General features: G+C 34.0%; 11 protein-coding genes, 1 non-coding gene and 1 pseudogene across 14 annotated transcripts; 6 read left to right on the top strand and 7 right to left on the bottom strand.

Moving 5' to 3' along the window:
- Nucleotides 1–4527: 4527 nt before the first annotated feature.
- On the bottom strand, nt 4528–12528 carry LOC132294554 (probable protein disulfide-isomerase A6). The gene is made up of 11 exons (XM_059792455.1): nt 12283–12528; nt 10988–11072; nt 9297–9394; nt 9065–9120; nt 6758–6875; nt 6504–6531; nt 6310–6401; nt 5893–6049; nt 5691–5815; nt 5387–5486; nt 4528–4887 (listed from the first exon to the last, which is right to left on the bottom strand). Exons 1-11 carry the CDS (start codon nt 12435–12437, stop codon nt 4822–4824), a joined length of 1080 nt encoding a protein of 359 aa, XP_059648438.1. The 5' UTR covers nt 12438–12528; the 3' UTR covers nt 4528–4821.
- A 1962-nt stretch (nt 12529–14490) lies between these two features.
- TRNAP-CGG (transfer RNA proline (anticodon CGG)) lies at nt 14491–14562 on the bottom strand. The gene has a single exon. It is a non-coding gene; the product is annotated as a tRNA-Pro (tRNA).
- A 60-nt stretch (nt 14563–14622) lies between these two features.
- Nucleotides 14623–23271, top strand: LOC132294553 (uncharacterized). Its single transcript, XM_059792454.1, has 10 exons — nt 14623–14906; nt 15049–15129; nt 15271–15295; nt 15472–15554; nt 17427–17459; nt 18360–18438; nt 18895–18947; nt 21392–21452; nt 21726–21808; nt 22904–23271. Exons 1-10 carry the CDS (start codon nt 14886–14888, stop codon nt 22991–22993), a joined length of 609 nt encoding a protein of 202 aa, XP_059648437.1. The 5' UTR covers nt 14623–14885; the 3' UTR covers nt 22994–23271.
- Nucleotides 23272–24435: 1164 nt separating this feature from the next.
- Nucleotides 24436–26666, top strand: LOC132294552 (pentatricopeptide repeat-containing protein At1g09190-like). The gene has a single exon (XM_059792453.1). The coding sequence runs from the start codon at nt 24837–24839 to the stop codon at nt 26286–26288; it is 1452 nt and encodes a 483-aa protein (XP_059648436.1). The 5' UTR covers nt 24436–24836; the 3' UTR covers nt 26289–26666.
- A 6461-nt stretch (nt 26667–33127) lies between these two features.
- LOC132295950 (pentatricopeptide repeat-containing protein At1g09190-like) lies at nt 33128–35457 on the top strand (annotated as a pseudogene).
- Nucleotides 35458–38972: 3515 nt separating this feature from the next.
- LOC132294551 (GTP-binding protein SAR1A) lies at nt 38973–43199 on the bottom strand. Its single transcript, XM_059792452.1, has 3 exons — nt 42798–43199; nt 42172–42303; nt 38973–39539 (listed from the first exon to the last, which is right to left on the bottom strand). Exons 1-3 carry the CDS (start codon nt 42924–42926, stop codon nt 39219–39221), a joined length of 582 nt encoding a protein of 193 aa, XP_059648435.1. The 5' UTR covers nt 42927–43199; the 3' UTR covers nt 38973–39218.
- Nucleotides 43200–55859: 12660 nt separating this feature from the next.
- On the bottom strand, nt 55860–59549 carry LOC132294550 (calreticulin). Its single transcript, XM_059792451.1, has 14 exons — nt 59395–59549; nt 58506–58613; nt 58171–58363; nt 57821–58079; nt 57669–57725; nt 57529–57576; nt 57348–57434; nt 57212–57269; nt 57054–57121; nt 56879–56974; nt 56740–56787; nt 56395–56424; nt 56213–56305; nt 55860–56112 (listed from the first exon to the last, which is right to left on the bottom strand). Exons 1-14 carry the CDS (start codon nt 59495–59497, stop codon nt 56101–56103), a joined length of 1260 nt encoding a protein of 419 aa, XP_059648434.1. The 5' UTR covers nt 59498–59549; the 3' UTR covers nt 55860–56100.
- A 2052-nt stretch (nt 59550–61601) lies between these two features.
- On the bottom strand, nt 61602–65018 carry LOC132294549 (RNA pseudouridine synthase 1). Its single transcript, XM_059792449.1, has 3 exons — nt 64581–65018; nt 62739–63427; nt 61602–61916 (listed from the first exon to the last, which is right to left on the bottom strand). Exons 1-2 carry the CDS (start codon nt 64975–64977, stop codon nt 62757–62759), a joined length of 1068 nt encoding a protein of 355 aa, XP_059648432.1. The 5' UTR covers nt 64978–65018; the 3' UTR covers nt 61602–61916; nt 62739–62756.
- Nucleotides 65019–65755: 737 nt separating this feature from the next.
- On the top strand, nt 65756–70348 carry LOC132294548 (peptide chain release factor PrfB2, chloroplastic). The gene is made up of 7 exons (XM_059792448.1): nt 65756–66540; nt 66771–66983; nt 68368–68469; nt 68699–68836; nt 69221–69525; nt 69612–69765; nt 69858–70348. Exons 1-7 carry the CDS (start codon nt 66019–66021, stop codon nt 69987–69989), a joined length of 1566 nt encoding a protein of 521 aa, XP_059648431.1. The 5' UTR covers nt 65756–66018; the 3' UTR covers nt 69990–70348.
- Nucleotides 70349–70949: 601 nt separating this feature from the next.
- Nucleotides 70950–73107, bottom strand: LOC132294547 (ribosomal RNA small subunit methyltransferase). The gene is made up of 2 exons (XM_059792447.1): nt 72616–73107; nt 70950–71955 (listed from the first exon to the last, which is right to left on the bottom strand). Exons 1-2 carry the CDS (start codon nt 72934–72936, stop codon nt 71209–71211), a joined length of 1068 nt encoding a protein of 355 aa, XP_059648430.1. The 5' UTR covers nt 72937–73107; the 3' UTR covers nt 70950–71208.
- Nucleotides 73108–74106: 999 nt separating this feature from the next.
- On the top strand, nt 74107–83477 carry LOC132294546 (uncharacterized). Of its 2 annotated transcripts, XM_059792446.1 has the most exons (4): nt 74107–74477; nt 81622–81737; nt 82364–82726; nt 83137–83477. In XM_059792446.1, exons 1-3 carry the CDS (start codon nt 74361–74363, stop codon nt 82713–82715), a joined length of 585 nt encoding a protein of 194 aa, XP_059648429.1. In that variant the 5' UTR covers nt 74107–74360; the 3' UTR covers nt 82716–82726; nt 83137–83477. The 2 variants fall into 2 exon arrangements, with proteins under 2 accessions (XP_059648429.1, XP_059648428.1); XM_059792445.1 differs by lacking the exon at nt 83137–83477 and having other exon boundaries at nt 74109–74477; nt 82364–83005.
- Nucleotides 83478–83868: 391 nt separating this feature from the next.
- On the bottom strand, nt 83869–87872 carry LOC132294545 (uncharacterized). Of its 2 annotated transcripts, none has more exons than XM_059792443.1 (6): nt 87095–87872; nt 86397–86636; nt 85858–86031; nt 85654–85760; nt 84911–85245; nt 83869–84790 (listed from the first exon to the last, which is right to left on the bottom strand). In XM_059792443.1, exons 1-6 carry the CDS (start codon nt 87290–87292, stop codon nt 84156–84158), a joined length of 1689 nt encoding a protein of 562 aa, XP_059648426.1. In that variant the 5' UTR covers nt 87293–87872; the 3' UTR covers nt 83869–84155. The 2 variants fall into 2 exon arrangements, with proteins under 2 accessions (XP_059648426.1, XP_059648427.1); XM_059792444.1 differs by having other exon boundaries at nt 83869–84760; nt 87095–87869.
- A 19027-nt stretch (nt 87873–106899) lies between these two features.
- On the top strand, nt 106900–117910 carry LOC132295949 (phospholipase D beta 1-like). Its single transcript, XM_059794207.1, has 10 exons — nt 106900–108252; nt 109398–109514; nt 111197–111391; nt 112900–113148; nt 113246–113314; nt 113400–113547; nt 115194–115342; nt 115621–115788; nt 116161–116358; nt 117341–117910. The coding sequence occupies exons 1-10, from the start codon at nt 106900–106902 to the stop codon at nt 117632–117634; spliced, it is 2940 nt and encodes a 979-aa protein (XP_059650190.1). The 3' UTR covers nt 117635–117910.
- Nucleotides 117911–121896: the final 3986 nt, after the last annotated feature.

Below are 121896 nucleotides of genomic sequence, written 5' to 3'. Positions count from 1 at the left end.
ATTGAACAGAAACCCTACCTCAACTTTAGGAAGCTTCACAGTACTGAGTTTGGATTCTTCCTGTTTTGAAGAGTTCTGTGTATTAAGATTATGTCATTTTGATGTATTAGCACATAGACAAAAATGATTGTGCAGAGTTTCAACACCGGCCAGCATTGAACTGTGTCTGTGCGCCAAAACAATGTCGATAGTGACAGAATCCCTCCAAACTAAAGGGAATTTACTTTTACGAATCTTTTGTTGTTATAACACGTGTTGTGGAGTTTTTCAATGCAATTACAATCCTGACACAACTACAAAATAAGGAAGTGCACCAAAACAACGTCATTCGATGCACACGATAGTGAACAGAATCCCTCCAAGCTGAAGGGAATTTACTTTCACGAATCTTCTGCTATTATAACACGTGTAGTGGAGTTTTTCAACGCAATTACAATCTTGATGCAACTACAAAACAAGAAAGCTTCACAATAATGATCGAGTTTGGATTCTTCCTGTTTTGAGGTGTTTCGTGTATCAAAATTATGTCATTTTAATGTATTATTCCGTGGTACAGAGACAAAAGCGGATTGTGTAGAGTTTTAACACCGAGTTTACTTTGAACTTTGTCTGTGTGCCAAAACAATATCGTTTGGTGCACACGATAATGAAATAATCCCTCCAAACTAAAAGAAATTCGCTTTCTCAGATCATCTGCTGATATAACACGTGTTGTGGAGTTTTTCAATGCAAGCCGCTACGAAACAAATGCTTAATAATTTATCATTTGGATGGTCATATGGGCCCTCAAGGCAACAGTTGCAAAAAATTGGGCCCCACAATTTGCAGAAAGACATTAAGCAGTTTTTGGTTGTATGTATGTTTGTATCTTCCTGGGCCAACCTTTGAGGCTGTGATACATATTGCACACATGGGATTGGATGGTTGTTAGGATATCTGGGGTGGGAGGGAAGGATTAGGATGAGGTGATTTGATTTTGTTTTTCTCTCATCTTCACATATAGACACTTCCAAGTGTTGGGACCATAATAAGCCCATTTGTCTTCTCAATTTCTTAGATTTGCCTTTTCCGCAAGTGAACAAAGCTAGATGGGAGATTTAGGAGGTTTGTTACCTAATCAATTCTCATGGGTCAGGTTGGTTTCTAGACATTGACATAAAGGAGTTTTTAGAATAACTTACTTGTCACTCCACAATTGTTTCACTTTTATCTCATTCTGGTTAGTTCATCCTTGAACTCTTGTTTCACTTTTCTCATTTTATACCCACAGAAGTAGATCTAACCTAGCTTCTCTAGAATGTAATTATAAGATTATCCTTGTGTGATTAGTTTAGTGGACCCTTATATCCGCTTAGTTGACTGTTACGTTACCATATCATAAATTAAATTTTAGACGACTTGTGATGTTTCACTAAAGATGGCAATGAGTTGGGGAGCTCATTCCTCATCTCTATAGCAGGTGAATTTTTTTTCATCCCATTCCCTCATAAATTTTTACCTCGAAGGTTCCACCCCCATCCTCGCCCCACCCCATAACCAGCTAAATGTTAAAGTTGTTCCCACATATTTTATATATATACTTTAACATACTTCTAAGAATATTTTTGTAAACTTATACTATAAACGGGACGAATTTACCCCACTAGAATTTTTTATTTTTTATTTTTTTTTATTTTTTTATACATAAATTTGTAAAAATTGATAAAATGCCACCCCCTAAAATTTAAAAAACGGCCCCTTTGCCCCTTGAATCCACTCTATTTTATTTTACTTTATGTGTAAAATTTGTAAATATTTATAAAATACCCCCATAAAATTTATAAATTATCCCCCATAAAATTATCTATTTCTAAAAATATTTTTAATTCTTTATTTCTTTTCCTTCTTATTCTTCAAATTTCTTTTTTTCATCTTCAAAAACTTTTGCATTTTTTTTTTTCTCTTCTTATTCATTTTTTATTCACTTATTCTAATGCACTCACTATTATATTTTTAGTCTATTTATAAAAAAATTATTTTGTCAGTGTTAACACCTGAACCAAATTTCTGACTCCGCCCGTGCATAAAAAGGTCCACAGTCTCACCCTAAACGGAACTGGACCCAATATCTCAAAATATTTGAAAGGACATAATTTAAGAACACGCCTATTTTAATTCTCCATAATATGTGGACAAAGAAAAATTGTTTGCACAACGAAGTGGGCTCTAACAATACCAGCTCTATTGACAATGCTACGAATACTACATTTAGTCATCTCATTTATTATTATCAACAAACACATGGTTGATGACATGGATGTCGCATAACACTTGCGTGTATATGACTCATATAGACATGACACTCCATTCCCTTCTTTATGAATGTTCTTTTTCACATCTTTTTAGAAATTTCAGTTCCTCTCCTTTTTGTCATCCAATTTCTTTAAAACAAATTTAGGCCATAAAGTTTCATTAAAAAAAATAAAAATAAAAAACGATAACGAGAAAAAAGAAAATATAATAATAATTTGTATTTGTTTTGATAAATTATTTAAAGAAGCAAAAGAAAGTAAAGAAAAGAAACTATTTTAAGTAATTTATTATTATTCCCTAAATCCTAATGACTCAAATATTTTTTAAATTTTCTTTTTAAAATATGAAGGTTATTTTTTATACTATAAAAGTTTTACTTAAATTATTATCATTTCTTTCAAAACTTTCTTACTTTTGGAAACATAGACCATGGTAAACCAAACATAAAAATCACACTCTCTTCCTTTCTTTTCTATCCAAATTCCAACTATCCAAACACAGAAGGCTTGATTACATCAAGCTGTTTTGGTGACAACTGTTTAGGGCGAAGGATATAGCTTGTGTCATGATCACAGGGCCAACTCCATTATTATTCTTTCCTGGATCATGTAGTTTCATGCAATTTGTGGCTTTCTTTCTAAGTTTTCAAAAGTTTACATCGAGGTTGAAGTCGAGTCCATCGGATGGATCATATAAAATAACTTGTCGAAAATTTATGGATAAATTATTTTTGTTAAATTTTAATATATATATTTTTTTTGTAAATATTTTACAACAACCAAACACCAGAAAATAGAAAAATATTTTTTAAAAAATATTTTACGTCCAAACAAACAGACCCGTATCCTTTATTGTACACCATCGAATTTTTTTATTATTATTATTTTTATTTCCATTAATGGTTTACATAATTACATTTCTGCATGAGGTAAAGAACGAGAACATAGGATCATGGATGGTTATGAAACTTGCCCCGAAAAATAAAAAACAAGACAGAAATCAAGGTTTGTGATAATTGGAAAAGACATAGTCACATGACAACTTGTGGTTTAATGAAACTACAACTTTAGACCAAACAAAAAAACACATAATTAAATTATTGTAACGCACTAACGCTCTTTAAATAATTGAAAAGAAGGTTGATGTATTAAACCGGGCCTAACTACTACGTATTAGTGGCCGAGAATTGAACTGGATGACAGGACGCATATACCTCCATACAAAACTTGCTGTTACCAAGAGGCAATCATTTCATATCACCATCTCATCTGTTCGCATTCATGGGAGATATATACACATATAAACACACACACACACACACATATGTAAGGTTCGTGAACTCGTGGGCCAAGAAACGTACGATCTTATGCGTTTGGAATAAATGGAAAGACTAAATGGTGGGTGACCCATGTGAAAATTTTCAGTGTTTCCTTTCCTTTCTGACAACATACGGAAAATTTTCATATTTTTTTAGCCCCGAGGTATCGAGGAAGTGTGACTTTTAGTGATCGTTTTCATTGTGCAATAGCTTTCATTATTTTTTGGGGTCCGCGACCAACTAATTTCTTTAATTTGTGTTATTTTTCTTTTTAACTTTCCCCATTCTTTCCTCCTATTCTCAATCAAAGAAGTGTGAGGCAGAATTCCAGCTCCAATTGTGCATATTTGAGTTGTTGCAGTTACAAAGCTCGTAGTTGGACTTTGGACTTTGGATTGGGCCGAATGGTCTGGTTGTCATCCTGTTGGGTAGTACATCGAGTCCGTTGTTATTTTCTTTTTAGTAGTAGATCGAGTAAGTCTTGAATGAGCCCCGAAAGCTTGTTGCAAATAAACGAATTTTTATTCTACATCTCCGAACTATACATCCCCGTTTAATTTTGGTCATCCATTACTCTTTTGAATTATTTGTATACATTAGTGGTCTTGCTGCAACGATCCACTGAAATTCAACCATTCCCCTACCTTCCCACAACCTCAGTCAACTACCTGGCTCTTACGATGGTGAGGTTCCAGTCATTCCCACACTCTACCATAGACCCGGGGTGGGGCATGCTGGCTCAAACGGGGAGAAACGCGTACTTACAAGTCTCATGAAAAATTCTGAAGTTCCTAGTCGGGGAGGTGCAACCCCCAAAGTTTGTACAAACTCGTTGGCCCAAGCAAAAAGTCGTCCTCCACAGTTCCGTGGGCCCCCCATAGAAAGAAAACACAGAAAATAATTGAGGCGATCGCACATAAAAACATTCCTTTCCTATTCAACCAAATAAAAGTAGAAAAAAAAATAGCTTTCAAAAATAGTTGATAATTATAAGGGTTCTACGATTAAAATTTTACATTATTGGTCATGTCAATCCCTCTCTTCTACGATTATAATTTAAAGGTGCAAAAAATTGTGCAGTATAACCGAGTTGGAGTTGCATGAAAATGGTACATTTCCGAAGTTCAGAGAGAACCTAAAAGAGCAGCTCCACGAAGGAGCCTACAGGTACCTCCAAGTTGCAACGCCAAGGATGTCATTCCTCTCGGGAATCAAGCAAAGGCAGTTAGGATATTCTTCTTGAGAGTGAACTCATCAGCCTTAGCTGAGCTGATTGACTGCGCCAACAAACACAATGAAAGAAATATCAGATTTGTAGCACTCAAACACCATTTTAAAGAGATACACTGGCTCGATGGCAAGCATGCCTTTAAGAATCCATCACCAGATTTTCTGGAACAAAATATTTAAAGAAATATTCTTCTTACAAAAGAAAAATAAACAAGGCCTGATTTTCCAAAAGGAAATATTAAAAGAAATATTCTTATAGAACAATAATATTAAGAAAAGTAAACAAGCATGATATAAATAACAAGCATTTTGAAACATGTTACGGTGATTGTAAAAGAAACTTTTGACAAAGAAGGATCAGTTTTATTAATAACTAAACTTTTAAGGGTTTGCTTACCCAAAAATAAATTTAAAAAATCAAGGATCCTTTTTTTGGTCAATTCAGATCTCCTGATGAAGGCATGTCATCAACATATGATGCAGTATATTTTCATGCAGCAGTCTAGTCAAATATTTTTAAATGGGAAGGATGGAATCAAGGTTTACCTTCTCAAGAATGCGTTCCAGCCGCTGGGCTTCATTCTTAACATAATCAGCACCTTTTCCCATACAGTTCTTGGCAACTTTCAAGTAGATCTTGCCATATCTGAAAAGAAAAACAAAAATAAGTAAATATGAAGAGAAAAAAAAAGAAAAGAAAAATGAAGTACAATTTTGGATTTCACCAGCACTGATCTTTCTGGAAGTTCAAACAAAAAGGTGATATTACAGTCATGAAGTACACCCGCTTCTAGTACAAGGTTGAAGTAAATTTAAGAGAGAATAGACACTACATAGCTATTATGATAACCTTGCAGTAGAACCCTTGAGCTTCTCAACTTCTTCCTCCATTCGGGCAAATACAGCTTTCTTCTCATCATTGCCAGCACTAACAAATTCCTTCACTAAGTTATCCAAGGTTGCAACTATACCAGCCTATATTGAACAAAAGAGCATGAGTTAGGGTAAAAATAATATCATTTGGTTAATTTCTGAATAAGTTTGCCACTAACGTTGGAAGTAAGTTGTCCCTTCCCATCACGACTAGTGCCACACTTCTCATTGATGAAAGTAACAAAGTCATCTACATCCCGGCCACCATCATAGTCTTCACCAGCTTTGTTGCCCTTTGGAAAGTATTTCAGAGTAGGAAAGCCACTCACACCATATCTGCATATGCAGAGAATTTGCATCAAGATCCTTCACTTTCCAAGACACACACACACAGATAATTATGACAAACTGGAATAATGTTTAAAAAAACATATGGGGAACCTAAGTGAACATACACTGAGATTCGGGTTCAGATATACACAAATGGTGCAAGTAAATGCTGCAGGTTTTGTCATTTAGAGAAGAAAGCTGAAATTTGATAGAGCAAGACCCAGATTTCTGAGGTAAAAGAATTTATAACTACTATTAGAACTCACTTTTCACCCAGACCCTTGTATTTGTCAGCATCAAGATTAGCAATCACTACATCTTCTTCCATTTTAAATGCTGCTGCAACCTTCTCATAAATCTGCATAACAACAGCCAGCAAAAAAAACAAGTCAGAAATTTCTTTGACCAGAAGATTAGGATCCACCCAGCAATACCATGCAAGATCTACTAATGTACTTACAGGAGCAAGGTTTTTGCAGTGGCCGCACCTGTAAAGAAGGGCATAAATCAGTGGTGCAAAGCAGAATAAAATCACTTTCCACATTCAACTCAACACACAATAGCTCATACTTAACACTTGGGCTCGGCTAAACAAAGCATCTTATGCCATTCTGATCTATTGTACGAAGACAAACAATTTGAAGTTTGAACAGCTACTTATTTCATATCAAAGTACATATGAACATGGAAAGCAAACTGAACTAGCATTCTTACCAGGGTGCATAGAACTCAACTAAGACATCCTTTGTTTCGTCAAGAACAATGTCATCAAAGTTATCTTGAGTTAGCACCACTACATTTGACGGGACAGCAGATATCTTCACATTGGTCCCTGGAAATAAAATATAATACAGTCATAAGTGTTGACTGAATAATCATTTAAATCTCAAAGCACGTTAAGACTTGCATCTAATCTACACTGCATATGAATCTTAATGCCCATCCAGAAACGTGTCAAATTTTGTTCTCCTTTGCAATACTTGAAAAATAAATCAGACACAGAAAATTAACAAAACGTATATGCATGCAAGTAACCTCTCTATTGACTTGCTAAAGTTAACAGAAACACACATTTATAATAATAATATACAAACATAAATATAGAAATAGATTGATAAAGGACCAAATGCTTAGTGCAATTAAAACTTGCCAAGTTTGAGAACAGCCATTTTATCCAAATAATGCTTGAAATTGAACTCACACCTAGACCAGACATGACCAACACCGAGAAATACTGACCGTTACACACACACACACACATATAAAGAGTGCTTTAAATATCATTTCTGCAAATTACTCTACAGTTTACATCCTTGGAGATGAACACGTTTAGCATTTTCTGAAACAAAGTTACATTCCAAGGGTAATTCAAAAAGGATCCAAGAAAATTCTTACGATCAAAGAGTAAATAATTAACTCTAGCAATCTTAACCTACTATGATCCTTCCAAGAGGTTGAGCATGTATTTTTTGAGCAGCATAATATTCAAAGAAAAATACCAAAACACCCCTCCAAATTACTTCAAAAAACCAAAGAATAAGTTATGCGACTGAGAATCCCTAAAATCAAATTTTCAGGGTAGAAAGTCTGTCGTTAATCTCATTTAAACTTCATCTAAAACATATATGATTTGGACAAATTATATTCTAAGATAGAATATATATATATATATATATACACCCAACAATATCCATGTGATAACCAACCAAATCTGGAACCACATGAAGATAATGGCGATATTAACTTCTGAAAGAGAAGAAAGGGAACTACCGTACAACAAAAATCGAACTGACTGAGAAATTATAAACAGCTGTTCTGTCCTTACTCATGAATGGGAAGACCAAACTTTTGGTCAAACTTTGTGAGGCATATATCAGGTTAGAATTTGGTAGTCAACTCGCATGACTTATCCACTAAATTTGGTTTTCTTGTTATTCTGTCTTAGAGAGGGTAAGAGTAATAGAATGAAAAAAGGTTTAGCCGGTCAACCCAATGGGGATTATGTTCCAATGAACAATAAAGAGTTTCAGACGGGAGTTTCAAAGTTCTCGGAGTGAGTGGAGAAGGCTGATGAAGAAACAAAATCTAAAGAGAGATGGGTGTACGAAATATGCATAATATCTATTCTAATGTGACTTATTTTTCTTAATTTCAAAAACCAACATGCGGCAAAGCTCATTATCATCTGAGTTCCATTTTTCTGGTCAGCAACTATTATGGAATCAAGAGATGGATAAATTGGTTTGAACATCCAGACACGCTATATACCTAGAGCTTTTGAGTGACAATTTTTTCTTTGAGAAGCTCGTTAACATTTCTCCTAATACATTCAATGAAAGGTACCATTAAATTCAGAAAGATAAAAAATTAAAAATTAAAATTAAAAAATCACTATTCATAAATACAACATAGGGAAGATGAGAGAGCTCAAAAATCATTCATCTCACTAGGTATATCTGCAACAACAAAACAACTAGAACCCAATGACTGCTATACACACAGATCTTTCAAAGAATGACAAACTAGAGATTGAAGTTGCAATTCAAACTGATTCAAGATTCCAAAATATCCAAAATGAAATTCTGAAAGTCATGTTGAGCCAATTGCAAAGCTTTTTGTAAGAACTCAAGGCTTATGTAGATGATTACCAAAGAACTGGCTGAAGTTGTAACCAGGACAAGGTTGTTGGTAAGTGGTAACTTCATGATTCATTCAGAAAATAGTAAATTGTATGTAACATTTTAATTTACATATTACTGTACCTCATGCTTTTTTATAAAGAAAAATATTTCTCTAAGTTTACAAGAGTAACTGCACATATAAGATTCTCAACTTTATTTATGTACACATTATACAAGAAATGCTCCAATTTCATGCTAGTGACTTCAAGTATACTTAAGATGTATTCAAAATTCCCATTTAAAGTGTACAAACTTTAATATGATATTGAGCATATTTACTGGCAATCTTCTCTGCTCATAAGAATGAAGTAGTTTACAAATTATATGGTAAACTTGTTACCTCCTTCAGTATTCACAAACTCAACAAGGGCTTCGGCAGTACGTGCACCTTCATATCTATCAAACAGAACTCCATTAAAAGGAAGTTAGTATATTTGCAAGAGTTCCAAGGATGGGAACAATACAAAAAACGTAAGCATGTCTGAGCAATGTTTCCTTATAACATTTTCGAAAATTGTAAATTTGTAATGGAAAAGGAAATAAGGAAAATAGCAAAAGATGTATGCACTCACTTCTTGGGCTCCAAGGACCCTTTAGGAAACCATTGGAGTGTGGGATACCCAGAAACCCCATATTTGCTACAAACGCCCTTGTGCTCATCGCAGTCCACCTAACAAAATAAATAAATAAATAAAAAGAACATCTAGGACTTTCATTCATCAAAACAAAGTTAATAAACTAAGGTGACTAGTGACCTATCATTCTACATTTTAGTCTAAAGATAATTTTTAAATCAGTTTTAAAGGGAGAGACAGTGATTGTTCAAGAGTCATGACAATAAATGGGCTCACTGGTAACCATAATCATTTAAAACAAAGGTTTTTATATTAATTAGGCATCTCTAAGCAATGAACCCTAGGTCCCATGATAAGAGATATAAAAACAACAACAAAGGCTTTTCCTAATTACTTTGGGTCGGCTACCACTCTATTTAAGGCCCACCTTGGTAAGAGATAATTACATTATTTTCAATTTAAAATAAAAAATAAATCTACGTGGAAAAGCCTTAAAGAATTTCGCGGCAAAAATGAAAAATTGATGAAACCGAATCAATTGAGAGAATCAGGTCTTTTTTTTTTTTCTTTCTCAAAAGAAGAAGATAAAGGGAAACGGAAGATCCTACTTTGGAAACGGAGATACCCACATTAATAGCAGGCCTGATTCCAGCATTAAATATATCAGTGGATAAAAATATTTGTCCATCAGTAATGAAAATTACATATTAGTAGAGATAGAGAGAGAATATGCCCTAAACCAAAATTAATAATGTACTCGTCGTCATAATCATATATAAATTATTTGGTACATGAAAGTCGGAGAAACTCACATCTATTTCCACCAACCAATAGGAACAAATTAGGCAACTACAAAAATTTGTTATCTCAACTCTTTTAAGCTTGCCTCCTTGCCTAGTTAAGTGGTCAGGCCTTAAGAATCACCTAGCTTACATTTTTCCAAGGGCACACTCTCTAAGAACATAAACTTATAGCCCATCAATGTCGTGAGAATAGACCCTAATCTCCTTATTGAATTTTCATGACAACCCCATCTTGATTGATGACACATCTTTTGCATCAAAATTTAAGGATGATGTTGAGTACTTTGACTTGAAATTTTAGGGAGAAAAGAATATTATATAAGACATGCTAGTTAGTCAAGACTCAAGATTATAATACTTCTCGATGCAAAAAGAATAAGTAAATAAATAAAACGTGTATAAATACTAGCATTTGTCAAGGTTTAAACTTTTGACAACTTGTGGCTTGCTGCTAAATTCTAATTCAAAAGGGATAATAGATTTATTCGGGTAAATTTCACCGAAAATGAAACAGCCGATAATAAGGTAATACGGCAGGTCTTGGAACACAAAAATAAAAAGTGAAACTCTATAATCTTTTAAGTAGTACAGTAAAATTCAGACAAATGCCTTAAAAACATTCGATTGAAGTACAACTGTACAACTCAATCACTAGAAAATTTGAATATTTTGTATTGTCAAATTTCAGCCTACAATTGACTTATCAAAAAAACAATAATAATTTCAGCCTACAATTCAACATTTCTAATTAAACACTCAAAGAAAATTCATAGCTAGTTAATCTGTGTGTGTGTGTGTGTGTGTGTACGTGTGTATCCATAAAAGAAGCATTGCCATTACAAAATCTTCAAACTTGAAAAAAATGATAGTAGAAAAAATCTTAACCTTTCCAATCAGTACAGATTTTGCCTTTTTGAAACTTGCACCAAGCTTCTCATACTCTGGAGCAAGCTTTTTACAGTGCCCGCACCTGCCATAGGACAGAAATCAAATATCTTGGTGTCATCCTGATATAACGCAACTGAGCCAGGTAAGTGATCTAGAAGCACATCAGGGGAAAAAAAAAAAAAAAAAAATGAAAGAAAAAAAAAATGAAGAGAAAAGACCTAATATAAATTATACTACATAAAATTTTTGTTGTTTTATATCTGAATTGCCTGATTGCCCTTCATGCAGCAAATGGAAATTCATCATCTGAATTGGGGAATTAAGAACAATCGGAAACTAAACCATGTTTCATCATGGTTGCTTAAAACAAAAAAAATTTATAGCTTCTCAAAGTGACTTGACAGACAACTACCACTTCTTAAATGATGTCATTCAAAATAGGCAAATAGCAGAATTCTTCATTGAAATTCCATGTAATAGTCAACATAACCATTCAAGGGAAGCCCGAAAATGCCCTTAAATAAATGTAACAGACAACCTAAGACCACGTCTAGGCCAACAATGATCTTCTAACTTTTTGTTCTCAAAATGTCATGATTTACAACCCACTTACCATGGAACCAAGTTAGCAATATCATTATCCAACATCTAATAGAATGCTTAATAAATTTAGTTGCATTCTGAACCTACTCATAATCAAGGCCAGAAAAAATACAAACTCTGTGAACTCATATAGCAAAATCAGTGTTCGCTGAGATAACCTTTGGTCAACATCCCAATAGCACTTTGCTCACTTTGCAAAAAAATATCAAAATTGCAACCAAAAACGGAACAAATATTTCAAAAATACTAGCAGAATGGTACTATGATGTAAGAAACAAATGATTAACATAACCAAAATTATCATTTTGCAAAACATAATAAAAAAAAATGTCAAAAAACACGCGCACAAACACACACACAACAACTGTTGAATTACTTATAATATCAAAACATTTAATTTGAAGCTAAACAGTACAGAATCCAAACAATGCCCAGAAAGAAATCAAATATGAGATCAAATAGACATGAACATAGCTGATATATCATATATCTCAATCTTACTCGGATCTAGATCGATCAAATTGCAATAAAACAGCCATCGAGTGTAATAATCACAGATCTACACATCAGACGCAGTCAACGTAGCTATCGGTCACTACAGACCAATCTCAATTCATTAAAATTCAAATATAAATCATAATTACTATATATAATACATATGAATATATATTTTGATTATGGATTTATACCAAGGAGCGTAGAACTCGACGAGAGCGCCTCGATCTTGACCGACCTCCTTCTCGAAGTTGTCTTCGGTCAAGACGACGACTTCCTCGGCAAAGGCCGATGAGACTAAGAAGGTTGCTAGGGTTAGGAAGACATAGAAGATCCGTGAGCTCGACATTTTTGAAGCTTAGTTCCTCTGATCAATGTGACGATTAAACCTACCAAAGGTAAAGAATGAAGAATATACTGATACTGTTGTGTGACGGGTTTGGATATTTATACCTAAAATTAACCTACGCAACTAGTATATCGTAGCTTAGAAGCAAATGTTTACCTGCCAAAAAATATATGTGTTATTTCTATATATATATATTTTCAATCTTTTCAAAGTATTAGACTAAATATTTTTCAACAAATTTCAAAACTTAAAAATTTATAATTAAATTGTGTAATATCAAAACTTTATTCGAACCAAGTATATAAATTATATGAGTTGGATATTCGTTTGTTATGAAATTTTATTCAAGTTTGCGAATAAATATGAATCATATTATAATTTAAATTTGAATTAATCTGAATATACTCATGTTTCGGTTCAATTCAATTTGACTTTATTCTTTTTTGATTAAAAAAAAAAAAATGAAAAGAAAAGAAAAGAAGAAGGAGAATCACAAAATTTAAAAAGTGATAAATAAGGAAATTTCATAAGGTTGCTTAATTAATTTTTTTTTTAAATTATTATCTTTATTTATCACTATTTTTATTTTGTAATTAAAACTTATTTACAAAAATGTGATTACACATGATTAGTAGGATGACCTAAATAAATCTTGGCTTTATATTTTTTTTTTTTCAGAATTAAAATATTATAATTCATTTTTGTTGGATCCATTTGGTTGCGAATGGAAAATTCACAGCTTCAATTCTTAATTTGAGTAATTTCAAAGCTAAAATGGAAGGCCTCGAAAACTGTTATTTAAAATAAAGTAACGAATTCAACTTAGTCCGGTTTAGTTAATTTGACATCAATTAATTGACTAAACCACTTCAAATTGTTGAGTTTGAAGCTGATTTATATATAATTATGGACAAGGAAAAAAATAAAAAATAAAGGACAATAATTTCATCTGAAAACAAACCAACCAAACTGTACCAATCAGAATTTTCATTATTCACAAAATTCCAATGTCTTTTTCATATTTTCCGCCCATGAGAGAGAGAAAAAAAAAAATTACCAAAATGGAAAACGTTGACAAAAAATATGCCTACTTTAACATGCGATTTTAATATTTTAATATCCTATTTGTTCTAGTAATATGTTAATCTATATGAATATGAGATTTTCTCGTGTTATTATAAAATTTCAACTTAAATAAGCATCATTACTAATTACTACTCCTATTTGTTTTCACAAAATAAATCAATTTTTATTTCATAGTATCTTTTATGGTAGAAGAATTTGATTGGTACAAAAATTATAACAAAAACTGCAATATTTTTTATTTTTTCAATATTTCTTTAAATTCCTCTATTTATTTTTGTTTATAGAGTCACATAGATCATTTGTTTTGATCATTATATTAATGAACAAATACCAATCTAATTATATATAAGAGATGTAATCTTAAGTCTCTATGCATTGAGATGCAATGTGATATATATATATATATATATATATATATATATATATAATTTGCTATACATGGTGATTGAAATTTTAATGGTCAACAAATATACTATATTAAGATTAAACAAAAAAAATGGACTATAATTTTTCAAATAGTTAATTACCTTATATTTAAAAATAGGTCACATTATATTTGATACATAAGTAGCTACATATATTCAGTAAAATAGTAGGTTTTTATTTATCGAGCTAAAGAGCAGTACTCTTTCTAATTTCGTACGAAGGTTGGGTATAGAAACAATGGTGATTGTTTTGAAAAGAAATACTATATATATATATAAATATAAAATAGGGTTAAGTTTAAGCAAAAATTGGGTAATGGTTATATTTAAAAATTTTTAAATATGTATTTAAATTATATTGGACCACCATCTGAAAGGGTAAACTTCATCCCGCTAAGAAATCAAAATAGTTTAAGAATTCCTATTTCCCCCGCATACGTAAAAGTGTCGGGCAAAATTTGACACGTGGTTGGATAAAATAATTTGTTTTAATTAAATATATATATGAAAATAAATTTATATTAGATAAACAAACCGGAAAGGGGGTGTTGCGAGAATCGAACTCGCGACCTCTCGCACCCGAAGCGAGAATCATACCACTAGACCAAACACCCTTTGTTGACGTCGGCTTGGCAATTAAGATGAATAATTCTAATTTAATTCATAGATTTGCCTGTCCCAAATTGGGTCATTTCTGACCTAACTGGCCCACCTCCTTCTTCCTCCTCCTCCTCCCCTCTCTCTCTACCTCGCAAGTTCATTGGGCTTAGTTTCCAGTTGATTTGAGAAAAAAAAAACTTCCACTTTACAGTTTTGGCTCACTCTATACAATCTCGGTTCAATAGGGTTTTTATAGTTCTTCTTTTTAGTTATTTCAACACCAATATTGCGAATACACCTCATCCATATTGATAAAAAGGTCACTGAGTGATTAGCAATGGCTCAGCCTAGCAACAATGTAACCTTATTTGTCTCCATACTCCCTTTTACACACACACACACATATAGACACACACGCATGTTTTTGAAAGCTATATTTATATCAAAACTGCTTAATTTGATTGATATGACTGTATATTTATCATATAATTGTTGTGCAGAATGCTGGAGTTGACAACACCTTTAGACGCAAATTCGATCGAGACGAGTATTTAGAACGTGCTCGTGAGCGTGAACAAAAGGTTCATCTTCTTCTTCTTTTTTCAACCCTCAGTTGTCTCATATGAGTCATATGTCAAGTGAATTTTTTTTTTTTTTTTTTTTTGCCCTCTTTTTTATTTTCATATTTCCTTTATTAATGATTTAACTGCATTTTAATTTAGGAGTCGGAGGGCCGATCTAAGAAATGTAAGTCAGTTTAATAATTATTTTATCGCTAGCAATTATTATTATTAAGTCAGTTTAATTAAATCTGTTTATGTGTATATATATAAAGTGTGTCTATTTGTTAAGATGCTTTAGCATTTTGGGTTTTAATTGATGGGTTTGAACTTTGAAGTATGAGCAATTTTAGTTATGTGCAGCGAAAGGTCCTCCGGTGCAAAGGAAACCGTTGAAGCACAGGGATTTTGAGGTGGACCTCGAATCTCGTTTGGGAAAGACTCAGGTTAGCTGCATTATGTTTTGTTTATATGGGCAGCCTTTGTAGTTATTGGTGAATGAATAATATGGGATGTTGAGTGCACACTGCATATACTTTTTTTAAGGAAAATGATTTAACTAATGTTATTGGATTTTTTGCTTCTGCACACGATTGAAGTAAATAGAACAGTATAAAGCATCGAACATGTCTTCTGTGGCAAAGTAGATAACTTGATAAGTTCAATATTGGGATTTGTCTTAAGGTTGTTTACCAGACGCCTTTGGAGTTTGGAATTGTTCTTAGAATTTTAATATTATGCATATTGGAATTTTATCATGGACGATTATTTCATTTTGTATGCATTGATTGTTGAATGCTCCAAAATTTTGATTTTAATGTGTGTGTGTGCAACTGATGGCTGCTTCTACTTGAAGATGGGCAGATCAGTTTTAATGTAGGTGCCTCTTCCTATGTTTTGCTAAGCACAACTTTAGAGGAGATAATGGGGGAGAGCCTCATCTTTTAAAAAGGGGCCAAAGGAGATCTAGCCTTGTCTCTTATATAGGGGAACCATAAGTAACACTTCTAAGTTCCCAGGCAAGCAGGTCCATTACAAACTCTAAAGTAGATTTTTGCATTCTACCTGTAGAATTTTTTGCAACTTTTCCAACTCATTTTACATAACACGGGAAAAGAGAAATAAAGTAGGTGGGTGAACTAGATAGAGTACTCTTTATAAAAGTCACTCTCCCCTCTTTTGGTAGATATTGCCCCTTTAGACACGCTGACCTCTTCTTGCATCTTTGCATGACTCTATTTCACACCAACTAGGCTTTAAAAGATCCTATGGGACGACCAATATATGCTACTGGCCCCAGCAAGACCTCCATCTTCCCGTCTGCGATCAAAGCACTCTTCCCTAGGTGTTGCTCAAATCTGATACCACCTTAAAAGCACAAGAGAATTCAACCAAGGTTTCAATAAGTGCAACATTTCAAAGGAGCATCGTATCCCTGCCTGCCACAAAGCCAAACCTCTGCCATACAAAGCTTTTACAACTAAAGCATTACTGCTATAACATCCACCATTCCACTCTCACATTTCAAAATGCAATTATCCAAATGGACCCATTTCATTATGTGATTCAGATAAACTGATATGCTTATACCTTTATGTTACAAGCTTTTTATTTTTTTTATTTTTATAAATTATGGATTTAAAGTAGACGATGCTTGGACCTTATTTGATTTTCTCATATTATGTAAGAGTGTGATGACTAACACACTAATGCATTTTGAGCATTTGATGGCCATATATACTTGAGAAACATGTTTCTTTCATTTAAATGAACGTTTCAATGTGTGCTTCCCCTTACTCTATTTTTTCCCTTTCTTTTGGTACCTTTGTGTTATTTTCTTTATCCTTTTGATTGGGATGATTGAGTCATATCGGTACTACATGGTTGTATTAGAGCTCATGGATACTGGAGCTTTAAACCCTTAAATTTTTTAGCATAAAAAGAAAGGACTTTAGCATAAATATGATGAGCCTGTAAAGGGTGGCTGGATGGACCAGTGTTTGGGCCTTTGGCCTGGACTTCCAAGATCAATTGCTTATTTTATGGAGATTTTAACTGTAAAATTTGGTTTCTTTTCACCATTTTTCTTGATACTTGTGGAGTGATGGAATCTATTCTGCTTGTGGGAATTATGTGTTTCTGGGTGTTTCCTGCCATGGTAAGCACGGTTGTTCTTTCTATGTCAATTTCAAAATATTGAAACAACATTAGGCATCTTATACTGGACTTCTCTTTTTTTTTTTCTTCTTATTTGTTTAATCACACAGTTCATGACTTCACTGTATTGACCCCCCTTTTTTCCCCTAATTTATTGGCAGGTTGTTACCCCAATAGCACCCCTGAGCCAGCAGGTATTATTTGAACACAGTTTCCTATGTGTGTTTTCCTAATTACGTTTCTTTTACTGCAATCTGGAGAGCAAGTACTGATAGTTGTTCCCTCTCTTTTTGCAAGAGAAACTCCGAAGTCTCTTTGAAATTAATAAATTTTTACTACAATGAAACATGATTTGATGTGTGACTTCTAATAGATTTGGGCAAGATTCGGTAGAGATGTGAATATTGCAGTGGTGTTTTCATGTTTTTAGGATTTCAAGTTGTAGATCAGACCCTTTTTTGATTTTGAGCTTATGATTATGATGATGATGATGATGCCCAATTTGTCTTTAGATTGTAGTTAATACCGTATTTATCTTGAGTTGTGCGACAATTAGCCTGGTACAAATTATCTTTGGGAGAGGTGATATGCACAAGCGCTTTAGACCTAGTGCTTACCAATTACTTTTAGTGTTCATATATCTATCAAAAAAAAAAAATTTACTTTTAGTGTTCATACATTCTTTTCACGTGGTACCTGCCTTTTTAGTAGTATAGTGAATATTCTGCATTTCAATGCTCTAGATGCTAAAGGGTATTTAAGTTGAATCATAATTTCCGGTTCTCTTTCGAATGAGATTTTAACACCCCCCAAACACACCCCCAAGAAAAAAAAGAAAAAGAAACCTGGGGGAATCACAGAAAACATTATATGGTGAAATGCATGGGCCTCTCGCAGCAATACGTTAGGTGATCCTGGTCCCTTACCAAGTTTGAGACCATATATATTTGATCCAAATGGTAACCGTTTCTTTATTTAGTTGTAACAATTGTGTATAGGGAATTTTCTGAAAATGAAGAAACGCGTGTGCAATTATCTGTGACCCTATTCTATCTTGCAAATTGTTTGCTTTGGTATAATTAGTTCTTTTGCAGGCTGGATATTACTGCTCAGTTTGTGAATGTGTTGTAAAGGATTCTGCAAACTACTTGGACCATATCAATGGAAAGAAGCGTACGTAGTCATCCATATATAAACTGCTTGAATAAATTACATTACCTTCCCTGTGGTATAACATATCTACACTGGCCACCCCTGTTGTAAAAATCACATTGACTACACCTAAGGTTATAATACTTGTAACAGATACTTTCCATGCTAACGATCAAAGTCAAAAGACGGAACTTGCTGACCTTGGCAAAATTAAATTTTAAATTTGCTTGTCTTTTCACTTTATCTACACTTTTCAACTAAAATAGTATAATAATTGTTGAGGGCAACAAGGTAAAATCACTCCCACTTGACGTCGTCAAACAAAAATGTTTGACAGGGGAGACTAGTGTAATTTTTAAATCATTTCGGAAGTCTGTGTTATTACCCTATACCTCAAGGGAAGTGACTGTAATTTGTTTTAAATTCTGACCCAGAATGATTTTCACTTTCTTATGGTTCGCTTGATTTTGTTCTTAGATCAAAGAGCTTTGGGTATGTCTATGCGGGTCGAACGGGCATCTCTTGAGAAGGTACACATTTACATGTACTTTCATACATCTCACAGCAATGTGGATATAGAGAACCAAGTCAATGAATGAAGCTGAAAACAAGCTTTCTGATGAATGGAACTATTTTATTTAAGTGTGAACTTATGTCACTGTTTGCAGCATTTTTTCAACTACTCAATGATCAAATGAATATAAAATAGTTAAATAAATATCATATTAACCGAGGTATTTGGTTTAATAATCTGATGGAAAAAAGATGATAATTGTATGAATTGCTTGTACCCCACCAAAAAGGCTTCAGAAAAAGAAAAAAAAGAAGTTATCTTATGGTCAATAAAAAAGTAATTTGATGTCCTGCATTGGATCAATATATCAATTAAATAAAAAGACACACGCGCTGCCTATGGGTTGCAGCGCCAAATTACAAAAGTGATTCAGATTGACACATTGACATCCATGACTCAAATGGGTCAACTTGTTGATTTATGAGGCTAAAATAACCCTATAGGAAAAAGGAAGACAAAACAATGCAATAACCAGGGTCAATGTACTAAATGGATAACCTTATCAAGGGAGGTGGATAGGCTTTCTAGGGACATGCCATTTCCTTGTTAATGCCCTGAAATTAATTAATTAATTAAGAGTAAAAGAACTAGATATTTATTTCTTGAATCTTGATAAGACTCAGGACTTTTAAAATCTTGCAATAACATTGATTAGGAGAGCAGTCCTGCCCAGAAGCATCACTTAGCCTTATTCTGAAATTTTCTAGAAGTTCCGACCATTTAGTCATGGACTTTAGTTCAGTACTCAGATTGGTCTTCATTTATGGTCATTTTAACTGCCAAAATTTATGGGTTGACCCATTGGGTCATGCAATAACCATCTGGAGTTTTGGACCACTTTTGTATTTTAGGTCACAACCCTTGGGCTTAATGAGTGGGTTTTAATTTAATTGATACATTGGGCCATGTGGTAAACATCAGTCTCATTGGTGTCAAAGGTTAGGTCTGCCTTGAGTCCTCCTTCCTTAGGACCCTCCTTTTATTTGGCCATGTGGTAAATAGGGCTGCAACTTGGGCGGGTTGGAGGTACAACTCAGCCCCAACCTGAGATATGAAATGTTCAACTGTAACCCAATCCAAACCCAACCTTCAACCTGAACTATCCAACCAAGCCCAACCCATCTAACTTGGGTTGAGATTTTGGGTTAGAAAGTCAGGTTAGATTGGGTTCATGAATATATATTACATAATCAGGCTTAGATTTTGGAAGAAAATGATAAGGTGCATTGTTGTACATGAATATATATGTATATATATACACATATATATGAGGACAATACTTGCTTACTCACCAGTGAGTAAGATTCTCCTCCTCACCACCGATGTGGCACAATAATAGAGCAACACATGTCCATTTTGAATTCAAAATATAAAATGGACACAAGTTGTTCTATCATTGTGCCACATCGGTGGTGAGGAGGAAAATTGTCTATTCATTGATGAGTAGACAAGTACTCTCTTATATATAATATATTACATATAATCGGGTTGCCCGAGTTAGCTAATCAGGGACGAGCTAGGGTTGGGGTTCAGGTTACCCAACACATAAACCTGAGCCCGGACCGAAATGAATTTGGATCCCTCTTTCTAAGCCAAGCCCGGACTGAATTCCAAATACCACTACCTAAGCCTTAAAATTTTCGGGTTGGGCTCAGGTTAGCTTGTCTGAGTTGCAGCCATAGTGGTAAACATCAGGTTACAACTTCATTGGCCATGAAATTTCTTTCAAAGTGATTAACGAAGCTTAGAGAAGCTATATGATTATATTTATAAATCCAAGCACTCAAAGTTCCGTTTTAATTATCTGGCCACCAAAAAATCGTCTGCCAAACATTCACAAAGTTGCATATAAATTACAAGAAGACACTAAAAAACCAAAAAAAAAATAACACAAAGACTAATGGGAGCTCATGCTAATGGAGATACAAGAAGTAGACACACACTAAAAAACCAAAAAAAAAAGAACATAACGACTAATGGGAGCCCATGCTAATGGAGATACAAGAAGAAACTTCTATAAATCTTTTAATGGAGATGGTACATATTTTATGATGTCCACAGAGAGAGGTCATCGTAGTGCTTTTGGGATGTTGGCAAAGATCATTACCAACTCAATTAAACGTAAGTGGTAGTTATGCTCTTTAGGAAAGGAATACTTGATCATGAAGAAGCTGATGGCTCCTCGCACTTATGTTTATGTGGCATTCCAGCCATTGGCAATCGTGAGTGGCTATATCTTGGACATATCATTGCAAAAAGTTTATCTAATTAAATGGTTGTAACACACTCCTTAGTGCCATTTTCTTGCTTATTTGAAATGTTCTTTTGTAATAGTATAAAAGAGAAGTAAATATTAAACTGTAATTTTTTAAAAAAATATATATTTAATATGATGCACAGGTCCAGGAGAGATTTGAAGTTCTCAAGAAACGGAAAGATACTGGCAGTTTTACCGAGCAAGGTAAGACTTGAAAGCAAGAAGCTTGTCCAATACGTAGGCAGTTGGAATTTAAGGGTTGTATGAGTTGAGAGGTTACTTAATGACTACAAACAATGACATTAATTCAAATTTCATCCATTTGCTCATTTCACTTTCTTTCAGATTTCAACTGTCTTTTCTGTCTTATCCATTACCATTGCTTGAAACCTAACGGGAAAAAATGGAAAATTGATGTCACTTATCAAAAAAAAAAAAAAAAATTGGAAAATTGATGTCTATACCTGATCTATGTAGATTTTGATGAGCGGATCTTAAAACAGCAGCAAGAGGAGGAGGAAAGAAAGCTTCAACGTCGTGAAAAAAAGAAAGAAAAGAAGGTCAGTACCATGGATGGTTTGTATGACTCTTATTTTTGAGGCCTTATCGATGCACAAAATTAAATCAAAAGGGAAAATTAAATACAGCATGTGTGCATGCTATTGTTTAATATTGCCTCAGTGGGAGAGTATATCCTTCTCATGCAAAACTAGGTAAAAAAATTTGCGTGCAAGATTGTACACAAACTGTTGAGACATGATCTTATGTTTTAGCACATCTGTTCAGTACTACAACTCGGCCAAAATAGGGGGTGTGGGGGAAGAAGCTCAGTACTAATGCCAAGGGGCACAAGTGGCACTCAAAGTATTCTGACCTTTTTGCTCCCTTCCCCTTCTCTCAAATGACTTCTAGCACAACCTCTCTCGTTATTTCTCTCTCCAGAAACAGTTTCAGTTCCCTTCATTCTATCTCTGGAAAGAATTCTCAGCTCCTTTACCTTCAATTCCTCTTTTAAGATGAGTTTCTTTTCTATCTACTTATATTCACTCTCTCTTCTCTAGAAAGACAAAAGTTGAAATAATGGATGAAAATTTCAACTTCGAATCAAACTCAACAGGAAGGTTAAGAACACCAATACAAACTACCATGGCAAGTGCAAATCTTTGCTTCCATGAGAGAACTTTTGTTTAAGCTGTCTGATTTTGGCAAGCTCCTTCCAATGGGGTTCATTGCCGGTGGGCAACAATGTTTTCTGATTGCTCAAATAATGGGCATCAATATTTATTTTATCTGAAAATCGAATCAGCGCATAATGTGTTAAGAAAGAAGAACCTCCTTTCGTATGAAAGCAGCATTTGATAAAAAAAAAAAAACTCTGTGAACATCAGTTTCCAACTCACTCTGATTCCTCGGTAGAGGGAAAAAAGAGTTGGCATTGGTGCTGACAGTCCCCTGAGAGAGAAGGGGAGGGGGGAAGTACATGGATAGACCTGTATGTAACTTCTGCCGGGGGAAGTACATGGATAGACCTGTATGTAACTTCTGCCCACTGTTCTCATCCACAGTGTTCATTTTCCTCAGTAAATTTTATTTGTATTTGTCTTACAAGTCACTTTTCCGAGTTCACTATGGTTGTTGATCTGTATTATGATCAGAAAGCGAAGGATGCAGAGGAGGAAACTGAGTTTGACCCTGATGTTGCAGCTATGATGGGATTTGGGGGTTTCGGTTCATCCAAAAAGTGATCATGCTTGAGTATACCTTTCTTTGCCTAATTAATCTTCGGAAGCTTCTGAAAAATTGAAAAAGGACTCTCTTTAAGAGGCAGCATAGTCTAAACTCCATTGCCTTCTAGAAATTGTAACTCTTAAAATTTATTATGTTCCTTTGAATTGTACAGCTAGTATAAAAATATTTTGACATATTGTTACATGTTTTATTGGTGATGTAAAATCTTTTATCAATTTTTGAACATCTAATGTTGCCCTAAACTTTTAGTAGTTAATCTTTATACATTTGCTCATCTGGTTAGTGTTGTTGAATTATTGTATTGATTTATAAAATCGAATGCATATGTTGGGAAAGAAATCAGCATTGGTTGTGGGATTGTTGACATGGCGTGTGGACTGAATTGAAGATTTTTATCCACATGCAATCATTTTTTTTTTTTTGGAAAGCTGACATGCAATCATTTTGTTAACGTTATTAAAATGATTCATATATAAAAGATTTATTTTTGTCTAAATTTATTTTCAAAGCGGATTTAGCAATTGACAATGGAAGGCTTAGTGAACCCGAAATTGAAGTTAAGCAGCCAAGTGTTTTCCTGTTTTTTCTTTGCCTTCACATTTGCTCTCCTCTTTATGCTTATGCGTGGACCAGTGCGTGCATGTGGAATCAAAAGAAAACACAGCGAGCGAGCAGCTGATCCAGAAACAAAGTATCTAATCTCTATGTTTATTTTTATTTATTTATTTATTTTGGTAAACTGAGGGGAGGAGAGACTCAAAAACGAGCACATCCGTTGGGGGAGTTGGACACTCTATTAACTAAACCATTGAGCAGATAGTCTCCATCTTAAGATCATTCATATGAACTACAGAAAAGTGTCTTTTAATGCCACATATTTTGTCATAGCATACAAGTGTGTAGCTAGGGATGACAATTTTGTAAGAAATCTAATGGGAGTATTTAACTATGTATGCAATTCACAATCTCATTTATGTGTATTTTAATGCCACATATTTTGTCATAGCATACCAAAGTGTGTAGCATAGGGATGACAATTTTGTAAGAAATTTAATTTAGGGATGACAATTTTGTAAGAAATTTAATTGTGTGGTGAGAGTATTCAACTATGCATGCAATTCATAATCTCTCAATCAAAACAATCCAAAGTTTGATACACACTCACGTTACAAGATAAACACTTATGCTACAATGCCCTGGTGAAGAATTAATTCACATGGTACCGTCCAGTGCATTTAAACCTATAATGCAGCATTCACAATATTAAATTGATAAGGCAATAAAGATGTAAAAGTATTGCATTTTTGATATACTAGCGTTACAATGTTAATATTGTAACTCAATGTAATATGTTGCATGATTATTTCATTTTCGGTATAAATTTGTTGCATGAGTGTTATATTGTTATGCAAGAAGAGGAGAAAGATGGCGTACAAGGCCGACCCTGATATTCCCAAAAATTTGAGAAGCTCCAGAGACGAACTTTCAAATGCGAGACCTTTTGTTTGTGTTTATTCATTTTTAGTTTTGGCCCATGTCCTAAATTTGAGACCCTTCCAAGTCGGCCAGCCATGAGGTAGTATCCATGTAAAGTGCATTGAACAACACTTGAGAATATGAGATTTGTGAAAACTTTGAAATGCACATGATGCATTTTGTGTCCACTGTTGTATTGATGATACGGTATCATCAACGAATTAAATACCGATAATCCCAATCTTTCAGTTTTTAAATTATTGTTATTCCAATTGCCCCCGCCAACCCAACTCACTTTTCAAATATCAGTTACTCTTCATAGCATTCCCTGTCATATTGTGTGTTGTTATATAGGGTGAAAGCATGAGTTGCCGAGAGGTCGAGAGGAGAATCCTCCGGCTCCTCCACGACCGCAAATCCCGAACCCAGCTTACCCAAATCCACGCTCACTTCCTCCGCCACCACCTCCACCAGTCCAACCAAATTCTTGCTCACTTCATCTCCGTTTGTGGCTCTTTTGACAAAATGGCATACGCCAATCTCGTCTTTCGCCAAACCCACTACCCCGACATCATCCTCTTCAATTCCATGATCAAAGGCCATTCCCTGTGTGGACCCTTTGATGAGTCCCTCCATTTGTTCTCAGTCATGAAGAACCGTTGGATTTGGCCCAATGAATTCACTTTTGCACCTCTTCTTAAGTCGTGTACGAATCTTGTTGATGTCAAAACGGGTCAAGGGGTTCATGCTGAGATTCTGAGGCTTGGATTTGAGCGTTTTGGTTCCATTCGAATTGGAATTGTTGAGTTGTATACTAGATGTGCGAGGATGGATGACGCAATGAAGGTGTTCGATTCAATGCCTCAGAGGGATGTGATTGTTTGGAATTTGATGATTCGTGGGTTTTGCAAAATGGGTGATGTTGGGATGGGATTTCGTCTGTTTAGGCAAATGAGTGAACGGAGCATTGTCTCTTGGAATTCAATGATCTCTGGTTTAGAAAAAAATGGCCGCGATGTAGAAGCTTTAGAGCTTTTCCATGAAATGAGGGACAGTGAATTTGAACCGGATGAGGCAACTGTGGTCACGGTGCTCCCTGTTTGCGCTCGTTTGGGGGCTGTTGATGCTGGCCAATGGATCCACTCTTACACTGAGTCAAGGGGACTTTACCGGGATGTCATTTCTGTGGGAAATGCGCTGGTTGATTTCTATTGCAAATGTGGGGTTTTGGAAACTGCTTTCATGGTTTTTAAGGGCATGCCTCTTAGAAATGTGGTTTCTTGGAATGCCATGATCTCGGGATTTTCTTTCAATGGAAAGGGTGAGGATGGGGTTAACTTGTTTGAGGAGATGATAAGCAAAGGCGTGAACCCTAATGATTCGACTTTTGTTGGTGTTCTAACATGTTGTGCCCATGGAGGATTGGTGCAAAGAGGTAAAGATTTGTTTGCTTCAATGATTTCAAATCACCAAATCAAGCCGAAACTTGAGCATTACGGATGCATGGTTGATCTTCTTGGTCGTAGTGGATGTGTGAAGGAGGCTCACCACTTAATTTGCACCATGCCGATGAAGCCAAATGCAGCTTTATGGGGTTCATTGCTTAGTGCTTGCCGTACTCATGGTGACATGGAGCTGGTGGAATGTGCAGTTAAGGAGCTTATTAAACTAGAACCATGGAATTCTGGTAATTACGTGCTGTTGTCGAATATTTATGCAGAAAGAGGTAAATGGGATGAAGTCGAGAAGGTAAGAGTGTTGATGAGAGAAAATAGAGTTGATAAATCACCGGGACAAAGCATGGTCGGAAATTAACACAGCATCAGTTTAATTGGTTTACTTCTTGTTCATGGTGCACGTTTGGGGTCCGGTATCATGGTTCCCTGCCGTTAAATTATGGATGGAGTCTTTCACTTTAAAGGATTAGGGAATGACATGCGACAACATAAGAGGGCTAATATCTTGAAGCAACAGTTTTAAACCTATTAAAGGTAAATTTGGCGAAAATGAATTCATAGATAAGATATGTAACTTTTTTTAAAAATTCTGGTTAGTTAGCATCATAAAGGGAAATAAAGAAATCTTGTTATTTATGCTTCTTCCACCGGTGCTGGAATTCTCTTTGCAAATATTGAAGGATATGTTTTGTGTACGAAAAGAGAGATTATAATAAAATATATTTAACCTTTTGGACTCTTTGTGCCGTGAATGTATGTCTTAGTGGCAGTTGAACCACATAATAGCTGCATGTTCTACTTGTTTAATTTCTCTTTTCACATATATTTTATGCTTTACAACACATAAATATTTATGTTTATAGTTGACATTAATGAACTTGGATCATCCTGGGCCATTTTCGTCATAATCATTGCTTATGCAACAATATTACATCACTTATGCAACAATTATGATATATTACACATGATCTCTGATCCAGGATTCTGTTCGAGCTTCAAGTGAGGATCTGATTCATGCAGTGGCAGTTGTACATAATATTGAAAAAGGGTCCGTTGATGCTTCAAAATAATAATTGAAATGTCTACCGGTATTGTTTAATGGACTTATATATGATCAGTGTTGACTTGGCTAGATTTGATTCGACGCTCGAATTTTTAATCTTTTAGGGGTTAAGAAACTTGATTCCTTCAACTGGATAGGACGTTGCACTCATTTAATTGGAGCACACTGTCAGGCCCCCACTGAAAGATTTACGCGCCAATGCTGAGATCATGGTGTATGTCGCATGAGTAGAATTGAATTATAGAATATAGAGATTAAGGAATACTGTAGAGAGAGTTGAAATATTTTAGAATATTAAAAAATTAATATATATTTATAGAATATTAGAGAGATTTGGAATATATTAGAATATTAGAAAGTTGATGAATTAGAAGGATAGATGTCTATAAATAAGTGTTGATATCATTTATAAGTTTAACATTGAAATGTGTGAGTGACTCATTAAATAACATATAAGTGGTATTTATAAGGGTTTATTAGAGAAAATAATGAATTGTTATATACACCAACTAAATTATTGTAACTAGTCTACTTTACACTTAAAAACTTTTACTAACTCAATTTTTCCACGGGGAACTTCTGATTTACTATTCAAAACTATTGATTATTATTCAAAATTTTATTGTATAAATAAATCAACTTTTAATACATGCAAGTTTAATGATATATATTTATATTCCTGAAATCAAATTAATTAAAAAATTTGCAGTTTACTTATCTTATGTTTCCCAATTATCATCAATTTAGTGATGGTTCTTCAACTAGTTCAATTTAGCTATTCAAATACAACGTCACAAATTGAATAATACATAAAAATAAAAAAAGACGTTAGATTATCTTTATATGAAAATTATCATATTCACAAATAAAAGTTATTTCGAGTATTTGAAAAAGAAAAAAAAAAAAAAAAAAAAAAAAAAAAAAAAAAAAGAGAAATAAAGAAGTTTAAAAAGATTCAATGAAGTATCATTATATGAGTAATTTGGATAGCTCAGTTCATAGCAACATTCTTTTGAGTTGTGTAAGAGCTTAGCTCGACTCACGTCATCCCCTCCCATCTTGTCAAGTTAAAATAATAATAATAATAAAAAAAAAAAAACAGCTGTCCGGACCAAAAAGTGACTGGAATCGGATTTCGGGTTCATCTCGGACCACTAGTGCACTGTCTGTGCTCCTTAATAATAATAAAAAAAATAAAACAGCTGTCCGGACCAAAAAGTGACTGGGATCGGATTTCGGGTTCATCTCGGACCACTAGTGCACTGTCTGTGCTCCTTTTGGCCGTTGCCATGTCTTTCTTAAGCCATGTATAATTCTCTCCATATCTATAAAATATTTCGTGTCTTGCCTTATGGTTCCATTGGTAGTAAGTTGCAATGCTTATTTATAAATCATAAAAGTTTTAAAACTGAAACCAAAATAATCCATAGAATTGTAATGCTTTATCTAATACAGTATAAATTTACAACCCATCATAGGATAAAGGATATGAAACACAAAATTTCATTTTCCATTGTGAAACTTGTTGGAAATGGGGGCATTAAAAACATAAACTTTGGATGAGGTTTGGAATAGATTCCATTAATAATTTTTTGCGGATCTCTGGACGAGCGCGTTTCTCTCTGCAAGGAGATAAATGTGTTTTATTTACTTTCTCAAATCCGTTTTCGGGTGAATAAGAAATTAGTTCCAAAGTGTGCTGTTTTGATAAACCTAAATGGATATGCAAAATGTGAGAAGCTTTTGTCCCACATGGAAAAAATGTTGAAACTAATTAAAATTTAAATAAGCCAAATTTGGGTTTGAGTTTGGGCTTAATTGTAAAGTCCAATTATTCTTTTTACTAAATGGAATCTTGGATTGGGTCTTTAATTTTGGAATGTGCTTATTTAAATAGGTGGTTAGTTTTTGAACTTAAATTAAAAATTAGTTTTTTTTTTTTTTTTTTGTCAAAGGATTGCATCTATTTCTAAAAGGTTGCATCTGTTTTTCAAATAGTTGCATATGTTTCTAAAGGGTTACAACTCAAAACCAACAGATATAACTATTCATGTGAACCATCACAACCTATTGGAGTGGATGTGTCTATTGGTGAACAGACACCATGCGAACCATTGTAACCTATTGGAGTGGATGTGTCTATTGGTGAACAGACACTATGCGAACCATTGCAACCAATTGGAGTGGATGTGTCCAGTGTGAAGAGACACATATAAATGGTTGTGTCCAATGATGAAGAGACACACCTAATCCGAAAAGGCGCATTAATTAAAAACTATTTTTTAGTTTTTTCTAAAGGGTTGCACCCAATCCAAAAAGGCACCTTGTTGCCTATAAATACCGATCATTTGCAAATTATTCATTTTTCAATTTCTTCTACTCCCTCTATATACTTGAACCCAATTCAAGTGGGTTCAAACCATAGGTTAAGTGGTCCGAACCACTTAGACCCTAATCCAATTTCATCGAACCATATTAAGATTCGTCCGAACTATTTGGTTCGGATTGCACCCAATTCAGCATTTATATAATATATAGATGCATTTTTGAGCAAGAGGGAGTATTACACGGAGGAGGTTCGCCGTATCCACGAGTTTGAAGTACTGCTACTGGTGGATATAAACCGTTGTGTCCCGGGAGATAGACTCCACTGAGTCCGTTAGCACCATAGTGGGACGAATTTGTCTTAAGGACATAGTATTCAATACTAACCTCGGTCCAGATTCATTCCTTGTATATTATTATTATTATTTTATTGCTTTATTTTACATAATTAATTAAATATAGAGTTGTATATTTAATTAATGATTTCTTAGCATATTGTTAATTATCTCATGACATATTAGTATAAGATTTGTTATTTTTTAAATGTTACATGAAACATATATTTTACTAACAAAACTAACTTCAGGGCTAAGATCACCAACAAAAATGATGCAGAAACCTAAAAACCAATATAAAAAATAGCATAAGTGATTATTAACAAATTAATTTGAAAAGTATCATTGAATCAACTGCGCGAAGCCTAAAAATTACAAAATAAAAGAATAAAAACAAGAATATATATATTCAGACCTGATGTTCCTCTCTCTCTAACCATCAGTTGACTTTCAAAGGCTATCAAAACCTGCAGACGACATGTTGAAATACAGCACTGGGATATACATAATGAGCAATTATTTAGATAGGGGATGACGGTACAATAATATCATGATATTTAATAACATAATGTTGTCATATCTTCACTCATATAAATCCGGATGCATCCGACTCTCAGAATACTTGTTATTATTATTTTATTCAGTTCCCGGTTTCAATTCCCTTCTGACAATAAAACTAACACCTGCATAAAATTTAATATATCCATATAAAAACTTAAAAGCACAAGTACACACTCAAATATAATATATGCCACCAAAAAAATTTATTTCGGGGGTCACCAATATACCTGCATAATCTCAATATATCTATCTATATATAAACATAGGATGAAGTGTAAAAAACACACTATGTTTATAGTGCATATCACACTTTTCACATGCAAAAAATCATCCTCAAGTTTTAATTTGGTGCAATTAGGTCTTCTGACACATTTAAAATTTAAATTGACCAAACTACTCTTATTGAATAATTTTATAAAATATATAAAAATAATTTTTTCTATAAAAAAATCAAAAAAGACATTAAACATTATTCAGTAAAATAATTTACAACCCTATTACAATTACACCACCAATCAACACCAAACACAGCAAGTAGGTATGACAAATCTAACATCACCGAAAGAGGAAAAGTGAAGGACGAAAGCTTTAGTACTGGTTATGGCTTAATCGAAGGTGCAGAGATTGACGGTTGCAGAGGGCAGAGTCTTAATCCAAGGTGCAGAGGGCGGGGAAGAGATCGACGGTTGCAAGCATGATGGCGGAACGACGGCAGCGAGTTCTGGCGCCGCCGAAGGGAGTGAGAAAAGAATAACAGTAGCCTTGTTTTTGGATCTTGGCAAGTTTTCAATATTGACTTTGTTTAATCTATGATTCTATATGATGTGGCAACAAAGTGTAAAGAGTTTAAAAACCCATGAATTTAGTTGAATATGGGTTCTTATGTTTCTTGTAGTTACAGTTTTTGATATTGACTTTGTGTCACCTTTTTGGCCTTCTCTCCTACATTCATGGTTATTTGTCCTTTGATTTTTTATTTTTTAAAGAATATAAATTGAGGGATTTCTGTGTTAAAACATGTTATAGCCACCATTAGAATTCTATTTGTGTTCTATTTGATCAATTATTAGATATTTGGCTATATTACCAATCATACACACCGTCGCTCCGGCCGAGATTCAGATCGGAGAAGTTTCTTCGCTCCGGCCAAACTCAGTTCTTGAAAACATCGACGATGACATCGGATCCATAATCGGATTTCAGCCAGAGACCGCGCTGGTTTCTGAGGCTGAGAAATTACGGTGAGCGTGTGGTGTAGTGGCATCTCGGCGGTCCTCGAAGGAAAGGAAAGTGTGAGTGCTATGAATACCCTTAACCACCCACTGATTGTGATTTCGTTCTTTAGTTTGATTAACCTTAAACCAATGAACATGTAATTTCGAAGAGAAAAAGTAGGGGTAAGTGTTTTGATTAAGCTTAAATCTAATGGATTTTGTAGAGAGGGAGCAGTGTTGGACGAGTGAGAAGAGAGTGGTGATGGCGAGAGTTGAGACTTGATGGTAAAGAGAGTAACAATGTTGCTCTGGGCTTTCGCCTTTCCTTGGTTCGTGGTTCTCATGGTCAGGTTTGAGGGGGATGGATTAGTGGTGAACACTGAAATTTTCGGTGTGAAACGGAGACGGCGAGCACGGCAGAGGTTGATGATTGTAGTGAAGAGGATGATTGCAAGGGCATTTTGGGAAAAATAAAAGGGTAAAATGGGTATTACATCCCTAATTTATGTCAGATTTCTGGCATAGGGTTAATTTTGCACAATATTAAAAGATTAAGGGTGTTTATTGTACACTTTTTAAAATAAGGAGTAAAAGTGTTATAAAAGGTATACTCCAGAAGTGTTTTTTGCACTAACCCCTATAAACATAGGCACGGACCAGTGCAGGACCGGTGGGGGCAGATGCCCCACTGGATTTTTTTTTTTAATTTATATTATTATCTACAATTTTAATTAAAATTTCAAAAATGTCCTCACTCAATTTTTTAAAATGTCCCTTCAAATTTTTTACCTCACTAATTTCTCCACTGATTTTTTTCTAATTTATATTATTACCTAAAGTTTTAGTTAAAAATTCAAAATACCCCCACTCAATTTTTAGAATGGCCCACTTCACAAATTTTTTTTCAAATTTGTCTACAATTTTTTTTTTTCAAATTTGTCTACAATTTTTTTTAATTCTTCAACGATGCCCCTTCAAAAAAATTCTTGGTCAGGGCAAAAACACATATAATCTATGACATCAAAAGGGTATTAAGGGATACCCATTACTATAGAGTTGATGGAGATCTAAATACTGAAAATTTGTTGAAAAAAAAATATATATATATACGGTGGAGAAAGAAGCAATTGATAATAAATGCTTTCGAAATACGAAGACCCATCAAACAGATTTATAAATGTGTTGAAGGAAAATATTATTAATCAACTTTTACATTTTTGTATGTGTAGCATTTATGTTCAATTTTTTTTTAATCTCATTAAATTTATGATCTCCCTTCACTTAAGAAAATTTCAAGCTCGATAACTAAATACAATATCTTTGCCTTACAGGCTTGAATATACAACTCCCTCCAAGTCCAATCCAATACATACATAGAAAAGTTTTTTACTATACTAAAATATTAGAGAAAATGGTGGACAGTTATAGAATAGGTGGGAGAGTTGAAATACTATAATATTGGAAAGCTCATAGATATTTGCAGTGTAGGGTATTTTAGAAGTGTAAGGGTGTTTTGTAGAATGATAAATATTTAGGTGGAAAGTTTCTTAATATTCACTGTAATGCATTTTAGTCATCCATTATGAAGAATGATGTCTATAAAGGTGAAGGTATTATTTGTAATCTCCACGGATCAAACACGAGAGTAACATCAGTGTAAGCATATTAGTGTTATTTGTAATGGTGTCTATTAACGAGAATGATGCAAATGAGTGCCGGTAAGCAGTAGAATTATTGATGTATCCAAATTATTATAGTTAAAATAGGGTTTCTGTATTGTGTGGGTTTTTTGTGCTTAAAAAACCTTTAAAAAAAAATTAATAATGATAAAATGTTTCAAAACTTAAAAACTAAATGGATACAATTATAAATGTGTTGAAAAAAAATAGGTTTATTTTTTTTTTTTTAACTTTTTAAAAGAAAATTTGAAGCTCTGTCACTAGATTTAACATATTTTGTTAATAAATAAATTTAAAAAAGGAAAGAAAAAAAATACCGTTTAAAGATAAAAAATCACATTGTTTAGAAATCTTCACATTATGCATTTGTTACTCAAAACTCTAGGTTAAACACACTCATTAAACAAGTACCAATCTTCATTTTTCAAATTACTGATATTCCAATTTCCCGCCAACCCTCCTCACTTCCTCACTTTTCAAATATAGCTTACTATTCTTTGCATTCTCTGTCAATTTAGTCTTCCTAGCTTGCCGAGAGGTCGGGCTGAGAATCCTCAGTCTCCTCCATGGCCGTAAAACCCGAACCCAGATCACCCAAATCCACGCTCATATCCTCCGCAACGGCCACCACCTCCACCAGTGCAACAAAATTCTTGCCCACTTGGTCTCCGTTTGGGGCTCTTTCCACAAAATGGCATACGCGAATCTCATCTTTTGCCAAACCCAATATCCCAACTTCAATTCCATGATCAAAGGTATGTGGGCCCTTTGCAGAGTCCCTTCATTAGTTCCGAGTCATGAAAAACCATGCAATTTAGCCTGATGAATTCACATTTGTGTGTTCCAATCTTGTTGATCTCAAAATGGGTCTAGGGGTTCATTCTGAAATTCTTACTCTTGGGTTTGGGTGTTTTGGTTGGAATCGAATTGAGGGATTGATTAGTTGTGTTCTAGTTATGAGAGAATGGATATGCGAACAAGGTGTTCGATGCAATGCCTTAGAAGGATGGGATTGTTTTGAATTTGATGATTCGGTGGTTTTGCAGAACGGGTGATGTTGGAATGGGATTTCGTCTGTTCAGCCAAATGAGAGAGCGGAACATTATCTCTTGGAATTCCATGATCTCTGGCTTAGAACGAATGGCTGCGATGCTGAAGCTTTAGAACTTTTCCATGGAATGAGGGATATTGGTTTTGAACCGGATGATGCAACTGTGGTCACGGTGCTGACTGTTTGCGCTTGTTTGGGGGCTGTTGATGTTGGGCAATGGATCCACTCTTACACTGAGTCAAGCGGACTTTTCCTGGATGTCATTTCTGTGGGAAATTCACTGGTGGATTTCTATTGCAAATGTGGGATTTTGGGAACTGCTTTTAGAATTTTTAAGGACATGCATAGTAGAAATGCGGTTTCTTGGAATGCCATGGTCTTGGGCTTTTCTTTCAATGGAAAGGGTGAGAATGGGGTTGACTTGTTTGAGAAGATGATATGCAAAGGCATGAACCCTAATGATTCGACTTTTGTTGGTGTTCTAACATGTTGTGCCCATGGAGGATTGGTGCAATGAGGTAAAGATTTGTTTGCTTCAATGATTTCAAATCACCCAATCAAGCCGAAACTTGAGCATTACGGATGCACGGTTGATCTTCTTGGTCATAGTGGATGTGTGAAGGAGGCTCATGACTTGATTTGCAATTATGCCCGTGAAGCCAAATGCTGCTTTTATGGGGTTCATTGCTTAGTGCTTTCCGTACTCATGGTGACATGGAGCTAGTGGAATATGCAGTTAAGGAGCTTATAAATTTGGAACCACGGAATTCTGGTAATTACGTGTTGTTGTCGAATATTTATGCAGAAAGAGGTAAATGGGATGAAGTCAGGAAGATAAGAGTGTTGATGAGAGAAAATAGCATTAATAAAGTACCCAGACAGAGCGTGGTCGGGAATTACCATAATTAATTTAATTCTTGTTTATGGTGCACGTTCTGGTTCCAGTATCATGGTTCTCTGCAGCAGTATTATGGATGAAGTGTCCACTTTGAAGGATTAGGGAATGAGATACAACAACAACAACAACATAGGAGCTCCAATATCTTCGAGCAACAGTCTCAAACACAATAAAGATAGAACGGCAGAAATGAATTCATGGATCAGGTTCTTTGGGAGATGTCAGTTATGTAACTTACATTTCTAAAAGTTAAGGAAATCTTGTTATTTGTTCTTCCAGTGCTGGAAGTTTTTTTGCAAATATTGAAGGATATGTAAGATGAGAAAATGAGTGTTGCATCATGCATGTAAATCAGAATTCAGAAAATAGTGATCTACTTCATAAAAATAAAAAAACCGATTCCTGCAGTTTTTGCTGGGCAGAGAGTATTGCATTGCCTATGATGATGATATACACAAATATTATTATGTATGCAGTCAGGTTTACTGGTCAATGCGATTGGAAGGCCTATACAAACATGACCTTTAAGTGGGCATTCATGCAGTGGCAATTGTACATAATATTGAAAAAGAGTCCTTTGATCCTTCAAAATAATTATTAAACTTCCTTCCGTTAATCGTATAATACACTACTATCTGATCTAGGCTACGTGACTGATTTAATGCATGTTGACTTGGCTACATTTTCATTCAATGCTCCAATTCTAGCCTTTTAGGGTTCTGGGGACCAAATCCCCTGAACTTAGTAGGTACATTGCACCCTGTTGAATGTGGTACACACTTTAAAGCATGTTTGTGACGCATTGGGTGCATGAATAACATCCTTAATTAACTGCTAAAGAAGTTGAAAATGAGCAGCCTCATATGATTCTATATAAATATATATTTACATACTCCTAACTTGTCTAATTCATATTTACAAGTAACTCGTACTGTTTAAGTTCTGCTAGTTTAAAAAAAAAAAAGGATGGAGAGGAGGTGCCGCGGTTGCTTAAAAATTCACTGTTTTTGCAAGTTGACACCAAAGAAAGTAGAAGATGTTAAGCAAGAGGCCATCAAGAATGATACAATTAGTGTTACAGTCCAAGTTAATAATGTTGGGGGTGGTGGTGAAGTAAAAGTTAGTAATGTAGGGGGTGGTGGTGAAGTAAAAGTTTGTAATGTTGGGCGTGGTGTTGAAGTAAAAGTAGTTTTCGAAAAGTAGTTTCCGAGGTTGCATGGAAAAAAAAAAAAAAAAATTCCCCTTCTTTTTCTTCCTGTGGGTAAATGTTTAGTCCTTTTGTGTTTCAAAATTGATATATACTCTCTATTTCTCTTGTCTACATTGGAAGTTGGAACAATGCTTGTTTTACAAAAACTGAATCTTGGTAGTCCCACAATTTTCAAATATATTCAATGCTTGTTCCACAATCCTAAATAACATTAGGCCTCAAATTGTGTCGGAGAACTGAAACAATTTTGATGATTTATATTGGGATTTTGATGATAAAGGGGTTGTCTACTGGAACAATTTTGATGATTTATATAGGAAAAACCGAATTTAGTTTAGGGAGTAAAAAAAGAAGAATTTTCGAGTTGCCAAATTAGTGCTTGGACACAGCAATATGATTCTTGACAGTAATTACATTAATGGCATAGTTTCTTGTAGGAATTTAGTTCATGGCCGGAAATTAACACAGCATTAGTTTAATTAATTAAGTTCTTGTTCATGGTGCAGAGTCTTAAATGCAATGAACATAATCTGTAAGACGAGAAAAATGAGTGTTGCATGTAAATCAACAAATACTAATCTACTTCATCAAAGACAACTCTTTCTGCATTTTATTAGTTTCCAATATGGACACACTTCGATCCAAAGAGTACACACAGAAGAAGAATTGTCCTTTCTAGTTGTTTAGTGTCTGCAACATCTTTTTGTTGAGCAGAGTATTCAATTTCCTCTTTCATGCAGCGGCAGTTGTACATAATATTGAAAAAAAACGTCCATTGATGCTTCAAAATAATTATTAAAATTCATTATCTTAGTACATGATCGAGATTCGAGAGTGACCTATATAATTGATGTTGCCTAGGTTAGATTTGATTCGATGCTCCAACTTAAGCCATTTAGGGTTCAAGGCCGAGGACTAATTTGCATGGCATGAGGAGCATTGAGTTCTAAAGTATTTCAAATTTGTGTAGAGAATTGAGAAAGTTAAAAGAGTTTTTCATATTTGTGCAGAAAATAAAGAAGTGTTAGAAAATGGTGGAAGATTTTATAACAATAGAGAGCTTGTAAGAATTTGTAACCATGGTAAATATGTGGGAGTCGTAAATATATAGAATATTTATGTTAGGTTCTAGAGAGCTAGGATGTCTATATATAGTGTACGAATTTATTTGCACAAATAAGTTGCAATAGTGAGAGGGAGGGAGCGGAGTTCAAGTGTGTGTGAGCCGTGGGTGTGTGTGAGTATCAGAGATGGTAGGATGAAATCCAAGAGGGTGAAATATATATTTAGTTATGCTCTAACAGAAATTAATAAAAATAAGTGATGATTAACTCCGGAAAGTTTGGATTCTCCTGCCATATCCATTAGCAAAACAATTATTCCAAATCCAAACCCAAGACCCAACCTGATGCCGATCCTGATGCCGATTATTAACCTGTATTTAGGCCAAAAAAAAATGGAACAAACATGAGTACAACTCAACATGAATTTATTTTCCACAATGTATGCCATTTTATTTCCACCATATCACACCATCTAACTACTTCAATCAATAAAATATCTTTTTCTTATCTTTTAAGATCTCTCCCTTGAATCCGAGTTAAGGACCGTGGTCACGTTTAAATGTTTTGGATTATTGCATCCTTAAAGTTGCATATCATAATTATTGAGTAATGCTTATGTAGTAGTTTTGGTTATTGTCAGGTGTCCATCTTCAAAAGGGTCAATTCAACTAGTTTCGAGTCTTTGGCGATGCTTCCAAGGATCGAGGAAAGTACCAGTTCGCTCGGACTAAATACAACTTTTCCCAACATGAAAGTTCAAACTAAATATTAAAATCACCAAAAACTATTTGGCAAATGTTAAAAAAGAAGAAAAGTTCGATTAATCCGTACATTGAATATCTTACTATATATCATTAATATTCTCAGAATTGGTACACAACTTTTTCTTGCATCAACAAACAAAATTATTGATAAATACATTTACAATAATGAAACAAATCAAGAGAATTGCTAAAAGAAATAAAAATACTTCCACATGGGGGTTCGAACTTCCATACAAAACAGAAAGCCATGTAAACGCAGCCCTTGAAAGTTCATACAAAACAGAAAGCCATGTAAATTCAGCCTTGAAAGTTCGAACTTTCAAGGGCTGCGTTTAAGCTTCCTGTAAACTTCTTCTGATGCATTAATGCATTTCTTTCATCATTCTGATCTTAACCAAACATAAATCCTGAATATGGAAAAACCTGTTTTTGAACACACAACCAGGTCACCTATTTTATGACTGATTAGATTTTGAACGGGAAATTGAGACAAAAAAAATAATATATTTATACCAATTCGGTTGCTTTCATGTGAAACATGTTGCACATAGGACACATTTGTGAGGTTAATTGGTTCATAGTTAAGGGGCAGTAGAGTTTATGTCCTCAACCTTTATGCGATTTATGTAACATAGAAGAAAGAATAATAATAATAATAAAAAGGCAATCAAGCAAATACTTGATCCAGGTTTTTATAATTATCACCCTTTTATATGTTGTGCCTACTTAACCCAAAAAGAAATAGAAAGGAACAAATATGAAAGCTCACATAAGGAAATGCATTATTAATAGGTATACTTCACTAAAGCAAATTCATGTACCCAATTTATTGGAACCAGTAAGAAAAAAGCTACTTTGACATGTTGAAGGCAGTGACAGAGAAACAATGTGCTTGACTCCTGTTCAATTATGATTTTCTCCGTATCAAATCATGACTGATGATCAGTCCCTTTGTGCCACATGATAGAATATAATCGGCCACCTTGGGGTCATTTAGCCAACAAAAAAAAAAAAAACACAAAGGGGATACATCCAACAGTGACTTTAAACAGACATGTCAAACCCAAAGTCCAGCAGAAAATAACATTTAAAACAAGCAACTAAACCTCATTTCCTATTGCCCACTACTTGATGTATTGTGACATCCATTTGAAACCGTCTCCGTAACCCATCTTCCGGACGATAGAGCACATAAAGACCTCAATTGGTCGGACACCTGTGTCTTGCAGATTGACCTTGCCCTTGCCTGTTGTGATGCCAGTCAGGCCCATGCAGTGCAACAACTCATCCTCCGAGGCGGCGTAGGGTATGTCTATCTTATTGCCCAGTATAAGGAAAGGTACTGTAGCCAAGGACTCGTCGGAGAGGAGAGCATCCAGCTCTTTCTTTGACTCCGCGAATCTCTCCTTGTCGTATGAATCTACTAGGTAGACCACCGCATCCACCTTCACGCGCAAGAATTGCATGCCAACAAGTCAAGAGTATATTAGTTACTATGTGAGTCCAAGCTTACTTCAAGACACTGGAAAAACCAGAACATTTTAAAAAATATTATCATCTAATCATATGTTAACCGCATAAAGAACCAGCATAACAAAACCATGTGAAAGCACATATTGCCAAGGAAGCTATTACATATTTACAATAGAAACAAACATTAACAACTCCCACTCTAGATTATTCAGAAAAAGTCAACATGGAGGAAATCATTAAACATAAAATCATGCCACCAGATATTCTTTAATAAATGAACTTTCAAAAGAACCATTGGCAAATGGCAACTGCAACTGCTTCCAATAAAAACAAAAATTATATAACGTCGCCAGAGACAAGCATACAAATTGATATCTGAAAAGATCAACACGAATTGGAGAAAACTAATCACCAAACTCACTGCAGAACAAATGGCACATTGAGTTACCTCTGGATTACTGTGCAAAGCAAACCAGTGCTTGTGACAATCCCACCAAGGTAACTAATCTAACAGTTCACAACCATCCAACCCACCTAGGATCCTATGCTAAAGCTACCGCTAACAGTTAGCCAAACATGAAGGGATGGACTACAAATTTGTGATAATGGATACAGGAACAACAGAGAAGCCACTTTGGTATAGAATCAAAACTAAATTTGAATCCTGAGGCCATTGCACAGATAAATGAGTATCAAGGAATCCATTAGAGAAGGGTAAAACAATCAACACTGAGACCCACAAGCAACAACACTTGAAAAATCCAAAGCCCAATATCGTGTCAAACCTTGAAATGTCCAGAGATGATGTTTCGAAACTTTCTCTGAGACTAACACTATCTATGGCACCCTAGAAACACTCAAAAACATGAGGATCAGGTTATGGTTGACATCACAGGCACTGCATGAAAGAAAACTTTAAACTCCATTCCCAGATACGAAGATTCAATATGCCAAATTCATTTCACTTGGCCATTAGATACGGCAAAGGCTGTCATGTAAATCCCTCAAGCCAATAACAACCCATTTTATCATGGGTGTAGAAGTTTCAGTGTAACAGCCGGTAACAACCCCCATTTCCCTCGTTTTAGGCGTAGGCTGTCTAGGGGGCTGTGGTTTTTGAGAAGACAAGGCATGTCAGTCTTTTTGCATACAAAGACAGCTTGGATAAACCAGGAAAGCACTTGCAAGGAGAAGGAAGTCTCTCATATCAAGATCATGAGATTCTGTGCTCAACTTCCTCTTTAATACTGCAAAATTGAGATAGATTTGCTAGAAACAATGTGCAAATAGTGAGGTATTAGTGGAACACCTCATGGGAAGCAAAAGTTGTTGTCAACGGAAATCCATTGTTAGTTTCGAACTCCCATGAATTAAATTAAATAGACACAAACGTCTTTTTTGAATTTTGAAGGCACGACAAGCATGCTGAAATTTAAGGGTGTGAAAGCAATTGTACTGATTTGTTCAGAAATCAAATCAGGACATTTTAATTTGTCTCGCATCCTTTCCTTCAATAAAACATGCGTTTGGATAAACAGGTTGTTCTCACAATCAAAGGAAATTAGCGGTGCACAAATCAGAAGAAGTCTAACAACCAACCACAAAACAACCTTAAAAAACCTGATTGCATTTAGGCCTGGGTTGGCTACTACATTTGAGTTCGTTTACTGTTCAACCAATACCTATACCCAAGCCCAACCCAATTTAATTTGAATTGGGATTCCCAACCTGAAATTTTAAGAAGAAAATGATGCCCAAGCTCATTTGTAACGAATGAGCTTTAGAGGAAACAAAGACCACCCTACCAAAACAAACAAGATAGAACTTCCAAGAAAGAGGTGGGGGGGGTGGGGGGGCGCTGGGCTATGATTGAAATAATACAACATCGTACACAAGGTTTCCTAAATTTTAGTTAAAGACATGTCATTAACATGCCAACTATACAAGCCTTCTCGTCAGTAAAACACAGGAAACAAAGGAAAGCTTGACATGTCTAAAAGCTGCCAGCTAATCCCCACCCCAAGGATAAAACAAAAAGGAGGGGAGAAAGCAATAAATAATGAATATAATAGACCACAAAATAAAACAAAATAGAGAAATTTATTTTTGCTCTTATTTGTTTCAAACAATTTATTTGAGCATAAAGTGATTGCTGACAATGTTACGGAAATCACATTTAAAAGAAGCTGTAAAAATAACTTCCACCACATAATTTTCTTAATCCTCATATAATTAATTCCTCAAATAGAAATAGACCACAAAATAAAACACAATAGAGAAATTTATTTTTGCTCTTATTTGTTTCAAACAATTTATTTGAGCATAAAGTGATTGCTGACAATGTTACGGAAATCAAATTTAAAAGAAGCAGTAAAAATAACTTCCACCACATAATTTTCTTAATCCTCATATAATTAATTCCTCAAATAGAAACACAGCCTAAATAGAAAATCAATACAATAATTGAAGCTAAAACAGATGCAAAGTAATTAGCACATTATCATTCAACTACGAACAGGTTTGCCAGTCTACTAACAAATTATATACTGCAATAAAAATATAAAAGTTAAACATTAAACCCAACACGTTAAACACAAAATCTACCTTGGCATAGTAATCTTTCCAGACCCGTCGTGCAATCTGATGCCCTCCCAAATCAAATGCCTTGAACTTGATTTTTCCAATGCTAAGCTCCTCAGATGTTGGGTATTGGGTTGGCTGGTGTTGAACCAATCTCTGCCAAGATCCAACACCAAAAGCAACACATTAATTTAAAACCCAAATATTAACCGAAAAAAATTTGGGGAAGGAAGAAAATTTAACAATTGGATCTTCAATTTCGCAGTTAAACTGAGTCTATTTCAAATATTTAGTTCTGTCAACATCATCTTTTAATTCCCTCGTAAAACGATTCCCCACTAAATACTTTGTGAAAATAAATAACTTAGTAAAACGATTCACCACTAAATACTTTGTGAAAATAAATAACTGAATATTAAAATTTCAATACATTTCCATGACATACACAATCAATTAATCATGCCTTTTCCAGTCTAATTCCTAAAATGATATTTCAACCACATAATTTTCTTAATCCTCAGACAATTAATTCCTCAAATAGAAACACAACCTAAATCGAAAAGCAATACAATCATTGAAACCAAAACAGATCGAAATATATACACAATGTATAAATTATATATATGTATATGGTATGAACAGAAACGAACCTCGTCCTTCAACATGTGAAGGAGCGTCGTTTTGCCGGCATTGTCGAGGCCCAAGAACAGGATCTTCGCCTCCTTCTGCCATAGCCCGAGCGACGCGAGAACTCCGTAGAACCAATCGATCAGAAACATTATCACAAACGATTAACCTAACTCGGATCTGATAAATCAACCCTCAAAAAAAAAAACTATTGGATCAATAAAAACCAGACATAGATCGATCGATGGATCTACGAACACTTATATCGAGAGCAAAGAGTTTCGATTGATCCAAACGCTGGGTCGAAGTTCTAGAGAGAGAAAACATGTGTATATTTATAGAGGGGAACCCTAGAGAGAGAAAGAGCTGGCATTAATTAGCAATAACAATAACGCCTTCGTCTTTGGTTGTCCATGTAACTCACTGTTAGTACATTGTTACTTTGTAAACGTGATGAGGTGGATACGGGTGACTGCCTAAGCCGGTTGTTGAAGTGTTGGTAACTTTTGGAGGATGTGGGTTGGTTTTACCGGAATTGCCCGGTTGAGGTTTCTTGACCAATCAGAATTTGTAGAAGGTTGCTATGGTGTCATCAGGTCAATTTGAGCCGTCAGATTGAAACGTGACGGTTGGGATTTAAGATGGACTTTTTTGACCTATTCGGTGGAGAAATTGTTTTTCAATTGACAATATTTGGCATTTACTACGCAATCATATGATTCACATCATGTGGCATCATCGTATATTTTGTTTTTATTTTATTATTATTATTTGGGACTTTTTTTAATTATTTTTTGGACTTATAATAAGATTGTCCCATATTGTGTAAGTGAGGTCCATACTGGAACAGGGTGATATCTGATTGGTGGAATGATGTGTTGAAGTATAATTAGTTTAGGTTCAACAAACAAATTCTCATTTTAGGAGGAAGAAAAATAATAATTCTTCCGACCTTAATTATCGATTTCTCTTTTGAATTTAAAGGTAAAAAGTGGAAAGCTTAAAAGTTGCGGTTCTCGACCTGTTTCTTCGATTTCTCTCTCCTGGTTTCTTCTTTCTCTTCCTTTGCCCTCTGAAATTATTAAAAAAATTTAATATTATCCCCCTCACATGAGTTTCGAGATCCGTCCATGTCGGTTAGTAACTCTTTTTTAAAGGTCTAATATCGTTTTGCCTATTTACACCGATATTTGTCTGAATCCGTTAGACACCGAACCATGTTAAGAACTTAACGTCTTATTTTTATTTATTTTTTATTTTTTATTTTACAAGGCAAGAAGGGTTAGAAATTAGATTAGTAGGTGCAAAGAGTCGAAGCCTGACACTCCCAAAATCCACTGGAGGCACTAACCACTGGATATCGAGGCATCTGCAGGAACTTAACTTTGAAGAGGGTAATTTTTTTATATATTTTTATTACAATGGTAGTGAATGAATTTTAAATATACCTTTTTATGTGAGTTCACATATTTTTATAACTTCTATAAATAAAAAAAAGAGAGATAAATTAAAAATATTAAAAAAATAGTACACTAGATTTTGATATGGAACAATTATTTTGGAACAATCAAAAATAAAAAAGTAGACATTTTTTTGTGTGACGGGGAAATATTATGAACTTATTAGCTTTCTTTTTGTAGGAGGGGACAAGATGGAGTGATTTAGGGTTTTTAATTAATTTGTATTTAGTAGTAATAAAAAAAATTCAATTTATATTTTTATTAATCCAATTCCACAACAATTCTTACCTAATAATATCATATTCTTACTTGATAATATCATATTCTTATTTGCCGTTTGATAATGTAATCTGAATCAAAACCTTTATATAACACCCCCAACATAAAATATTTTCTTTCACACAAACAGATTTACTAGTAAGGTCATTTGGGTCACCCGATTGAGTCTCATTGAAGGTAGGATTTGGACCTAAATGATGCATGTGTTACACAAACTGGTAAGGTATATGGGTCACTCATTTGAGTCTCATTGAAGGTAGGATCGGAACCTAAATGATGCATGTGTTACGTGAATTGGTAAGGTCTTTGAGTCACTCGTTTGAGTCTCATTGAAGGTAGGATCGGAATCTAAATGATGCATGTGTTACACGAACTAGAAAGGTCTTTGAGTCACTCGTTTGAGTCTCATTGAAGGTAGGATCCGGACCTAAATAATGCATGTGTTATCCGAACAGTTGTATACATTCAAAATTTGCAAATCAATCAAGAATCTAAAGTAACTAACAAGGTGGATTGACTTTTAGATACCGTAAAATATATATATATATATATATATATATATATTTTCAATTGACAATAAATAAAATAAGATTTACATGCAAGCATTGTAGCAAGAAAAAAAATTGTAAATGGAGGATAAGTAAGTAATTTTGATTTGGTGCCTTGTAATTTTTCTTGATTTAGAATTTTGCTCAAGGGAGAATAATCGTTATGAATTCGGTGACCATTTTAGCCAGATCTAGCTTTTAATTTAGTCATATATACATTGGAGATTCATATTTTAAACCGAGAATTTAAATCAACCCTAAACAACTAACTGTAGCCGAGTTGAGTTGTATTAAATACTCTAAAACAGAATTACTCTCATAAAGATAAAAGATGAATATTTCTCACCAAAAATAAAAAATGCATATTCTATTAATAAATACAAAATCAAATCTTACAATGACATAATTTTTGTGGATTGGAATTTACTTTGATTATAATTGAGTTTATAAGGGCATATTTAAATTTGTATTACTCATAACAGAAGTAATATTCACACTCCACACTTGCCATTTCACTTGCTCTTTTATTTAAAAAAATGAAATAATTCCTTGAATAACACTTATTTTAAAAAGTATTCATACACTCCTTTCAAGAGATAATTGCTATTTTTGTAAGCGGATGAAAGTAGACTGAATTCAAATTTGCATTACTTAAATTGACATTGTGATTAAATAACTTTTTAGGTTGTATTCGTCATATCTCGGAAAATACTATAATTTTTATTTGTGATTTTATCTTAAATTATGTGGCTATTTATTTGTATTTTAATTTGTTATTTTCTAATAAAGGTTAAATTTTAAAGATATAGCCAACATATATAGAGTAATTAAAAAATATAGGGTGCAAAAAAGAATATATATATATAGAGGACGAGACTTGCCTATTTACCAATGAGTAGGTCATCCCTACTAACTACTGATGTGGTCTAATCATTGGTAATTACGAATAATTTGTAATTACAAAATTAGAAAACTGATAAATAAAAATAATAAAATTTTTTTTTGGAATAAACTCAGTCACCCCCTGATTGACCTTGACCTTGACTCAGTTGATTTGATTTGATGACCCTAATGAATGGATATCTTTGGCACCAAAAACTCCATTTTCGGATGCCTTAAAAGGATCTATTTCAAATGATGAAGAATCGGTGTCCAAGATGTGCTCTTCAAGGCCACCATGCCATGAAATACAAACCCATTAGCTCCATATCATTTTTTGGCTAAAAATTTTTGTTTGGGACTTTGAAATAACGTTATGGAAGTTATTTAGAAGTAAATTTTTCGAAACCCCATAAAAGAAGAAGAACGGAATGCGCACACCCGATGCAAAAGTTATGACACAATGACTTAGCATTTTTCAATACCCTCACAAGCTTAGTTAGGGTCAATGATGACATTTTTGTAGATTTTTTTTTTTTTTCTTTTTTTTTCCTTCTCCACGCGTGCTGGAGATCAAATTTTTACGCTTAGCGAGGTAGTCAATTTTATTCAATGAGTATAAAATTGTTTATGTGCCATGAAAAGTAGTTAAAGGATAAGTCCTAGCAGATTTCTTAGCTGCAACTGAGGTTGTAAGATTTTAAAGTTGTGGCTGAATTTATCATTTTTCAGATTTTGTAATTATAAACTATTTGTGCATTTAAGATTAGACCACATTAAGGAATTAGTTACCCACTGTGAGTAGGCAAGTATTTAAGTATATGAGTAATGATTTCTTGCTCCCCGTGAAGCAAGAAAATTCTTCCACACTTTCTATATTGATCACATTCCAAACCTACCTATATAATTTTTTTACAAAACCACTATCAGCATTTCTAGGTTCTAAATTTAATATTTACCAATACCACTAATTACAACAATAAAAGGCAAGTACCAAACAAATAAAAATAGAAATTGTTTCACATCTCAAAATCACATCTCACCACTAATTCGAATTTTGTTTCTTTAAATTTTTTTATTATTGTTAGAAAATTGTATCAATGACTTGATACTAAAGTTGACATTGCTTATTTGTTTAGTGTGGGGAAAAAAAAAAATTAAAAATTACACTATTGACATACAAAATATAGACTAAAAAATAATAAAAAATTAAAAATAAAATCTCTATTCTTTTATCCACTTGATCAACTTAAGGTAACCTATGATTTGCACCTAACCCCTTTGTCACAAATTGTCTCATCAATCTTGTTAATTTTGTTTTATTTTATTCCAGATTTTAACCAGTTGCAAACCCATATCTTTTTTCTAGTTCTACTGTAATAACAAAAATTTATTGATGTAATGAGATGACAAAAAATGCTATTATTCTAAGAAATTTCAGATTTCTTTTGTAAATCAATTATTTTTCTTAGTGTTTTCTTTAATACTGCTATTAATATATTATCATTATTTTTTTTTTTCACTACCGTAATTTATTGATATAGAAAGAAAATAAAAAATTTAGTTTCTCTAATTAGAGAGGAAAATATATAAAGTAGTGCTATTTCCCCCTACTAGTAAAAAACCTACAAAAATACGACACCAATGTGTATATCATTGTGTGGCCAACTTTTTATTTATTTATTTATTATTATCTCTCCACCAAAGCTAAGTCATATAAAGCGGGAATGAGAGCGGCATATCTCAAAAAAATCTTAGAGCAAGAGCACTGCTAGAGTGCCGCATTATAAATATATAAAATATTAATTTATAATAGTAAATATATGTTTTAAATAAATTTCATGCAAATAAAAAGACAAAATAGTGAATCAAATATGAGTCCATTACAACCAATAAAACATACTTTATAAAAATGCATAAATTAACAAACATGAAAATCAAACAAGCGGCTTTATAAAAATAAAAATATAACATTGAATAAGGTATAATAGAAAAAGCAATGTTAAAAAACATTGTCTTTTATACATTTAACCTGCTTTAAACTCTTAAGATGATAATCATTGTCTTTGAAATAACAATATTTAAAAGCATATGAAAAGTAAATGAAATAGCAGAAAGAATATGAAATGATGGAACGAGAATAAGACTATAAGAGTGAATCAAGAGTCAATTACTAGCGAAAGAAGTTCAAGAATCACACTTAATAGCAGAAAAAAAATTGAGAAATCACAATCAGAATATGAAAAGTTATTCATTCATTTATTTCTTTACTAATAAATAAGTATTATTAAATATTAAGTATATTGTTATATTATTTGATTTTTAACTATAAAGAACAGAGTTTACTTAATTAAATTAAATTGATTAAATTAAATTGATTATTTTTTGACATAATTAACCTTATTTGGTCTATTTAAATTAGGGGTAAAATCAAAATTTCACAAGATTCACACTAAATTCGTGAATTTATTGTCAAATTCTTGAACAAAATACGCGAGAATTGAACTTTAAAAACCAGCGAATTATTAAATTAAATTCGCGAATTCAAAAACATGAGAGTGGCAAATTCGCTCTCAAAACGCCAATTCGCGCGCGGAGCGATGGAGCACCAGTGGTTTGAGCGAATTATGTGACTTAGCACCAAAGTAATCATTCATCATCTCTCTTCCAATCACAAGAAACTCTAATCGTGCCAGTATATTCATCAAGTTGTTAGATTCAACATCCCCAAGAGTTGCTACTTTGATATATATTTTTTTCCTATGCATAAAACTAAACTGAAATTAAATAATTCTCTATACCACTCAAATAGCTAATTCTAGAAAGAAATTAAATATATATATATATACACACACACACACACACATATGATCAATGATTTCAAATTCAATTCAGGCATGTATTACCCAAATTCAATTCACAAATCGCATTTGATTCAATGTTGCTCAAGTTGATTTTGATGTGATTGTTTGGGCTTCGGCTGGTGTCGAATTTGACGGCGGCGAGGATTATGGTGAGATAGTGTTGGAAAAAATATTGAGTACTCGCCGAGGTGGAGTTGGAGATGACGAAGGTGAGGCCAAATTTGGGACTGAAACAAATCTCCAATAAGGTGAAGAAGACGAAGAATGTTTAGTTTTATGGCCCTAATTGTTTTAGAGCGTGAATTGATTTTTTTCAATGAGATTTTTTTCAATGAGAGAGAAATTGGGATATGGCTTGCCAAGTTAGTATTTTTATTTATGTCGGTTTTAAGTCGTTAGATAGATGTAGTCAAAATTATCATTTTTCAAGAAATATATACACCTTAGTTGAGTTAAGAGTTTCCATTTGAAAAAAAAAAAAAAAAAAGAGTTAAGAGTTTCTATAAAACACTAACACAAATTACCTATTTATTATGAGATTTTATATTTTTAATTAATACAAAAAGTTTAGAAGAGTTTTTATAAAACTCAAATTACCCACAAATTACCTTTTTAGTATGAGTTTTTATTAAAAGAATTTTTAAAAGAGTTTCTATAAAACTCTAACACAAATTACCTTTTAGTATGAGTTTTTATTTTTTCAATTAATATAATTTAGGAGTCTATATAAAACTCAAATTACCTATTTATTATGGAGTTTTTTAATATAAAAAAATAAAATTAGACAAAGAAATATATAAAGAAAATAAACAATTCAGTCTCTCTAATTAGACAAGAAAATATATAAAAGAAATATATATGTCTTAGTTGAGTTAAGAGTTTCTATAAAACACTAACACAAATTACCTATTTATTATGAATTTTTAATTTTTAATTAATATAAAGAGATTAGAAGAGTTCCTATAAAACTCAAATTACTTATTTATTATGAATTTTTTAATAAAAGATATCTAACTATACATGGAAATATATAATTTATTATTGTAAAGATTTGGTAAATGTATGGATTTTTTAATAATAAAAATATCTAATTAGACAAGGAAATATATAATTTACTATTGTAAAGATTTTGTAAATTGTTAACATTATTTAATCTTGTAATATGTTTATCTTAATTAATATATCAATGTGATTATTTTAATAAATCAATTTTAATTACTATTGAGAAAATAATTATTTAATTACTTTGTTGAATATTAATATTAAATTAAATTTTACTCACATGCATTGCACGAAAGTTTTACTAGTATGTGTTTGTGTGTGTGTATATATATATATAATAAAAAATATTAGTAGAGGAAAGAAAATTAGAGATAGACAAAGAAATCTAGTATATTAGTTCATTCTTTTCTTTTTTCAATTGACAATTCCTTTAGTTTGTTAAAACAGGAAACACAAATATATAAAAAAATAAAATGTAATATATATTAAAATATAGGATATTAATATCTTTTTAGTTATCATCATGTCATATTGAGGATCAAATTTTAAATTTTAATTCGAAATGTATAGTAATGCTTTTAAATTTTAATTCGAAATGTATAATAATGCTCTCATATCTCTTGATATCGCAAGATTAAACAAAATTGATGCTCAAATCATCATCAACATGTTTTGCCAAATGATTGTTTTATACTGTAATATTCTAGAAGTCATACACAAAGAAGAATAGCGTAAAGATAATAGGATAATGATATTAGGCCAAACTCTTGTGTTGATGTATTTAGCAAACTACATGATGTAAGGGTATTATTGAGTGACTTGGTTGATAACCGTAATTGAAATTTTTTTAATTTTTATTATTGTAAATTCTTAAAGAAATGAAAGACTTGAAATTATTCAGAAAGCTGAATATTTTACTAACTAGGCAACTAAGTAATACCAAATCCAAAATTGAGATGATTAATTACTAAAATTTGATCTGACAAGACATGCACAAATCAAATATTAATTAATTACTAAAATAAGAAGAGCACAATCAGAGTTGTGAACCAACCAAGATTAGTTGTGGTTTTATTAGTTTGGCGATAAGGGTGACATCAATATCAGGGAGTAGAATATTTGGTCACCACCGGGAAGTAAGAACGTGCAAGAAAGAAATGTTTATTTAGTGCTTTTGTGTTGAGTGGTGCATTTTGACTATAACCGGTAGATTGTCACACCACTAAGATTATTTGGTAAGGAATGCCCTATGAGTCTATGACACTTGTTAACTAGTGCCCAATGCCAACATACATTATTAAGTATTTTAAGAGTCTATATTGCAATTTTTTTTTCAAAAAAAGGAAAAATAATTCTTCCCAAAAAAATTTGGTAGACTTAATGCTTTTGACCAGGAAAAAAAAAGGTTCAAAATGTACATAAAATCTATAAAAAAAAAAAAAAAATGAATTTTAGTCGAAATGAGTTGTTCAGGAAATTTGTTCTTTAACTCTTGAATAATTGTATTTGGGAAGGAAAAGAAAAAATTGGAGAAACATTTGGAAGTAAATAGGGCGGGTACCCGTGGGGTACAGAAACATAAATGGGGGCGGGAACGGGATGGCAAGGTACCGTTTAAGCAGTTTTGGATGAGAACAGATTTGGGTATACGTACCCAACCAGAACCGCTCCAGTTGGCATCCCTAGACCAGCCATGGACATAAGTACTAATTCATTCCATCATTAAAAAATAAAATAATAGTAGAAAGAAGGTAGTATCAATATAAAGCTTTACCACTCGAATAAAGTAGACAGTAAAATGGTTAAATTCTGCATATTATTAATAAAATATTTATATTTTGAATTATAGAGATCTCAAATATAAATATTTTATTTTCAATTTTTAAAAAAGTTTCAAGAAGCCTTGATTAATTTCGATCCCACACCTTGAAATTGCTGGAGTTGAATAGCTATGTCTTAATTAATAACAAACACAACTTAGATATGTTACATGGTTTTATAAGTTCATAACTACATTGCCAAGGGGTGTGCGCTCTTGAATAGGAGGTTTACACCACATTTTTGTGACCTACAACACTTACGTGATGATCCAACACTTGGTAATACCATAAAACTATATTGTAAGCCTTATATCAGCAATGTTATTCATTTAACTAATTTTTTGTTGCCTGCATTAGTGAACTTGATTAATGCATTTGGTTGCAATTCATATCCGGTGTATGTAATAGCCTTCCTCGGGATTGGTAAGCCTTGTTCACAGAAATAGTAGTTAGGGCTCGCGCATGTCAGGCGTTGAATGTTATATATTTTAGTCCATTAACTTGCATGTTTTATTCTTAAGTAGTAGTTTTATTTGTTATTTTTTTTTATTGTTATAGTGCTTTTCTTTATTTCAGGATTTTAATTATAATATCAGTCAAGATCAGTAATTTGGCCTTTAAAAGATGATATCTATGAGGTTAGAAGACCACATTCATTGGGCCGAGCAATGATGAAGATCCAAGTCTAATTAGACCTAGAAAAAAGCCCAAGAGACGCCACAAGTTGATGAGAATGGAAACAAGAAGAAAAGGAAGAATCTTTTTCCAACTAGGAAACTTTCTCCAAAATTGGGAACTTGAACCCATTTTAGTATTATGGCTTTACCTGTTAAAACTAGGCTGGAAGTAAGCACGAATTTTGGAGTCCAAATTTGGCCGAATTTCCATATATATCCTATTTGGAAAAGGTAACTTTGGGGCTATTCTTCTCTTATTGAAAGAGAGTTCTCTACACCATTGGGAGATCATCATACATAAGAGCAAGATGCTCAATTTAGAGGAGAAAAAGAAATAAGAGATCAACCTATGGCGGCGAAGATGTTCTTCCCAACTATGAAGAAGTCCATTCCAATCATGAGCGGTTAAAAGCTTTGCTAGGGCTGTGATGTAGCCCTAACTTAGCATTACTGGTTTGATTGTATTTGTTTATTAGAAAACATGCAATATTTTTCATGCATAATTGTGTAACCTAGAGGATTGTTGCTTGACTTTTCAATAGAAATCGTTTTAAAAGTTTTAATCCAATTGTAAAGTATTTTTTATCTTGTCTTAGGTATTTAAGGCTTGTGATTGAACACAACTTATTTATTTATTGTAGTTGTGAATGAGATGGTTATGCAATGGTTTTTCATTGAATATAATATTAGGGTTTTGATGGATTATGCTTAGAGAATATAAATTATACTATACCCTAAAGTAGAATAGTTAGGTAGATAGTTTATACTAATCGAAGATAGTCCATGCTTAGTTTTAATTTCTTATGCATGTTTCATATCTCTCCAATAAATTGATGTAACTGATTGGTAGTGCGATGTTAGTGGTGAAATCATGTCCCTAGTCTCTTCTCTCATATTTTTCTTATCTAATTTAATTATTGTTTTTAATTTAATTTTCTATTTAGTTCATTAAATTAAATCATCAAAACTTGTTTGTCCTATTTCAAGTTAATTGAGAATTTAATAAATCTATTAACAACTTTATTAATACAAGTCCCTTAGATATAAGGGTGTCGTACCGAATGGACTTGTATTAATAAAGTTGTTAATAGATTTATTAAATTCTCAATTACCTTGAAATAGGACAAACAAGTTTTGATGATTTAATCTAATGAACCAAGTAGACAATTAAATAAAAGGCAATAATTAAACTAGTTGAATAAAATAAGAGAGAAGAGACTAGGGATATAATCATTTCACCACTAACGTTGCACCATTAGTCAATTGCATCAATTTATTGGAGAGATACAAGCATGCATAAGAAATTAATCATGGTTACAGAAACATATTAATTCAGTTAGAAGATAATATAAAATTAAAGTTAAGTATGGACTATCTTCGATTAGCATAAATCATCTACATAACTACTCTACTCTAGGGTGTAGTATGACCAATCTTCTCTAAACATAATCCATCAAATCCCTAATATTATATTCAGTGAAAAAGCATTGCATAACCATCTCATTCACAACTATAAGAAGTGAATGAGTTGTGTCCAATCACAAGATTTAAACATCTAAGAAAAGATAGAAAATACTTTGTAATTGAATTAAGACTTTAAAATCGATTTCTATTGAAAAGTAAGTAAAAATTCTCTAGGTTACACAATCATGCATGAAAATAATTGTTTTCCAATAAATAAATACAATCAAACCAGTGGTGATAAGCTAGGGCTACATCACAGCCCTAGCAAAGCTTTTAACTGCTCATGACTAGAATGGACTTCTTTATGGTTAGGAAGAACATCTTCGCCGCCATAGGTTGATCCCTTTCTTCTTCATGTACTTTTGCTTGTTTATCTTAGTTGTCGCGTTTTGCATTTCCAGAAACTTTAATCTTAAGAGCTGCAGGAAGAGAAATGTCTTATGCACGGCACTCTTAAAGAAAATGGAATCAACTCAACAACCAGAGCAAAAGAGCATGAGCAAGATTACAAGACTCGTAACTGGTTTGATAGAATGGACCTTCTAGGTCAGCTTTTAAGAACCTTGCACTATTCCACACATCAGAAGGTCATGTCTCCGTTCGAGCTAACTGTTTGTCAAGGCTGTGTCATAAGAACAATGGAAGTTCGAAAGATTTGGATGAACCTCATACTGTTCAACAATATCCCTTATATGGACGGAGTTCGTATTGAAAACTTTGTGCAGCTCAAACAAACAGACCTTGAACAAGGAGTCTGTGGTTTAGGACTTGGTATTGTTCAATCTCTGGTGAGTAAATTAGTGTTTGTTCAGCATTTTTTTCTCAAGTTACTTGATTTTATAGAAGCAGTGCAGCTTATTATTTATACTTATAAATTAATGTACAAGTATTTGACTAATATGTTTAACTGACTCGGATTGAAATCAAAATTGTTGATAAAGATCCTGGTGAGAGAGGCACTTGTTTCTGGTTCAATATTTTTCTTGCTACATTTGATTCTTTCTCCACTAGTATTGAACAAGGAGACTATCTTAACATGCACAGTGATGGCCTTCCAACTGATTTCCATCCAACATTTTGGGCTACATATTCAGTCCCTGCAAGTAGATTAGAAAGTTTCCATGTTTTGCTCCTGATTTCAGGTGAAGATCGAATGGAGAAGAATCTCGAAAAAGATTGAGAACTTATGTGTAAAGAGAAGGAAAGATCTTTTTAATGTTCTCGAGAAAACAAAGCACGAGTGATCGGTTCAGTTCTTCAGAAAAGACCGCTTTGAGTTTCATTGACTACATGAACAAATCTGCATTCAGAAACTCCAATTCAGGAGCAAATGATGGGCCTTCGTGCACCAAGGATGGTTATGAGCATACTGTGCCTTGCCGCAAAAAGCTTATTTCCAAAGGTTTGTCAAACTTCATACTAATTGCGATTGATGCCAACACTGGACCTCTTTGGAACTATGTTCCATTGTGACTCAACTTAGGAATGACATTCAATGTAGGGTTGTATGGTTAGACAACTTGGCAATGGGCAACTCTCATTCAAGAGAACCAGAGGACAGTGCCAATTCCTTCTTGTGATCACATTCTGTCGGAACCATTTCACGGGTCAAATTTATATCCAGTCCTACAACTACTGTCTGAATTTGGGATCAGCTCAAGACATGCAACATATCATCAATCCCGGTTAATCGAATGATTTGATTAGCACGAGGCTTCAGGCAGGGACTTGTTCGCCTCACAATGTGCACCCACACAAACAGATAGTGAGTGACACATCAATCCGAGAGGCTTTTGAATGGAAAATGAGTTTTGGCTTTTGAAGATGATGAGCTATAACGCAAAATGGCTAAACTGTAGCAGAATTATGTATATGCATTTGTGATGGTGTGTGTGAGGTAAATTTTGTTGATTTAAGTTTTGTACATGTGTTATACACGTATACAGATAAACCAATAATAACACTGAAAATTCTATAGCTAGTTGGTGTAACATAAATGATGGATAATAAGAAAATCTTGATTAAGTCAACCATGCTACATCTTTTTTAGAGAAATTTAATGATAAAATACTAAAAATAGAGGACAATCACATAATTAAAATTCCAAACTATTTTATAAAATGTTTGAACAAAAAATGGGACAGGTTTCCCTTTGTTCAAATGCTCATTAAAGTCCACATTTTCTGCATGCAGCCTCCAGATGTTTCTTTCCCTACTAGTAAAGACTACAGCTAAAAATTCAAATAGAAGGGGGAAAATTTTTGAGAGCCTTTGCCCAAACTTAATCGAATCGAATTGTCAGTAGATGAACATCGCAGAGTGCTCACCTCAACTTACAATTCATCCTGCAAATATAAAGGACCAGAAAAATGAAATGAGAAATCAATGGATAGTCCTTGAAGATTTGATCAAAGCAAGCAATTATTACAGAAGAAAAATCCTTACATGCTTATCATCATCGTCGTCGCTGTCTGCACCATCTTTCTTGTCTGATTTGTCTCCATCATCTGCATCGGCGGCATCATCTTCATCCTCAGCCTGGAAAAAAAAAACAGATTTTATAACAATTAAAACCATAGATGAAAGATACAAGTTCAGATTCTTTGAAGAGGAGTTTGTTAGCTTACATCAGAATCAACTGGATCCTCCTTCGATTCCTGTTAGACAAACCAAATTCAGGAGTTAAAAGTAGAACTGGTATAATCTGACTTCTTCAGCGCATTAAGAAGGAAGATGTACTTCAAATTCGACATGGGTAACAACTGTTTTTTTATAACCAATGTCCATCTGCTAAAGTAGAAACTCATGTACTTAGAGAGCATTTCAATTTCATCAATTGATAAGAGAACCGGAGGATCTAATTAATTAGTGAATTGATAAGATTCAGAAGCTAGAATCCCTCAAACCCTTAATTACTCATACTGCAAAAAGTGCAGTTAGTCTACTCAATGAGAAAAATACAATAGCATTACCTCTTCCTCTTTCTTCTTCTCTGCTTCATCAAACGCTGCCTTCTCAGCCTGCAAAATCAATACAATCCCAGAACATCAACAGGAGAAAAAATATATATGTGGCAAGGAAGTAAATCAAAAGAAGAGAACAGCAACATACATCCTTGTGCTTGCCCCATGTTTCTTCTGCCAGCTGCTTCGCATAATCCGGGTCGTCACAAATCAAGACATTGTCAAACAAGGTTCCAGTTTTTACCTAAAAGATATCCATGCATTAGTTATAGTTTCTCTCATCCCATAAAAATAGCAAATAAAGTGCCAAACAATTTTTTTACCTGCCATAGCTCAATGCCTACGTATTTCAATTTTGGGAAAACATATAGATCTGGGTCATCTTTGAAGTCTGTAAATAAAAGCAAATCTTTAGTGAGCAAAATTGCAACACTAATATGTTGCCACAAAAATGTATCAATGTTTTAATAGTGAAAAATACCTGGATTGTCAATCATGGGTGCCTTCCATTTTCCCTTGTAGTTGGGATTCTTAATTTTCTGCAAAGAGGGGAATAGTTATATCACAGTATTATCTAATCAAATAAAACATTTTCATTCGACTCGAGGTTTACAAACCTTTTGCGTCCATGGACCCTTGTAATCAGGGTTTGCAATAGTTGGGGGTGTCCACTCGCCATCTTCCTCATCATCCCAGTCTTCTGGCTGAAATTGTAAACCATCTTACTAAGTAACTGCATCACTTTCAAAACATTCTTCTGAACACAGTCAAAACTGAACAGAAAATTTAGATGATTACCTTCTTGGCATCAGTATCTGGTATCTCCTTTGGAATGTCATCATATCCCTGTTTATACAATTTAGATCAGTTGAATTGCAAACCCACATTTCAAGCTGTCAATTTAGATCTGGGACCCAAAAATTTTGAAGAATTATTACCTCTGGCTTCTTATCTTCAGGATCAGGAATGTATTCTTTGTCATCCCAATCTTCAGGCTGTCGTCAATATGGAGTTGAGTCATTACCAGTTTCAGTTTCAAATACAATGAAAAATCAACCACAACTAATAGAGTTCATGCAAAAGCATTTACTTTCTTGGCCTCTGGATCCTTGATCTTCTTTGGTGGGAGAAGACTCCAGTCAGAGTACAGACTACCGGTTTGCTTCTCCACATTATCAATAAGGATGCTATAGGTAGCATCAGGGCGGAGGATGAATGTGTAAACATGAGTCAACTGGTCAGTCTCACATGGAACATCCTTCTTGATCAACTGATTCGTCCCATTATAGGTAAGAATAGCATGGACCTTTTTGGTAGTATAGCCACAGATATCCGGTCCAAACATAATACTGCAATCACCCATAAAGTATGCCAAATCAGCAATTTGAACAAATAAAATTTGCAGAAATGTCAAATAGCAAGGGAGTTTTATAGTGTCACCTGTATGGGGAATCACCACCAAATTTCTTCTGATCAATATCACCACTAAGCAACTTCATGTAGCCACCACCACAGTCAAGCTTCTGTTCATGCTTAACAGAAAATTGGAAGACCAATGTCTTATCCTTGTTGCTAAACTCGGGAAACTCAGCTGAAATGGCATAGAACCTATAATCTTCACTGGTCTGGATACCTATATCAGGACATCAAAGTCATAATGAGCGAACATTTGTCATTATACCAAAAGGTTTCAGCAAGAACAAATGAGGACCTGAAAACTTTATAAAGATCCAAAGGTATCATATTAACAGTATAGATATGGAACAGAAGGGTACCTTTATCATTAGGGTCTCCATTCCATTTGCCCGAAGTGTGATTCCACTCACCAGCCATTTTCTCATCCTTCTTCCAGTCAGATTTAACCCATCTTTTATCCCATCCATCTTAACAATTCACCAAAGGAAGCAAATGATCAGAACACAAAAGTTCTTAATAAAAAAACAATAGTTACAATTTTTCCTAGTTCACATATTAGCATTATGAACATAGTAAATACAAATTCAACATAAATACAAAGGTACATATGTTTACACGAATTTGTGCAAGTCAATAGGTATTAGGTTTCCGTGGGGGCACATACAAGCCTCAGTAGAATCCCAATGTATAACAGAGAGAATGAATATGGTTTATTAATTTTATTCTAATCAAACCACCATGATTTGACATGTACACTGCACGAATACAAATCTTCTCCAACCTATAGTTATTCAGATAAATAAATCGAACAAATGCATGAGCACTAAATTCGAGATATAATAACTATACAACCTAACAGCAATTAATTCGAACAATTAATGCACTGATCAAGACTGAACTCTCAAATACCAAGCGATCGCAGTAACTTGATCGCAATAAGTGAGATTTATTTAACATAACCACAATGTGCCATTAAACAGATAATGTAATACAAAATGTAAAAAAAAAAAAAAATCAATATACAACATCTACTTGTTCGCAGATCTACACCGCGAAAGTCGTACTCTCGCAGATTTGAGCAAAACGAAATGGCGTATTATCAGATCGAGAGACAAAAACATATAGAACTCTCGATCTTTCAATAAAAAATCAACAATTTCAACGCTAATTCAATCCATTAAACCATCAAAAACCTTAATAAATTATCGGAATACAAGCTAATATAGATGAGAGAGAGATCGGAGGTACCGTCGAAACGTTCTTCGAAGAAGACTTTTCCGTATGCGATCGAGAGGAGAGAGAGTACTACAATGAGAGAGAGCAGATTAGGGTTTCGTCTCACCATCGCCATGGCTAGAGAGAGAGAGAGAGAGAGAGAGAGACTGGGTTTATGAAGTGAAGTGGTGGGAGTTATATAATCGAAATGTGGTGTGGTTTTTACGGTGGAGAATAAAATGAATTTCACTCAGGGTTTACATCCGAGTTGGAGTGAGGGGATGACGTGGACGAATCATAGCGTTCCATGTCAGCTTTGATTGTCATGGATTTGACGTGGCTAGCAGTAATTGGAAGTGCAGAAGTCAGTGACGGACTGCCACTAGGCATGTGCCTAATTTCAGTTGGTTCACTTTTTTAGATGTTACCAATGAAAAATAATGATATATGTACGTATATATTTGGTAACTCCAAATTCCAAAAAGCAAACATGTTCTTCGTGCTTGATTTTTTTTTTTTAATTATTTTTGTAATTACGATACCCTGATAAATTTATAATGGGGGTGTCAAGGTAAGAGTTGATTGTGATGTGATTTTAATGAGTGATTATCACTTGAAACTGCTTTGACTAAATATATATTTGAATTTTATTGACCCTTGTTTCTCTCTTTAATTTATTATCCCTTTTGAAATCCTAAAACTAATTAGAATTACAGTATTAATTTGGAATAGTTTTCAAAACCTAAGAATAGTTTAATAAATTTTAAATATTCATATATTAGTTTTTCAAAAGGGGAATAGTGAATTTTTTTAGTAATTTTAGTGAAGGAAATAGTGGGATTTTATAGGTGTATAATCAAAAAGAAATAATTGACATGGGCACAATTACTCTGTATTTTGTGGGAAGCATTATTTTCTATTTTTATAAAAAAAAAATATTGAGGTAACATTTTCTTCTTCTTCTTCTTTTTCTCTCTTTTTTTTTAAAAAAAAATGCTTAAATTCCTTTTTTTTTTTTTTTTTTTGGTTTTTTTGTGTGCCTCACCAATTTCTTTCTAGATGGTTCTGAAGTAGTTAAAATACTACCAAAGCAATGTTGAAGATGTCAAGGTTGATGGTGAAGAAACCATGGAAATGGTTTGAAAATGATTTGTTTATGGGAGATTAGAAAATTAATTGGAAAGGGAAAAAGGTCCATGGCAAAAGATAAAAGTGGTTGGAATAAAGATTGTACTAAAAGTTTATTATGCCCAAATGTGGACCGGCTCTCATTTTGTCTACTCTAGCTTTGGATGCTTAATTTGGAAGCCACTCAAAACTTGTAAATTATATGCTCCCTAACTCATTTGTAAATTTGGCAGCTGTATTTACATATGTGTGTGTGTGTGTGTGTGATTATGTCCTTTGCTTTGTTTTTGCCATCTAACCAAGAATCTCTCTCTCTCCATTCGAAGGGTGAAATTCAGTAAATGTTAGGTATCCTACAGTTATATACAAATGTACACTCCAATCACACACAGTGGTAGAAATGGTTGTAGTATAAGATTTCTTCTCAAATGAAGAGAGCATAGGAAGTGGTCCATTTCAATTTGGTCTCTTTATTCTTTATCTATGAACTTTTTCTTTTAGAAAAGGCAAGGTTAAGCATAGTTGATTTAAGACTTTGTTCAGATGAGCTAAAAGGGACCTCGACCTTTTCTTCCCTCAAAGGAGAGATGAGGAGTTCAAATCTCGTAGTGGGGGTTCGAGTCTCATGGTGAGCATTTGCGAGTGTGTGTTACCTAGTTGGTCACGTGTTTAGTTTCTCCATCCATTTTGGTCACAATGCTTCTAAGAGCATGCTTATTTCTAACACATTGTTCTACTTTTTAATCTCCCAAATCCAGCATTGCTGCTTCTCATCCCCCGGTACAAAATAGAGACAGCAAAACAGTGAGTATAGTAGAGCATTACAAGACATGAACATATTGTGGATAATGTGTGTGTTTTCGATTCAACTTCCAAAAAAAAAAAAATTAGGCGGGCTGTGTTTCACAAGATCCAATCCGATACAAAATTGATTTTATAAAGTTCTAACTATTTTTTACATATGAATACAGGATATGACTATATTTTCTAAAAGATTTGCTTCAGAGGAAGTCTTGTTTAATCCCAGATTAGTCTGATCTGGGTAACTCCGTCGTCAGGAAGGAACAACAGTAGGTGAAAAAAGCAATGCTCATACAGTCATACTGCGTAAATGCAACCAAGAGAAAACCCTTCTCTAATAACCCATATCATGAAATTAGTTGTGTAGCCAAAACATGAATCTGAACTTGAATTTACATGAATTCATTTCATTTCATCAGCCATCAGCCCTTGCTTAAGGTTTGTTCCCATAGCTTAAAAATAGTCTCCAAAGAAGCCAGCCCAGATTCACGAGCAAAGCTTAATAATTTGCTTGTCGGGAATCCTCCAGACCTGGTCCAACTTCTGGTTTAGGAGAAATGACCTTACAGATGCCGCTGGATAAATGTTTATGATCTTCAGTTTCGCCAGGAAACACCCCCATTTAACTGATCCATATGATTCCAAATAGCAAAATGTGAGAGAGTCTACGTAGTCCAACAAATAAGCCAAGTAAAACTTGCATGCGATAGTAACAAAGCTACTTCCTTAGATAAATATGTTGCAAACTTCCTTCGTGAATGAATAAACTAAAATAACCAATGTGAACAGAGAATTTCTCCTTTCATTCTCCTCTTAGAATTCAATTTGTACTATCTAAATAAATAAGATCAGACCAGTCGGGGCCGAAGTTGACAAGGTCTTAAGCTTCTCAAAAGCTTTCAAACACTTGTCATTAAAGACAAAGGCAACATCCTTAGCAAGAAAATTGAGGGATTTGTTGCAACATGTCATTCAGACTACCGGGAGATTTGTTGCAACAATAGCAGCCATGTCGCCACTACCATCTGAACAAGAGTTGCTCTACCAACAAGGGAGGAAAGAAATTGTCTTTGCCAGCCACAAGCTTCTTAATTTTGTTCATATTATTAAGGATACACTGATACTACCCAAAACACAATAACGAAGGAATACTCGCCCGGGGGGGGGGGGGGGGGGGGGGGGGGGGGCGGGGTTCCAGGTATGTAATAATTTGTCAATGCACAACCACAAGCGTAAAGGGTCAAGAACTTAGACAGACACAATTAATAAATGAGGTCATTTTTTTTACTTTATTTTGAACCAAGAAGAGAAAAAACTAATCTAGGACCCTATTATCCAATCACATTTCAAATTTAAAAGAAATATATATATATATATATAATTGCATGCAATCTGGGGAAAAAATTTAATCTACAACTGAGAGAGAGATCAACAGTGTATTATCTCACCGAGTTGATAAGAGATCTTTATAAAGGCTGCAATGCTTGGCTTGCCCACAAAGGCAGCGGAGCCTGAAACATAACATGAAGACCAGTAACAGGGTGTTCAAAAGACAAGCTCTCTGCATGAAGTTCATGACCATCATAAGTTCTCCCATTCCACTCATAGACACCCTCATATTTCACATCCCCTCTTATGGGAATTCCAAGATATTGGCAATGCAAGCGAATTTGATGTGTTCTTCCACTTTGAGGATAAGCCCTTACCACAATCTCATCCTTCTCCATATCATGGTCAATTAGAGATTTCTCTTCAACAACTATAACATTTTCTTCATCTTTTACTAGTTCAGATGACTCTCTGGAATGTGCTTGCCCATTCACTGATAGTACTTCAAATGAAGTTTCCATGTCTCTAACAACTGAGCCGCCTGGAAGTGTCCGACCCACGTCTGAGGCAGCATACACACGCCAGGCTCCAAACTTTGATCGACCATGACCTGACTTGATGGTGATTTTTCCCCATTTTGGAGCTGCCCCAATGCAGAAAGCAATGTATGTTTTCCTAACCTTATGATTTGTAAAGGCCTTCACAAACTTAGCAGCTACTTTGTGTGATTTAGTGATTATCATTACACCACTAGTGTCACGATCAAGTCTATTAGCAAGATGAAGCTCTGGCATGTTTTCTTGGGTCCCTGAGAATCAAGATTTTGAACATCGTTCAGTATTCAGGAAAACTCAATTGCTAAAACCAGCCAAGAATCATTTTTTTGTTTTCATTACATAATTTGTTTATGGATTTAATCAGATTACACTATTGGTGTTGCAGATAAAAAAATAAAAAAAGAAAAAAGAAAAAGGAAAACACAAATAAACACGCATAAAACACACACACACAATACAATTGTCCATCTACTGGATTCAATTGCAGCAAGGATCCAACAATTCAATAGTACATATCGATGTGAAATCCACATCGCGTGGTCGAAAACATGGATATTCATAAAACTAAATTTAGTGGCTTCAGACTTCATTTCTTAGGCTTATCTCTTTCTGAACCAAGACCTAATAAGATTCAGTGTTTCATGACAGTATAGGGTAATGATCATAACATTTCAAGAGACTGATGTAAGTAGGATTCGAAAATCAGTGTGCTACTACATGAGCTAAAAGCTATATAGGCATACCCCTGCTATACAAAAATTTTTAGTAGAACCCATTTACGTCTGTTTACTATAAGATCCACAGTCCATTTAACATTGGTCTAGGGCTATTAAAGTGCTGGTTCATCAATTAACTGTCTAAATGGCCTAGAACATTGAAAATGAAGCTTGTTTTATTTGGAAACACTTCATGAGCTCAGCTCAGTAATTAATGAGCTTCATATGAATCAATTTAACTAAACTAAACACCTAATGACTTGATGTCACGCTTATAAAGGAACCAAAAATACTGAATTCTTAGGTGAAGCCTTACCGAAGCAATTTTAACCCTCAGAATACTGAATTCTTATTGCTTTGAAACATGTGTGCTAAAACCCAATAAAGCAATCAAAAATTATTTTACAGTGAATCAACTGAACCCAGTCCACGCCCCATTAGTTAGCAATCATAGTAAGATCTACAATTTCATTTGAAATTTTATCTAAAGTTCGATGTTTCTCATGTCCTTACCTATTTTAGAATTCAAAGCAAAGAGTCCAATTTCACCCCATTAAAATAAGCACAATCCTGCAGCATCTGTGTCAACTCAAAGAGTTAAACAGGTGATCCAAGCTCATCAACCATTATCATGGAAAACCAAAAATAACCCATAAATTGAATGAACAGAAAATATTAGAAGACTCACCGGGTTCAGCTGAGTTACTGGATTTATCGAGTAGGTTGGGGATTGATGACAAGACGGTCTCACAATAAACCCCTTGAGGCTTGTTCACGGCGATGAGCCAATCGTCCTCGAAGATCACATCAGTTCTAGAGAGAGAAAATAGGCTCGATTTCGAAGAAGCAGACATGGCTCTGCTAAGTTCTATGTCCTTGGATATGGTTGGCAATGGCGGAGACAGTGGCACTGGGTAATTTATTAGGGTTTTGTGGTCATTTGGGGACTGGGTTTTTGAAGAATTGGAGTGGGTTTGGTCCGCCATGAAGAGGGATCGAACAGTTGCCGAGATTCTGGTGTGGGTTTTGAGGGGGCGGAGGGAAGGCGAGAGAAAGGTCGACGGAAATAGAATGGGGAAGGGCATTATTGTCAATCAGGTAATGACGCATTGGGGTATGCATAATTAATATACATTCTCCATCAAAGTTAATAGAATTTTTTGTATAAAAAATTAAAAACTAAAAATGAATAAATTATATATATTGCACAAACAACATATACATATATATTTTATTTATATACATTTATTGAGTAAAGATTTTCTTATATATATATATATATTTTTAATAGTAGAAAAATATGAAGTGTTAAGAAGTGGACACAAATACAGTTTCTTTGTATAAGTATCTGTAGCACTTCATAACATAAGAAGTGTTGGCACTTTTTAGTATGGTTGACAATTTTTGTTTGTAACCTGTTTATTAAATCATTTAAGTATATAACTCGGTTACTCCCATATGTGCATAATGAGAGTAACGCTGGGATAAAAATAGATGAGACATATTTGATAAAATAAAATAAAATATTTAAGTTGATAATTTATTGTAACAATAAATATTTAAGTTGATCAGTTATTGACGATGACCCAATTTAAGGATGTTTTATTAAAAAATTTAATATGATTAACATTATATCATAAACTTTAATAGTAATCAGACTTATTTATTAAATAAATTAAACATATAACTCATAAAATTAAATTAAAATTTTAAACTGATGATTACATGTTAATGTTTTTTTTTTTTTTTTTTTTAATCAAAAATTACCTAAATCACATAAAGCAGGAGCGAAAGTGAATTCAAGAGTTGGAGCTTGAGAGCAATATAATTAAGTCATAAACAATGAGAAGTTGAGCGAGAGCCCGAATTGGGCATGAGAGCGAGAGCGACACTTGTTGAGAAATATTGTGTGACTGATAAAATAATATTTAGTTTTTTTTTTATATTTTTTTCAACAATTGATCTTTAATTTTCTTCCAAAATTTTATTTTAGACTTTTTTTTCATTTCCTTTCCTTTTCCCTTCCAACACCCTCGTTCCAAAACCCAGGCTTGCACTTGCATTCTGTTTTTCGAATCCTCACTGCCGAAAATCATTCATTTTCCCCAATTGTTCAGGAAGAAAGCATGTCATTCGTAGTACTTAAAAGATCATGTAATAAATATTCATTTATCTCTCAAAACCCTAGAATCAGAAAACCCCTTGTTTCATTCCTATTTCGTTCTTTTTCCGAACCCCAAACCAGAACGATATACTCACAATCTCACCATTTACTCGGTTCAAATCCAAATAACCCTTCGTTTCCAATTTGGGCTGTTTTTCAATCTCGTTTTTTTTCAAGTTCGGATTCAAAATGCTTAGTTCTGGGTTCTAAGAATGGCTTTTTGAAGAAAAATATTTCTGGGTTTTGTGGTTGTCTGCTTCGAACAGGGAAAAGCACTTCTGGGTCTCATGAATTTGTTGTTCCAACAAGTTGGGTTCGGTTTTTTGGTTCGCAGGCCGCCATTGAACCTTCAACCTCTGACGGTCTCACTGTCGAACGCATTATTTCAAGTCAATGGGCAATTCATGATGAGAGTGAGAGTGATTGGAAGAGTCATGCTTCTGCAATTGCTCAATCCATTCACCTAATCAAAAAACGTTTACAGGTACAATTTTATAAATTTCATTTCTTTTAGTTTATTGAGTTTAAGCTTAGTAGATAATTAGTTTATTTGGGCACCTGAACCGAGTTCGAGTCAGTTTAAATCAAATAATTGTAATTTAGGATGAAAATTTGGTTATCTGATGTAAACAGTGGAAGTGAGTTATGATTATGTGTTTGTTTGAAACTCTTGTTGGTTCAGTTTTAAGTTTGATTTTGTTTTCTTGGTGATAGTGGAAGAAATTGTTAGTTAGGTTGGAGATGTTATCGGTGCAGCTTAATAAGCCGGATCTCTGGGATGATCCCATTAAGGCGGGGAAGATAAGCCGCGAGCATGGCTCGCTTATGGGCAAAATGAAGGAGGTGAAATCATTTGAGGAAGAACTGCTTGAGCATATTGAGATGATAAAGCTTGCTCGTGAAGAGAATGACACACAGTTGGAGTCGGTGGGCTTTCAGTTCTTCTTGTATGCATGCATTCATTCTATTTCATTTCCTATAATGTGTCTTGATTTGTGAAGTACTAGTGTAATATTTTAATTATATGCTAAAATTCTGTTATATATGTTTTATGGCCAATAGGTAAATGATGTTTATCCTGTATTTAATGTATAATCCTAAATTAAATGTCCTTGAAATAAGGAAAACCATCAATTAGAGTTGTTCTTCTCTATATTTTTTACTTTAGATATTGGTTAAAGAACTTCATTATTTGAACTAGAAGCAACTCTTGAAAATCCATGGAGCTTTAAAGCTTAGCCGAGTAAACACTCTATCAGTAGCACTCTCTTATGGTACAAGGGGCGCAGCTGCAACTCTTTAATCTTAGATTAGAATATGATATTGAGTGTGAGGTATTTGGAGTGAGTGAATATGGCATTAATTCAAACTGAAATTATATGAGTCTGAACCAAGTACATCCACATAATGCTTTGAAATATAATTCATCAGGTCATGCAAGCAGTAAGTTGAAGCTTATATCAGACAGTGAAGATGAATTACAAGTTCTTTGTAATTATGTCACCATATAAGTTTTCTTTTGCTTTTTTGGGTTTGATTAGAATGCATGGGTGCAAAAATCATCAAAAGTTTATTCGGGTTTGTTTTTGTTGAAAAATTGGTATGAAACATAAGATTCACTGGTGACTTGGAACCCATTCTACATTAGTTTTTGAACAAGTAGTGGCAAATATCCTCTTGGAGATGAATAATTCTGAATCATCTGATATACTTATTGCTTTGTACGCAACTACGCATATGTGCTTCTCAGCATTAAGGGCTGTTGTACAACTGGCAATGATCTTTTGTATAAGACCTCATTGCCTAGTGAGAACTTCTGTGGACAACTATAAAGGGAAAGGTGTAGGGGGAAATGGTTTTTTATTAGAACAAAAAAAAAAAAAAAAACTTCGTCCATCTAATTGTTTGTGAGGTTAAGCAACTAATAGTGTGACTTGGGATAGGAGGGAATATATGTCCAAACTGTGGAGTGCGATTCATGGGGAAGCATAGTGTGCCTTGGGATAGGAGGGAGTATATGTCCAAACTGTGTGGAATGCAATTGATGGGGAAGCATAAGTGGATTAGTTATTTTTTCAGATGAAGATTAGAAGATTTACCAGGAAAGATGCAATTCTTTCTTTCGTCTGGACTCAATAGTGGTTTGATCTCTCTCTTACACATATCACCCACCTTAATGGGATTTAGAACCCTAATATATATATATATTTCCAGAGTAAGAAATAATATATCAAAATATCTAATGAGAATTCTTTCTTGCAACTTACATGCCATCTATAAGGTTTGCTAACTTTTCATCATTCATTTGCAGGAATTACTTAACGCTTTACTAAGAATGAGAAGAGATTCAAAGGAGAAAGAGCTTGAAGCTTTGTTATCTGGGGAGCATGATTCTTGTTCTTGTTTCATTGAGGTTACTATGGTCCACTATTATGACTGCAATTTTGTTCATAAAATTTATCCCTACTTTAGTTGTTTTTGTCCTTCCTGAATCCTAAGTCTAGTGTAGGAACATGTATTTGGTCATTTATATTTGTGTTTTTTCTTCTTTATTCTATGCATGTGAATATAGTAAACTATTTGAACCGTAGCAGTCATCATTGTTCACCAATCAAAACCATAATCTTTGGGTGCATGTATAGGTCCAAGCTGGAGCTGGAGGTACTGAAAGCATGGACTGGGCTTCTATGGTCATGCAAATGTACAAAATGTGGGCTCAAAACCGTGGATATGGAGTTACTGTAGTTGATGAAATGCCTGGTGAGCTTGCAGGAATCAAGGTTTGCCATCTTGCCATATTTTTCTCGTATCCTTTGATTTTATTCATGGATGCACATCTGAAATATCTTACTCAGTAAAGGTAAAAGGCACAAGCGAAGGCCCAGAACAGAGAAAACAAACACATGCACTAGTCAGCACACTGATGGTGTTTCACATGCATGGGCAATATAAGAAAGCTGTGAGCTTTATAGAGTATCAAAATGATTTGTCTGGAAATAATGTGTATCTTTTTTAAGTAGCAAGTGTTGAATTTCGTATTTGTTTGAAACTGAAGCTTGGCCTTCTTTCTTTCTTCCCCCCCTCTTCTTTTGGGTAGTATTATTTTTTATGGGTTTCTTGAGGATGCAATTAGTTTTTTGACCTCTGATCAATCTTTCCTTTAGCGGGCAACAATCAAAGTCGATGGTGAATATGCATTTGGATATGCCAAAGCAGAAGTAGGAGTGCACAGATTGGTGCGTATCTCACCATTTGATAGCAATAAACGACGGCATACTTCATTTGCTGCTGTGGCTGTAATCCCAATCCTGGGTGATGCTTTTTCCCATGTTCAAATCAATGAATCTGATCTTCGCATCGATCGATACCGTTCTGGAGGAGCTGGTGGTCAGAGTGTCAACACAACTGACAGTGCTGTGAGGATAACTCATATTCCTACTGGAATCACTGCTTCTTGTCAAAATGAAAGGTACACAATCTCTCATGCTTTGTCAAGCATAATTTGGAGCCAGAAGTTACCTTTTCCTCGAGGGTTATTGATTTTCATAAATCCAGGTCGCAACATCAAAACAAGGCTTCTGCCATGGCTGTACTTCAATCTCGGCTAGATCAGCTTGAGATGGCTCGCCAGGCTCAGATGAATGCACAACATACACAATCTCTTACTGATATTAGTTGGGGCAACCAGATACGCACTTACGTGCTTCATGTATACACTTGAACAGTACAACTTCTACTTATTTTCCCGGTATGGTGTGCTGTACACCACTTCTTAATGTTGTTCACTATGTTCTTATGCAGCCATACCGTATGGTCAAGGATCTTCGGACTAATTACGAGGTATCAGACCCTGATTCTGTTCTCGAGGGTGATCTTGATGACTTCATCTTGCACTTTTTATCAGTTTCCTTGGATAAAGATGATCACATGTAAAAAGTTCAGATTTTAGCAGTACTCTGCACATCTACAGGAAGTTGATTACATGCTGCATGGTTCGAATGTAACTTGTGATCTCAGTAAAAAGCTCATGATCCCATTCTAGTTTTCCAGAATTTTTGACTGGTGGGAAAAGCAGTAGCAGTTACAAGTCATATCAGCATAGGTTCTACATTACTATGATGAAAGGATGGGATTGTTTTCGGATTGTAGAGAACATAGCATTTGATATACTAGTGAAAGGCGGGAAGTAGTTATTCTGCATTTTTTTTCTCACTGATTGAGATAAACAATAATTGTTCTTTGAAATCTTATTATTGTCGGTACTATTTTGTAATGTAGTTTGTTTGGCTAAATCAAGTGTCCTCTGTGTATTAATCCTATAGTTGCAAGTCCAAATTTTGGTGGTACAGAAAATGTACAAATATTATCATATGAGCCAATTTAGGTAAAAATTGCAGTTTTACCAATGCCATTAAAGTATACAACAGTATATGTTTGCTCCAGGTTATTTTTGGTGGACTAGGCCAAGCTTTCTACTCATCTTAATGAAAAAGATTACCCAGTGATATTTGTTTCCTTTATAGTGACCAGAGATAGAGGGCATGGCACTTGCATCTGTTGGGACAACTGAAGGATTGGGTTATTCATTGCAACGATGAGGGTTGCATTGCATCATATCATTTGCAACGGTTGTAATAAATAATTTCTCCAACTGAAGAGACTTATTCATCAAAAACCCAAAAGAAACCCATTATCTTTTCAAAAGAAACACAGTTTTGAAACTTTTTCTTCTTCTTTCTTTAAAACAACCTTGCCCCGTCCACCGGTAAAACTAAAATGATATTCTTGGTGTTTGAGCATCTCTGATCATCAACAAACTTGATTTTTTATTCAAAAGAGGGAATCATGAAATTTTAAGAAGCGAAATCCGCACGTTATGTGACAGTAAAAGAATTCTGAACAACAGAAAAGTATGATATTATAGTAAAATATAAAGGAGCAAACGCTATTATTGTTCCATCCCAACATATAAATTACAAGCTGAATAGAAAATAACTTCCCTCCATCATGACAAAGTAATCCTCCAAATTCATTGGTTATCTCCACTAAGTCTTGATCTTTAACTAATACAGTAACTCTCCAATGATGAAAACAAAACTGGATTTAAAAAACAAAAAACAAAAAAACAAAGCCATAACTCTTGGTCCCTGAATCAAGAAAAATGTATCCCAGCCATATTAAAGAGAGAGAGCAGGTACATGAAATCAGTTTGTGTGAGCTTGGAAGATCTCTTCTCTTCAAAATCTCCTTGCTTCAACACATCTAAAACTTTATCTTTAAACTCAGACCCTTTTGCATCACCATTCTCCACATCCATCTCCTCGTCATCTCTTCCATCATCAATCTCCATACTTGCGTCCTCACGAGTATCTCCCAAAGCAGATACATCTGCCACGGCCACTGCCTCTGCAGACTCCATTGATTCTTTCTGTGCAAGCTGCAATGCTTGCAAGGTTTTGTAGTTCTTCTCCAATAACGAGAGGACACTCTTCTGTCTGAAAGTCGAACCCAGGGTTTTGTTCTTCCTATTGAAGCAAATTCGGACCAAACCATCCCATTCTTTAAAATTCACAGGGGGAAGTGGTTTTCTTGGCTCAATTCTAACAACAGAAGAATCAACCTTTGGTGGAGGCCTGAAATTGTTCCTGCCAACTTTTAGTAAATGGGAAATGCGAGACAAGAGCTGGGTGTTAACAGAAAGGCGGCAGTAGAGAGTGTCACCGGGCTTAGCAACAAGTCGCATGGCAAATTCTCTCTGGAACATAATCACTGCACACCTAAACAGTGGTCGGTGTGATAATAACTTAAAAGTGAGAGGAGAAGAAATTTGATACGGAATGTTCGCCACACATATATCAAAGTATGGAAGATCACATTTGAGCACATCTCCTTGAATAACCTACATAAATCAGCATTGCAAAGGACAGGCCATTTTATATTGGATTTCATATTCTTTAAAAAAAAAAAAAAAATTCAAACAAACATACATTACATCCTTGACATTTATGTATGTAATGCAGTGGGACAAAACAGAGACCAGCAAATATAGGCATATCGGAAACCCAACGGATAGAACAGTTGGCCAAGGACCCAACTTGAGAAGGAAAAAATTCTTGGCTCGGCTCAATTCCCTTTTCGGATCCATCCTCACAGAGAATTTTCTAGATTAAAGTTGTCATGCAGCAGCATTGGGCCTATCATGTGTGCAGAGACTATCAGTTCTGTTCCTAGCAAAGCGTGGGTATAAGCATACGGCAAAGATGATGATGATGCAAAGGGTGAGTATAATCATATGGTATAGAACTAATCTGTTTCATATAGTAATTTTATGAACTGTGTCATGTGGGTTAGTGCAAGAATAGATTTGTGAATCAAAGAATGTTACTTTTGCTTCTGTTCTTTGAGTGTACAATTCATGTGTGCACTTAATCCCAAAACTCCAATACGGCAGTCATATAAGCACAAGAACTGATCATTTTCACACACAAACACATACATATTCACTGCACAATTTCTTGCCAACCAAAAGGAAAACAATTTCCGGGAAAACAAACCATACCTTAAGCTTGTGGGACAAGCCTTTCCCTTGGAACCGACGCTCCAACTCGAGGACCATGCGTGGGTCAAGCTCGACGGCGATAACGAACTTGCCGGCGTTGATGAGCTTCTCGGTGAGATTTCCGGTACCGGGACCGATCTCGAGGATGACATCGGTGCTCTTGATTCCGGATTTCTCGACGATGGTGTCGATGAGCAGAGGGTTCCTGAGAATGTGCTGTCCCTTCGATTTGTGGAACGGTATGCCTCCCTGGTAGTGTGGGTTCGACGACGCCGACGCTCCACGGTGGGACTTCTCCTTCTTGATCTTACCACCCGCCATTGATGAACCAGACACCGAAGAAGAGCTGAGGATTTGGGGAAGCAAGAGAAGCTAGTTTTTTTTTTTTTTCGGTTGAAGCCGCTAGGGTTTATTGTGGCAAACGCCCCATCTAACTTCTGAGTTCTGACTTTAAACCTAAAAATGAACAAATAAAATAATAATAATTCACCCATTTATTTTCATTTATTCGTGAAATTTTTTGTTTCCATTTATTCCAAAATTATTCTCTCCATATTTTTTATTTTAAAATTTAAATAAAAAATAATTATAAAAATATATCTGAATATTAAATTCCTACTTTTATTCTCATGCTTGCCGAGAGGTAAAATAAGGTGACATGAGCTTCTTTTCTAAGCTTGTTTTATTCCCATACTTGGAAAGGAATTTTGAAGTACTTAGGTTTTGTATAATTTATAGGAAAAAAAAAGAAGAAGAAAAAACTGTGAATGAAAAGTATATCTAAGTTTGTAATTTGAAGCTTCAATGATTGTTAAAAATGATAAAAGGGAGCAAATTGGTTTCATTTTGCATCAATTCTCAAATAGCGTGGTAATTTTCTATGAATATTAACTCATTTTTATGATTAAAATTATCCAAAAATAAAAAATTATTATTAATCAATATTTTGCGGATTTGTATGTATTTGTTGAAAAAGAAACAAAAAGAGTATAAATGGACAAAAAAATTGAGAAAATTAAAATTATTATAAAAAATATCTCTATGAATATTAATTCATTTTTATTTAGAGACCTATTTTTATTTAGAAGTGAATGACTTTCTCTCTTCTATCCATCATACATAAAAATTAATATACATAAAATGCATCAATGCACTCTTAATAAAAATGTAAATTTTTATTTATATAAGTATTTAATGAGACAATCATTAAATTTTAATTAATTTATGCATTATATTAAAAGTTACACGAGTTATATTGCCATTATATTTATGTTTTTGTTTTTTTAGAGGTTGAACGATTGGTTTATATTCATAATATTATATTCAAAATTGCCATTGTTTATTAATGTTAAAGACAAAAGATATAAGATGTACCAATTGTGTGGCAATGTGTGACTAAATATTCGAAATAATAAAATTTATTTCTAAATAATAGACATTTGTCAGATTGGACGATGATACGACGCCGTACGAGTATAGGATTGAGGTATCGTCTCTATATGTATATAGCAATGCGATAGTCATTCATCGTACGTTCGCAGTTTCCTTTCTTTTCGCAGCGATTAACCGGCGGCGAAAATTCCATCGTTGTTTGGACAACAACAGCTTAGATTCAGATGATAATTGATCCTCTGATCTCCGTCATTCAAAACCCTAAAATCATTCGAAAGAAAAGCTCATCTTCTCACAGAACAAACCTGTAAAATTTCATTCACCATACAATCGTGATTGCAGGTGATTCGCAAATGGAATCATCTTCTTCTTCCTCAGTCATATCACCCGAAGATGTTCTCGAGACACTGATGAACGACGGTACCATCGACGCTCTCAGATTGAAGATCATCACTCAGCTCAAAGCCAATGTATACTCTCTCTCCCTATATATTTATCTCTCTCTATATATATTAATAAGTGTACATCTAGACAAACGTTTATTTTTGTATGCCTATGATTTTTCAATTAGAAAAGATGATTAACTATTTGCATAGTGGACAATAACCCAATTTTGTTGTATTGATTACATTGGTACTGCTATTTGTTTTTTATTTGGACAGTATGCAATAAATAACCCAGTTTGCACTTTCTTAATAAGGGTCATTCGAATCTATGGACTCTCTGTTTAACTATGGGCTGTAGCCTAGTGGTATTTCCTAATCCCTCCAAAGTAGAAGTTAGAGGGTTCAAGTTCCCTTAGGGGCAATGTGGGTGTGTGGGTGTGTTTCTTGCACACACACACACCCATATATATTGTGGACTTTGGAATTCAGAGGGTTCTTAAAGGTGTCTTATTGCTTGGCATTTTGAAATTGTGGAAGAACATGTGCAACATCTCAGTCAAACAATCCCTTCGCACACAAAAGTTGGGTTATTTGCTTCTTCACTTCATATGGAAGAGTTAGTTTTGCGTTCTCCGATTGTTATTTGTTATGAACAGAAGAGAACAAAATTATAAAAAGCAGACTTGGATTCACTTAAGGAAGGTTGGTCAAATCTTGATTTGTCTGGTTGGCTGGTCACCCGTGCCTAGATGGTTAGGTTTTGAAAGTCGGCTGAAACATTTCTAAGCCGTTAGACAATGGTATCCGAGGTTCCCAGTCCATTTATGGATGTGATTTTGGTGTGAAGCCAGTTCACACATGTAAGGGCGATTACAACCTGCTACCGTTGTGTAAAGGATTCTAGGGCTAATGTTAGAGTGCTACGTCTTGTGATCAGCACATGAATTTTATATTTACTTCCTTTTCTATTGATTTTAAAACTTTGAAATATTTCTAAAAACACATTTAACATACATATGTCAAATTAAACTTAAAACAAAATTAATATTGACATCAACTTTTAATCCAAACTTCCAGTGGGCTGAGAATGATAAAAATACAAGTTACAACCATTATTTATGCTCACCGATTTTGATGTATTTGCTTGATTGAGTTTAATTTTTGTGCTAAACATACTTTGAAGTTGAAAATCTACATTTCTTGTTGAGATCTCACTTTTAGATCTTCAAATCATTATGATAAATTTTATTTTATTTCGTTTAGAGTATCAAGTGTTTCCATGACTCTGAAGTTCAACCTTATATTTTGCAGCCACTTTTTGGTAAAAATAATGCCATATGTAAGGCTTATCACCAATCTTCTTCTTCGAACACCCAGTGTCAAAGGGACATACACTAGTTAATGCAATTTTTTAAGTGTAGAAAGCATTAAATGATACATTTATTGCATCAACATTTGGACTCACAAATGACTCAAACGTCAATATAGAAATATTTGGTTATATTAAATCATCTTTGTAGGTTCAGTTAAATGTCCCCACTGTTTTGAGTATTTATTATTATTATTATTGTTATTATTTTTTTTTTCCCGGTAAGTTACTGTTTGAGTATGCTGTGCAATCAAAGGAAAATTATGGCCTCGGTTTCCACTTCGATTACTTAAATTCTGTTAGATCTGTATCCATGTCCTTGCGGTTGCAAATGCAATTTAAACTTTGTTTCATTGTGTGGTCCAGCTACTCCTTTGTTCCTAAGAATGGATTAGGTGAGCCAATTTTCCTATTGTCAATGTATTGAACAAATGTAGAGAAGTGTTTGGGCTAGGTCGTATTTGGTCGAGCTTAGGCTATCGAAGATAGAGCTCTATCAGTATTATACTGATGAGGTCAGGCTCAGGTCGGGTCAAGCTTGTCTAGATGTATCAATAGGCAATCCTGTGGAATATGTGTATATGTGTGTCTGCTATCGCATTCAGCTTGGAGCGGTTCACCTCCCCTGTCACTTAAAGGGAAAGCAAGAGAAGGGGGCCTTCTGGAAACCCTATATATCTACCTAATCAATCTTATTGGTGGGAGAAATCACAACAGACCTCCATTTTGATCTTTTACCTTCAATCTCATCCAAAGGGCAACAAGTGGGTGAGACCAAATGACAAAAAGATGAGATTAGAAAGATATTGCTAACCTGCTTGGGTGATCAAGTTGTTGCAGTTGCAGGTGAAGTGCTGTCAGCATTGCAATCACCAATGAGTGGGTTGTTGGTTGCTGGTTGGTGCTTGCGACAGCTGTGGTCGTGTGATGTCTTGGTCTATGGTGTTGTACTGTTGTGTTTTGATGTTTAGAAGGAAGAGAAGGAAATATATATAGGTTTTTATAGGATGGATGGGCATGGAGTAGTTGGTTTTATAAGTGAGAGGGACGAAAGTAGTTGGTTTTATAAGTGAGAGGGACGAAAGTAGTTGAGAAGGAAATAGATATGGGTTTTTGGTGTGTGAGTATCAATTTGGGAAAAAAAATAAAAGGGTATAGTTTTGGCTTGGATTAGGTTTTACTTGTAAATTGTAGTGACAGATGAGATTTGATTGTCTAATGGGTCTTATTTATGTGGACTAAGTTTATACATATGCAATTTTACAAGCTTAAAGTGAGCTAATTCACGAGTCTGTTCACCAATGTGTTCCCAGACAGAACAAGACGAGCCTCAGCTATTCCGGTTTACTTGCAGTCTAGTTGAGATTAAAATTAGATTTTATAAGTTTTTTTGAATTCTCAAGAAAATGAGTGTTTCATCCAGACATAGGCAGGTGTCTGCCACAGGCATGATTGTGGAGACCGTTGAATGTCTGGTAAAGAAAATAAAGAGATGGAAGCAGCAAGGATGGTTTTTCATCTTTCTGTTGGATATCTCTTGAAGGTGTTCACCGTTGCCTTATAATCACCATTAAATGATTATGCGGGCTACATCTGAACACCATATCTCAAAATATATCTTGTTCTGATTCTTACTGAAAAAGTGAGAAAGAATACGAGTATTTGGATTTTGGAATTCTTATATTTAGACAATCAAATATTCTGCTAACATGGCAGCAAAAATTAAAAAGAAGAAGAAGAAGAAAAAAAAAAAAACTTTAAGATAGCCTTAGTTTCGGTTAGTTAATCAGTGTCCATATGTGCCATTTCAGCTTCTGATAACTATGAAATATCATTATTTGTCAGTGAAAATGTGAAAAATACTTGCCTCCTGATGTGTGAGGAGGATAAAAATGACATTTTATATGCTTTTTGAATTCTCAAGAAAGTGAGTGTTTCATCCAGACATAGGCAGGTGTCTGCCACAGGCATGATTGTGGAGACCGTTGAATGTCTGGTAAAGAAAAGAAAGAGATGGAAAGCAGCAAGGATGGTCTTTCATCGTTCTGTTGGATATCTCTTGAAGGTGTTCATTGTTGCCTTATAGTCACCATTAAATGATTATGCGGGATACATATGTACACCATATCTCAAAATATTTCCTGTTCTGATCCTTACCCAAAAAATGAGAGAAAGAATACGAGAGTTTGGAATTTGGAATTCTTATCTTTAGACAAACAAATCTTCTGCTTTTAAGAAGCATATGATGCTGAAATCCTTGTTGGAGGTGATAAACAATTACCTGCTAACATGGCTGCAAAAACTAAGAAGAAGAAGAAGAAGAAGAAGAAGAAGATCATCTTTAAGATAGCCTTAGTCTCTGTTAGTTAATCAGTTTCCATTTGTGCCATTACAGTTTCTGATAACTATGAAATATCATTATTTTTCAGTGAAAAATACTTGCCTCCTGATGCGTGAGGAGGATAAAAATGAGATTTTATAAGTTTTTTGAATTCTCAAGGAGTGTTTCATCCAGACATAGGCAGGTGTCGGCTACAGGCTTTGGTTGTGGAGACCGTTGAATGTCTGGTAAAGTAATGAAAGAGATGGAAAGCAGCAAGGATGGTTTTTCATTTTTCTGTTGGATATCTCTTGAAGGTGTTCATCGTTGCCTTATAATCACCATTAAATGATTATGCGGGCTACATCTGAACCCCATATCTCAAAATATGTCCTGTTCTGATCCTTACCGAAAAAGAGAGAAAGAATACAAGAGTTTGAATTTTGGAATTCTTATCTTTAGACAATCATATCTTCTGCTTGTAAGAAACCTATAATGCTGTAATCCTTGTTGGAGGTGATAAACAATTACCTGCTAACATGGCTGCAAAAACTAAAAAGAAGAAGAAGAAAATCATCTTTAAGATAGCCTTAGTCTCTGTTAGTTAATCAGTTTCCATTTGTGCAATTATAGCTTCTGATAACTGTGAAATATCATTATTTTTCAGTGAAAAATACTTCCTCCTGATGCGTGAGGAAGATAAAAATGAGATTTTATATGCTTTTTGAATTCTCAAGAATTGAGTGTTTCATCCAGACATAGGCAGGTGTCGGCCACAGGCATTGATTGTGGAGACCGTTGAATGTCTGGTAAAGAAAAGAAAGAGATGGAAAGCAGCAAGGATGGTTTTTTATCTTTCTGTTGGATATATCCCTTGAAGGTGTTCATCGTTGCCTTATAATCACCATTAAATGATTATGCGGGCTACATCTGAACACCATATCTCAAAATATGTCCTGTTCTGATCCTTACCGAAAAAGAGAGAGAAAGAATACAAGAGTTTGAATTTTGGAATTCTTATCTTTAGACAATCAAATCTTCTGCTTGTAAGAAATCAATAATGCTGTAATCCTTGTTGGAGGTGATAAACAATTACCTGCTAACATGGCTGCAAAAACTAAAAAGAAGAAGAAGAAAATCATCTTTATGATAGCCTTAGTCTCTGTTAGTTAATCAGTTTCCATTTGTGCCATCACAGCTTCTGATCACTATGAAATATCATTATTTTTCAGTGAAAAATACTTGCCTCCTGATGCATGAGTAGGATAAAAATGAGATTTTATATCCTTTTTGAATTCTCAAGAATGAGTGTTTCAACCAGACATAGGCAGGTGTCGGCCACAGGCATTGATTGTGGAGACCGTTGAATGTCTGGTAAAGAAAAGAAAGAGATGGAAAGCAGCAAGGATGGTTTTTCATCTGTCTGTTGGATATCTCTTGAAGGTGTTCATCGTTGCCTTATAATCACCATTAAATGATTATGCGGGCCACATCTGAACCCCATATCTCAAAATATGTCCCGTTCTGATTCTTACTGAAAAAGTGAGAGAAAGAATACAAGTGTTTGGATTTTGGAATTCTTATCTTTAGACAATCAAATATTCTGCTTTTAAGAAGCCTATGATACTGTAATCCTTGTTGGAGGTGATAAACAATTACCTGCTAACATGGCAGCAAAAAATAAAAAGAAGAAAAAAAATCATCTTTAAAATAGCCTTAGTCTCGGTTAGTTAATCATTGTCCATTTGTGCCATTACAGCTTCTGATAATATGAAATATCGTTATTTGTCAGTCAAAAAGTGAAAAATACTTGCCTCATGATGCGTGAGGAGGATAAAAATGAGATTTTATATGCTTTTTGAATTCTCAAGAATGAGTGTTTCATCCAGACATAGGCAGGTGTCTGCCACAGGCATGATTGTGGAGACCGTTGAATGTCTGGTAAAGAAAAAAAAGAGATGGAAAGCAGCAAGGATGGGTTTTCATCTCCCTGTTGGATATCTCTTGAAGGTGTTCATCGTTGCCTTATAATCACCATTATGATTATGTGGGCTACATCTGAACTCTATATCGCAAAATATATCCTGCTCTGATTCTTACTGAAAAAAAGAAGAAAGAAAAAAAAGAATTGGAGGGTTTGGATTTTGGAATTCTGATCTTTAGACAATCAAATATTTCTTTTGGAAGCCTATGATGCTGTATCCCTTGTTGGAGGTGATAAACAATTACCTGCTAACATGGCAGCAAAAATTAAAAAGTAGAAAGAAATCATCTTTTAAGATAACCTTAGTCTGTTTCCATTTGTGCCATGACAGTTTCTGATAACTATGAACTAGCATTAATTTTCAGTGAAAAATACTTGCCTCCTGATGCGTGATCTTCTCGTATACTGACGTGCCTTGTTATGATTTGACCACATTAGTAGATTTAATATCAGTAGGACCTACTTAAAATAGGTTATTTTTCTTTCCTCTTTTATTTACTTTTTAATGTTATAAAAGGACACGTGGTCCTATGATATCATTACACATCAGCTGTAAGGAGAAGGTTCTTCACGCGTGAGGAGGCAAGTATTGTTCTTTTTTACTTTCTAGGACCGTGCCCAAAAGGCCAAGTTATTGAGCTACTTTGGAGGACTAAAAATTTTCAGCATAATTTTTAAAATTGTTTCAGAGTTTATATTATGCATTCATGTATTGAACATTATCTGCAGAGTTTACTAAAATGGCTGACTTTGCAATGTTTAGCTTCTTAGTCTTTTCATACTGACCGATTATTGAATTTATGTCTAAAATGGTTTTCTTAAGAAATTTCTGTCTATATAGTTGTAGGCGGACTCTTTGACTCTTAAGGCTGTGTTTAGATGGCATTTTGAGAACACATTCTTGCAATTGTTACTTACATTATCTTCAGTTTTTTACTTAATTTTACAATACTATCTTTGTGTTATTTAAAAAAAAATAAAAATTAAATTAGCATGTTTACTTGCCTTGTTTTTATGTTGGAACTTGGAGAGATGGATTTGTTTGCAAAGGCAAGAGTCACCAGCGGACGGCTCCCATTCTCAATTTTTTCAGCGAAGATTTTCTATTTTATCGTGTTGCTCTCTCTAGTTCTACTTTTCTATCTGTGAACTCTCTGCATTAAGATTTTTTTCTCTCTCTATATATTTCTGTAAAATATGAAAAATAAGTTGTTACATTTCCAAATGCACCCTAATATGGACTAATTGCTGATTCAATGGTGACAATTAGTTGGTCTGCTAACCTACTATATAGGACATGTTTGTAAGGTATCAACTTTGAGAATCTTTTGCCACCTACGGCCCCTTCAAATTCATTCTTGAACTTACCACATAATCACAAGGCTTTCATGTTGCACCAGTCGAATAATTCAAAATGCCCCGCAAGAGGGAAAGGAAATAGATTGTATAGATGCATTTTGGTTGAGGGTTGTAAAATATTTTAATTTCTGAAGATTGAATACTAAATCCCACTTCTCAGTAAAACAGTTCTAATATTGTATTTTGTCTATTATAGGAGGAGCTAAAGAGTACCACTATTAAAATGGTGGAACAGAGTAAGGTTCTTAACACTCCTGGGGCAGAGAAACAGACCAAAAGAGAACTGTTTGATGCACTTCGGCAAGAGCTTGAGTAAGTGTTGCTGTTGCGTGAACGATATTGACTACATATAATCCCAAATAGAAATGAATCTTTTTGTTATCTGGCTGATTTTATTTCTTCAACTTGTCGTCGTATCTTTTGGGTCGGTTTTAACCCCCCCTGGATGGTTTAACTCGTGAAATTTTCTGCGCTATATTTTATAACTGGATATTATACTAACACATTTTGGCCCAATTCAACATCGCCATATATATATATTAACTGGATATATATAATAAACACCTTTTTTGGCCTAATTCAACATTGGCTTGCAGCACCATGGCTCTGAGTACCATATAAATTTTTATTTTATATCCTTTAAAGGGTGGTTATTATACTTCATTGGAAAAAAGACTGTAATACAAGTAGCTGTGATATAGTTACCCTCTTTCTAAAACCCTTATAAAGGGATTCAGTTCACATTTCTTTTCTGTAATCATATTTGAAGCTTTCTTTTGATTTGGAGCTTTATAATGGCCAATCTTCTGTTGCATTTATACATTCTCAAGATTTTGAAGATGACGAGTAGTCATTCACGCATGCATGAAGAACCAATCTTTCTAGGACAAGCACTTCCCTTTTGTTTTAATTCTCCACATTTTGTTGTTGTCAAGCAGAACTTCAGTGCTTGAAAAAGCCTCTAAATCAGTTTGGGAGTTGATCTTGGACAATCAAGGCCTGGGGAAGGAAATAAGTGAAACTGTTGAGAGTGTATTTTGTCGATTAAGTGGCCGTGAACCTCCATTATTGCCTTCAAATGATGTAACCCCATCAGAGAAAGCGAATGGGGAAGAGAAAGAGAGTGACGGAGGCAAAGGAAAAGAAAAGGAAAGTGGAAATGAGGAGAATTCAGACTCTGCGTCAAAGAAACGAAAATACGATGAGATGAGTACGGAAGAGGGAGCGGATGAAGTTACAAACAGATCTGGCCATCCTCCAGCTGTTCTGGATGACTCTATAATGCCTTAGCCAAGTGCATTGTAAATCTCTTTTTCAAGCTTGATTATCACAGTATTTTTAATTGTCAGTAGTTCTTTTCCCCTATTTTCCTTTTATATATATATTTAGGAGTATAAAATTATTTTGACCAGCATAGAACAGAAATGAACCTTGCAGCTGAACTTCATGATAATTTTAATGCAGTTCATCTAAGATATTAGTGTTAGGAGCGGCTCATTTTTTGTCTAGTTAAATTTCCATGTCACTTCACTGGTTGAGATAATATATGATATATATGCTGGTTTCATTGTGCACTCAAATTGGTTGAACCTTTCCAATTTCTGATCTGACTTGGTTTGCTGCATATTTCCTTTTTGAAATTCTCTTACTAGGCTTCGTTGTATATATACTCTGTCAGAAACACAAGATCTCAAATAACTAGAAATTGCAGGAATGTTGAAGAATTGATTTGAGGCGGGTAAACTATCAGAAAATGAGTCAAAATGTTGCTTTTGCTGGTGTAATATCTATCTATATATTATGGTGTAATCAGGGAAATGCAAATTTTCAAGTGATCAATCCAATGTGAGTGTTTCCTTTCAGAGTTTAATCTTTATCGAACCGCGATCTCACCATTGCAGAAGATGCAGAATGTGCGACGTCCGCGGATGGGGGTTATCTACTTGCAGTAACCCTTGAAAATTTTGCCGGATCTAGTTGTATCGTTGTAATGGTTGTGAGATTAACTTCAACATATATTAGATACTAATTTAAGATTCAACCTTGATTTAAGATTTAATAGCAATAGTGGCATTGACAAGAGTACAAAAGTAGAAAATCAACATATACATGTAATCATTGTTATGGATATGAAAAAGCATCAGGGGCATACTACATGAACATATTATATCTAAATGCAAGAAGAAGCTGCAAAATCCATAATCACCAGCCAGGTACTCATTTCCCTTCCGCCCTCACTCCGTGTAACATATATTTTTTACTTTGTAATCCCGTCCCCAGTGTAACTTACATTTTTTATTTTTGTGGCACACTCTCACTCCTGCCCCCACCCCGTGCAACTTATATTTTTCAATATTTTGTGCTCGTGCTCTTGCACTCGCTCTGTGTGATTTAGTTTGGTTAGTTAATGATATTAATAATTATGTGATGGTTATTATGATTTCACCGTTTACTCTTACGACAACACTTAACTGCAACTGAGGTAAAAATTTTAGGCATTCTTGATGTAAGGAGACTAGTAAAAGAGCCTCTTACACTTGGAGAAGGGAAAAGGTCACAAACTTTGGTTGTTTTGGTGTTACAAAGGAGTGAACGTTCCTAGTAACTCTAAAAACAAGTAGAAGACTATTTCCCTTCTCTTTTTACAAAGACAAAACCTACTCATCCACAACCCTAGGCAGTCCCCCCACCCCCACACACACACACTCTTTTGCCATCTTCAATGCATTATCATGTCCACCGCCGCACCTCATTGGCAGCATCAACAGGAACAAAGTCTTCTGCCATTTGATCTGGGTAAACGTATGGAAGCGATGAATCATAACATGGCATATGCATCATCGGGTTCTCGTTGCAATCTTGTGCAGGCAAGCAACGGATTGGCTGCGGTAAGAATAGTCCACCATCCACTTTTTGATGATGCTCACTAGTAAACATTGAATGATCAATAATAAGTCCTTGTTTGTACTGCTGCTGCATCTGATATGCGGCCATGTCATTCCCAAAGTTTTCTTCCTCAAATGGCTCCATCAATGAATTCATCGATCTCACTCTCGCGAGGAGTGTCCTCTCATCGGAGCATACAACTTGTGAATCGCCAAGCAAATGGTTTTCGATGTTGGTGAGTACTTCAGTGTTTGGATTTGCCCTCTCTGCTTCTTCCCATACATTATAAGCTTGAGTCGAAAAGGCTTGATTGGCTTGTGCTGCTGAAGAAACAGAAGACAGCCCTTGAATTTGATCTCCCCTAGATAAAACATTCACAGTGTTGTTTCCTCCTTGACCCCGAAACACTGTACTTTGATTTCCATAGGCGTGTCTGTGAACATTGTCATCTGTTGGCCAGGAAAAATCCACTTCCATAACTAATTTTCACACAAAATATAGAGATAAGGAAAAAAAAAAACATATATATATATATGTGAACAAGAAGTTTTTAAAACTAAAGCTTGAAACTGAAAGACTTGTGATACTAAATAACCAACCTGACAATGATGAATTCGAATCCATAACAGCAAGAGGCTGTCTGTTAACTGCGAGAGGGTGTAGGGTGGGTTTGAAATTGTGCACATGATGCGAAGGAAGTAAAGAAGGCGAAGGAATTGTTGGAAAGGGATAGTGTAGGCCGGGAGGAAATTCTGGACCGCATCCATTGATATTGAAGGAGAAACCGCCGATTCCAAACATATTGGAGTAGAAATATGGAGATTCGGAAGTCGGGAAAGGCTTCTGGCTCAATGCGAGCAGACGTGGATCGCATTGCAGAAGCTTCTCGTAGTGTTTGTCGAGTGAATTTGGTGGAAATTTCACATAGTGCCTCCTGAAAAGGGCAAAAGAAAAGATCACACAAAGAAGATGCATTAGTAGTAGCAACAGCAGCAGTATTAGGAACGAACTTAGTTATTCATGAACAGTTTGGACTCGACTCATTGAAGGGTTAGAACCTGATTCAATGATAGCCAAAAACGCGGGTGAAAGGTCCTTTCAGCTGCGCTTTTGGCACTAGCAGTGTTTCTGGCAGCATTTTGGAAAGCCAATAATAATAAATACACTCAGTCCTCTCTTATCTAATAAATAATGACAGTAAACTGCATGATGCCAATAAGACTACTTGTTTTAACAAAACATTTTGAATTTTTTTTTTGGGCAAAAAATAAATATTTGGTCGAAAACAATACTACCAAAACAAATCATTCGCATTTCGCAATGAGGAAAATATCCTCAATACCTGAAGATGGGAGCTTGGCCTCCGGTAAAGTCTGATGCCTGCTGCCAAAGTGTATGCTTTCGCGGCTGCGGATTAGTCTCTTGAAAGAACAAAGGTGGTTGGTTTAACTGCAAAAAAAATCAACAAAAATTGGTCAAATAAAAATTCATTCATACTTAATACTGAATCCATTAGTAAAAAAAAAAAAAATGGGAAAATAATGACCTCAATTTCCAGAATTCCCGGTTGGTCGAATTCAATAGTGGCTCTAATTGCAGAAATGTCTGACCACTGAATTTCAATCTTACTCTTCAATGCCCCTTCCAACACTTCCCACACCAGCTTCCGTTTCGCATAGTAACATTTGGCTACCAAATCCCCTTCATGCTTAGAAATCCTCTGTTGAACACATTTTCAAAAACCAACCAAACATATTTCATTTTCTCATTGATTAATTTAACATATTTCATTTCAAAAATAAAAAATAAAAAAAAATCTAATCCTCTGAAAAATATTCTCAAAAACCATCCGTATTTGTAACATTATGCTTACCAAATCCCCTTCATGCCTAGAAATCCTCTGTTGAACACATTTTCAAAAACCATCCATTTTAGTAAAAATATACCATTTCATTTCGAAAAAAAAAAAAAAAAAAACTCTAATCCTGAAAAATATTAAAAAAAAAAAAAAAAAAAAAAATCCTTATTTGTAATTACATTTCATTTTCTTATTGATTGAATGAAGCAACTCATGAGAAGTATTACCTCCCAAGTACCAATTTTGAGCAGCATAGCTGCGAAGTTTGAAGCCTTTAACTTCTCCGACATCGGCTGAGATATAAAAGCATTCATTCTCGCCTGAGCACTGTTCTGATCCAACTCATGATTTATGATTGTGTTCGTTGATTTAGCCAACTTCATTTCGATTAAGTTCAGAAAAGAAGGAGTTTTTTTTAATGTCAAACCAAGTGGACTGTTTTCTTCAGAAGAAGTCACCTCTATTTCCTACAAAAAGTAGAAAATTAATTAAAACTCAACAAAAAATAGAAAAAATTAAAACCCAACAAAAAAGATATGGAATTGAGTAATTAAAACTGAATCCCATTGTTAAGTGCATGCAAAAACAAATAAATGAACCGTAAAATTAAAACAAATAATTAACACTCAACAAAAAAATAGAAAAAAATTAAAACCCACCAAAAAAAATATGGAATTGAGTAATTAAAACTGAACCCCATTATTAAGTACATGCATAAACAAATAAATGAACCGTAAAATTAAAACAAATAATTAACACTCAACCCAAAGAAAGAAATGGAATTGAGTAATCAAAACACAACCCAGTGTTAAGTACATGCATAAATGAAACATAAAATTAAAATCATTAAAACAGAGGTTACTTAAACAAATTTATGTGTGTGTATATATATATATGTATATATAATTTATGTATGTATAGAAACCTGATCATTGAGGTCTGTTGTGAGTCTGATTCTTAAGGACACATGTTTAGAGCTCTGAAACCCAGAAACAGCATTGCTCTCTGAGCTGACAGAATCGAACAGAGTGTTCTGATACTCTTCAGAAGCAGAGAGCCCGCCAACACACTCTCCATCTTTCTCACTCCAACACATGACCATATCGTCGATGATGATGATCATATAGATATATTCAATCAGATTTCATCCAAAACCCACCTCAATCTGATTGAGATGGACGCAAATTGTTCTCCCTATATATCTGATTTCCCCATATATATGTGTGCATATAATATATATATATATATATATATGCTATATATCAGCATGAACTTTCCCTAGGCAGCCGGATTCGGGAGCTTAGAGGGAGAGAGAAAAAGTGAGTGACGGTATGAACAGACAAACCAATAATATCATAGTTGTTACTAAGAAGGACTCTTTTTGACAGGTGACCTATGACAAGGTGACGTCAGCGAGTGCCACATGGAGTGCTTTACCTATATTCTTGGTATTGAGTTTGGTACAGAGTTTTGAAATTTTGATTTTTGCAGACATTTTTATAAGTTTCTAGTTTTATGGGGTCTGTTTGTTTTGCGAGAAAAATGGTGGGTTTCAAATGATCTTCTTATTAGGGTAGGAAAGTGTGAGATTGTTTTTTTGCTCGGATGTAGGAGTGAATTTAGGAAATGTATCTGAGGTTTCAAGTAGTTAGGAAATGTGTTTTAGGAAATTCAACCTGCTTTTTAGCTTTTGTTAGGACCCTTCATAGAGTCGTAATTCAGTTGAATTCCTTTCATTTCCTAAACAAAAGGTTGAGGATGAACCAAGTAGGAGTCCGTACTGTGCATATATAAATATATATATATATATATATATATTAAAAATAAAAATAAACTTACTTGCGTGAGTGAGTAATACTTTGTGTAAAGGTACAAACCTAAGCAGGCTAACCCGGTCAGAATTCGAGTCTAACCTTATTTTGTTTGTAATTCTTTTAGAAATTTACAAAAAAATAAAAAAAATAATAATAATAAATAATAATTAGAATTTTATTTTTGATGATTAGGACTAATCTTACCCAAAACTAAGCTTGAGTCAAAGGAACTGTGTGTTCAATAATGTAAATTTCTTTATATGCAAAAATTCAATTGTTGTGAAAAATTAATCTAATTTGACTGAATTAGATACTAATTCGAGTACCCTGAGCAATCCAACCATGTTTGTTCAGGCTAGCTCTCCTTAACCCAAGATCGGGTTCACCTTAAGTTTGGGCAAGCATTACTCATTACTTGGGTTGGGATAGGGTTAACCTTTCAACATGTGTGAATTGCACCCCTAGCTAGTGTGGACTCTAAGTTATGAAATTCAACCGACATAGTTCATCTCACCCAACCTAACTTTTCAAGTCAAGTTGCTGCTGCTCATCCCAGGGACGGAGACAGGAAATTGCATGAGAGGAGGCGATAGTGTAATTTTTTAATAATTTTAATGAGGGTGGTTGTGTAATTTTTTAAGTATATATATCAAAATAAATAAAATGATAGGGTATATTACTAAAAATAAAAAAATCTAGTGGTGGCAATTGCCCCCACTGACTTGTACATAGATTCGTTCATGACTCATTTCTTAAACTTTTTGAACTTTGAACTTGTGTGTTAGTCTTGACACAATAATAAAATTATTTTGGGGTGAAACATGATATAGAAAGTCTCTCTAATAAAACTGTACACCAAACATTTTCCAAATTTGATAATGATTTTTTTTTCAGTTAATGCTGAGTTACTGTGACATGACCCAAAACTTTGGAAATGTCACATTTTACAATCCTAGAATAACAATAAGGTCATAAATTATACACAAATAGAATTTCAATCTAATATCGTGTAACGCCCTTTTCGTTAGAAAAGTATCAATCTAACTTCTATTTAATCATTTCATGAAATTTTTTATTTGTTATTTTTTGTGCTGGTTATGTATAAATAGGATAGGAATTTGTCAGTATTGATCATGCAAGCCAGGAAGATATATATATATATTTCCGTCAATTGATGAATGTGGTGACTTATGATGTGATTAGAGTTTGAAAATATAAGACCTTGGAAATCGTGTGGTGACTATTATTGTACTTATTGGTAAAAAAAAAATGATGACATTATTGACTAAATTACATGAAATAATGGTTTTGCGCGTCATCGTGCATGAGTGTTTCATAAAAACCATAGTCCCATCATTTTGGTTAAGAAATTATAGCACATGATCAAACCTTTACCACCTCAGCAACGATTTATTAATTAAAGGAAGATCTAGTTGAGATTTAAAAAATGTCACACACGTGAAGTCATTGCAAAAATATTAATTAAAGGAAGATATAGTTGCCAAATCATTCAAATGGATAATATTTAGGTGGTCTGCGCTTGCCTTTCGTAAGCAACGTGAAAAAGCTTGATGGCATTTCGTCCGAAAGTAAATTACTTTTCCTTTTGATTATTCTAATTTAATGCTCTTGTGGACCCACCAACATATCTTTAATATGATTGCACCACTTATGATGGTGATGGTTTAATCACAATCGCCAAGAAACATTCTTCTCTCTTATTTTTATTTATTTATTTTTTAAATTTATTATCGGGACCAAGTACAGTGTTCGGTACACATGTATTCAGTACATCACAATCGTTGCTGATGTATATGTGTGACGTCATGGATGGTTGTGGTGTGCTCGGTGCATGACGAATACTTATTCCATAACACTAAGACAGAGTTAGGATTTCAAATAAGAGGGACACACTGTCAAAAAAAATAATAATAATACGTAGTACATATATATATATAGCAACTATAAAATTTAAAATATATAACAACTATAAAATTCAAAAGGACAAAAAAAGAGAAAATTATTAAAATATAAAAGGAAAGAAAAATGAAAGAATTTTAATAAGAAATAGTTAAAGGGTTTGAGGAAGAAAATTTTGACTTTTTTCTACTGTGGAAATTTAAGAATGTGAAGAGTAAAAGAAAAAATAAGAATATAATTTTAAGAATTACAAATTTGAGGGGGGCACTATATAAATTTTTTCATATATATGGAATTTTTTAAAAAAATTATCACATATATTATAGGTTGCTAGCCAACTCAGTGGGGCACGTGCCCCCCTAGGCCTTCATTGGCTCTGTCCACTAATCAAAATTTTCTCCTTTATGATGAATTTATATGCATATTTTGTAATTTGTGAAATTGTAATTGTGATACTTATTTGTATTCATTAACAGTTTGCAACAACGTTAAATAGTTATTGAAGGGAATTGTGGTTTGTTAATATATTAATATTGTATTTAGTGGTATCGAACCGATTCTTTAAATTTGGGATTAAAAAAAATGTGTCATATTGATTTGGTATCCAAAAACTACCGATTCTATAAGATTAAATCTCTCACTTATTAATTGCCTTCTAAATCTGTAAGTAGCTTTCACAAAGTATCAAAACAGTGTCATTGATAAATCATTTGTGCCCAGGCATGATGACTAGGGAGTCAGACAACCAATGCCCGAGTGAACAACGACCATTAATATAACCTGTCTAAGGTAGCGAAATTCTTTATCAGGTAAGTTGTGACATGCACGAAAAGCATAACTATCGGGACTGAAATAGACATGTCTGTGAAAAGACTACCCTCACTTAGTCAGAAGAACTTTACGAAACTTTACCATTCCCTAAAATTGGCTTTAGACCTTTCTTACGTAGCTTAGATGGAAGGCGAAAGAAGTCTCTTCAACAGAAGAGTAATTGTAATAGATAGAATTTAAGAAAGGCTCAAAATTCCGATTGAATGATTAATTTATCTTTTTCTCAGGAGAATGATCTCATCATAGTACTGTTTTCTTGGCCAGTTGGTGGGGTTTATTTAACGGGAAATCTAGTCACCCATATAAAGAAGGCTCGTGTGAGAATCACAATTTTTAAATTTTTATGTGCATCCTCCAAGTGCATGAATATTATGTGGGGTAGTCTCACTTAAAACTGTTATTTTTCTTAGTTAAGATGATTATATTATAGGTTCAAACCATTCAATCTATGCTTTGGATTTTTAATTAATTAAAAGCAAACTAGGCTAGGCTTGCATCATCAGATCTCAGTGGGGTCCATCTAATGTGATGATTAATCAATCTCACAAAGATTATACTATCTAGATTTCTTCTTTTGGCTGCCAAGTGCTTGAGATTTCTTACCAGTCTTTCAATTTTATGGAAAGGCCGTACTTGGGTTCTTTAAAGTAGCCTATGTGGCCCCTATGCACGCGTGATCGCATGACATTGAACAGCCCATACGAATCCGCCATCGGATCTATGTGCGTCATTTGCATTCTTACTTTTGTGTGTGTGTGTATATATATATATATATATACCATTATTAAATGTATAAAGAATTTCAATTTTTCACTATTTCAATCTTTCAGTGTTTATTTAGTAATATAAAAAAATAAGATAAAAAATTACCTAAAAATTATTTAGAGAGTTTAATTCAAATTACAAATTACCTAATAAAATTCATAAAAATTAATTTAAAGAGTTTAATTCAAATTACAAATTACCTAATAAAATTCATTTTTCTTGTCCCACATTGGTTTTAAGTTAAAAGAATTACATGTAAGCCTTTTATAAAACTATAAACTTAAAGAAATAATAATCACATATTTCTCGACCTTTTGACTAACATTTCTTGACCTTTTAGCTAAAATCAAGTGTAGTACAAATTTTTTTGAGTCGACCTTTTGACTAACCTTTCTTAGCCTTTTGGTTAAAATCAAGTGTAATAATACTTTCTCCGCCTTTTGGCTAACCTTTCTCGGCCTTTTGACTAAGAAAAGTTTCAGTATTTCAATATTTCAGTTTTTATAAAAATATATATATATATACCTAAAAATTATTTAAAGAGTTTAATTCAAATTACAAGTTACCTAATGCATTCGGTATTTCAATCTTTCAGTATTTATTTATTAATATAAAAAAAGAGACAAAAAATTACCTAAAAATTAATTAAAGAGTTTAATTCAAATTACAAATTACCTAATAAAATTTATAAAAATTAATTTAAAGAGTTTAATTTAAATTATAAATTACCTAATAAAATTCATTTTTCTTGTCCTACATTGATTTTAAATTAAAAGGATTATATAGAAGCCTCTTATAAAACTATAGACCTAAAGAAATAATAATCACACATTTCTCGACCTTTTGGCTAACCTTTCTAGGCCTTTTAAATCAAGAGTAGTACTATATTTATTAAAACTCTAACACGAAATATATTTCAAATTATATCTTTCAAATTATATAAACTCTAAAAATTATTACCTAATAAAGTTCAAATAAAATATTTATTAAAACTCTAATTCGAAATGTATTTCAAATTATATAAAGTCTAAAAATTATTACCTAATAAAATTCAAATAAAATATTTATTAAAACTCTAACACAAAATACATTTCATTACCTAATAAAATTCAAATTAACTATTTTATCTATTTGTTGTTTCAAAAAAAATATGTACTCTCTATAAGTCTTTTTTTCCTTGCTACACAAAATATATTTCAAATTATAGAAATTCTAAAAATTATTACCTAATAAAATTCAAATAAAATATTTATTCAAACTCTAACACGAAATATATTTCAAATTATAGAAACTCTAAAAATTATTACCTAATAAAATTCAAATAAAATACAAAAGAATTATTAATATAAAAAAATATTTATTAATTGATATAAAAAGAGATTTAAAAAGAGTTTCTATTAAACTCTAACACAAAATATATTTTAACTCTAACATAAATTAAAGAAACTCTAAAAATTATTACCTAATGACAATTATTACTTTCTAAGTGTTTTGCTTAATTTTTTTATAAAATTATAAACAATTAAAAAAATATATGAAAATATAAATTATATAAATTAGAAAACATTCATCACATGCATCGCACATTCCTTTTACGAGTGTGTGTGTGTGTGTATATATATATATATATATATATATATATATATATATATGAGTCAAGTGCAGAAAACACTCATAAAGTATATTTACAATGCATATCACATCCCTTATGTGCAAAAAACACCCCCTTAAAGTTTTAATTTAGTGCAAATAAGTCCCCCTGACAAATTTAAACTCTAAGTTGACTAAATTACCCTTAATGAACCATTTGATAAAATATATAAAAATAAATAATTTTGTAAAATGATCGAAAAAACACTATTAGAGGATGCCCCTCATGTGCAAAAAAACACACCTGAAGTTTCAGTCTGATGCAAATAGGTCCCTCTGACAAATTTAAATCCTGAGTTGACTAAATTACCCTTACTAAACCATTTTATAAAATTATATAAATAATTTTATAAAATAACCAAAAATAAAACAATTGGAGGAGGTGGGCAATGTACAAGTAAAGATAAAAATATAAAATAAAAATAAAAGTATAAAATAAAAGTAAGGATAAAAATAGAACATAAAAAACGAAAATAAAGTGCAAACTAAAGAAAACAAATCTGCTCCGAACTTCGAAAACCAGTGCACACTGATATTGGGAATTTATTTATTTTTTTGTTTAACAGTGTTGGTTACAAAAAATAATAATAATAAATAAAATAAAATAAATAAAGATTTTAGTAGAAAATAGTAAACTGAAATCTCAAAAAATTCAAATCCTTGTTCTGCAAAAAAAAATAAAAAATTAGAGATATATATAGAGAAAAAAGTTTCAAAAACAAAAAATATAAGGCAATGTGTACATAACACCTCCTATACTATGAGATTAGTAGCATACATACCCCCTTGGACATTTTTGGAAGAGTAAAAGGGCAACATGGGTATTATAATACTAATTTATGTCAGAGGGGTATTTTTGCATAATGTGAAAATCTTAAGGGTGTTTTTTGCACACTTTTTTAAATATGGGGTAAAAGTGTTATGCAGAGTATACTTTAGGGGTGTTTTCTGCACTTGTCCCATATATATATATATATATATATATATATATATATATATATATATATATATATATTTGTTGCAACAACTCGAACAAGAGGTCCGAAACGAATTGCTTATAATCAGACCGAATTGTGAGAAAAAATTATATAAAATCTATCGATCTAGTTTAATCGATTCAATTTACCGATTTAACTAATTTTTTTATGCACCCCTTAGTACTACAAACATAACACCATCCTAATTTATAACTTTTAAACTTTTAATTCTTTAGCTAGTTTTTATTTTGACAAGAAATTCACATATATACCGGGAGTACTGTACCAACCCTTGGATGTGATGGTGGAATCCACTTGATGAATGATTCAACAACTGAGAGGCTCCAGAGGTACAGTACCCTAGAGTATTATAGACTTTTCTCATATGTTGCCTCTGTAAGTTGTTAGATCTTCATAGGGTTGTTACGGCATCTCCAAAATATGTGAAAGTATAATTGAAGTATAATTTTTGTTAACTTTTATACTTAGACCCTCACTGATGTCATAATAAGATTGTGCCATGTATATGTTAAGGATGGTGTAGATTTTGACCCGTGAGTATCTAAATATTGTCCACTTTAATATATTCGTCCTAAGTATTGTCCACTTTAATGTATTCAAATCATAAATTGTAGGATATTTAGAGACAAGGTCATTATATACACATACTTTTAAGTGTAGCTAGTATAGATTAAAATGAGGAGGGATTTTTGTTTTTATTTAAATATTATAAGATTTTTTAAATAGAGTCAAACAAATAGGTTTCAACTTCAAAATTATTACATTTAATAAACTTTTAATTGTCTTCCAAGCACAATAGAGTTTTTAAAGGTTCCAAAAAATGATATATAAGCAAACGAATTTAAAAATTAGTTTTTGTGTTTGTAAACAAACCTGACATTAGAAATTAGAGAAGTGATAGGTCTTCCGATTTCAATTGCTGACTCCTCTTCCGAATACAATGTGGTTGGGAATGAGTCAAAGAGAAAGAGATGTTTACGGGAATTTTTTTAAGAATTTCAACGTGATCCAACCACGTTGTATTCGGAAGAGGGGTTGGCAATTAAGGTCGAAAGACCTATCATTTCTTTAGAAAATATTACAGCATCTTAAAATATTTAAGGGTAAAGTCTACTCTGCATCATATTTTCACCCTATATTTTTAAAAAATGTGTTATTAATTCCCTTATTCGTTAAAAATTGTGCAAAACATCCTTTAAATTACTTTTTGTAGCAATTTGATATAAAGTAATACTAAAATGTCCGTTTTGCCCTTTTATTTTTCCAAAAATACCCAATATGGTGTGTATGCTAATAATCTCATAATATGGGTGTGTGCACATTAACTATATTTAAGCTACTAAGGTTTTTCTCTCACATTTCAAAAAAAAATTCTCTATATATTTTTCCCTTATGCTACGTTTGGTGTGCAGGAATGGAATGGAATGGAATGCCCAATCCAACCATTTCTTTGTTTGGTATGCAACTTAAAGTGAGAATGGTCATTCCATTGGAATGAAAATTCATTCCTGGGAATGAAAATCCATTCCACAACTAAACCTATGGAATGGCCATTCCATTCCCAAGTAATTTATTTTAAAAAATCTACTTCCCAAAACACCCTCATATTCCAAGTCTAAAAACCATTATTACCTTCCACCACAATCATCTCCGCCTTTCACCACCACCACTGCCTTCCACCACCATTGACTTTCACCATCGCCCACCACTTTCCACCACCACCGCCTTTCACCACTGCTTCCACCACCGTTTGCCGCAACCACCACCGTTGCCTTTTACCACCGCTACCGCCACCACCTTCCACCACAACCACTGTCATTGCCTTTCACCACCTTCCACCACCACCACCGCCATCGCCTTTCACCACTGGCACCACCTTCCACCACCACCACTACTACCGCCTTTCACTACCACCACAACCTTCCACTACCGCCACCGCCCTACACCATCGCCGCCGCCGCCTTCTACCACAGCCACTGCCACCTTTCACCACCACCGCCACCGCCGCCGCCTTCAACAACCACCAACGCCTCCCCCATTGCCTTCCACCATCACCATCGCCGGCTACCACTTTCCATCACCACCACCACCACTAACTACCGCCACCACTTTCCACTACCGCCTTCCACCACCGCCACCACCACCTTTCACCATCGCCACCACCTTCCGCCACTACCTTTTGCCATCGCCCACTACCTTCCGCCACCGCCACCGCTACCACTACATTTCGCCACCGCCACCGCCACCACTATTTTCCATCACCACCTTCCACCACCGCCACCATCACCTTCTACCATCGCCACCACCACCACCACCACCACCTTCCGCCACCGCCGTCACCACCACCTTTCGCCATCACCCACCACCGCCACCACCACCTTCCACCACCGCCACCACCTTCCATCACCACCACAACCACCTTCCACCACCGCCTTCCACCACCACTATAGTCACACCACTATTTCCTTCCACCACAGTCACTACACTACTGCCACCACCTACCACCAACACCACTGCCACTTTCCACCACCACTACTACCACCAATTTTCACCATTGCCACCACCACCGTCTTCCAACACCACCACCTACACTACTACCGCTTTCCACCATCCACCGCCGCCATTGCCACCATTTATTTTTTTAAAAATTATTAGAGAATATCATTTTGTTAATTTAATTTAATTTATTTCTTACTAAGAGGGATATTTTGGAGAATTCAATTAGAAATTTATTCCATTCTAAATTTTAAATTGGTCCAACCAAACACTAGAATGGTTATTATCATTCCATTCCTACACATTTTATATTTATAACCAAACAATAGAATGAGAATGACTATTCCATTCCATTCCTATTTTCATTCTATTCCCACTTGCATTCCATTCCATTCCTGCACACCAAACGTAGCATTATAGTGTATTATATCTTTGTATTATCTCTCTTTGAGTTGACTATTTTACATTTCCTAAAACTTAATTCAACTTATAAATTAAAATGTTATAATATATGTACTTTTTTAATGGTCAAATAAAGATAAAATAATTTATCTAAAAAAAATATATATCAGTTGTCTCATTAATGGGGGTGCACGGTTCGATTTGGTCCGATTTTGAAGATTTTTGGAACCAAACCGAACCAGACTATTTGAGCCATGGAACCAAATCAGCCTCAACCGTAAAAAAATATTATAAGGTTGAATCTTGCTGAAACTGAAAAGGATTTTCAAATCCGTGGTTGAAAACTAAGAAACTTGATTCGTTGTCGTTGTTGGCTATGCTTAAGGCACAAACGCACCGTGAGATTTAGAGATATGTAAATGAGAGAGAAGGGGAAAGAGTGTGAGAAAGAGCATGTCATCGATGGCAGCGATAAAAGATCGATGGCGATGATCGAATTTCAAAGGTTGCTTGAGAAAGATTGATCAACAACTGGATCCCGCAACGATGAGAACTAAGAAGTAAATGAGGTGGCGTGAGCAAAAAAAAACAATGAGATAGTGGAGGAATATTAGCATGCACGTAAAAATCAAAACATTGGGAGATGCAAAAGCAAATAAAAAAATATCAGATAATGATGAATGTTGGCTCCCGTTTGATCGTTGTGCCAAAATCCCTTTCAAAATTAAGAATAGTATATAGGTGTGTGTGTGTGTGTATATATATATATATATATATATATATAATATAACATATATTTGTATACCAATTATAACGTTTTGGTCTGAGCCAGTCCGGTAGGATTCTAATTTGGGACCAAACCAAAAATTCACGATTCCATTATTTTAAAATCGTGATCGGACCGAACCGCTATTGAACCGGCCCAGATTGCCCGATTCAGTCTAGTCTGGTTCAATTTGTTGGGTTGATGGTTTTTTTGCACACCCTTAATCATATGAATGAAAATCTCAGTTCTTCCTATAATTATTAAAAAAAAAAAAATTATTCCCAATTAAAATTTAATATAGTTATAATTTTTCATTAAATATATAATAAAAAAATTAAATTAAAGATACTTATTCATTATATAATATACCTTTAATTTTTTAAACTTTAGAACTTGTAGTAAATTTTCACATGCGCGTGTGCACGCGCACACACACACATATAAATTTTCTTACATAGCAACAAATGGATATTTAATCTTTGCTGGGAAAAAACCGCGACACTTTCCTTTACTCCTTAAATTTTCATATATATGTGCATGTGTGTGATTATATAACAACAAATGGGTGTTCAATTTTTATTAAAACAAAAAACGAAAAAAAAAAATGGATATTGTTCAATTTTTTACTTAAAAAAAAGAGGGTATTCAATTACCCCCATCTTAGGGATGTTTTTTTGCACTTTACCTACTTTTGGGGTCTTGTCATTTTTCATCATTTCACAAAATGACATTTTTTTTTTTTATATATATAAAAATAATGTATAAATTGCTTCCATAAGGGTAATTTGAACAAAATCTATTTTAAATATGTCAAGTGGAACTTATTTGCACAAATTTATACTTTAAGAGTGTTTTTAACACATGAAGGATATGGACACACTGTAAACATATTATTAAAGTATTTTCTACACTTTACCCATATTTTAAATTATCAGTGAAATATGATGAGGGGTCAACCGGATATTACTAATAGCTACCATGAGGTTTAAAAAATACTTAACTCGTTAATTCTCTAAATAATAAGATGGATGGAGTGCTTATGTTTTCTTTTTTTCTTTTTATAAAAAAATAGAGAAAAACTTCAAAAATCTAACATTAGGCATTAACTTGAGCCGCATCTCCTCAAAAGTCAAAATAAAAAGATGACATTGAAGGCCCAAATGAGATAAACTTTTGTTACTTGAATGTTTTTTTTTAAAAGAAAAAGAAAGAAAAAAAAAAGAGGTTGAAGAATTTATATAATATTAAGATATAAAAAATGACCTAATAATAAAAAACAAGCAAGTGAATGGAGAGTCGAACACTATTCATTAATTTGTTCGATAGTTAAAACGGAACTCGATCACGCCTCAATAATCAAGTGAATGGGAGTGTTGCACTCCCCACTTGATGTTTTAGCTTAACGCATCATTTCTTCATATTAGGCTATCAAGGGAAAAAAAAATTACAATTTACTCAAAACATATATATATATATATATATATATATATGTGTGTGCGCGCGCGTGTGTGACACTTGCAAGTTGCAACTTTGCCAAGCTACCTAATTTTATTTTATTTTATTTTATTTTTTATTATTGGGGGGTTGGGAGTTGTTTGTGTGTTCGAAGAAATGAGCCAAAGTTGTTGTTTTCTTTTTTTTTTTTTGGTTAAAATGAGCCAAAGTTGATCTATTCCTTGAGGTCAAATCTTGCTTCTTGGTGGGATCGGAGTCTCTGCACTATAGAGTCAACAATCCAGATGTCACCAACCCACTTTAAGTCGTCTTTAACCGTCCACAATGGACCCCACAGGAACGATACCCAATCGGAGCTCTTGGACGTGCACACTTGAGGCTCACTTTATTCACAATCTTTAACGGGCATTTAACACGTGGCACTTAGGACTGCCACAATTGGAGATTTCTAATTGTGCTCCCTTTAACTTTGGCCCTATAACTCCATATAATGATTGGCCCCACTTTCTCTATTATGAATTGTCAACTCAATTGAAAGTTCGAAGAAATTCATTGGAAATGAAATTATAAAGTAGTCCATGAAAAATCATTTCAATATATATATATATTGTTTGGAAGAATCAAACAGATCGTTATATAGGGCGCAAGATTAATGTGGGACTTTGATAATGATTGGGACTACCTGTTTTATCCACCAAGTTACTAACACTAAAGTCACTTCCTCCTGTGAGGATTGAAGGCTTTCAAGTGTTCTACCATTTTTTTCAAACTATGGTGCTTTTACATCCAATACGGATTGTTATATACAGTACTAATGGAAAACAAAAGGACATCATATTGTCACTGTACATGCAAATTTTGTATCTGCAAATTGAAGAACAAAGTATAAAGGGGAACATCAAGACTACATTCTCTCAGGGGCGGAGCCAGGATTTTAATTCAGAGGGGGCGCAGTGTAAAAAAAGAAAAAATATATATATATATATATAATTTAAATAAGAAAAAAAAAAATACATACTATATATATCATTCTTAAGTGCAAAAAAAAAAAAATGTTTAAGAAGTAGGGGGCCAAAAAAAAATTAAGAAGAAGAAGAAGAAAAAGGGAAGAAAAATGAGAAATTCGAAAGGAAAAAAAAAAATATAGAGTTTGAGTACAGAAGGAAAATTTAACTTTTTTTAAGGAAATCAAAGGAATATTAAGAGCAAAAGAAAAAGGAAAGAAAAATTTAAAAGATAATTTTAGAAATTTAAAATTTTAGGGAGGGGGCATTATATAGAAATTTCCTTATAAATATACAAACTAAAATAAAAATTACTATATTTTATAGTAGGCGGGGCCAGGTCAGGAGGGGCATGTGCCCCTTCTGGGCACACACTAGCTCCGCCACTGCATTCTCTTGACCGTGGAGCCTTAAATTTTTCTTTTAATAATAAATATATCCAAAGTCGTGTTATTCTTTCTTAAATTCAAACTCAGAATATTGAAAAACAACAAGTACATCTAAAGTCGTGTTATTCTTTATCAAATTTAACAAATTTGAACACTATAAAGATGAAGAATAACAAGCACATTTAAATTTATGTTGTTCTTTAATTTGTGTGTATAAATTTAATTTGCAAATTCGAAAAAAATTTATGGCATGCCTGGTGGGACTCATTACCCCTCGTCTTCAAGAAAGCTATCAATTTGTATGTATAAATTTGTGCTCCCCACCGGGCATACTAGGAATTTATACACACAAATTTCGATTTGCAAATTAAAGAACGAAATATGAAGAAAATAATAATTTTATCCTCTGAGGTATTCTTTACAAAAGAATGAATTTGTTCGCTGATTCAATTTCCTTTGCCGGCTGAATTCAAGGGTTGTTGGAACTTGATATTAAATCAGACTGTTGAAAGTCTTCTTTAAATACTTATAATTGAGGAAGACCGTCAATGATTTCTGATTGAGGGCTGACAAAACTTGATTTCGAACAATGTTTCTTAATGCTTCTTCAAACTTATTGAATCATGAGAAAGAACGAGACAAATTTGAATGTGCTTATTGTTCTTCGTCTTTAGAGTTTTCAAATTTGTTGAATTTGAGGAAAAATGACTTGATTTTGTATGTACTTGTTATTCTTCAATCTTTAGAGTTTGAATTTAAGGAAGAATGACATAACTTTGGATATGCTTGTTATTCTACTTCTTTAAGGCTTGGGTGTTGAGAAAATGAGTGTTAAGAGAATGTAGTGCTAATGTTTAGGGGTGGCAATTTCCTCTGACCCAATAGGTATCCATCCTCCCCTATCCCTAATGGTGCGGATTTGGTAGCCACCTAAATGGATTTGGGGCGGGTATGATAAAATAGTTAAAAACCCGAAGCGGGTTTGGGACGGAGGCAGATATAGTGATAAACCTATTCCGATCCCACTCCGATTATATCTGTATCTTTTAAAACTTTGTATGTATATAAAATATATATTTAATATTTGTAGGACCCTTGTTACTCTGTTGGAAGTAGCTGTTAATAAATTAATTAATGTTCACTACTTAGTAATTTAAAAGTTGGATCAACATATTTATCAACCCAATTTGAGCACATTGGGCTAGTTTTTATTGCTAAATATAAGTAATAAAAGTGGCATAACCCGCACCGTAATTAAACGGACTACGCGGGGCAGAGTTGGTACTTTGTTTACTAGAGTAGGGATGGAGATGGTATATTAATTACAAACCCATCCTGGAGTAGGTGAGGAGTTGGTATAATTAATTTTCTAACGGAGCAAAGTAAAGTTTAGCCAAACCTACCGTGTTGCCATCCATGTTGTGATGTTGATATCTTTTCTCCTCGACTCTTGATTATTTTCTCTCTCTTTCTTATTGTTTTCTTCTCCTTTATCCCCATTTATAGGCTTCATGGAGAACTAGAATTGTACTCGAGTAATATTTGTTAATTACATCTGGCCGGCAAATTTGAAGACTCTAAAGACGAAGAATAACATAAACATTCAAATTTGTATCATTCTTCCTCGTGATTCAACAAATTTGAAAAATCATCAAACAACATTATTCGAAATGTTTCATCAGCCCTCTCAATTAATCAGAAATCGTTAATGTTCTTCCTCAATTATAACTATTTGAAGAAGACTTTCAATAGTCCGATTCAAGATCAAGCTCCATTAGCCTTTGAATTTAACTAACAAATGAAATCGAATCAAATGGTAAGTTATTATTTTTGTAAAGAAAATTTAGAGGATTGTACTCAAATTTTACAAAATCAATAAAATTGAAGACTCTAACGATGAAGAATAACAAGAACATTTAAATTTGTATTGTTCTTTCCCGTAATTTAACAAGTTTGAAGAATCACCAAACAACATTATTCAAGGTCAAGCTTCATCAGTCCTCAATCGATCAAAAATCGTTGATGGTCTTCCTTAATTACAAGTACATGAAGAAAACTTTCAATAATCTGATTCAAGATCAAGCTCCAACGACTTTTGGATTCAATTGACAAAGGAAACCGAATCAGAGGATAAGCTATTTCTTTTGTAAAGAATATCTTAGAGGATTATAGTCAATTTTTACAGAATCAATAAAATTGTTGTTTCTCCTATTTCGTTCTTTAATTTACAGATACGAATGTCTGTAGAGTGAGAATTTGTTATCCTTTTGTTTTCCATTAGTACTGTAGATAACAATACATAATGATTGTAAAAGCACCATAGTTTGAAAAAAAAAAATGGAAGAACACTTGAAAGCCTTCAATTCTCACACGAGGACATCTTGTGCATTAGTTAGTGACTTGGTGGATGAAACAGGTAGTACCAATCATTATCTAAGTCCCACATTAATCTTGTGCCCCATATAACGATGTGTTTGATTCTACCAAACAATATATATATATATATATATATATATATATATATATATATAGAAATGAAGCACTAATGAGTCAATGACAACTTATATTTGAATTTGCGAAACTTTTTCACCGATGACTAATTTCCAATGCTAAGTCAGTAATTTGAAGCGCGGATTCAACAGTGATTGTATTCCAAATAAAGGGCTGTTTGTTATTACCACAATCCACATTTTTTCATTTTACAAGGATATTTTTTCTTCAAAAGGAAAGGTATATCAACATTGGACCAAACCATAAAAATGAAAGTTGTTGAGATTTTGTTGGACTGGACTTTCTATGCAGGTCCGTTGACTTGGGGTTTTATTAGTGCACAACGGGCCTGATAAAATTGATTTCCAGTTTGGGTTATTTTCCGATTTCCAAGGCTTCTATATTGGGCTGGGCCCAATTCATTTGGTCACACCAAGCTGAGAGTCCATTGGAGGCTTCATATCCGTTAAATAAACTCAATTAGGAGAGATATGGGATCTAGGGACTAAAATCTTTCCCTGCGACATAGTGTCTTGTCCCCTCCAGTTAGTAATGCACGTTGCATCATAATATTTTCGTAACGTGTATCACTAACGGAGACACGTCTATTGTTTCGTTTCGATGGAGATAATTTTGATCCAGGAACTAGTTGAGTGTATCTATTGAATGGAGAGTTTTGGTACCTTTAAAAGATAAAAAAAACTACCATGAATACAAAAGTTATTTCAAAGCCCACAAAACTGACCAAAAAGGCCAGTCAAAGTTCCTTGAACATCTGAACATATTCTAGTGGGATCCAAATTAGATACATTTATTTGCCACGCTTCCTCATTCATATATAAATGCTCTCACAGGAAAAACCCTAGCTTTATCATCTGCATCAATAATTATATTTGTATGACACTTTGTAGTTTGGTACATTTGTTTGATGAGAAGGAGAATTTTGTTTATGTTATAGAAGAGATCAATGTAATTATATAATTTTTTATTTTTAATTTTGATATTTATTTATATTTGGGAAAGAGAAGCATTGATTAGGAGAACATGGATCCTCTAAGTATCGTAAGTTGAATTGTCAAAAAATTAACATGTAAATTTATGGCTTACAATTTACTATATCTACCGAAATGTTTTTAAACTATGCCGTTTCAAGTATTATTTTAAATTAATGGGTGACATGAAACATCGATCACAAGAGTCTAATATTCAACTTAAGCATGTAACACTTAACTTAGAAGATCCTTATCTATGAAAGCTCTGTCTGCTATAATAGCAAGAGTTATGAAGAAAGATTGTAATTGATGTTAATCTTATAAATAATTTTTTTCATTTTTGCTCCGGGGAGAATAAAAAATAAAAAATAATGAACGAAGAGAATTTATTCGACTTACATATTTAATTCGCTTGAGATCAACAAATGAAAAATGTTAAAACTGAATCTATTACTAGAAAAGACAAAACACAAGGTACATTGTTATTAACGTTTTTTTTTTTTTTTGGTAAGGTACATTGTTATTACCGTTAATCACTCTTTTGTATATACTATTTTGGATATGGATAAATGCGATAAAGTTAGACGTCGAATGGTGAAGCTAAGATTCATAGATTCGATTTGAAAACCCAACATACCATTTTCTCTGTCTTTTCAAAAGCTGATAAATAAGTAATAAATTTGTGTGAACAAACATTGGTGGCATCAATACATTTCTCTTTTCAGAAAATTAGCATTGACATTGGACTAAGATTGATAGTTCTACCACATGTCAACACGATGATACAATGATGTTTTATATTCTTTTAAAAATAGTAAAGTGGATGGATGGGTCAATAAATGAGATTACAAGTTTATTCTTAACCATAACTCTTTGTTTGGTAGTATATAGGGAGATTGAGTGATCAAATTGCGGGGGCAAAATAGTAAAAATAGTTATATAAGTTGCTTACTTGGGACTTGTTTGATATAATTTTCATTTCTGCTTTTATGTAGAAGAAAAATAAAAGAGAAATTATCACTTCTATTTATCTTATACTTTGTAAATTGTATTTTAGAAAAAATTTTAATGTCTTGTTTATTTTTTTTTTTTTGTTTTGTTTTTATTTTTGGGGATTTCCCCTAAGCACCAGCTTTTTAAAAAATGCTCATTCAAGACCCTATCTCTTTTTAAAAAATATTAACCAAATATTACCTGAACAACTTTTAAAATAATAAAGGAAAAAAAAAAAGTTCATCATGGCTTAGCCCTGCACTATCCCAAAACATCACATAACCCTTTACACAAACAAATAATTCACAGAATTAACAAAAGTGATCATTTTACCCCCACACGCTGTGGCTTTAACTGACACATAAAATGACAAAATTAATCACCATAGTTAAAATCATAAAACCGTCTTATACTATCCAAAATCAATCATATAACCCCCTACACTAAGAAAGACATCTAAAAACTCATTTACTTCTAAAAAATTCATCATATCATCCCAATCAATATATGACATGACTAGGATGCACCGTGAACCCCTTAATAACCAAGATGTCCTTTTAAACCACAAATCATGTCCATTGTATTCATTCGGGGGTGGAGCTAGGAATTTTGATTTGAGGGGGCCAAACTTGTATTATGTAATTAAAATTTAATTTTTTTTTATAAATAATTGTAATATAAGTTTCTATGTAATGTTAATTTTAGTGTGTATATATATATATATATTTTGAAACAATATAATTCAAAAATGAGAAAAGTGCGACCTAAATAAATATAGGGTTAAATTCACAAAACTCCCTGTACATTCAAAATTGTGTTTAAAACCTCCAGTATAATTTAAAAAAAAAAAAAAAAAACCTCTAAACTAAAAAAAGTTATCAACTTTGTCTTTTCACAACCAAATTAACGGGTCGGTTACGAATATGGGAGCAAGTGGGCAACTTGATAATTTTTTTTTAGTTCAGGTTTATTTATTATTATTATTATTATCATTATATATATATATATATATATATATATTGGCAAGAAACTCACACACATCACCTCACATACCAATGTTGAGGATATATCCACAATTTTGAAAGTATGGAAGGTTTTTGTGATTTTAACCCTTATAAATATAAAAAAATAGTTATAAATTTTCATTATTTCGGAAATTATAAATTACCATAAAAAGATTTGAGGACGATAATAAATTGGAACCTTCCTTTATCTCGAATTTTTAGGGAACGTTTGACCTTTTCCAATAAGACAAGAGAAGAACAATACCCATATGAGCTACCAAATAAACCAACATTTGTTCAATGATTTCATTACGTCCTGGGATGTAACCAATCACATAGCCCTGTCTTCACACATGGCCCACTAAATTAATTTTCATTTTCAATTGGTTTTTTTCATTTCCTATTTTTCTTTTTCTTTTTCTAATTTAATTTCATGCAATCTGTATATAGCACTGTTAGGGACACGTAAACTTCTACCTGCGCCCATGTTGCAGGTATTTTGGAAGCCAATGTCCTCCCTCCCTCTCTCTATCTCTCTCTTTCTCTTTCTCTCTCTAGCAATATCTAATTTTTGCAATCTCAGTTCAATTATTTGTTGATGATCTTGAATTAAACAAACAAAAACCCATTTCATTTCTTCTCTATATATGATCTTTTCCTCATTGTTTGATCAATTTCATCTAAAATTTCTCATCATTCCCAACCAAATTAAGCCTCTCAAAGGCTAAGTCCTCTCTCTATCTGAAATTTGTTGTTCATCAATGGACAATAATCACAATTCTTCATCATCTTCATCTCCATATACCGATCCCTATCCTCCTTATCCTCACCACGCTCAACCTAATCCCTATCCTCCTGGTCCATACCCTCCTCCCAATTCTGCTCCTGGTCCATACCCTCCCCCTCCATATTACAATCCCTATTACAATACTGCACAGCCTGGTGGTCCTCCTCCTCAGCTTCCATATCAATATCCACCACCTCCTCCGGCACATTCTGGCGCCATGGATTATCGCTATCCTCCTTATCCCTATCCCGGATATCCTATTCCTCCCAATGCCAATGCAGCTCCTCCACCAACCCACCACCCCCAATACAACCACCACCGGTCACATTCGTCCGATTGGGATCCCTCTGCCCCGCCCCTGGACCAGGCCAGACCACCTGCAGCTCGACCGGCCTTAACCCACTCGAATTCGGTTGATAGTGCTCCCTACAATAGGAATATTATGCAACTTGTCCCAGTTTCAAATTCTAAAGACTCTTCCAAGGCATTGTTGTTACATGGGAATTTAGATATTTGGGTGCATGAGGCCAAAAATCTTCCTAACATGGACAAATTGACCAAAACATTTGAGGACATGTTTGGGGGGTTGGGAAGTAAAATTGAAGGGCAGGACAAGAACACTAGTGATCCGTATGTGTCGATTTCGGTAACGGGTGCTGTGATAGGGAGGACTTATGTGATCATGGATAACGAAAACCCTGTTTGGATGCAGCATTTCTCTGTCCCTATTGCACACCAGGCTTCTGAAGTGCAATTCCTTGTTAAGGACCATGATGTTGTGGGGTCTGAGCTTATAGGGACCGTGTCAATACCGGTGGACCGGATCTATTCTGGGGCTTCAGTTGAGGGTTTTTTCCCAATCCTGAATAGTGGTGGCAAGCCCTGCAAGGCTGGAGCTGTATTGAGTCTTTCAATCATGTATACACCAATTGAGAAATTGAGCTCATACCATCATGGAGTCGGGGCTGGTCCGGATTATCATGGGGTTCCCGGAACCTATTTCCCTCTTAGGAAAGGTGGGGTTGTGACCCTTTATCAGGATGCTCATGTTCCCGAGGGAGGGCTCCCCAGGGTGGAGCTCGATGGGAAGAACTACGTGAATGGAAAGTGTTGGCATGACATCTTTGATGCAATACACAAAGCGCAGCGTTTGATTTATATTACTGGATGGTCAGTGTGGCACAAAGTTAAGTTGGTGAGGGATGCTGGCTTTAAAGGAGATTCAGCACTCGGGGATCTTCTCAAGTCCAAGTCACAGGAAGGAGTGAGAGTGTTGCTTCTTGTTTGGGATGACCCTACTTCAAGGAGCATTTTGGGCTACAAAACTGTAAGTTGTTTAATCACCTTGATTTACATATTATACATGTGTGGTGTGTGTTGAGAAATTTTAAGAATTATATTGAGTCAGTCATGAGCAATTGTATGATATATATAGTAGTAATACGACAAGTACATTAATCTAACATCATATGATCTTTATAATATTGAAAAAAGAAAAAAAAAACATTGAGTGGGCCTTCTACTCTTCGACTCTTTTGTCTTAGCATTTGTCAATTCCAATAAGAATGTTGCAAATAGTCCAAGTGCAGCATCTGTTTGGAAGACTACAAATAATTGACTAAGAGTACTAGGGACCAAATCTTCAGCCATTTTATGCAACTTCTAATACCAGGTCCACACGAATTAGGATTTTCCATTTCAGCCAATCCAGCGGTACTAAAATATAGGTGGTCAGTGGGAGGGTCTTGGACTTACAAGGTGGTAGACAAAATCACACAACTTAAGTTTTTTGAGTTGTATATTAAGAGTGTGTTGTGTTACAAAATGGTATCAGAATATGTTTAGTTCTTAATCCGGTGGCACGTAAAGTGTCTACTCAAGTGGTGTCTGGGTCCCAGTTATTATTGGGTCTTCCCGCAGTGAGGAGGGTTGGAATGTGTATGTAAGGTGGTTCCATCGTAATGAGAGCATTATGAGTTCGGGTGTATTCGGAATTTCCCGCCGTTAAGAGAGACAAAGATGGATAGACAAGATGGTCTAACTACAAAAAAGGTGTTTGCGAGTTCGAATGTGTCCAGATCCAGATTGTTACTGGGTCTTCCCCCAATCCAAACGATAGCTATGTGAGTTGGAATATGAGTGAATGTAAGGACACATCGGATCTAACCTGTTACACTAGTCCACTAACTTTGAGTTGTTGTAATGAGGTATTTTGCTTTGTGTTTTTTATCATAAACTTTTAATCTTGAGGTTTGTACGTTTGTGATAGTTGAAATTTTTTTCTTCCATTATACTCTTTTCTCGGTCGACTGTCTTCTATGCATAAAACTTTCCAAAATAGTTTTTGGGTAAAGCTTTAATACACATATTAACACACACATATATATATCCACCTTTTTCTTCTTTATTTGTTTTCTTTTTCACATGCAAAGGAAATATATCACTTATCTGACTAAAACTTGATAAATGCAGGACGGAATCATGGCAACCCATGATGAAGAAACTCGCCGTTTCTTCAAGCACTCTTCAGTTCGAGTACTACTCTGTCCCCGCGTGGCTGGAAAAAAACACAGTTGGTATAAGCAGAGGGTATGTCTGTCGATATATATATATAACTTGTCCTTTTTATTTTTATTTTTATGTTTTCATTCTTTCTTTTTTGGTTAGTTTTATACAATTCACATGCCTTATCTTCAAATTTCAGTAGAAAGTATTTGTGAATCACAAAGAAATGTAAGGAATATTGGTCTTGCTGGACAACCAATTAATGAGTTCAAATTGGGTATTTTGCCACCATTTAGCAGGTGCCCAATATGGATACAAATTGTTTGAGATAATGACTTCAAGACAAAACCAACTCAAACATGTAATTTTTGAATTAACATGAAGCCATATAATTTTTTAACAGCAAAAGTAAACCTAGTTTTGGGTTTTAGTTAAGTAGCAAATTTAAGGTCACTTTGTCAACCACTTTTGTTTCGTGTTTTCTGTTGCAGATAGTGTATTGTAGTAAAGCAAAACACTGAAACTTGTAACTTTTGTTGTGATTTGAATAATATCGCATTTGTTGCCAAAAAAAGGCCCAAATACGAAACGCCAAATTGGTGTTTCCTAATGTTCTCACACTATAGCGGGGAACAGTACCCCGGGGTAAAAAAAAAACCCTCTAAATGACCTCTTTTAACTAGCCACACGTTTTCATGTTTTTGCTTACAAAAATCTTAAAACAAATTTTAGGTTACCAAACACGCTTCCAATCACCATTGAACACACTCCACAGAAAAATGGTGTTTCTGTTTCGGATGAAAACGGAAACAGTTGCCAAACAGGCCCTTAGTGGCTGAAGTGCTTCTTGGAGAATTATTGGCAAATGCTTAATGTTTCATATCAAGAGTTTAATATGATTATATATTCAAATCCCCTCCCTAATTGGCCTTAACATAATCTATCTATCAAAAAATAAAATTACCAATGTAGGTAAAATTTAACAGTGCAAATGTTCATTATTTTAGTTTCTGATACTGAGAGTTTCTCAGTAAAAATTACATATGAATTTTGTTGAAACGCCTCATGTTGTATTTGTAATTGCATGACCTTGCTGTATGATACTGAAATACTGAATTTCAATCAAATATCTTTTGTTTCCCATTCATTTAATCTCCTCAGTCTGATTGTGTACACATCCTTCTTCTATCTTTCCATGAACTTGATTTGAAAGCTCCCACTTGTTTTAGTCATCCTTACACTTATCTTAAATTTCCTCAACTCTTCTTTTGGAGTTACTGTTGTCAGACTGTAAAACATTACTATCCGTCATTAGAGTTTAAATTATATAGTAAATAGTTAAATTTGCAGTCATTTCTACAGTAAAGTTCGATCAACAGAAAAGTATTTTCAATGGATATGATTATTTGCTGCTACCTCGATAGTTAAACTTCTTGAACACATATCAACAGTTCTTCATTTTGCTGATGTGTTAATTTTAATGTGCCTCTGAATGATGAGTGATAATGCTTGTGCCATTTAAGTTCCTTTCCACCTAGGAATGTGGAAGAGAAAATTATCAGATTAATTAGACTTATTGGAGAACTTTATTCTTTTTGTTATTCTTTTAATTTTTTGTTTAAGCCTTTAACTATTTTTGCACATCTGGTTCGCCCTATGAATGTTGGGAAAAAGGCTATTTTGAGTTTGCCCTATGATATTGTTCAGTTTTTGGCGTTCTGTGGAAAATTATGCATTGAACTTATTTCTTGCTATTTTATTGTCAGGAAACTGGAACAATTTATACACACCATCAGAAAACTGTGATCGTGGATGCTGATGCTGGCAATAATAGAAGAAAAATAGTTGCTTTTGTTGGAGGACTTGATTTATGCGATGGGCGATATGACACTAACGATCATCATATTTTTAGGACACTACAAACTGTGCATTCAGATGACTATCATAATCCTACTTACACGGTAATGTCTTCACCCTTATTGTTTGATTGCCTCACACAACATGTTACTCAGAGTAGCAAAAAGTTCAAAATAGTATTGTGTAATTTGATTTTATATTATTATTAGTAATTTATATTTATATATATATTAAAAAAAGCAACAGAGTAATGCCCCTTCTGCAACTCATTGTCACAAGAAAGGAGGGGGAGGGGGGAGATTCCCACTTTCTTGAGTATGTGATTAGCTACTATCTCTACTAAAAGCAATGAAAGCATGAGGATGCAAATTAATATAGGTTGGCAATGTTTTACCATCCCACCCACATGGGAGGGATGGAAAAATGATGGAAGGGAAAGAAGAAGGAATGGAAGAGGCATCCCTAGGGAAGGCGGGGAGTCCATCCCTCCTTTTATTTGGTTGAGTAGAAGAAAAGAAAGTTATGATATTGTTATTTACCACTGTAACCTAAAATATATAAATTGGTGCACAAATGACAGTAATAGTGTCTTTTAAAGTTTATCCTACTAATATATTCCTTCTCTCCTCTTCCTCCCAATTTTGGAGGGAAGCAAAATGGTGGTGCTGGAGAGATGCATCATTCATCTCCCCTCTACGAGTAATGGAAGCTTGCTCCATCTATCCTGTCTTCCTCCCTTCCTCCTACTTTAGGCCATGGGTTGAGTTTTTTAACCTGTTTTAGTAAACGGGGCTTGTTGGCTTCTACCAACTGTTAGGAAGTTCATGAACCAAGCAAGATGCTGTATCTCTCTATATTTTATTACAGAAACATAAATGAGCTCTGGGAAAAAAAAAAAAAAAATTACCAATCAGCTTTCTTTTACAATATCAATGCTTGTTCAACTTATTATATCAATTGAGAGAATAGTACCTTTTATTATATTCCATTATCTGAGCCAAACTTGCCATATTAAGTTCATTTAAACACATGACAAAACTATGGGTGGTCAGAACTGCAAAACAAATCCAATTTGCTCATGTACAAGTCAAGCAAAACAGTTTTGTTTAGAGAACCTTTGTCTCAGTCAGCGTAGGCTTATGAAAGGCAAACTAATTTGAAATCTCTACCAGTTTGATTTTTTATTTTTTTTATTATATTTAAATTTTTGAAAAGAGACCTTAGAGACCAAATCTTCAAATGGGTAAATTCAATGAAAAAACCAACTCACTTGCAGACAGTTTGCTTAGAGAAGCTTTGTCTCAGTCAGGGTAGGCTTATGAATGTGCAAAAGTTCTATTGGAGGAGCATATGGGAGTGTTCACAGATTCAAATCACTTTAGAGATTAAATGAAAAGGCAAACTAATTTGAAATCTCTACCACTTAGATTTTTTATTTTTCTATTATTGTTATTTTTATTTTTTGAAAAGAGACCTTAGAGACCAAACCTTCAAAGGTAAACACCACCGCCGTATGGCCCATATATTACTATAGGGTAGTTAAGGATTGTTTGGTAATTAAAAAAAAGGTTTCTTCTTGTTTACATATGAATTCATGTTATTACCCGAACAGGGGAATACTGCTGGGTGTCCAAGAGAACCATGGCATGACTTGCACAGCAAAATTGATGGTCCAGCTGCATATGATGTCCTGAACAACTTTGAGGAGCGCTGGTTAAAGGCTTCCAAACCTCAGGGCATGAAAAAACTGAAAAGGGAATATGATGATGCTTTGATCAAAATAGATAGGTTAAAAGAAATGAATGGGGTGTCTGATACTCCTTGCCTCGGTGAGAATGATCCTGAGAGTTGGCATGTTCAGGTAAATTGATACCATTTGGTTGTCCAAACTGAAAAGGTCTTATTAGTGTTGTGTATGACAATATTCTATCATTTTTTGGCCATTCTTCAAAGTGCAGATATTTCGTTCAATTGATTCGAATTCTGTTAAAGGCTTTCCTAAGGATCCAAAAGAAGCGATCAGCAAGGTGAATGAAAGAAGGTTACTTCTGTCTTACTTCCGCATTGTCGCTTTGCTTTCTTGGAAATTGATTGATAACTTTGTTTTAACAGAATCTGGTATGCGGAAAGAATGTACTTATTGACATGAGCATACATACAGCATATGTAAAGGCCATTCGTGGTGCCCAGCATTACATTTATATTGAAAACCAGTACTTCATCGGGTCCTCATACAATTGGGGTCAATACAAAGACTTGGGTAAGGAACTATTCTTCTCAACATGTAGAAATCAAATGACAGCTATAATTCATTGAGGAATTTGAGAGTTTGCTTTCTCACTTATTGTCAAATATTGTTATTCTGAATTTCTGAGGATTAAATGTATATATGTTTTATGTGAATTTAGATATTTGAGTGCCAACTTTGTCACTGATGAAATGAAACTACAGTTTATGGGTTTGGGATGTTTACTGGACAAACTACCATCAAGAGATTACCACCATACTTTTTAAGCAAACTAGAAGTTTTCACTGATACTACTTAATCTGGTCGATAAATCAGATTAATGAAACACAAGTTTGGATGCACCATGTTATGTAGACATATAATTTTACACTAAGGTATAAAAGAATATGAACAATGCTTAGAACTTAGTCATGACCTTATGCTCTAAAAATTGGTGGATGAATTAAGTAAAGACACCTGTGCTCCTGAGTCCATGAACGGATGTGATTAGCGAGGATTTTCGTGGTGATTGGATTGAAAGGGAATGGTTTCAGATTGTCCCACCAAATACTGGCTACATTGTCAGAACAACCCCGATATATTACACTTCAGGAAAAAAAAAAAAAAAGGGCTAAAACTTGGACCTATATGTTAGAGATGCAACAGAAAATTAAGGACCTTCCAACGAGAAACATATGCTATGTTCGGTAGCATGAAATTGGTGCCTTGGAATTAAGCATCATTCAAAGAAAGGCTTTGAAAAGGCACCATTCCATAGTAGCATTTCTTTCATCCATTTGCTGGGAAAAGCTCAAACTCTGTGTCTTGAAATCTCTAAGAACTCCTTGGAATGGTGGGACCCCATTTGAAATCTTCTTGTTGGATTTTATAGTTTTCTCTCTTTAGTACTTGCTCAATTTCTGCCCTAGATAGCCTTTACAGTCAGTCTATGTCTCTTTGTTTAGCTTATCATCACTTACGCATATATCAAATGACCACTTGGTGGCATCTCTTACTTAATTTTATGTTTAATTGAATTTTTAGTTTTTCAGTTTCAATCAGGCCTAGACTGGACTATGAGAGTAAAATACTGGCTTTTTCAGCCATTTTTGTTAGTGGGGCATAAAGGTCAAGAATTACAGATTTTAAAGTTGCAAGCTAGTTTATCTTCTAGTCTCTTGGTAGGCATACCATAGACCTGGGATTAGGACGTAGGGAGAGACCCCTAAGTTATAAATTTATTTGCACAAAAATGGTTGTCTACTGGCTCAAATCCTCATTATCACGCTTGGCAGCTTGAGCTATTAGCACTACAACAAGCCATTGGACAAAGGAATTAAATAATATAAAAAAAAATACAGAAATTAAAGCATTTGGAAAGGATAGAATGCAATCAAAAGGATAGGAACAAAGTTAGTATATGAAGTTAAATTTTTTATTGTTGCTAAAAATTTGACTTGTATGAGATGCAGATCTTTGATGTAATTAAACACACATCACAGGTTGTGACACTGCAATATTCCAATATATATATGCAATGTGATCTCTATCTGCTGGCCCTTCTCTGGTAGTCTTATTGGTAACAGGATAAAAGGGGCAATAAATTGATGATTTTTGTTAGTTTTATAGTTGAGATTCATAAATCGGCGCAGAATTTTGAGCAAATTTTTTATCTGCAGGAGCTGATAATTTGATTCCGATGGAAATTGCCCTTAAAATTGCCAATAAAATTAGAGCACACGAGAGGTTTGCAGTATATATTATTATCCCAATGTGGCCGGAGGGCACTCCAACAGGTGCTGCTACACAAAGAATTTTATTCTGGCAGGTAGTCACTCAATTTGGCCTTGATTCATATGTCTGTCAAGACTGGACAATTTTAATGCATATTTAGTTCAGTGTGTATCAAATTTTAGCATGTTTGAGAGCAGCTTCAGGAAAAAATGATTTTTGATGGATATTAGAACATTGCTATTTTTTTGTTTTCAGTAAATTATTTATGGAAATCAAGATATTCATTTATCTGCTAAACAGTATAGCACTATTAAGCAGCTTAAAGTAATGATTTTAATAATGTGAACTTATCATTCTTATTCATTGTCGCAGAACAAAACAATGCAAATGATGTATGAGATGATTCACAAGGCCTTGGTGGAGGTGGGGCTTGAGGATGCGTTCACGCCACAAGATTATTTGAATTTCTTCTGTCTTGGCAACCGTGAGGCCATGGGCAATGACACTTCAGTTGGTGACACTAATGCAAACACTCCTGAGGTCCCTCCCTTTACCCTCAAACTAACATTTCCTTATCCAGTGTTCTCTAGCACTTCTTCTTGTCTGAGAAGACACCAAGTCAGAAACAAGAGTTCCTTTCAAATTGCAAATAATTTTTTAACCTTTTGGAAATGAATTCTGTTATTTTATGTAGAGAAATTTGGGCTTCTTGGTATCTTCAATTTGGAGAGTTCGGTTGTCTGTGGGAGGATGGCCAAATTAGTGATTTTATTCTTTAGTTCCCCTATTATTTTAACAAACGTTTTGAAATATGTTCGGTGTTGCTCAATCATTTGCTCTCATAGTTTCTGCTATTTGTGTTCTTTTGCTACTAATTTACACTTAAATGCACTTCATTTTCGCATTTTTCAGGCACTGAGTCGAAAAAACCGGAGATTCATGATTTATGTTCATTCAAAAGGCATGATAGTGGATGATGAATTTGTAATTTTGGGGTCTGCAAACATCAATCAGCGTTCTATGGAGGGAACAAGAGACACAGAGATTGCAATGGGAGCTTACCAGCCTCATTATACGTGGGCCAGCAAACAATCTAATCCCTGTGGACAGGTAACCTTGCTGCTTATTTTTCATGATTTAATTAATGAGCATTTTGGGAGCTAGGAAAATGAGAAAAGTCAGTCTTCCATGGTACACAACACAACATTTATCAGTTTTATGTGTTTTTACATTTTTTTTTTTTTTTTCCATAGAAAGGAACTACCAAGTGAAAAGATAAAAACTTGTGAGTCATTTCTTGGAATTCTGAAGAAACAAAAACACTCCCTCCGGATGATTGGAAAGACACACACAAATTAATTTTTGAAGTGTTTCAACATGTCTTATATAACAAAATATTTTAAGCAATGTGTTTCTAGCATTTTTGTGTGTGTGTGTGTGTGAGAGAGAGAGAGAGAGAGAGAGAGAGAGAGAGAGAGAGAGAGATTTCATTTGACTTTCGTTTGATTGAAGGCAAAAAAAAATTGAAGAGAGCATACCTAGAAGCTTGTTACTTTTAACCATAAAATTCCCACAAAACTGCAACATAGAGAAGCAACATGTAATTCCAAATATGCATTTGAAATGAAAAAAGGAACTGAAAATTCATTCTGCACACGATCTTGATTTCTGAAACCATCTTCAAGTGCAATGAAAATGCAGGGTTAAAAATTACATTTTCAGGTAATATCCCAAGTCCAAAGTAAATTTTCCAGATATATCAAGTGGCAATTTGGATAGTCCATGTAGTTGTTGTCTCCATTTTCTGTTCAATACCATTTGGGTTACAAATCCATATTGTGGAGTGGAACCATTGCAAATAAAATGGCAAGTCATGGCAAAAATGAGAAGGAAATTGTATTTGATTTCACTTCTCAAAATCCTGAAAACATTCTATTCGTACTAAAAGTTCGTTTTGATGTATATTGATTAATGTTCACTCAAATTTGCACGAAATGGTTAAATTATTTCATTTTTATGGGACCACAGATGTCCCTTAAGTTACAGAGCCAGTAACTGACCAATTGTTATGTGAAAATGTGTGCTTTTGTAGATCTATGGATATAGAATGTCTCTGTGGGCAGAGCATACTGGAGTTCTCGATGAATGCTATAAACAACCAGAGTCCTTAGAATGTGTGAGACGAGTTAGATCAATGGGCGAGGTGAATTGGATGCAGTTTGCAGACGACGAGATAACAGAAATGAGAGGACACCTCCTGAAGTACCCAGTTGACGTTGATCGGAAGGGAAAGGTGAAGCCCCTTGCCGGATATGAAACTTTCCCGGACGTGGGAGGAAACATAGTGGGATCATTTCTCGGAATTCAGGAGAATCTAACTATCTGATAGCGTGCCCAGAAGCTTTGCTGCAAAGGAAATGGAATACAAAAAATCAAAAGCAGAAGTGCAGTTTTAAATTCTGTTGATACAACTATATTATATGCCAACAATAAGGTATAGCATAATTTTTTTTTTTCAAAACATAGTGTCACTGGCCTCAGATTTTTAGGATGTTTCATTCATTATTGTTTATATACCATCATATAAAGTAGCCAGCCTAATTTGTGTGTAGTTTGAAGTGTAAGTGCCTCAAGGATGGAAATGTTTGTAATAAAAGAAGTTGATAGCTCAATCTGATTGATCTTTTCATGTTCCCTATATTTCAAAATTATTTGTTTGCTTAAAACTGGGAGGAAATTTACGTCTTCTCTACCCTTATGTGTGTCGTTTGTGGATTGTAATTGAAATATTCTCTCTTTCCGAAAAATAAGAATCTTGTGCCAGCAAGACCCATCCAACTGTGTAGATATTGTTTTCTTTGCACAATCATGATTCTCAAAATGTATCCACACATTTATGAGGTGTTCACACATACAAGTGTCAATAACCTCCCCACAAGGGATGAAGCGTCCACACATACAAGTGCCAATACACTTCCCACAAGGGATGTGTTAATGTAACAATAAGAGCATATCATTATGCAAATTCCAGTTTGCTACTAGCAAAAAATGAAATTTTATTACAAAAACCATCATTTCGTTTTATATCAAAACCCAATTACAAAGAGAAATAATTAAGTTAACCATCATTTCGTTTTATATCAAAACCCAATTACAAAGAGAAATAATTAAGTTTTTTTAATATATATATATATATATATATATATATATACACATATATATTTGGTTTTGTCAAGGCTTTATATAGTTGGATAAAATCTAAGTGCAAGTACTTTCTGTATAGGCAAAATTATTACATGCTTATTGAGCTGCCCGATGTTTTAGACTGATCTTTTCTATTCTGTTTATTGAGCTGCCCATTACTTGGCATGAACATATACAATACATCCTCATTTGTTTGTCAATATATATTTGCAGAAGTGATGTGTGTGTGTATAATATATATATATATATATATATATATATATATATATATGATTGAGCGATTTTGTCATTATATATTGGCATAGCTCTCAGAAAAAAACGTTGGAAATCGTCCAATCCCATAATAGACAACATCACATTAAAATTAGACCCAGCAAAGAAAAGCTTATATTAGTGCCATTAATAATTCATTTATTTAATTTCAAATAACTTTATGAAATTTATCCCCATAGGCATGGATATAGATCTAGAAGTCGCACAAAATACATATACGTTTCTAGTTTTACTGAATTTTTTCGGCAAGTTTTCTTGCCGAAAAAGCTTAGACCCAGCAAAGAAAAGCTTATATTAGTGCCATTAATAATTCATTTATTTTAATTTCAAATAACTTTATGAAATTTATCCCCATAGGCATGGATATAGATCTAGAAGTCGCACAAAATACATACACGTTTCTAGTTTTACTGAATTTTTTCGGCAAGTTTTCTTGCACCTTTTCCGTTTTCCTGTACCTGCAACAAAAACATTAAAACACTAAATATGAGATCCTCTATGTGAGCATTATAATACTTTTGTGTGTGTAAGGAAGAGAGAGAGAGAGAGAGATATACCATTGCAGTACTTGGTGGCTTGGCTCCCAAGGTTTTATCAAAATTAGGTGGAGGTGGAGTACAATTATTCTTCATACATCTATTGAAGCACTGCATGTCCGGATCACCAGTCACTGGGCTAATGCATTCACGTACGCAATTTTCTTCGCATGATCTAGCTGTTGAATGCTCTATGAGCATCAACATCACCAGCACCACCATCAAAATATGTACTTTCATGCTTTTCTTTTCCATTTCTTAATTTTCTTCGATGGATCACCTTAACCTTGGATGTCTAAAGCATAACCTTAAATCATTATTTATAGGTCACGTATTCATGAATGATGTTTAATATAAGCATCATTAAAGTGGCATTGTCATCATTAAAGTGGCACCCATCCAATATTAATTACATCCTACAAAATCATTAATATAAATTTCATGAATCCCAAACAAATTGCTGTTAAGACTTTTTCTGTAAGATTTTATTACGTAGGCATTATGGCTTCCTGTTCAGCATCAAGCGTTTTAGGAAGGTCAATAACACCATGGGCTTCACCATCATAAAGTGGCATTGTCATGTTCAAGGCACCCATCCAATATTACATCCTAGAAAATCATTAATATAAATTTCATGAACCCCAAACAATTGTTGTAAGACTTTTTCTGTAAGTTTTTATGAGGTAGGCATTATGCCTTCCTGTTCAGCATCAAGCGTTTTAGGAAGGTCAATAACACCATGGGCGTGACCATCATAAAGTGGCATTGTCATGTTCAAGGCACCCATCCAATATTACATACTAGAAAACCATTAATATAAATTTCATGAATCCCAAACAATTGCTGTAAGACTTTTTCTGTTGCTTCCACATGCATACTTTCTGAAACAATATCTCCACGTAGAAAATCGTCACCATGAAACTTCACAAATCCGATTAAACACTACAACAAAAATGGTTATTTACCACATCTCATTTACTACATTTAAACTTTAAACGTTGTAAAAAAGTAAAAATTTCATTTTTGAAACTAAATTTTTTTTTAAAAAATAAATATTAGTGTCAAATAATTTTTTAAAAGATAACTTCATATTTACCACATATTTTTTCTTATTTACTGCATTTAATGAATGTGTTTAAGTAATGTTTAATTTTTTAATTTAAATTAATTTAATAAAACACAATTCACGTTTTTTTGCTTCAAAACACTGGTCAACTAAAAGCACAATTCATGTTTTTTCCATTATGTTATATAACTCCACAGTCTTTACCGAAAAGCCCTAAAGATTGAGCTATATTGCGTCGACTTCTATCATCACTGATGAATTTGTAGATCTGAGAGTTTGATTTTCTATCATCACTGATGAATATGTAGATCTGAGAGTTTGAATTTGACCAACGAAACCTGGATCTATGCACTCGTATCTCTGTAATGCTATGTTTGGTTGAAGGGATGGATTAAGGAGGGATGGATGAGGCTTTTCGTGTTTGGTTGGAGGGAAGGGAAGAGAGGGAGGAAGCAAGAAAGGATGCTTCATCCCTCCTTTCTTCATGTTTTTCTATCCGCCCAATTTTGGGGGGAAGGGAGGAGAGAGAAAATGAATAACTACCAACAATATACAATTTTCAATTTTAACCTTTTCAAAAAAATTCAAATGGATATCTACTTTTTATTATTTTATACGGTGAGGATATATTGGTAAAAAAATATAAAAAATCTCTTTCTCTTCCTTCCAACCAAACAAAAAAAAGTATCACCACATCCATCCTTTCTACTATCCAATCCATTCAATCAAACAAAAAATGGAGGAGACACCTTCCGTTCCCTAGGGATTCCTCATCCATCCATCCCTCTATCTCTTCCATCCATTTTTTCATCCCTCCAACCAAGCGAAGCATAAGTTCCTCTCTCTACGTTTCTCTCTCTACATATAAACAGCAATGGCGTCCTCTGTAAGTTCCTCTCTCAACTTCTTCGACCTTCAAAAGTTGAATCTCAGCTCTCAAATGTCGTATACGGTTCTCTCTATGTCTATATGTACAATATATATATTCACATATAACTTCATTAGCTTCCATTTATGTTGATCTATTGTTATGAGAAATTCAATTTCTTTACTCGAACGTAGAATCGGTGTTTGTGAAAATTTTCTAATTAGGAATTTATAACTATGTATAACGTGTGTGTATGTGTGTGTGTATATATATATATATATTTGCATATTTTCGTCAAATACTTGAAATTGTGATGATTCTATTAGTTTTTATATTACATTCCCAATCTATATATACAAATTCATATGTGTATGTTATATTTACATGCTATGTCTTCTCCAATATTCTGTTTTTAGAAATTATTATATACAACAACATGATTTCTATGTTCTGATCTCTTTGATTGTTTGTTGCATGAAATTGAATTGATTTGAGGATCTTCTCTGTAGCAGAATATTTGTATGACTTCCAAATGCTCAACAAAATGTCTCTATAATGTTTCACTTTGGTATTTCTATATTGCTTGGCACTTGATATAATATATGCAATATATGTGTTGTTATATAGGTGAAATGGCCAAAAACCATTCCCGTGTTCTTACTTTCCATCATTTTTTTTTTTTTTTTTTTTCATTTTTTCCA

The sequence above is a fragment of the Cornus florida genome, unplaced genomic scaffold, assembly GCF_030987335.1.
Source record: "Cornus florida cultivar Cherokee Brave unplaced genomic scaffold, ASM3098733v1 CherokeeBrave_3.0.0_Hap2_Chr02, whole genome shotgun sequence".
NCBI classification, from domain to species: Eukaryota; Viridiplantae; Streptophyta; class Magnoliopsida; order Cornales; family Cornaceae; genus Cornus; species Cornus florida.
This window is presented reverse-complemented; position numbering and strand designations above follow the sequence as displayed.

Bases quoted from the DNA above. Each gene is read 5' to 3' on its own strand.
- LOC132294554 (XM_059792455.1), bottom strand. From the start codon at position 12,437: ATGTCGAGCTCACGGATCTTCTATGTCTTCCTAACCCTAGCAACCTTC. The intron at 6,876-9,064 runs GTAACAAGTTTA...TTTTATTTCCAG, and splicing joins GTTTGTGAATACTGAAGGAG to GGACCAATGTGAAGATATCT. The intron at 6,402-6,503 runs GTAAGTACATTA...GTTGTTATGCAG, and splicing joins ACTGCAAAAACCTTGCTCCT to ATTTATGAGAAGGTTGCAGC.
- LOC132294553 (XM_059792454.1), top strand. From the start codon at position 14,886: ATGGCTCAGCCTAGCAACAAT. The intron at 14,907-15,048 runs GTAACCTTATTT...ATTGTTGTGCAG, and splicing joins TGGCTCAGCCTAGCAACAAT to AATGCTGGAGTTGACAACAC. The intron at 18,948-21,391 runs GTACACATTTAC...TATGATGCACAG, and splicing joins AACGGGCATCTCTTGAGAAG to GTCCAGGAGAGATTTGAAGT.
- LOC132294552 (XM_059792453.1), top strand. From the start codon at position 24,837: ATGAGTTGCCGAGAGGTCGAGAGGAGAATCCTCCGGCTCCTCCACGAC.
- LOC132294551 (XM_059792452.1), bottom strand. From the start codon at position 42,926: ATGTTTCTGATCGATTGGTTCTACGGAGTTCTCGCGTCGCTCGGGCTA. The intron at 42,304-42,797 runs GTTCGTTTCTGT...GGATCTTGGCAG, and splicing joins TTCACATGTTGAAGGACGAG to AGATTGGTTCAACACCAGCC. The intron at 39,540-42,171 runs GTAGATTTTGTG...TTGCGCGTGAAG, and splicing joins GGAAAGATTACTATGCCAAG to GTGGATGCGGTGGTCTACCT.
- LOC132294550 (XM_059792451.1), bottom strand. From the start codon at position 59,497: ATGGCGATGGTGAGACGAAACCCTAATCTGCTCTCTCTCATTGTAGTA. The intron at 57,726-57,820 runs GTAAATGCTTTT...TATTGACGACAG, and splicing joins AGGATCCAGAGGCCAAGAAA to CCTGAAGATTGGGATGACAA. The intron at 56,425-56,739 runs GTAATGCTATTG...TTTGTCTAACAG, and splicing joins AGAAGAAGAAAGAGGAAGAG to GAATCGAAGGAGGATCCAGT.
- LOC132294549 (XM_059792449.1), bottom strand. From the start codon at position 64,977: ATGCCCTTCCCCATTCTATTTCCGTCGACCTTTCTCTCGCCTTCCCTC. The intron at 63,428-64,580 runs GTGAGTCTTCTA...CTTGATTCTCAG, and splicing joins CAGTAACTCAGCTGAACCCG to GGACCCAAGAAAACATGCCA.
- LOC132294548 (XM_059792448.1), top strand. From the start codon at position 66,019: ATGTCATTCGTAGTACTTAAAAGATCATGTAATAAATATTCATTTATC. The intron at 66,541-66,770 runs GTACAATTTTAT...TCTTGGTGATAG, and splicing joins TAATCAAAAAACGTTTACAG to TGGAAGAAATTGTTAGTTAG. The intron at 69,766-69,857 runs GTATACACTTGA...GTTCTTATGCAG, and splicing joins TACGCACTTACGTGCTTCAT to CCATACCGTATGGTCAAGGA.
- LOC132294547 (XM_059792447.1), bottom strand. From the start codon at position 72,936: ATGGCGGGTGGTAAGATCAAGAAGGAGAAGTCCCACCGTGGAGCGTCG. The intron at 71,956-72,615 runs GTATGGTTTGTT...TGATTTATGTAG, and splicing joins GCTTGTCCCACAAGCTTAAG to GTTATTCAAGGAGATGTGCT.
- LOC132294546 (XM_059792446.1), top strand. From the start codon at position 74,361: ATGGAATCATCTTCTTCTTCCTCAGTCATATCACCCGAAGATGTTCTC. The intron at 74,478-81,621 runs GTATACTCTCTC...TGTCTATTATAG, and splicing joins TCACTCAGCTCAAAGCCAAT to GAGGAGCTAAAGAGTACCAC. The intron at 81,738-82,363 runs GTAAGTGTTGCT...GTTGTCAAGCAG, and splicing joins GCACTTCGGCAAGAGCTTGA to AACTTCAGTGCTTGAAAAAG.
- LOC132294545 (XM_059792443.1), bottom strand. From the start codon at position 87,292: ATGATCATCATCATCGACGATATGGTCATGTGTTGGAGTGAGAAAGAT. The intron at 86,032-86,396 runs GTAATACTTCTC...TGTGTTCAACAG, and splicing joins TCAAAATTGGTACTTGGGAG to AGGATTTCTAAGCATGAAGG. The intron at 85,761-85,857 runs GTCATTATTTTC...TTTTTTTTGCAG, and splicing joins CGGGAATTCTGGAAATTGAG to TTAAACCAACCACCTTTGTT.
- LOC132295949 (XM_059794207.1), top strand. From the start codon at position 106,900: ATGGACAATAATCACAATTCTTCATCATCTTCATCTCCATATACCGAT. The intron at 115,343-115,620 runs GTAGTCACTCAA...TCATTGTCGCAG, and splicing joins AAAGAATTTTATTCTGGCAG to AACAAAACAATGCAAATGAT. The intron at 116,359-117,340 runs GTAACCTTGCTG...GTGCTTTTGTAG, and splicing joins AATCTAATCCCTGTGGACAG to ATCTATGGATATAGAATGTC.